The 144,179-nt window shown below is 36.6% G+C and overlaps 8 protein-coding genes and 1 pseudogene across 23 annotated transcripts in view; 5 read left to right on the top strand and 4 right to left on the bottom strand.

The window, feature by feature from the left end:
• The window catches only part of LOC148878725 (protein NRT1/ PTR FAMILY 5.2-like), a 3,396-nt gene extending 311 nt beyond the window's left edge, over window positions 1-3,085 (top strand). Inside the window, exons 2-4 of the mRNA XM_088959174.1 lie at window positions 75-292; window positions 1,270-1,838; window positions 1,940-3,085. Of these exons, the coding sequence (XP_088815300.1) occupies window positions 75-292; window positions 1,270-1,838; window positions 1,940-2,789 (1,637 nt within the window). The 3' untranslated portion in view covers window positions 2,790-3,085. The remainder of the gene's footprint in view (window positions 1-74; window positions 293-1,269; window positions 1,839-1,939) is intronic.
• A 17,896-nt stretch (window positions 3,086-20,981) lies between these two features.
• On the top strand, window positions 20,982-25,933 carry LOC148878724 (protein NRT1/ PTR FAMILY 5.2-like). The gene is made up of 4 exons (XM_088965558.1): window positions 20,982-21,176; window positions 23,096-23,313; window positions 24,104-24,669; window positions 24,759-25,933. Exons 1-4 carry the CDS (start codon window positions 21,059-21,061, stop codon window positions 25,642-25,644), a joined length of 1,788 nt encoding a protein of 595 aa, XP_088821684.1. The 5' UTR covers window positions 20,982-21,058; the 3' UTR covers window positions 25,645-25,933.
• Window positions 25,934-45,452: 19,519 nt separating this feature from the next.
• LOC148878723 (protein NRT1/ PTR FAMILY 5.2-like) lies at window positions 45,453-50,157 on the top strand. The gene is made up of 4 exons (XM_088965557.1): window positions 45,453-45,932; window positions 47,724-47,941; window positions 48,333-48,898; window positions 49,006-50,157. Exons 1-4 carry the CDS (start codon window positions 45,806-45,808, stop codon window positions 49,880-49,882), a joined length of 1,788 nt encoding a protein of 595 aa, XP_088821683.1. The 5' UTR covers window positions 45,453-45,805; the 3' UTR covers window positions 49,883-50,157.
• Window positions 50,158-51,581: 1,424 nt separating this feature from the next.
• LOC148878722 (putative GPI-anchored protein At4g28100 pseudogene) lies at window positions 51,582-53,094 on the bottom strand (annotated as a pseudogene).
• Window positions 53,095-53,621: 527 nt separating this feature from the next.
• Window positions 53,622-56,964, bottom strand: LOC148878721 (protein NRT1/ PTR FAMILY 5.2-like). Its single transcript, XM_088965556.1, has 4 exons — window positions 56,792-56,964; window positions 56,008-56,225; window positions 54,757-55,328; window positions 53,622-54,642 (listed from the first exon to the last, which is right to left on the bottom strand). Exons 1-4 carry the CDS (start codon window positions 56,925-56,927, stop codon window positions 53,742-53,744), a joined length of 1,827 nt encoding a protein of 608 aa, XP_088821682.1. The 5' UTR covers window positions 56,928-56,964; the 3' UTR covers window positions 53,622-53,741.
• Window positions 56,965-62,422: 5,458 nt separating this feature from the next.
• On the bottom strand, window positions 62,423-73,104 carry LOC148878720 (protein unc-13 homolog). Its single transcript, XM_088959162.1, is given in 7 exon segments — window positions 62,423-62,731; window positions 62,814-63,484; window positions 63,486-63,720; window positions 63,878-64,064; window positions 64,251-64,703; window positions 71,000-71,881; window positions 72,344-73,104. Coding segments are annotated over 6 exon segments (2,991 nt in total). The 5' UTR covers window positions 72,944-73,104; the 3' UTR covers window positions 62,423-62,731; window positions 62,814-62,850.
• A 9,215-nt stretch (window positions 73,105-82,319) lies between these two features.
• LOC148878719 (uncharacterized) lies at window positions 82,320-126,771 on the top strand. 15 transcript variants are annotated; one of them, XM_088959144.1, is made up of 27 exons: window positions 82,349-82,699; window positions 82,861-82,950; window positions 83,073-83,281; window positions 93,706-93,923; window positions 101,745-101,850; window positions 101,942-102,043; window positions 102,224-102,283; window positions 102,434-102,512; window positions 105,030-105,177; window positions 105,931-106,054; window positions 106,292-106,472; window positions 107,441-107,469; window positions 107,693-107,841; window positions 109,260-109,362; window positions 109,549-109,644; window positions 109,758-109,813; window positions 109,905-110,028; window positions 117,737-117,799; window positions 117,914-117,973; window positions 118,060-118,221; window positions 119,169-119,242; window positions 119,356-119,449; window positions 119,886-120,022; window positions 120,123-120,203; window positions 120,903-121,008; window positions 126,438-126,535; window positions 126,703-126,771. In XM_088959144.1, the coding sequence occupies exons 3-26, from the start codon at window positions 83,108-83,110 to the stop codon at window positions 126,507-126,509; spliced, it is 2,598 nt and encodes an 865-aa protein (XP_088815270.1). In that variant the 5' UTR covers window positions 82,349-82,699; window positions 82,861-82,950; window positions 83,073-83,107; the 3' UTR covers window positions 126,510-126,535; window positions 126,703-126,771. The 15 variants fall into 15 exon arrangements, with proteins under 15 accessions (XP_088815200.1, XP_088815270.1, XP_088815249.1 ...); XM_088959137.1 differs by having other exon boundaries at window positions 82,430-82,699; window positions 82,864-82,979; XM_088959074.1 differs by having other exon boundaries at window positions 82,320-82,699; window positions 82,864-82,950; window positions 126,438-126,771.
• Window positions 126,772-128,991: 2,220 nt separating this feature from the next.
• LOC148878718 (heterogeneous nuclear ribonucleoprotein 1-like) lies at window positions 128,992-134,113 on the bottom strand. Of its 2 annotated transcripts, XR_016103589.1 has the most exons (3): window positions 133,665-134,037; window positions 130,018-131,325; window positions 128,992-129,500 (listed from the first exon to the last, which is right to left on the bottom strand). XR_016103589.1 is itself a non-coding variant. In XM_088959038.1 (2 exons), the coding sequence occupies exons 1-2, from the start codon at window positions 133,884-133,886 to the stop codon at window positions 130,144-130,146; spliced, it is 1,404 nt and encodes a 467-aa protein (XP_088815164.1). In that variant the 5' UTR covers window positions 133,887-134,113; the 3' UTR covers window positions 129,787-130,143. The 2 variants fall into 2 exon arrangements, 1 of the variants encoding a protein (XP_088815164.1); XM_088959038.1 differs by lacking the exon at window positions 128,992-129,500 and having other exon boundaries at window positions 129,787-131,325; window positions 133,665-134,113.
• An 8,571-nt stretch (window positions 134,114-142,684) lies between these two features.
• LOC148878717 (uncharacterized) lies at window positions 142,685-143,044 on the top strand. The gene has a single exon (XM_088973184.1). It carries the CDS (start codon window positions 142,685-142,687, stop codon window positions 143,042-143,044), a length of 360 nt encoding a protein of 119 aa, XP_088829310.1.
• Window positions 143,045-144,179: the final 1,135 nt, after the last annotated feature.

Below are 144,179 nucleotides of genomic sequence, written 5' to 3'. Positions count from 1 at the left end.
TGGGTTTTTTACCTTTTGATTTCGATTCAATTAAAGCTATTCATTGACTTAATTCTTCTTGATTTGTTTGGCAGTTTTTGAGGTACTTGAACGCATGGCCTACTTCGGAATATGGTCGAATCTGGTAATTTACCTGACCAAGGAGCTCCATCAGGGCACAGTCACCTCGGCCAACAATGTTACTAACTGGGTCGGGACAACCTGGATCACACCCATCTTGGGTGCTTATGTTGCTGATGCACATCTTGGGCGATACTGGACTTTTCTCATTGGATGTGCTTTCTATCTTTTGGTATATAACCTCACTATTACTTCATGCTTCAGCCTTCACATTTGGGTATCAAGAGAGGGGACTCTACCTTTAAATCCTAATCCTAGACCCATCAAGATGATAGGCATTCCATGCTCAATGTGATTAGTTATAAGTTTATCCAGTGTCATGTCTTTCCGGTATCATAGTCGAACCCTAAAATTAGATCTATACTGCTGGTAAGACATGATGATATCTTAAAGTTTTTGATCAATCAAAATCATGTCACCGGTGAATTTGATAAAAAACCACCTTAACAGTTACCACTTTTATGATATCGGTTGATTAGTTATAAGATTTTTCAATATAATAATCTAATCATAAAAATATTATGATATCAAAAAATATATGCAGCGGAAAAGATATGATACCATAAGGGTTTTGACCAATAAATCCCACTCAATTTGATATAAAACCATATGATTGGTTACCAATTTTGTGATCTCGGTTGACTGGTTATAAGTTTCTCTGGTATGATGGTCAAATCTTTAAAATATTATTTGGAATTCTTTAATTTGTATAGGCTTTGATTTGGTGATTACATTCCAACAATTGTGATTAATTTATTTTTTATTCTCTTAATGTTTTGGGATTGGTAATTTATTGGGGTTTTTAGAGTTTAGTCCACCCCTAGAAATCTAGAGCTCCACTCTATGAGTGGCTTTTTAGGCCTCCAATATCATTTGGTGCAACATCTGTACTCTTAATTTTAAAGATTCTTTCTTAGTGGCTGAGATGCCCATCCACCTCTTTACAACTTTTTGTTTAAAATATAACTTCAATCTATGACAGAAATGCCCATGTCCTTTATTCTCAACCTAAAACTCACTTGGGCCAGGCCACTTCTCTCTCACACCACCATTTGGTCATTTGGCGGTGGCAATTCCACTAGGTGAGATTTCCTTCCTACCACTAACATGCCTACTAATTTAATTGTTGAGGTTTTAATGTTATAACAGGGAATGAGCCTCCTAACGTTGGCAGTTTCACTCTCTTCACTGAGACCTCCTCCTTGCCCACAAACAGAGAAAATCACAAACTGTAAACAGGCCTCCAAATTACAATTGGTTGTGTTCTATGGTGCATTATACATATTGGCGTTGGCAACCGGTGCAATCAAGCCCAACATCTCGACCATCGGCGCCGACCAGTTCGACGATTTTGATCCCAAGGAGAAGGCCCACAAGCTCTCCTTCTTCAATTGGTGGATGTTTGGCATATTCTTTGGGTCATTCTGCGCCAACACTTTCCTTGTGTACATACAGGACGATGTGGGTTGGACCCTGGGTTATGGGCTCCCAACAATTGGGCTTTTGGTAGCGGTGATGATCTTCTTGGCGGGTACATGCTTTTATAGGCATAGGGTACCCACAGGGAGTCCCTTCCCAAGGATGGCTAGGGTCATAGTGGCCACTCTTAGGAAATGGAGGGTGCCCATTCCTGATGACCCCAGAGAGCTCTATGAGATTGATTTGAAGGAATACAAAGAAAAAGGAAAGTTCGGGATTCGGTCCACACCTTCATTGAGGTTAATAAAACTTGTTTAATTTGTAGTTCACAGCTAGTTTAATTCTTCTGCTCCTGATCAACAAGCCTATTACTAAGTAAATTTCTTCTGCGTGAATGCAGGTTCCTCAACAAAGCCTCTGTGCAAACAGGTTCTTCAAACAGTCCATGGATGCTTTGTCCGGTAACCCAAGTGGAGGAGACGAAGCAAATGGTTAGAATGGTTCCCATCTGGATAGCAACACTCATGCCGGGCCTAATGTTCGCTCAGATCAATACCATTTTCGTGAAGCAAGCTACAACCCTTGACAGCACTATAGGAAGCTTCCGCATTCCCCCAGCCAGCCTAGGTGGTTCTGCAACCATAACCATGCTTATCACCGTCGTGATATACGATCGGTTGTTCGTCAAAACCATGAGAAGATGGACTAAGAATCCTAGAGGAATCACTTTGCTTCAGAGAATGGGAGTCGGTCTTGCTCTCCACGCTATAACCATGTTGGTTTCATCTCTAACTGAGAGGTGGAGATTAAGTGTGGCCAGAGATCATGGTTTAGTAGAAAATGGAGGGAAAGTTCCTCTCAGCATATTCATTTTGCTCCCTCAGTTTGTGCTTATGGGGATGGCTGAAGCTTTTTCAGCTGTAGCAATAATTGAGTTCTTCTATGATCAGGCGTCTGAGAGCATGAAGAGTTTGGGGACTTCTTATTCTTTGGCTAGTATGGGGATTGGAAATTTCCTTAGTTCTTTTCTTCTGGCCACTGTGTCTCACATCTCCAAGAAGGGCGGCCATCATAAAGGATGGATTACGAACAACCTCAATGCGTCTCATTTGGATTACTACTATGCATTCATTGCAGTACTGAACCTTCTGAATTTTATCTTCTTCCTTTCTGTGAGTAGGTTCTATGTTTATAGAGCAGAGATCTCTGATTCAATGGAAGTGCTCAAAAAAGGCCTACAATGTGAGTAGGCTCTGCTCTACCTGTTGGGGTTTTTGGGGCACAAACACACTTATATGGAGAAGAAGAAGTTGGTATGTAATGATCAGAGTACTGTATTTTAGCATTATTCTGTGAAGTACCTCCAAATACTCAACTTCGTGCAAGGCTCAGTTTGGAAGGAGTACAAATACAAACCTGCAGAGTGCAAAACCTTGTATATTATATGTATTTGCACCGTACATATTTCCATTTGTACTTTAGCGTCGTAAACAATAGTATTTCAGGCGTTTTTCTGGGTTATAACAAAGTCACTCATTTCTCAAACCAACCATTCTGTTCTTGCTGTTGTGACAGTAAAATAACAGCGTAGTTATATTGTTTTTGGTGATGTACATGACAGTTGTTTTTGAATTCAAAAACTAAACCAACCACGTTGTCCAAACACCCCCTTAATTGGTGAGTTAACCGTTCAACGTATGAAAAGCCATAGAAAAAACAAAAGCGACAAGGAATGTTGGTTTTGATTTTGAAAACAATAACAACGGTCACATTAGCAAAATTATATTGTTTTGGGAGGGGTGTAAACGAATCGAATTCAAATCGGATCAGGCAATATCTGAATTTGAATCCGATTAGAAAATCTGATATTCGAATATGATTCAATTTCCGATGGATATTGAAAATTAATATCCGAATTTGAATCTGATTAAATATTCAAATATTCGATTCGATTAATTAATTATTTTAGATAATTAATAAATATATAAAATAAATATTTTATTGATATAAAGCATTTAAGTATATAAATTATTTATATAACTTAATTATTATATATAAATTTTACAAAATATTTTATATATTATATATTAGAATTAAATAATTGATATATTCATCGAATCAAATAAGGTCATATCCAAATTCGAATTCGATTAACTATTCGATATGAATAAGATATCCGAATTCGACTGATTAGATATTCAAATTATCCAAATTCAATTCAATTATTTTAAATATCGAATTTAAAATCAAAATTTCGAATACTGTTTACACCCCTAGTTTTTGGTGATGTGGCCACGGCAACACTTGAAATTTGAGGAAAAAAATATCAATATTTCATTTGAAAATTGGATAATTGAATAGTAGAATAATTGTACCAATTCAGAATATGAGCCCATAGGGAACTTGTCAGCTTGTATGTGTCATTTAGCCATCCGCATGTGTCCTTTAAAGGTTCTTCAAATTGTTCTTAATTAGCTGATCGGTAGAACCCGTGCAATGGTTATCTTTTCCTTGGTAAGGTTCCAAGTCTCGTGAAGTCATGGTGGATACCAAAGTTGAAAGAGACAATTATTTTGATTGTACATGGGAATCTGTTCTTCCAAAAAGTAAAGAGGGACAGATTTCAATTAAATGTATATTGTTTGTTGCTATAAATCAAATATAATTAATCTTAAACAAGTTTTAAAAACCGGATCAAACCGTTTTGGGACCGGTTCCTTGGTCAAATGGTCCAATCATCTGGTTCCAATGGATAGTTCTTTCTGATTTAAAAAAATAATAATTAATTAATAAAAAGTCCAAAATTGTTGTTTAGGTCAACAGGTAGATGGATCGATTGCCCAAGTCAGCCGGTCGCTGACCAAATCAATAGTTTTGGCCTAGGAATAGCTTTAGAGTGAAACGGAACTAATTGCCTGACCAGTTATTAGATCAATTGGTCCGACCGTCTGGTCTGATTCAGTTTTCAAAACCATGATCTTAACCATCCAAATGATCCTCCCTTGTTTGACTATAAACAAGAATGTCATCGAGGAAAACTAACACAAATTTATCTAGAACCAGTCGTAACACATCATTCATTAGGGATGGGAGCATTAGGTAGCAAAGAAATCTCATGTTGCACATTAGGGCTGTTCACAAACAATGCCAAATCGATCAAACCGGCCCGACCCAATCCGATTTATTTGGTTTTTCTTCACCACTGGTCGGTTTCATGTTGTGAAGAGGGATAAACTGATAATTCATTTCAATTTTGATTTTCAAAACCAAACCAAATCATTTAGTTTCTAATTTCCTAGTCTTTCCCTAACTAGGTAATCCCTATCCTAATTTCTTCTTTCTAATTAGTTACTTATTTTTGCTACATCATCTTTGAGAAGCCTCCAAATATTATCTCTCCTAACATCCCAATCCCATAAATAAGGATTTCTCAAAACAACTTAACAAATGTCGAAGGATAAAATGTCACAAGTGATCGACCTTATCTGTAAATTTTTCAACTTGACTGTACATTGTGCTTGTACTTGTAATTCAAAATTCATATTCAACCACCCAACAGAATAAGGCTGAGGATGAGGCCTTGATTGTAAAGCAACCACCTTAGACATCTGAATTTGGATATATACCCAAAACAATTCTTCTTTAATGCTCAGAGTAATAGTTCCACTTGTAATGACCTGTTGTTGCTTTGAAAGATTAATTGTTTTGGCTATTACTTTTGGGTTTTATGCACCATGCAAGCTAGCTTTCATCAGGTTCATTTGAACATTCAATCATTCCATCATTATCATGGCATGTGTTTGCAACATTTTTTTTCTTTCCAATTGTTGGGCTTATGCAAAATCCAATACTTTTCTTTTGTATGTCTACTTTTCTTACAATGCTCACAAAGTTTTTTTTCTTTTTTCACAGTGGGATTGGGTTTCTTATCCAAATTTCCCTCTTTAACCTTAGGTCATGTTTGGTTTGAAGGAAAAGGTAGGGAAAGGAAACTCTGTACGTAGGTGATAACACAACCCACCTTTGTATTTTTCCAATGTAACACAGCTTGTTTTCTGAACTCTGTTGTATAATCTTGAGCAATTTGTCCTGGCTTTTGGCTCAAAAGTTGTCATTTATTCTTTAATTCATCTTGATAACCGATAGGATAAAATTGGCTTTTGGCTTTTGGATCAAATTCGCAAAGGTAATGTTTTGTGCTTCACTATACAGTTTGGTGCTGAAATATACTTCTAATCTTTTCAACTATTCATCTAATTTTTTTGGGTCCAATTCTCCACTGTACAATGAAATTTCAATATGGACATCCAGACATCCATTTTAAAAGGTTCCATCACCATGGTTTCAGCAGTAAATTGTGAATTCCTTGAGACAAAACAACCTCTTCATTCTTCTTACTTGAGACTGCTTCGTTCAACATATCCATCATATTTTCCATTTTAGATACTCTGTGGGAGAGGTCATTTGAAGAATCTTCTTCTCTTGGATTTGCCATCATAGATTTCCCTCTCTAGCTTGCTTCCAATTTCGGATCAAATTTAGCCAAATCAGCTTTCAATGATCTACGACCTTGCATACAACCTTATAAAACTTGGCTTAATTTGATACCAAAATACTTGGGCTGGATTTGAAGGTCCCTAAATCCCCTTCACGAGAACTAACAAGGAAAACAAAACAATAGGAAATGTATGCACAGCAGAGTACTAATGGATGCACGCAAAGGAAGGAGAAAACAGAAAAATGCTCATAATAGGCACTAGTTTTTTTTTTTTTTCTTTTTTAAATGTGGTAAAACCCCAAATGGGGGGGTGGGGGGTGGGGGGGGGGACAATCAAACATCCACGGCCAATGATGCAATAAAATTCCACTATCAACAATCAAGGAAGAATTACAAATCTCAGAGTGAGTACAGACCATTTACCACCATTGATACTAGTCCCCAACGCTCCAAGAGAGCCTGATAAATAAATAAATAAATAAATAAAAGCCCTGTTTCTCCCATCCCCTTCTACTTAAGGGTGTCAATCGACTGGTTTTAGATTGGACCCCATTTGAACGGATTGGACGGACCAACAGGACATATTAGATTGGACTAATTCGGTCCAAAATATTTATTAGATTGGATTAGACTTGGTTCGTTCCTAATAAATTTATTTAGGATTGAGTTGGATTAAGCCAATATCTGATCCATTGATATAAGATAAAAACATGTGTCAATGGATCGGGTTTGAGTTGAAACCAATCTAAATCAAAATGATTTTGAACAGATTGAATGGTCCAGACATTGAATTAGACCGGTCCAAATTGGTCCAAAGCATTTATTGGATTGGGTTGGACTGGACCTGATCCATTTATATTGGACTGGATCGGATTGGACTAAATCCCATCCAATTGACACCCATACGAGCTCTACTCCCACATACCATCTTCAAAGGAGGGAGGTTTTCTTTTCTTTTTCAAACCGTCTCCACTCCCCCAGAAGCACTAATGACGTCGGATTGTGGGAAAAAAAGGCCCCCACACGTCCTAATACACCTAGGGTCTGTTTGATTTTCAGGAATAGGGGTCTAGAATCGGAATCAGAATGGACTATTTTGATTTCAACTGTTTGATTGGGTGGAATCAGAATCCCATTCTTATTCCTTCTGGAATGGCATTCTCCCATTTGAGGGAATGGCCACTCCCTTGGGAACGAAATTTCATTTCTGCTGATTTTAATTTCTGTTCTCATTTTTGTTTGAGCCAAACAAATTATGGGAATGGACCATTCTAATTCCGATTCCAATTCCAAAAGATTTTAATTCCATTTCTGACTACGAGCCAAATGGACCCCTAGATTCACTTCAGATCGCTTCCTTGGTTAATGTTGGATTTATCATTGTAATCCCTTGAGAAACTTCATGCAACACAGTGTAAATTATTTAAGTCTCTGTTGCAAGCTGGTCTATCTTTGTTAATACTGAGAGCGAGAGGGTCCCTCGGAACACGCACAACATTTGAAGCTCCACTTACATACTTCAACAGGCTTGAAATTATACTTAGTCATGACAAGCAACAAGATAATAATCTGATACACTAGTTCTGTTCCAAAAAGGATCTATTTGCAAACGTAATTCTTCAAATGGTTGATGATCAGGTTCTTGTGATTGTGTGAATTGGGCACATGCAATGTCCCGTCTAGAATTCGCATGTGAACTAAAATTAAAGGTAAGTAAATCAGGTGAGCTTTTCTAGGGTCTTTTACCACAAAAGGGTTGTTTGCCTCCATTAATCTCATAAACCATCCTTCAGAAGCATATATTCCTTTGAGTGGTGGCTGATGAAAGATAAGCCCTTCTCCTTCTTTGTAGATGTATGTAGACTTTGAGCATGCAAGAATGTAATCCCTATTAGTAAATTGAAAAAAAAAAAAAAAGAAAATCATAACATTTAAAAAACTGAATTAAAATGTCAGTGCATGAGGTTGTCTACACTAGCCATATTCTACAGCTCAACCAAGGTGGTTTCTACAAGCTGATCACAAGGCGGGATGATATGCAATTAGCTTCATCTTTTGCTGCTATAGGGGAGTTTACAAATGTGAACACGTGGCGTAGGAGGCTAGGTCATCCAGCTCCCAAGGTGGTCCGCTCAGTTATTGGACAATTTCAGTTACCTCTAAATTCTAGAAACAATAAACTTGACTTTTGTCAAGCATGTCAGTTGGGTAGGAGTCAGAAATTACCTTTTGTGTTTGATTCTTCTAAAATAACCTCTCCTTTAAAGGTCATATTTTAAGAAATTTGGGGACCTTCACTGGTCACCTCTCCTCATTGTAAAAGGTATTCTTGGATTTATCCCATGGTCCATAAATCAGAAGCTCCCACTATTTTTATGCATTTCAAGAAACTTACTGAAAATCAATTCGAAAGAAAAATCAAATCCATACAAACTAATATGGGGTGGTGAATATACTAAATCTCAGTTTCGTGACTTTCTTCTATCAATGGAAATTTCTCACCGCTTTGTTTGCCCCCACACTCAAGAGAAAAATGGTAGGACTGAAAGAAGACATCGCCAAACTGAAGTTGTTGGGTGATCTCTTCTCGCTACTGCTTCCATGCCAAAGCGCTTCTGGTTTGAAGCCTTTCAAACAGCAGTATACTTGATGAATAGATTGCCAACTCCTGTGCTGCATTACAAAAGTCCTTTGGAATTCTTATTTCATAAGTCCCCTAATTACTCAATTCTAAAGGTATTTGGATGCCTCTGCTTTCCTTGCATGAGACCATACAATCATGACAAATTGGACTTCAGGTCCGTTCCCTGCGTATTTTTGGGTTATAGCCCATAGCATCATGGGTACCGTTGCTTTCACATTGCTTCCGGTCGCCTATAAATATCCAGGCATGTTATTTTTAAGGAGAATTCATTTCCATTCTCTCAGGGCCCAAGCCCAACTTCTCATGTAAACTCTAATTATATTTTACTTGATGGGCCGTCTATTATTACAAATAGGACTTACCAAATGCAGCATGATGGTTCCCTCACTGAACCAGTTGATAGGCCCGCCAATATCATGGTGCAGTCTTCCCCCGTTGATGAAAATGATGGAAGTAACTCAGCTATAGGCGTGAATCCTTTAAATACTCATCCCATGACCACTCGGCTGAAAAGTGGCATACACAAACCTAAGGTCTACTTGGCATCTACTCATCCTCTTGAATCTATCACTGAGCCCACATGTTACAAAGAAGCATCCAAACATGCCTCATGGCAGGGTGCAATGGAGGAGGAATTTAATGCCCTCCTATGTAATGGGAGTTGGACACTTATGCCAAGGTTACCTTCAATAATGTTGTTGGATCCAAATGGGTCTACCGAATCAAGTGAAGGGCTGATGGATCCATAGACCGTTTCAAAGCTCGCTTAGGTTTTCAGCAACAATCGGGACTTGATTATGAGGAGACATTCGGTCCAGTAGTAAAGCCCACTACTGTGCGGATCATTCTCAGCTTGACTATCTCCAAACATTGGGACCTCCATCAATTGGATGTCCAAAATGCCTTTTTACATGGTTCTCTCAATGAAAATGTTTTTATGGAGCAGCCCATTGGATTCAAAGACCCTAAGAATCTAGATTATGTATGCCACTTAAGAAAGTCCTTATATGGGCTTAAATAGGCCCCACAGGCTCAGATCCCTCCACCATCAACTCTCTCATATCTTCTTTGGCCGCTGAATTTGCTGTTAAGGACCTAGGCCCACTCAGTTGCTTCCTAGGTGTTGAAGCAATCAGAACTAAATCTGGGCTTTTTCTTTCACAATGCAACTACATTTTACCTCGACATCTAGGGCTGTTCACGGGTCGGGTTGGGTCGGTTTATTGTGATTTTTTCAACCGACCCAACTTGGTCGGGTTACCTGACATAGAAACCAAAACCGACCCAGTGTTAAGCAAAACTGACCCGGTCGGTTTGGTCGGGTTGGGTCGGTTTCGGTTCTAAGTTCATCCCTGTGATAAAATCTTGCTAATTTTAAAAACAGTCATAAATTGAACATTATTTCAGCCATCTCTTATGATAAAATTTAAATAAAAAGTTAATCACAAAAGTTGTTCATTAATCACTATTCACTAATCCAAAGTTTCTTGCAACCATTCAAAAACTAGGTGGCCTAATGGGCTTTGAAACTTCATGTTTGAACTAAGTCGGTTCAGTTCGGGTCGGTTTTCTTATGTGAAAATCGAAACCGACCCGAATCATCGGTTTAGGAATTTGCACAACCCGAAACCGACCCGTGTTGATGAAAACCCAACCAACTCGGGTTGGGTCGGTTCGGGTTGGTCGGTTTGGTCGGGTTGGGCCTTCTTATCAACAGCCCTCTAGCACGACAATTCTTCTACCTTGATTCAAATTAATTCTTGAGTATCAGTTGTTTACCCCCCAGTAAGTTTGGCAAAAGCAAGAAATTGCTATGAGAAGCAATAGTGTTGGGGTGCAACATGGGGCATATAATTGTATTGTTCTTTTTTCATGTCTATACTATTTTTTAATTTTCTTCACAGTTTTTTTGTTCTATATCATATGTATCTACTCCAAACTAAATCATCATATAGAGGTGTAATCAATATAAGCCAAGCGGAATTTTTCCATGTCTTGGCTCAATTTAATTATTATTATGTTTGAGTTTCAATTCCATTGAACTCAATTTTTTTGTTCGATTAGATATTTGATGTTTAAATATTATGTTTTTTTGCTCTTCAATCTTTTCGCAACACTTTGAGTTTTAAGCATGCTTTAACTAACGCCTTAATCGATTTGGGGTATTTTTGGAATTTTACAAATATTTGAACTCTAGAATCCAACACCATAAGTAAATCAATGCCAAAAATCCAAATCTAAATATACTAAGATCGTCCAATTCCGATACTATTTACCACTTCATCTCAACATCCAAAGTCGGGACTAATTTCGATCATCTGATCGAGATCATTTTGATCTTGAACCTTATCTCACATCAAATCAGAAATGCAAACACCACAGGCAAGTAGAGCCCAAAAATCCAAATACGATGCACCAAAATCACCCAAATCCAATAATGTTTACCCCTTCATCTTAAGACCGGAACTCAAAACCGATTTCAAGCTTCCAATCATAGTCATTTTGATCCCAAACTTTATTGCATGTCAAATCAGAAATCCAAAACCATAGGTACGTAGATCCCAAAATTCCAAATCCGACGACACCAAGATCATCCAAATTCGACACCGTTTACCCTTTCATCTTAAGACCCGAAGCCAGAACCAATTTCGACCATCCGATCAGAGTCATTTTGATCTTGAACCTTATCTCACGTCAAATCAGAAATCCAATACCAAGAGTACGTAGGTCCCAAAAATCCAAATCCGATGACACCAAGACCACTCTAATTCAACACCGTTTACCTTTTCATCTGAAGACTCAAAGTTGGAACCAATTTCGATCATCCGATCGGAGTCATTTTGATCCTAAACCTCATTTCATGTCAAATAAAAATCCAATACCATTAGTATGTAGAGCCCAAAATTCTAAATCCAACGATACTGAGATCATTGAAATCTGACATTGTTTACCCCTTCATCCTAAGACTCGAAGTCGGAATCGATTTTGATGGTCTAATCGGAGTCATTTTGATCCTGAACTTTATTTCATGTCAAATAAGAAATTCAAAACTATAGCTACCTAGATTTCAAAAATCCAAATCCAACGACACCAAGATCACCCGAATCTGACACTGTTTACCCCTCCATCCTAAGATCCGAAGTCGGAACCAATTTTGATCATTTGATTGGAGCCATTTTGATAATGAAACTCATCTCATGTCAAATTAGAAATCCAAAACCATAGGTACATAGATCCTAAAAATCCAAATCCAACATACTAAGATCACCTAAATTAGACACCATTTACCCCATCATCTCAAGACCTAAAGTCAGAATTGATTCTAATCATCCGATTGGGATCATTTTTAACATGAATACTATATCATGTGAATTCTGAAATTTAACTTTGTATATAGATAGAGCTTGAAATTCTGAGTCCAACGGTATCAAGACTCGATCTAAGCTCCATTTGGAATCCTCTTCATTACAATCTCGAACCTAGGGCATCACATAACTATAATTTCCTCTCAAACTGTAGAACTATCTCAAAATCCAGGATTTAAGCAGATAAGGAGCTTCCAATCAATCACCTAAACTTGGAATGTTCAATTTAGGTAAATTGGTGAAATTTTCCTCTAGATCTTATTACGTTAATTGATTGAAAGGAGCCCCCACAAAGCTGTCTTGACAACCCCTTTTCCTTCCAAAAAAACTGTTTAAACCTCAGCCTTTGAACTCCCTAGTCTCCCTATTGCAGTCCTCCATTCGCTTCTAGAACCCTTTTAAAAGATCTATAAATATTCTCTTTCTCACACACAAGACACATAATTTAACTTAGGGAGAGAACTTTACCCATTAGCTTAGAGAATACCCTCTTCACTTCCCAAACAGCCTAAGCTTCCTTAACCCACATTCAAACTCATGAGGAAACCTCCATCATGTCCAAAGAACCCCCTAGGTCAAGCCTACACATATTCTAGCCTAGAGATTATAACTTAGAGGAAAAAACCCACGAATACATCCCCATACAACCCTCCACGTCCAAGAGTTTTCCACTCACTCACCCCACATGTTTTGGATGCCAAAGAATCATCTTTCATGACCCCAACACATCTATTTTTTTCCACTCCAACAAAACTCCAACATTTCCTTGTTTAAGTCAATCCAAAACTAGAGAGGGCAAGGTTGAAGCTTATTTGAATCTCACAATCTTTGTAGAAGAGAGTAAGGACATCTAGCTGAATTTCCTTATTCCTTGGGCTATATAAAAAACACTTCTTCATTCCTTGGGCCAAATATATCATCTGCTCAATTATGTACATTTTGCTTCCATGTTCAAGATATCATCACTAATTTGCTGATTCTCTCACTGTTGCTAGTAATTATTAGTGGTAGTATAGCGCTATATATCTCCTTGCCACTTTTTTAGTAGTTATTACGAAAGCACTTTTTATGAAAGTACTTTTATAAAAGTATATTTATAAAAGTACTTTACTAAAGCACTTTTACGAAAGTACTTTATGAAAACACTTCTCTAAAAGCACTTTTATGAAAGTACTTACATGAAAGTACTTTTATGAAAGCACTTTTACGAAAGTATTTTTATAAAAGCACTTTTATGAAAGCATATTTTATGAAAGTACCTTTACAAAAGCACTTTTGTAAAAACACTTATGAAATTACTTTTATAAAAGCACTTTTATGAAAGTACTTTTATAAAGCACTTTTACTAAAGTATTTTTTACAAAACATCTATGCCAACTGGTAAACATTGACCGTTAGAGACCTAGGCTAGCGGTTTATGAATACTAGTACATTTTTTTTAAGAATGAAAATGAGCAACCATGTCAATTTGGAAAGAATTCATTTTTAGGAAAAAAGTGTTTGATTCATAGCAATATTTTCTCATTTTTCCTATTTTTACCCATTCTTGTCCATTTTAAAATTTCATATTGAATAAGAATGAGAAAAAATGAGAATTGAACCAAACATGGCCTTAGCTATTAGTGTCATCTTTTTTTTTTTTTTTAATTAGGATTGCTTCTTGCATTTAGTTTCTCTAATTTAGATTAGAATAGTAGAATTGCTGAATTTGATCACTACATGCATGTTCTGTAGTAGTTCCTTAGCTCCAGTAGCTTTTCTTTTCGGTCTACAATATCCATTTATTTGGCTTAGTTTTAACATCCATTAGAAACTTGATAAATACATATTTTGCTAGAAATCATCAATAGGAAGTTGCATCATCAATTCATCATAGTAGGAATAAATTCTTCATGGCTGGCCCATTCCATCGGACATTGCATGAATCAACCAACATTCAATTATGATCATTTTCCATTTCCTTTAAAATATATAGTAGAAAACCACCATTAACTTTCTTGTCCTTGAACTCTTTTACATGCTTTTGTTTCAACATAGCCGTTTGATCATTCATCCCATTAACACATACACCATCTGATTGTTCATCCCATCTTTCAACAGATACATTTGCATCATCCAATTAACACATATACCATTTGATCGTTCATCCCATCTTTCAACAAACTTCATGTTAGTTCCTACTTTCTATCATTTAGGCATCATCATCTCAAGAGCTTATTAATCTCCCACTCATCTCATATGTATGCATGCATGCATTTATATATCTATGTATGTATGTAATATGTATTTGCGTATGTATATGTTAGTCGAACCAGGCTTATGAGCTTTAAGTCAAGCCAAACTTTTTATTGGTTGAGTTTGAATTCAAATAACTATCGCTGTTAAAAAGCCTAACACACCACATGTCACCTAAAGAGGGGCGGTCGAGCATAAGAAATCGGTAAGCCAAAACCATCATGATGAACTGTGAAGCATAAGGAACCTTGGGAATAGTAGGTCGAGCAGGGTATGGTGGATGGGGGGACATCGAGAAGGTGCAATGTCAGCCAATAAACGAGTATGTGGGCGAACATTAACGACAGCATGGCGGCACCAGGATGGGACCTGTTAAGATAAGGCTTGTAAGAACGATCCTCGGGGTAGGTGGGATCCTAAGGGAGTAGGCATGATAAGAAACTATTAGGACTAAGGCTGAGGCAAAAGCCTATAAAGGCCATCGACAAAGATAAGGGGCAGGATATCAGGGGGTGTCTCTCTTGGAACTCAAGAAACTCTAAAAACCCAGTCTACAAAACCCAAAATTTCCCTCCTATAGATGAACCCAGTTCACTCGTTAAAACCAGGTTCCAACTTCCAACTGGCCTTCTTGATTCTGATACGTGTCTATGTTAGGTGTTGAAACCCACATTTTCGGTGATTCCACTCAGGAGGCTGGTAATAGGAACCACATGAGAATATTAGGTTCTAAGCACGATCAAGTCGTGGGAGATGAAGAGGGAGTACCTAAGAAGATCACCTCAAACGACTAGCATCCCAATGTGACAAGGTCCCCGACTTCAGGAATAGCAGGGGCCAAGAAATTTTTGATAGAGCAACTTCTAACACCTACCTTGAAGTGGTAGATAGCGGCAATGGCACAACATTTTGCCACCCAACCTGCCAAAGTTTCCATTGAAAAAAGGACAGATGTTCTTCCATCGCATGCAATCTAGAAGGCGTTTGAAATTGAGGATGATGGGAATATGGGAGGGTTGTTCCTAAAATAGCGATTGCTTACTGGAGAACGGGCACCCGGGGGAAATTCGGAACCTGGGCAAGTGTCAGGAAGACAGTTTGTCACAACTAAAGAAATTCAAGTTCTAATAAAACAACTTAGGGGTAACGCCATTCGTATTATTGATGCCGCACTTCCCCCATATCCAAGGGAGCTAAATAATAGTCCTTACCCGCACAAATACAAAACTTTACAATTCCCGCAATTTACTAGTGAAGGGGGAAACCCAAAAGAGCATGGTTGATGGTTCATGGATGCCCCAGGACAATACAAGTCTAACCCAAACTTGTTTTTAAGAGAATTCAACACATTTCTAGACAGACAGACCTACACTTGGTATTGCAATTTAAGACCGGGGTTGGTACGACCATAGGACAATATGGTAAGTTTGTTCTATAGAAGGTTTTATGAACTAAAGGAAGATTTCACAATTGTAGATCTAGGAAGAATGGAGCATAGGAATGATGAAGTAGTCAATGATTTTATACGGAGATTTCATACCAGGACCCTGGACCTCAAACATGTGTTAGGGGAAGATGAACAAGTGTTGGTCCAGTTGTGCTTGAATAGTATAGCTATAGAATACATGGTCCTCTTGGAAAATCTCAAAATTGAAAATTTCATAGACTTGAATACATTTTCCAGATGTACTGCCCTATCCCTGGGAAAGCTGAAAGAAAAGGGGAAACAACCACAGGAGGATTAGATAGCCATAGTGGAACAACAACCACCCAAGAAGGTCGTCAAGTGCAATGGAAGAAAAGAGCGGCAATGTCAAAGGAAAGTAACACTCATCATACCCCTTTCACAAGAAACACTCATCCCTTTGGTTGATGATTGGATTGAGGAGGGTCTATTAATGTGCCCCAAATGTTATGTTGAGCCTGGGGGTGACACCCGTAATCACCCAGAATATTGCGCTTATCATAGGCACATCAAGCACTCTACCCCAAGTGTTGTGTTAAGGAGATTCTATGTCAAGAAAATACAATCAGGGGACATGGAAGTTAGGGACAAGGGGTGGCCCAAGGTCTACAAAGAACCCCTTCCCCATCAAAATGGTCTACCTCATGTATGGACTTTCACCCGCATCGTTAGAAAAAATCAAGGACTTGAAGAATGGGCAGTTGAGGAAGTTAGATAGGAAACGACTAAGTCTATACAAAGCACTACATCAAGGGGGAATATATTTGGGAATAATGAAGAAAACAAGCATGAAGCTGAAGCATGGGACGATAGAAAGGTCTTCTCAGGAAAGGATGTTGTAGGACCACCAAACCACAATACATCTCTCTACATAACAATAGTTGTGCATGGTATAAAGTTAAAGAGAGCCCTAGTAGATCATAGGGCATACTTGAACATAATGCCCATGACAATATTCAAGGACATGGAATTGTCACGATGTCATATCACCCCAAAAGCCATATGTATCATAGGCTTCAGTAATGGCAAAGAAACAACCATTGGCATTGTAACATTGACGCTCCAAGTAGGGAGCATGAGCCTCCGAACCCAATTTCAACTCATGGATACTTGGACAACCTACCATGTATTAGTAGGCCAGTTGTGGATTCATTCGTTAGAGGTTGTGCCATCAATTTATCACCAATGCCTCAAGTTCATGCACAAGGGCAAGGAGGTCTGCATTCCTATGACTAAGGATCCATTTTCTAGAGAAGAAGCATACACGGCTGATACTCCTTCTCGTAAAAGGAACTGAGGGGACACGAGTGTGTAATAAGCACCCTGTTGCCACAGTGGGAAGATTATCAACATCCATATTCAGAATGCAAAAACCAAAAAGCTAATGACACAACACTCTAGTAGGTAGAGAGGCATTTGCAACAAGTGTGTGAAATATCTCGTGGCACACATTCGATGGCTCTGCCTTCCCCTTGTTCCAAGAAGAAGAAAGACAAAATTGTATACGAGTGGATCTCCAAGACTAGGTGCCCTCCATGCATGGCAAAGGAGGAGACCTCGAAAACATGGGGCATGAGGGACAAGATGCATATGTTTGAGGATCCCCACTCATGTTAACTAGAGAGTCAACTAATAGAGGAGAACCTGTAGACTGTCAAATTATTCGAAGACGAAAGGATGTCTAGACCAGTCAACATAAATGCCGAATTGGCCACCCAAGAGAAGGGGCAACTGGTTGAGTTGTTGAAAGAGTATATAGACGTGTTTGCCTGGATGTACGATGAAATACTCAAGTTGGACCCACGACTTGTGGTGCATGAATTGCGAGTAGGCCTGAGAGCCATGTCGGTCAAGTAGGCACCTCAAAGTTTTTAGTTGAGATAGAGGCACGGATCAAGGAAGTAGTCAAGAAATTACTCGCTATTGGGTTTATTCAATCTATCCGATTCCCCACTTGGTTGGCAAACATAGTACTTATTCAAAATAAAAATAGGAAGAATGGTTAACTCGGTAACAGGCTAACCACCCTTAGATGATCAACTCGGGAATAGGCTAACCACCCTTAGATGGTTAATTAGAAAGTAGGTTGACCACCCTTAGGTGGTTAACTCGGATTCAAGCAGAGCCTTCTTTGTTAGTAGTTGAAGCAGATATGGATATGGTTAGACCCGGCAAAAAGTTGACCCAACCCAACCCGAGAAAATAGGATTAAGGTTTCATATATAAATACCCGAATGTAAAAATGACCCGACCCAACCCGACAAAAAAAGGGGTTGGGTCATGGGTCAACCCGCTGACCCGATTGTTGTAAAGTCTAATTGGGATTATTTATGCATTGTTAGAAGTTTCCACTCTTACATTTTTTTCTATTTAGTCTTTACTTTTTATTGTTCTCTTTAAATTGTTAAATGTTCAAGTTTTTTATTTTATATTTGGAATTTTAAGGTTAATTATTTTAATTTTGACATTTTCCATGTAATTTTTCTTTATTTTTTTTAAATTTCAGTTATTTTTTGGGATGACCCAAATTGACTCATGGATCAACCCTAACCCGAACATTTAGGGTTAGGGTCTAGCATTTGACAACCCAACCCGAAATTCAACCCGATCCAAAATCAATCCGAAATACCTTAACCCAACCCAATTGCTAGGTCTAAATATGGTCCTCATGATTGGGCCAACCCAAAATCATGAAGGAACCAAAAGCAAGAGGGCAGTAATAACGTCTTTCAAAGGAAAAGGAGCAACGATGGGTGACAACTGGGCCATTCTTCCAAACAACCTAGTGGTCAGGGGGCTAATTGTCACAGTCAAAAAGATTCGGAAACTCATAGCACACCACGTGTCACCTAAAGAAGGGCGATTGAGCACAAGAAACAGGTAAGCCAAAACCATCCTGATGAATCGTGAAGCATAAGAAACTTTGGGAATGGTAGGCCGAGCAAGATATGGTGGAGGGGGACATTGGGAAGGTGCCATGTCAGCCAATGGATGAGTAGATGGGTTAACATTAATGACAGCATGGCAGCACCGAGACGGGACCTGTCAAGATAAAGCTTGTAAGAGCGATCCTTAGGGTAGGTGGGATCCTAAGGGAGTAGGCATAACTACCAGGACTAAGGCCGAGGCAAAAGCCTATAAAAGGCCATCGGCAGAGACGAGAACCCAAGAAACTCTGAAAACCCAGTCTACAAAGCCCAAGATTTCCCTCTTACAGGCGAGCCCGGTTCACTCGTCAAAATCAGGTTCCAACCGGCCTCACAATAGCTAATCGTGCGAGTTTTCTTTGAGCTTAAAACTCGATTAGAATCAAACTTGAACCGAGTCTAACAGGACCATAACATTCAACGCTCGATTCAAGTAATTTATTTTCAAAGGAGCAGTTACCACTCAGCAGGAACAGTTCAGAGTTCAGACTAAGCAATTCAAAGATGAAACATCATCCAAATCCTCCTGTCGTCAAGAATCATCCCCACTTTCCTATTTTCCTTGCCATTATCCATCAGGATAGCTTCGTCATCATCTTCATCCTCATTTGCTGCAATAACCATAAAATAGTAGCAGTGTGTTAGAGTTGAAATTAAAAGCAACACTCAATCAATTAGAAAACAAACAACTCGGCTCTCATTGACTTGGACATTCTAATAAAAGCATTTAAGTGACATGCGTGGAGGGTGTTAAAAGATTTTTTTTTTTTCTTTGCAAAACAACCAATCATATTATCGAACACCCCCTTAATTAATTACAATTTGAACAGCCAATTTAAAATTGACCTGGTCCTTCTAAAACAGTGATGGCGACGCTAATGAAATATAATTATCAAATTTGGGTCTACGGATGTCATTCCATCATTTTCAGCATCCATTTTATATTATTGCTAACTACCACCTTTTCATCAAATTTGACAGTTGGCATTAAAAGTTTTGCCCAAGTTCATATTCATGAATGATGATTTGTCTTTTTATGCTAATGCTATATTACGCACCGAATAAAATGAAATGGCTAAACAGGATTATAGTTGAAACAAGGCTTAGATGATGATAATGATATAAAAATTTAAATTACTTTATTATTAGCTGCAATTTATTCCTTATTATGTTTGCTTAATTAAGAATTCCACTTTGTATGCAAGCTATATTGGAGGAATTAATTTTCTCGTTATAATTGATGCTTTTGTTTTCAGATGCGTGTAGAAAGCATATAAGAAACTTTGAATTAATATTTAATGGAAAGTCAACTCTTTTTTTGGCAATGGTGGAAGTGGGCTCTGTGGCCCCAACTTGCCACATGGAAAAAGGTGTGAATCCAGAAGCAGATGATGAAGCCATGGAAGACATTTTGGACTCTCACACATATTACACCACACCTCCTAAAATCCATGTTTATTTGTGCAAATATACTGGTTTAAGTTTTTCCTTGTTGTGATTTGATTAAGGGAATGCTGATGGGTTGGTGGATTGCCACCCTAGCATTCCTCTAACATGTTTTAATTTTGTCTAAAACCCTTAAAGAGCAAACTTGACTTCTTATTGGAATAACAATCAATATCCCTATTCCAAAATTTCATCAAATAATCACTCTAACTGTGGATAAGAAGGCCGATATCCATAATTAAGAATGTAGACAATGGCATACATAAAAGTTATTTATTTATTTATTTTCAGTTCCAGAGTTGTTGAGTAGGGTGTTGAGCCAGTCCATTTGTTAATTATCAGTTCCCTGTAATAAAAACATACCAATCCAACGGTTTTCACATGATAAATACATTGGATAACCAGCTGAATCTATTGCAACAGGCCCCTAGTTTATTTTATTTATTTATTTATTTTTGTAAACAAAAGTGGTGGATCTAAATTGGTAAACACATCCAGTCTAGCTACAAATTAAATGAAAATCATTTATTAAATAGCATTTACGCATGCAGCAAGCAGTCAATTGGCCAGATAGCTAGAAATTCTAGCTAGCTATCTCTGCAACAAATTAAAATAGCTATTGCTTCTTATAAGACCTCTTCTGGCCAGAATATACACAAATATATTATTAGCTCCCTATCTCCTGTTAGCAGAACCTAATCACCATCAGCAAGTTGAGTTGTTGTGAGTTATTTTATTAATAAAGGAGAAAAGTCAAATGCCTGAAAGAAATTGGAATAAGTCAAGAAAGCACAGAAAATATCTACAGCTTCAAATTAATTGGCATCTTACAAAAGGAAATGCGATATCTATAAAATGGGTTGGAATTTGGGACACCCATCGACGCTTAAGCAGAAGGCAGAGATAATGAAGTAGCCTAGCTAGCACTCAGAGTCAACCATGTCTGGGGAAGAAGGGCGTGGTGATGACCATACGCAGGATGGGACTACAGACCTCAAAGGCAACCCAATACTTAGATCTGAGAGAGGTCGATGGAAAGCTTGCTCCTTTATCATTGGTACATATATACTGATCTCTCTTTCTCTTTTTTCTGTAAACCTCGCTCTAATGTGGTATTTGAGCAATATGAAGGAGCTAACACTATCAGACTTACCTCCTTTTTCTTTCCTTAATTTGTTGCTAAGAAGCGCCTTCACTTTACTAGGGTACCCACTAAAATTTTGAGAAGGCATGGTCAGATGGTCATAGTTATATTTTCACCTACATATTTTCCTTTTGTTCGATTTATTTTGGAGGAACAAAAGGTTACCAATCATAGATCATGTGCCTAGCTAGTAAGATGTTTTCAGGAAATCTCAAAAATTTACTATCTTCTATGTTACAATAGAAGGTAATAAGGCTAGAGGAAAATAAGATATTTTCTCAAAGTATTTGAAAGGTTTCTTGAATTGGGTTAATTTAAGGATTTTTCCTATATTGTCTACATGGTCTGAACCATCCATCAATTAATTTGTAGGTTAATTCATGTTGCTCCATCTTGTGTTCATGTTTTCCCTAAATATTATTAATTTGAACTTGAATATCTCACATGAAATGGCTTATATTGGACAGAGCTTTGTAGCAAATTAATTAAAGCACTAGCTTAAGTATGGTTGTTTCTGTAAAAGCTTAGACCATGGATGATGTGGAAAAAAAAGAAAGGAGGGATATCATTGAGAGTATGAATACGATAGATACAGTATGACTTGATCAATAACAACCCATATTTATTCACTAAAAAAAAAAAAAGAAAAGAAAACTCATATCTAGTGCCCATGATTAGAAAAAGGACCATTCATAATTTTTCAACCTTAATGGCATCCATACCCAAAGCCCACCTTACACCAAATTAGCCCCAAACTTAGAGAGATTTGAGAGCTTCCATATATGAGTACTTTGTGCAAAATTTAATTTCTTAGCAACATTTCTCTTAGGGGTGTGCCTCAGTGGTTTTGTGTTGACTTTTCCAGTAGCAGTTTTCAAAGCAGAAAAAAAAAAAAAAAAAAAAAAAACTCCAAAAACCTATTTTGGACGCATGACATGACAGTTCTTTTTTTTTGTTTCTCTTTGGACCTTATTCCACAAGGAATGTAGAGAGAGAGGGAAAGTTGCCACATAGGTATATATGTACTAGGTCAAAAAATCATGATTTTCAAAATTGGATCGGAAAAATTAGGAACCGATTATCTGATTGATTTCATTTTTCTCCAAAACCATTGATTTTATCAGCAAACCGCTGAATTGTTAGAACCGTTTTGACTTTTTTCATTTATTTTATTTTATTTTTGTCTGAATGGGCTGACTGTTCAAATTGAACGGTCGGACCATTCAAACCGATAACTAAACCCCTGATCGATTCGGTTTTAAAAATCATGCAAAAAATGATCACCCCTAGTTCGGTCCTCCTCGACTTTGCCAAAAATTCACTTTCCCATCCATACTTGAATAGTTGAATTTTTCTCCCAATAGAAAATTTTGGCTTTTTCTGTGCCCCTACAATATTTTTACTATTTTATGCTTAAATAGATCAAATTAATTTCAATATATGATTCTTTAATTTATTTACAATAATTTCATAATATTTATGAATCGGATAAGATGTGGGTCTCACGTTTGCAGAGTCAAACTGATAATTAAATACCTAATCCATTTACAGCGACCTAGCCATCCAATCCCAACGTACCCCAGGCGATGTGTTACTTCAAACACAGCTATGACCTAGCTATTAAATAATAATTTCTCATTTGGTTCTTTTTCAAACATATAGAACATGCCATGTTTGGTTGAAGAGATGCTCAGTTTGCTATATCTCGTCAGTTCAATTCTTGTAAGAAAGGAATTCTGTTTCGTTTTCCCACTTCTGTTTGTTATTAATAGTTTTACAAAATCGATGGAAACTCTTATAATTATTAGTTTTGTTTGTTTAAATTGGGGCAGTGTATGATGTATTTGAACGTATGGCCTTCTACGGAATATCATCGAATCTGGTGATATACATGACAAGGGAGCTACATAAGGGCACGGTGGCCTCGTCCAACAGTGTCACCAACTGGGTGGGAACCACCTGGTTGATACCCATCTTGGGTGCCTACGTCGCTGATGCACACCTTGGCCGTTACTGGACCTTCCTCATCTCATCCGCCATTTATCTCTTGGTAATTTATTTTTATTTTTATTTTTTTATTGCTTCATACTCAGTTATCACCTTTCACCTCGGTCTCTTGGGATGCCCCAAGGTTGTGTTTGATTCATCGACTCAGTGATCTGAGTTGGAATAAGATGAGCATCAAGACTCTCCTGTTAACTGCAATGGCACCTTGAGAAGAAAATACTCTTCTGTTAATGTTTCTCTCTCCAGGTGGGCTAAGGGAAAGTCGGGGAATTTTAATAGTAAAATCTCTGAAATTGAGGAAGCTTTTGCTATTATTCAGCATGATGCCAATGAAGAAACGAAACTCCGAAGTGAATTGGATTATCTCTTGGAGATCCAAGAATTATACTGGAAGCAGAGGGCTAAAATTGATTGGCTGCAGAATGGTGACAGACAAACAAAGTTCTTCCATCTGATTGCAACCAACAGGAAGAGAAATAACTATATTGGGTGGCTGAAGGACAATCATGGGAACTGGACATCAGATGATAAAGAAATTAATGATTTGATTAACTATTATTTTGTCAATCTCTTTACATCTGATTGTCCGGATTTCAGCAGTCTTGATGCCCAAGGTTGTGTTTGGGTGGCCAGAAAATGAACGAAAATGAGGAATCTAGACTAGAATATGCTTTCTGTGCTGATTCATTTTTGTTTCTTGCGGGTTAGCAACTATCTATTCTGATTCAAAAACCAAAGAAATTTGGTGGGTTGATCCGCAAGTTATCAAGTTTAAGAGTAGTAAATCATGATCCGTAATAAATGGTAGTTTGATTTGATTTCATACATTACAGGGAATGGGCCTTCTAACACTGGCCGTTTCGCTCTCTTCACTGAAACCACCTCCTTGTAATCAAATAGACGTTACAAACTGTAAGAAGGCCTCATCATCACAAATGGCTGTGGTCTTTCTTGCACTGTATGTACTTGCAGTGGGGACGGGTGGAACGAAGCCAAACATCTCCACCATTGGAGCAGACCAGTTTGATGATTTCGATCCAAAGGAGAAGGCCCTTAAGCTCTCCTTCTTTAATTGGTGGATATTTGGAATATACCTTGGCACACTCATTGGAAGCACCTTCCTTGTGTACGTACAAGACAATGTGGGCTGGGCCTTGGGCTATGGGATTCCAACGATTGGGCTTGCAGTGTCCATGATTATCTTCATGGTGGGCACACCCTCCTATAGGCACAGGGCGCCTACAGGGAGTCCTTTCACCAGGATGGCCAGGGTCATTGTGGCTGCCCTATGGAAATGGAGGGTGCCCATTCCCAGTGACCCCAGTCAGCTCTACGAGCTTGATCACAAGGAATACGAAGCAAAAGGGAAGTTCAGGATTGAGCATACAGCTTCACTGAGGTTAGTGATGGTCTGGTAGTTTAATTATTTATTAGTTCTGCAACTTCTTTAGTTTTGTCTTAGTAATGTAAACCTGTTCGTTCCTACAGGTTCTTTGACAAGGCCGCTGTGCAAACGGGCTCAGACTCTCCATGGAAGGTATGTCCAGTGACCCAGGTAGAAGGGACCAAACAGATGCTGCGTATGATCCCAATAATGGTAACAACATTAGTTCCCAGTATAATGTTCGCTCAGAGCATTACCCTTTTCGTCCAGCAAGGTGTAACTCTTGACAGACATCTGGGGAACTTCCGAATTCCTCCTGCAAGCTTGAATGGATTTATAACGATATCCATGCTCATTTCCATCGTTATATACGACCAGGTACTCGTTAAGGTGATCAGGAAGTGGACCAAGAATCCGAGAGGAGTCACCCTCCTTCAAAGAATGGGAGTTGGTCTTGCTCTCTACGTTGTGGTCATGTTGGCTGCATTTCTGACTGAGAGGAGGAGACTGAGGGTGGCCAGAGATCATGGGTTGGTAGAAAATGGTGGAGTGCTTCCTCTCAGCATACTCACCTTGCTCCCTCAGTTCGTGCTCATGGGGGTGGCTGACGCATTTCTAGCCGTAGCAACCACGGAGTTCTTCTACGACCAGGCGCCTGAGAACATGAAGAGTTTGGGATCTTCTTATACCATGACTAGCTTGGGGATCGGAAATTTTCTTAGTACATTTGTTCTCACGATTGTGTCTCATGTCACCAAGAAGAATGGCCACAGAGGATGGATTCTAAATAACCTCAACGCCTCTCACTTGGACTACTACTACGCATTCTTTACAGTATTCAACTTCTTGAACTTCATCCTCTTCCTTGTTGTGTCAAGGTTCTATGTTTACAGAGCAGAGGTCTCAGATTCAATGCAAGTGCTTGAGAAGAAACTTCGAATGTCATCACGTAAGGCCACTGTCACTAACAGAGAGGAGTTAGGGAGATAGAATTGGATCAATTAATACTGATCAGTACTGGAATTAGTGAGAACGTTGAAATGAATTTAACTGGGATTTGGATATGGCTAGAAGCTATCTTCTATCTGGAAAAAAATGCTACTTCTGAGTTCCTATTTGCATATCAAGCGATGGATCGGATCATTCTTGATGGGATCTCTTAACAAATATATTTCGGGATTGGCAGTTGAATGATTGAATTATACTTGTTAGAGTGACAAAATCTCTTAAAACTGCACCTTATTAGAAACTCAGCCCTTGTGTGGCTTTGTCTGGAGAAGAGATGGCGTCAAGAAATCCCTCAGATGGCAACAAGAAAGGTCAGGTACAGATAACCCACCTTAAACCCAGACCATATCTCGGTATACCCAGAAACAATTTCGATTCTGATTCAGGACCCACGGGCTGAGAGGTGAATGGGCCAACATGGGGTCGAAGCCTGGCTTGTGCCCTTGGCAAAACTGAAGCAATATACAACATGCCAGGCCCACAATTATAGGCAAAACTAAGTCCAGATGATTTAACTCATATTGGGCCACACCAATCCTGGTTTATAATCGACTAGTCTTGAGTCAGGTCTAATGTTCATTGTGCTCCAAACCCAGCCCACTATCATCTTGAACAGGCATAACTCTAGGGTTTGCTTGTAATATGGATCACACAAATGGATGATATTAAAGTCAACCTAGCCAATTAATGCTAATAAATATTTCTTCATAAAAAATGATTTAACAAATGAGAGATTGAGGAAAATGGTAAAATGAAAAGATGCATGTATCCAGGGATTATTTTCTTTGGAGGGGGGGAGGATGGATCCCCCGGGCCCCTTGACTCCGCCCTAGAAAGTCTAATGTGATAGACAAATACTATTTTGGCTAAAAGGAAAGTTTTATAAAATAGTTGTAAGTTGTAGGGAAGAGTTTTGAAAAGTTACCCAAACATGAGTGTAGTAAATATGTCAATGGTTAGATGGATGAGTCATAAAACTATGAAGGAAAGAGTGAGAAATGAAATCATACAAAAGAACCTGGGATTAGTTCTATAGGTGATAAAATGACTTAATCATCCATGATTTACGAAATAAATAACAAAACAGGATTCGTGTAGTTGACCCCATGGGACAGACATTATAAATTTATGTTTAGGTTACAACCAAAGAGCCAAGAGAGTCTAACCTGTCCCAGTAGAATTTGATTCTCTCCCAAGTCCCAACGAATTAAAACGTCTGAGACCATTTAATAACTGAAACAACTTTGATATTTTTGAATGAACTTAACTCCTACTATTCAAAGTGGACTTGCCAATCTTTCTTTAGAAAATCCATGCTCTGACCAGGTTTTATGGCTGCATTCAAAGAATCATTACCTCTAAAGAATGTTCACATTGAAGCTGTACACAGATCAATTATTTTAAGGCTTGCAAGAGGCATTGTGAGCCAACAATTGGTTTCAATAGGCAATAATTCGATTGTAGGATTGTTTAGAGGTGTTCATAGGGATGCAAGCGGATTAGATCAGATTTAAATCAAGGTATATTTGAATCTGATCTGATATTATTTATATCGGATCTGATCAGATCTAATCGGACTCGATTTGAATTTAAATCCTATCAATAAGTCGGATCTTTGGATCTGATCCGATCCGACTTATTTTTTTAATTGATAAATTATTAAAAAAATAAAATATACTAATTCAAATAAAATAAAAACAAAAAAACAAGTATTTTTTAATTATTTTCAGCATATATATATACATGCTTTTTTATAAAAAAATAAATAACAAAACAAATTCATAAAAATATATTTACAAATAAATAAATAACATATATATATGTATTACATATATTTATATTTATAAATATGTAATATATATCAGATCAGATAAGGGGTGATCCAAATTCGACCAAATAGGAGCGGTCGGATCATGATCCAATCCATTTGCACCCCTAGGTGTTCATACATTCATCATTGATGTATGGTTTTATTTTTCAAAATAAAAAAAAAATGACAGCCACATCAGCAAAACTGTATCATTTTACTGATGTAGCTGTTGTATCTTTTTTCTTCTATATTTTGAAAACAAAATCATCACAATCAAGTGAGAACACATATGGGTCAAATTGATTTTGAAAACAAAATCATCACCCCTTGTGGAGCATTCTTCTGTCATTTGCTTTACAATCATCCTCATCCTCATCGTGAAGTCGTTATTAACAGGGAAAAGCAGCACAGTATATCCCATCCAACGTTTTAAAAACTAATCCGGAACCGAAACCATTTTGGCCACTGATTTTTGGGTCAGTGGTTCAATCATTTGGTTTGAATGAATGGTCTGTTCTGGTTTAAAAAAAAAATATTTAAAATAAAAAACAGCCAAAAATTGTTGTCCAAATAGATGGATCAACCACCTGGGTCACTGATCAAGTTAATGATTTTTGCCCCGAAAACAGTTTTAAAGTGAAACGGAATAAATTACATAAACAAATCCCGGATCAACCAGTCCGATCATCTGCTCGGGTCCAATTTTCAAAACCTTGATCCCATCCTTGTTTCAGAAATGGACTTCTGATTTGAAAGTAGCAAGGTGGATTCTATTGTTATCAACACTTAACTTTCTCAAGACTTTCTAGAAGTAAGACTTTTTAGAAATATATTATAATAATATAATATATGATGGAGAGAGAAGGAATGATTGGATTTTTTTTTTTTGATAATTGAACAGTATTGATGAAACGGGCTTCAGTCGGTGTTTTTTGATAATTGAACAGTTGTATTAGAAATGTTTTCGTAATAATGTGTTTTATTTCATGGGAAGATATTTATAATGTAAGGTTATAAAAGACTGTTGGAAAGGTGTGAGAACGAGCTTACACTGATTGAAGCCGAACTCAGTATTAATTGGATATAGTTTTTGTCTTCTCTTTGCCTCCTGTCAACTCAAGCCTCGCTTTGTTTGACAAGTATCTCTTCACTTTGTCCTGCAGGATCTTCAGGCGAAATGTAGAAGAAGAAATGACTGGCAAATGTAACAATTTCTTGCAAATGGTTTCTGTCTTCGTTCAGCAATCTTTTGTTAATGTCGTCCTGCCAATGGCTAGGGTTTTGTTCCGGAATCATAGATTTTCCCCTTCATAGAATTTTCCAACTGAATGGTTTAAACCAGTTTTTCCTTTTTTTTTTTTTTTATTTTCTGAAATATGAAAAAATAAATATAAGAAAATGACACTGCAGACTGGCCGTTTAATAAGCTTAGCACATGCGAGCCTGGATGCCATGCGAATTCTGACTCGCACAAGGACCATAACAAACTGCAGGAATTTGACCCAAGTGGTTTCTGACAATAACTCCAAAAGCTGCCAGTTTACAAAGCTTCCATATGTGTTGATTTAAAAAAAAAAAAAAAAGGAATCGTGGGAATAACACTAGCTTAGGAAGAATTTTGCCAGAACAAATTTATGTAGAAAGATACAATTCTACTTATAAAAAAGGACATTTTTTTGACAATTAGGCTGCATTTGGAATTAGTAGTGTAAAAGTTTATATCGGTTCCATTTTGTTCATATTGAAAAGAAGAGAGTAATCATGATTGACGTAAAACTCCATTCTGGTTTCGTTTTATATACATATGAATGGAATCGAGTTTTATGTCGATGTAAAATCTATAAAATGTAAAGTTTTACATCAATTATCGATGTAAATATTACATCGATTTTATATATGTAAAACTTTACACTTTTCACTAATTATGTTTTTCAAAAAACAACAGTCAATTTTATGATTCAGTGTAAAACGTCATCGGTGTATGTTTTACACTGATTCCAAATGCAGCCTTTAACAAGAGAAAAAAAACAGGGTAGAAGGTAAGAAAAGGTTAAAGGTCAAGGAAAAATTTCCTTGATATTATTAAAAAAAAATATTGACGAGATCTTGGTTAGATTTTTTTGAAAGAAAATTGAATCCCTAAAATTGTTATGTTTGGTTTGAAGGAAAAGGTAAGAAATCCCTACTTTTCCTTCAAACCAAAAACAACAACGTAACAATCTTTTAAACTAGAAGGATTATCTTCTTTTGACTAACTCAAAGCTTTTTTTGAGTTATCGAAAAACTGTGACTCTAGCTAGTTTAATTGAAAGCCCAAGAATTCTCAAGTCATCGAATTTGACTTGTTTGAGTAGAAAATTTGGGTGGACCGGTGTCGGAATTGAAAATTGGAAAAGTGTAAACATCACAAGTCCAGTAAGTGGAAATTGTTCTTATCCATGTGCTAATTCCAAAGCCAATCCAAATTTCAGAAAAAAAGGATCAGAGTTCCCATATATATACTGTCTGTCTTGTCTGTTGAATTTGAATTATGCCGGCCGGCCCACAAAAATTAATTCATCAAGTAGACGCTTATAGTCTAAAAAGTATGGTTATCAAGTCAATACACGTGGATGCAAGAAAGAACCAACTGCACACTAGTTCAATATTCTCTTGAAAGAGTGTATACACATTACCTAGCTCTAGCATCTCATCATATGAACTTGTGATCTCCAATCTGGATATCTGGGCACCAGTAGACCCAACTTAACCTGGGCCTGTCTGGTTCATCCATGGGAGAATGTAATAAGGTGTCAACTGGGTTAATCCAGTACTGGGCTGGTGGGACGACAATATATGAACTCAAGGCTCAAGGGTCCCAACCCAAATATATCCAACATATGAACTTGTCCAGCCCTGTGCTTGCTCCATCTCGGTAACACAGAGAGAGAACAAAATGTTTGGTATTACAATTACTGAGGATCAATTATGTCCAGACATCAAATTAACTAGCTACTGTTTAGCCATCACTTGTGCAAGAGATGATGCCAGCCCATCTGCCCATGGCCATGGATTGATGGATGCTGGTGTCATTCTATATTTGTCTCTTCCACAAACCTTTTAGGAACCGCTCAAGTCTTTGAAATTGGCCGGTTGTATCTTATTGTTTTGGAGGCGCCCGGTTTTTCTACATCTAGAAACTCTGGGTCAAAAAGAAAAGTAGCCAACTGGCTTAGAAAGAAACAGAGTCTCATTTATGGTTCAGCTGGAATTTTTATTTTGACATCACCTCTTACCAACTAATAATTTAAGCATCAACAATTTAACAATAGATATAGTTTTACACAGAACCGAGTACCAAGTGGTGAAACAAAATTCGTGTAGCTGACCCCATATAATTGTATGTGAATTGTGATAACAATTGGATGATGGCGATCATCTCCTCTTGCCGAGATTTTTCTTTTCTTTTCTTTCCTTTTTGTTTTTTGGGGATAAGAGATCATTTTCATGACTGAAGAGTCTACATTGTAGTAATTTTAGGTTATCGGATTCATACGTTAGTGTTTGACTATAGTGTTTATTTAATACTTTTATTCTCTTTGAAAAAGGGTCTAATTAGACCTGTTCAGGGCCAGGTAGCCCGACGGGCTGGCCCGGCCTGGCTTGCTAGTTCGGGCTCGGGTCTAAAGCATTGGACTCAATTTTTTTTTTTTTGGGTCAGGCTCAAGCTTTCTCGAAAAAGCCTGGCCCGAGCCTGAGCCCGACTTAATGTTATATATTAAATAATAAAAATATATTTTATTAAATAAAAAGTATATTATGCAATATTTTTCTTTGTTCTTATTCTCTTTTTTTCTCCAAATAATAGAGAGATGCTTACTATTTTTTTAGTTTTGAAGGTTTTTAGTATGAATAAAACACTTTTATTGAATAAAAAAGGAAAAAAAATTCTGTTTTTAAATTTCTGGTATAATGGATATTCTTCTAAAACTGAAAATTAATTATAAAAGTTAGAAGATTAAAGATAACACGTATGTGCACCACAGCGGAATAATAACTTGTTTGATCAATTTCAGACATAAGTGGCAATATTTCAAATTTCCAAATGATGCATTAGTGTCTTACACTCACTTCTTCTCATCAGTTGCCTTGCCCCTAGAGTCAAACTTGTTCATAAAAGGGAACCTTATTTAATCTGAAGGAAAGATATTTTCCAGTAAATGAAGAATAATTAGTGCAATTAGCTGATACACAATCAACTCTATCAGTAAGCTTCAAGTTGAAGTTTGCTAAGTCATGGGTTGAATAGAATGATTTGAGTGTTAATTGATGGCTTTCAAATATGTGTTGCTACAAAAAACTTTTCAGTCAATAATGTCATTATCATCTTACGCCTTGTCCCATCTATATGGGGCCGACCGGCCTCTACTTTTTGGTTTTTCAACTTGTAACAAATTACTTCATTAGGCTACATTTGGCATTCCTTAAAGGACTTATGTCAAATGCAGCCTAATACCCTTATACCAACAATTATTTTGGTTTTACAAACTAAACTACATTGGTTAAATGACTTAGATGCCCTTATGATAATAAACTTAGATACCCTTATGTCAAATGCATCCTTAGCATCCTCCAAATTTCTTTAAAAGGTTTTCTTTATAGTACATAGCGCAGTCACATGGATAACCTAAAAAGATTGCAAAAAAGTATTACACTGCACTGCAATTTTGCACAAATCAAAATGATAAATACCCCCACCTTAAAACATTAATACCTGCTCTGCCCGTGTATTGGTATCAATTCCAAACTGGCATCTATCCCAATTGTACGGTAGTGCTAAGAATTCGTAGGGTGTATTGAACCGTCATTCTTCCAAAAGATTAATTTTGAAAATAAAAATCAGGATGTTCAATGAAAAACGATTAATCATTCTCATTTTTAATAAGGGTTATAGATATAGATTCGTCAGATTTCTGTTGTAAAAGAACATTAATTGATTCTCCCAGTTTCCTACCTCTGCATTCATATCTCACAATATTCATGGTCATTGATGCATTTGGCTTTACTTCACGTGGAATAATACATGGTCTTATATAGGTTAACAGCTGAGGAGTGATTCCTTCAACCAATATCAGCCATCTTATTCATATATAGAATTGGAATATAATGTTACAATGAAGGAGCCTTGAAGTTCAAGTTGGAGATGGTAATGGTAGTCCATTGAATATGAGGTTATGGAATCAAAATTCTATAAAAATATGTGCGATTTAACGACATCGGTTGTCATTTTCATGTGTTTTTAGGAACCAGGAACATCATTATATTGCAAGTCCTATCATTGAACGATGTTATCATCTAATTTTTTTTCTCTGCTAGAAAGTATATATTATATTGCAGAGAGTATATAATGTAGTGCTGTGGCCTGATCCAGATCAGACATTCGGAAAAATCGGACTGGACCGGATACTCGGAAAACTGTTGATTTGGTCAATAAATCGTTGATTTGGGCGGTCAAACTATTTGAACCATCCAACAGTTTTTGGCTATTTTTTATTTTTTTAAGTTTTTATTTCTTTTGTCAGAACGGGCCATCTGTTCAGTTCGAATGGTCAGACCATTTGACTTGGGAACCGGACCCATGAATAGTTCATTGTTTGGTTCGATTTTAAAAACCTTGTCATATATAATATAATAATATTGCAAGTATATCAAATATCATGACAATAATAGGTATTAAACAAGGTAACTATACTACTTTAAAAAGCACGAATGGCCTCAATAATATTTCTGAAATTTTCTAAGGACAAAATTTACCCCTTTATATTTAAATTTATTGATAAAAAATGAGGGCAAATAGGGTAATTGGTTCTTGATATTAAATGATTTGAGAAGAGATAATTTAAAGATATTCAATTCATTCAATTCTCTCTCATTAAATCCAACATTATAGTTATTAATTTGCATTCATGTTCATTGAATCATATATTTAAGTCATTTTTGTTTCTTCTCATCATTAAGTTCTATTAATTAAATCCATACTTAATAAATTAATAATTCCAATAATATAAATGCTTATACTTTTAAAATCTATCTAACAAAAATAGAATTTTCATCTATGTGGTGGTAAGAAATTAAATCATTTTGGGTCAAATGGGTTAATGCATGTTGCCACCACTAAATAATAAAATTAAAAAATAGATAAAGTGAAAAAAATATAAATTAAAAAAATTGAGAACATTTTTAACATACATATTAAACAATAATAAGTATGATAAATAAAAAATATTTTTATTAATGATGGAAATAGGTGTAAGATTTAAAACCAATTGGAAATAAAAATATTTTTCTATCATCTCTCATTAAATCCTATATTTAAGATATATTTTTCTCATCATTAAATTGTTGTTATTAAATCCACAATATTAATTTTAGTAGTATAAAAATAATTATTTTGAAAACAAAACCATTTTCTTTCCTCCCGATGGTGGGCAAGCAATTCGACCATTTGGGGTCAAATGGATTAATAAATAATGTCATAATTAAATAATAAAAATTAAAAGAAATAACTATAAAATCTAAGAAGTATTTTTTTAATGATAAAAATGGAACCCCAAATTCAAAATCTACCTAGAAATTAAATGATGTCATAGTCAAATAATAAAATTTTTAATAATAGAAAATGCAAAGAATCACAAAACTAAATAAAAAAGAAAGAGAAAATTTTTGGCACATATCTAATGTTATATATTTATAAAAAATAAAATATTGGATACATCTCTAATATTGTGCATTCATTATTTTAAACAAAAATAAGTTTTATACATAAGAAATAATTTTATCAATAATGGAAATGTAATACAAAATTTAATGTCAACCTAGAAATCAAACAATTTTTATTTTTAGATGGTGGATTAGTGGTTTGACTTAAATGATACCATAGACAAACAAAAATTAAGTTTGAAAAGTACAAAATATTTTATATAATGTAAATGAAATATATAATTTAAAGGGAAAATTATTATCAAAGTCAGTTCTACATTTAAAATTAGGTTATAGGTTGGTCCAGAAACCAACAAAACTATGACAACCGGCTCTACCTTTCAAATTATAAAAACTCCCGCCATGTCATCGGAGGCTTATGTGGCTATTGCCAACATGGGACTTTTAGTCCATGTTGGACACAACAAAATACTTATACCAAAAATATGTTTTCAGTTTCTCTCTCACTCCCTTTGTCTCTCAATCTCCTTCCCTTCTCTCTCACTCTCATAGTCATCTCTCAATCTCCCACTCTCTCTGTCTCTACCACTCTCTCAGATTCGGTCTGTAGCCAAATCAAAACCTCTCTCTCTCTCTCTCTCTCTCTCTCTCTTATTGTTCTCCCTCAATCTTTCTTAGTCTTCTCCCTCACTCTCCCTCTCGGTCAACATATATCTCCTTCTCCCTCAATCTCTATCATTCTCCAATTGGTGTAAATTTTACAATCAAGAGTTTCTTATGAATTTTTATCAAATTCGTGTAATAATTTTTGAATCATACCAAGTTGGTCTCATGTTCTTTTATACGATCTGATTAATACCATATAAGTGTGTAAAAAAATAAAAGAAATGAGAGAGGGAACGGGAGAGAAAATGAAGGAGAACGATAGAAATTAAGGGACAATGAAAGATTGACCAAGAAAGAGAATGTGAGAGATTAAGGGAGAACGATAGCTAGAGAGAGAATGGGAGAAATTGATAAAGATAACGTAAATACAAAAATCAAAAACCATATTTATTTATTTTCAAATCACATAGTTGTTGAGCAGATAAAGATGACTGTGAGTGAGATGGTGAGAGAGGAGAGAGAAAGAGAGGGAGAGACTAAAAACCCTTTTTTTTTTGTTTTCCAATCACCCAACATTAAAGGGCAATTTCAATATAAGCTTTTTGTTGTGTCCAATATGGATTAAGAGTCCCATGTTGGCAACAACCACATAAGCCTCTAATGACATGGTGAAGGATTTTATAATTTGAAATGTAGAACCGGTTATCAAAGTTATGGTGATTTATGGACTAACTTGTAACCTAATTTTAAATGTGCAACCGGCTTTGACTATAATTTTTCCTAATTCAAAACTAATCCAAAAACAATGCTATTTTCTTATCTAGATGGTGGGTCAATGATCCAACTTTTCCAAGAAACCCATGATGTCATAATTGAATAACAAATATTTAAGTTTATTTTTAATCATATTGTTATTTTTGTTAATTTTTTAATTTCTATCTTAACTATGATATATCTAAAATTCAAGTAATTAATATGAAGATTTTTTTCTCACGTGCAACACATATGCTTAATTCTAGTCTTTGTAAAATACACATATGTTGATATATATCATATTATATATATATATATATATAACTAGTGTATGGGCACGCTTTCATATGTACAAATAAATGCTATAGATATAAGTTGACATTATATATAGGGGTGTCCACGATTTAGTTAACTAAACCATGGGTAATTTTTGCAAACTGAATTGGTACCACCGGTTTTTTCCATTTCTCCAAATCGAAATCGAATTGGTACTACGGGTTAATTCGTTCGTCGATTTTGGTTTTTGATCGATTCGGTTCTTCAGTTTTTTGGTTTTTTATATATATTTATATAAATATATGTATAATATGCTACATACATATAAATATATATACTGGTCGGTTCAGTTAATCGTGGTTTTTTGTAGGTAAACCACAACCAAATTGATCAGTTCGGTTAACTGCATTTTGTGATTCAATTTTCTTGATTCGGTTCGGTTTTTCATGCATGGACACCCCTAGTTATATAGTTAAATTTAACTAAGCAATTAAAGGGCCATTAGATAATGGCCCAAGTGGTGAACTGAATGGCTTGAGAAAACAACTAAATAGAGAAAATATTCAACGACATATAATCAATATCCAACTTCAATTTCAACCATTGATGAGTTAAAAACCTCCTTAATAACACACACACACACACACAGAAGCAAAAGATTGTATATGATATTCCCAAAACCATGTATTTACACTTTCAACTCAGTTTGGGAAGAGTATAAATAATACAAATATATATGCAGGTGTTTGATAAGTCTTTTTAGAAAGATATAAAGACTATTTGGCAAGAGGCTATTTATCATGCAAAAAGACAAAAACTTTCTCAAAATTTGAAAATTTCAATATTTTTGGATTTCATGCATGCATTTTCTAGGGGTGAGCATTTTCTAGTTTTCGGTTAAAAACCAAATTTAATTAACCTATATATATCATTATTATAATATATACTAGCATGGACACGTGCAATGCATGGGATTTATTAAGTGAAAGCTAAATAACAGAAAGGGTCATTTACTAAAATACCCCTTATAGTTTCATGGATTTACTAAAACCTACCATATAGTTAGCATTTCAATAAAACACCGCTTATAATTTGCAATGGATTTAATCAATTTTCCATTAGATGGTAGTGGAAAATGATAGTGTTGACCCTAATTATCATTTAAATAAATTTAATCAAAAGAAAATAAAAACAAAAATGCCATTTTTGCCCTTAATAAGACATGGGCAACTACTCTATTGGCTATATTTGGTCAATTTTGTTTTATGTACAAAAAAAGTGTTAATAGTATTTTTGGAATAAAAAATCATGGGCCTAGTGGCGAAATAAACACTCCTTTATGAAAGGTTGATTAAGTAAATAAGTTGTAAAATATATGGGATGTTTTAGTAAAATGAAAACTATAAGGTGCGTTCTAGTAAATGACCCAAAGTCCCTAATAAAAACACATAAGAGTATACAATTGTTTTATATTTTCCACTTTTTAAATAATTAATAATTATTCATATTTTATATACTACTTTTAATAATTTTTTTATAATACAAAAATAACGATAATTAATTTTAGTTAGGTTTATTCATCAAACTGATGAAACCAACCAACCTAATCAACTTGACCCGAGTTGGTCGGTTTTCTAGTATTTTAGTTTAGCTTTGGTTCAAAAATTTCCTAATTCAACCAAGTTGGATCAGTTTCACTTTGGCTATTTGTAAGCCGACCAAAATCGAATGACCTAACCATGGATATATATTAATTATTTATATTTTAAATATAATTTATAATATTAAAAAGTGCAAATTTCCCATATTTCTTAGTCTAAAATGTTTTATATCATAAATCTAATTTTTAAATTTATTTTTTAATAATTGCACTGTAATTTTTAAAATTAAATTTAGTTTTTAAGTTTAAATCATTTGAATCGACTGACTAAACCAAAAAATCGACTCAAATTAATACAACTTGAGTGGGTCGATTTTTCACAAGGGTAAATTTCTTAAACTACCCTTACTATTTAACTAAGTGACTAACTATACCTTTACTGTTTAACTAATTGACTAACTATACCCTTTATGTTTAACTATTGTTTTAGAGTATTCCTAAGTTTTCTAACAATTGTCTAAAACATTTTTGTCATTAACAACGTTAACAGAAATATGAGAAAAAGACTATTTTACCCATTATTTTCCTTCAAATTTTCACAATAATTCGTCAGTTTTCCTGTATATGCGAGAGAGTGATAAAGCTTTGCACATCCAAACAGTTGAAACTTCCTTAGGTGGTTGCTAATGGAGTGGGGAGGTACTATACGAAACCTGTGTAGAAACTTGGCTTCTCCTGAAGGTGTGGCAGATGCAATAGAACAAGCCTTTCCATATCTTCATTTCATCTCCGACATTTCTCTTCCATATGGTAACTTTGTACTATTGTGCCTTTTTTCCCTTTTCTGTTTTTTTTTTTGTCTATTTCCTTGTCTAAACTTTGGATCGAGGTTGAAGTTAATAGGGCTTCGCATATTACAATTTCTTGTCTCTCTGTCAGAACACCCATCTTGTTTCATTGTAGCTCCGGTCTCTACCATTCCTTTGTTTGTCTACCTGTGTCTCTCTCTCTCCCCCTGTCGAAACACCTATCTCATTTCATCGCAGCTCCACCCATCTCGTTTCATCGCAACTCTAGCATTTGCATTCCTCTCCCTCTCTCTCTCTCTAGTTTCTGGATGTTTAGTAATCCAACAAAATCTCTACTGTTATGCCACCGTACCTACTGTTGGTTGGGCTCCCTTCCCACGTGGAAGGCCCACTAAAATAAAAAGGGGGGGGGGGTAGAAGTCGAAGAGGCTCATAAAAAGCAGCCTCACGTGTCTTTGTATTAGCAAAGACAGTTATGAGCAAATAAAACTTTCTCGGTAAGTGGGGTGAATTCGAACAGTTCGGTGAAGCTTTCCACCGAAAATAGAAGAGAGAGAGAGAGAGAGAGGAAAGGAGAAGAGAGGTTTTTTGAGTTTTCATGGGTGAAGAACACAAAACTGCATGGTGACCCTTTCTCCGATCGTCTTGGGATTTTAGTATGCAGTTAATGGTGCATCAAGTTGCATATCTACTGGTTTGATTTGTTGTTCCTCTTCTCTATTATCATTTTGGAGAAATTTATTTTTGTCTCTGAGTTATTTGGTGATATGTGATGAAATCCACCTTTGGGTGAGTAGTTGTTGCTGATAGCCTCTAGATTTACTACTAGAGAAGAACTTTGTTGTATCCCATTGATTTATTAGTGGAAGCTTTTAAGTGGCTAGTTGCCTGTGGTTTTTCCCTTTGTTTTGGAGGGTTTTCCATGTTAAAATCTTGTGTCTTCTATTTGTGGATTGTGTTCTTATTATTGCATATAATTTTTCTACTTGGTTGGTATTGTTTGGCTTGCATGTCTATTTAATTGCACAAAGAGGAAAACAAAATTATTTTGTTTCGTTCAAATATATATATTTTGTTATTTAGATGTTGTGAGATAGTAGGCTTTTTCTCAACAAGTGGTATCAGAGGCAAGTTATTTTGAGGAATTTCTTGTGCTAATTAAATGGAGGACTCGACCAATAACAACAGTGGCACTATGATTAGGCTCACTGATTCAAACTATTCAATATGAAAGTCTAGAATGATGGATATGCTCTGTTGTTATAACTATGAAGACACTATATTAGGTGATGAAGGTAAACCAGAGGGTATGTCTGATAAAGACTGAGAAAAAATAAATAGAAAGGCAGTTAGAAAGATCAGGCAATGGGTGGATAATTTTGTGTATCAACATGTTGCCAATGAGACTAATGCCCATAAGGTGTGGACTATTTTGTAGGAGTTATATGAGAAAAGAAATTATCAAAATAAAGTTTTTCTTTTCAAGAAGGTTATGTGTTTGAGATATCAAGATGGAACTTCTGTTTCTGAGCACTTGAATGTCTTTCAAGGTATATTGAACCAGTTGGCCACTATGGAGGTAAAGTTAGATGAAGAGATTCATGCTATGTGTTTGATTAGTTCTTTGCCTGACAGTTGGGATACTCTTGTGGTTTCTCTCGTAAACTCTTCTCCAAATGGTGTATCCACTTTGAAAATGGTGAATGAGAGCATGTTGAATGAGAAGAACAGAAGAAAAAACCGAGGGTTAACAACACATAGTCAAGTTCTGGTTACTGAAAGGCAAGGGAGAAGTAAAAGTAGAACTCCAAAGAATTGTGATAGAAATGACAGGTCTCGAGGAAGATCCAAGTCAAGGAAAGAGATTAAGTGTTGTCACTGTGGCAGGCCAGGACACAAGATGTTCCAATGTAGAGTACTTAAGAGGGAACAAAGCAAAGAAAAGGGCGAAGAAAAGAAAGGAGAAGCCAATACTGTAGCAGCTGCAGTTAGTGATGATGTTTGTATTATATGCAATGGTGGCAGTGTCAATCTCACATGTCATGATTCACAATGGGTTGTAGACTCTGGTGCTTCGTATCATGTCACTTCTCGTCGTGATGTTTTCTCTTCATATTCTAGTGGTCAGTTTGGTCATGTGAAGATGAGGAATGATGAAGAGTGCAAAATTGTTGGTATAGGAGATGTCTGCCTGAACACAAATATTGCATGCAAATTGCTCTTGAAAAATGTAAGGCATGTTCTTAAGATTTGCCTTAATTTGATTTCCACTGGGATGCTTGATGATGACAACTGTCATAAGTACTTTGGTGAAGGAAAATGAAATCTCACTAAAGGGTCTTTGGTGGTAGCTCGGGGAAACAAGTGCAGTTCTCTCTATGTGACAAAGGCTAAATCTTGTGGGGGAGAGGTAAATGCAGTTGAAGACGCTTCCATTGAACTTTGGCATACACAATTGGGTCACTTGAGTCAGAATGGTTTGCGGATTCTTTCAAAGAAGCATAATGTTCCAGGTTTGAATTTTTCTGACTTGAACTCATGCTCTCACTGCTTGGTAGGTAAACAACACAATTGGGTCCATACTGATGTTTGTTCTATGGATTCTTTGAGTCTTGGTGGTATTCACTATTATATTACCTTTATTGATCATCATTCTAGAAAAGTCTGGGCTTATTGTCTGAAGATCAAGCTTTAGATGTTTTCAAGTATTTTTCATGCTGCAGTTGAGAGGGAAACTGGAAGGAAGTTGAAATGTGTTCGTGCAGATAATGGTGGTGAATACAGAGAGCCATTTATAGAGTATTGCAAAACTCATGGGATCAAGTTTGAGAAGACAGTGCCAAAAACACCTCAACACAATGGTGTTGCAGAGAGAATGAATCGTACTATTAATGACAGAATTAGATGTATACTCTCTCATGCAAAGCTATCTAAGTCCTTTTGGGGGGAGGCAATGAGAATAACAGTTGACTTGATAAATCTTTCTCCTTCGGTTCCTTTGAATGGTGATGTTCCTGAGAAGGTTTGGAAAGGAAGAGATGTATCTTATGATTATTTGAAAGTTTTTTGCTATAGGGCATTTGTGCATATTCCTAGAGATGAGAGATCCAAACTTGATAGTAGAACGAAGCAATGTATTTTTCTTGGGTATGGTCATGAGGAATTTGGGTATAGATTTTGGGGTCCAGTCAATAAGAAACTCATCAGAAGCAGAGATGCAGTGTTTCTCGAGGATCAGACTATTGCAGACTTTGAAAATCCAGATAAGCCAAAGTCTACAGATCATGAACCAGTTAACCTAGGTATGGTTGGTCCACCAGCTATAGATACTGGAAATAGAAGAGATGTACAAGAAGATCAAGATGAAAATACCCCTCTAGTTGATAATGGGCCAGTAAATGAAGAAGAGCAAGCAGATGAACAGAATAATTTAGAGCTACCAGAAGAGCCTCAGTTGAGAACTAGAGAATTATCAGGAGGTTTTGTCTCATGAGAAGAAACAAGAATGGTTAAAAGCCATGTAAGATGAAATGAAATCCTTGCATGAGAACCATACTTATGATCTGGTAAAGCTACCAAAGGGTAAGAAGGTCTTAAGGAATAAATGGGTTTTCAGATTGAAAAATAAAGAAAATTGCTCACAACCACAATACAAGGCAAGACTGGTTGTAAAGGGGTTTAATTAGAAAATGGGTGTTGGCTTTGAAGAAATTTTCTCACTTGTTGTGAAGATGTTGTCTATCAAAGTTGTTCTGGGATTGGCTGCCAGATTAAACTTGGAAATTGAACAACTTAACGTGAAGACCACCTTTCTCCATGGTAACTTAGAAGAGGAGATTTACATGGAACAACCTGAAGGCTTCGTGAGACAAGGTAAAGAAGGTCTTGTTTGTAAGTTGAGAAAGAGCTTATATGGGCTCAAGCAGGCACCCAGACAGTGATACAAAAAGTTTGACTCCTTTATGGAAGCTAATGGGTACAGTAAGACTACTTCTAATCACTGTGTTTATAAAGAAATTCTCTGATAATGATTTTGTTATTCTCTTGCTTTATGTGGATGATATGTTGATTGTTGGTTATGATGCTGCTAAGATCAACAAGTTGAAGAAAGAACTCAGTAAAGCTTTTGCTATGAAGGATTTGGGTCCAGCTAAACAGATCCTTGGCGTGAAAATCATTCGTGATAGGAAGAACAAGAAGCTTTGGTTATACCAAAAAAAGTACATTGAGAATGTTTTAGAGAGATTCAATATGAGCAAAGCAAAACCGGTTGTATCTCTACTTGCAGGTCATTTCATGCTTAGTTCCAAGCAATGTCCTATAAGTGAGAAAGAGAAGGAAGAAATGAAGAATGTGCCTTATGCATCTGTAGTTGGTAGTTTGATGTATGTTATGGTATGTACAAGGCCAGATATAGCTCATGTTGTTGGTGTTGTTAGTCGCTTTCTCTCTAATACAGGAAAAGAACATTGGGAAGCTGTGAAATGGTTTCTTAGATATCTTAGAAGTACTTCAAGAGTTTGTTCGTGCTTTGGAAGTAACAAGCTAGTGCTAGATGGTTATATAGATGCAGACATGGCTGGTGACATTGATTCTAGAAAGTCTGCATCAAGGTTCTTGATTACCTTTGCAGGGGGAGCTGTTTTGTGGCAATCAAAACTGCAAAAGTTTGTTGCTTTGTCTACTACTGAGGCTGAGTATATTGCTATTACTGAGAGCTGTAAAGAAGTTTTGTGGATGAAGAAGTTCCTGCAAGAGTTGGGTCATAAGCAAGAAAAGTTTGCTCTATACTATGACAACCAGAGTGCAATCCACCTCAGTAAGAACTCTACTTTCCACTCATGTTCTAAGCATATAGATGTGAGGTATCATTAGATTCGAGATGTGCTAGAGATGAAATTGCTACAACTTGAGAAAGTTCATACTGATGATAATGGCTCAGATATGATGACCAAGACTTTGTTTGCAGGAAGGCCATTGGCATGGGGCTGCCACCCTCCACGTGAGAAGTGACGGGGGGATTGTTGGTTGGGCTCCCTTCCCATGTGGAGGACCCACTAAAATAAAAAGGGGGGGGGGTAGAAGTCGAAGAGGCTCATAAAAAGCAGCCTCACATGTCTTTGTATTAGCAAAGACAGTTATGAGCAAATAAAACTTGCTCGGTAAGTGAGGTGAATTCGAACAGTTCGGTGAAGTTTTCCACCGAAAACAGAAGAGAGAGAGAGAGAGAGAGAGAGAGAGAGAGAGAGAGAGAGAGAGAGAGAGAGGGGGAAAGGAGAAGAGAGGTTTTTTGGGTTTTCATGGGTGAAGAACACAAAACTGCGTGGTGACCCTTTCTCCGATCGTCTTGGGATTTTAGTATGCAGTTGATGGCGCATCAAGTTGCATATCTACTGGTTTGATTTGTTGTTCCTCTTCTCTATTATCATTTTGGAGAAATTTATTTTTGTCTCTGAGTTATTTGGTGATATGTGATGAAATCCACCTTTGGATGAGTAGTTGTTTCTGATAGCTTCTAGATTTACTACTAGAGAAGAACTTTGTTGTATCCCATTAATTTATTAGTGGAATCTTTTAAGTGGCTAGTTGCTCGTGGTTTTTCCCTTCGTTTTGGAGGGTTTTTCACATTAAAATCTTGTGTCTTCTATTTGTGGATTGTGTTCTTATTATTACATATAATTTTTCTACTTGATTGGTATTGTTTGGCTTACATGTCCATTTAATTGCACAAAGAGGAAATCGTTCAAATATATATATTTTGTTATTTGGCTATTGTGAGATAGCAGGCTTTTTCTCAACACCTACCGCATACCGCATTCAGTCTTAGCTAGTTTAGTATCTGGCTCGTCGGTGGGTACTTCGGCATTGAACTGAGGGGGTATTCCTGATCCTAGAGGGGAGCAGAGCAGAAGATGCTCGTTGATGGCCTCTAACACTGCACAGAGGCCGCCAACGTTTTCTCAATCAGAGCCCTAATCGAAGTTGGAGCACTCAAAGACGAGGGGTCATCGGAACTTCATGACTGTAGTCAGAGGTGAGGAACGGTCATCCCCTGCTCTGCATCCCACTCCCCAATAGAAGAACCAATTCCTCCAATAGTGATTATCATCATCGTTGTCGGTGTCTTCATGCTTTCCCAATCACCTATAAGAAGGAAATTGATAAGTTTTAGTTCTTGCTAGTCAAACTTTGAAATCGGCAGTTCATCGATTACATCATATTTCTGCTAAGGTGTAGTAGTAATAGTGAGCCTTTATTCCATCTATTTGGATTTCTGGTATAAGTGGGATCCACGTACCACCAGATTGAGCCACCGCCACCAGCCCTGCTACAAAAAGCCACTCCCCTTTCTCTACCATGCACTCCACTGCAACCATATTTCCATCACCAACCGCTACTTCCAAACACCTAACCCTCACTGAACCCATTAGAGCCTATGTAGACCTCCTTATAATTGAAAATTCTCAGATTTTCACTACCAACCTTAGTCCGACAGTACAACCCCAACCTTGTCCGACTGTACTGCTTTTCTTTTCATAACACTGATGGAACAGGAACCATTACTGAACAAGCGGAGCAATTGGGCATGAACTAGAATACCCACTGCGTATGCCATTGGTGGGTGGCTTTGCTTGGTTTAGAGTTCAGCAATCTGAAGCTACTGGCTCTACCGGACGACACTTTCAAATGCCATTCCTGGAAAACATATCTATAGGCTGATCAATCAGCAATAACAGCCTCTCTCTCTCTCTCTCTCTTTCTCTCTTTCTCTGTCTTTCTTTAAATTAATACAGATTCCTACGTACGTTAAGAAAGGGTGTGCATCTAGAAAGAAGAATTCTCATTCAATGGGGGTCTGCCATTTTTTGCACGTTGGATTGGTGTCAGAGAATTGATGCCATGGTGTCAAGTATACATCCTACGTTACAAGGTGAAGTCGCCTTCACCGAATCAGTATCTGGTAGAAAGTAGGCTTAATTCATTTGATGCGCTTTCTACTTCTTTCTCTGTTTGGGAGAATGCCACTAGCTGCTTTATCTTATTCCTTTGCTAGCTGTTGGGTCAAATATTTGGTCTACAATGTGAACCAAAACAATTAATGCTGAGCCAAAAAGAGGGGGTTTTTAAACGGGTCGGCAGATTCCAGCTACTAGAGATGCCAAGTAGTGGATACTTACTTTTATCTTATAAGGCCCGACCCGTATAAGATCGAAGTGTGTCAGAACTCAGAACTACCGACTAGAGAGGTTAATTAGAAGTTGGATTAAACTAGTTAATCTGGACCAGTAAAAAGAAATTCAAACGCTGGCATGTTTGCATTTCGTTGGGGTGGCATCTGACATGTGATCAGCAGATTTTTTTATTTATTTTTCTTTTTTACATGGAGGGAGTTTTCTTTTTGACATTATCTCCTATAGCTCTCGCTCTCGTGGAAGGCAGGAGGAGCGAGCGAGAGAGAGAGAGAGAGTCCTATATAAGAATGGGTTGGTATTGGGTACAGAGGCATCAATAGTAGTAGAAGACCAGTTTGTAGTAAAGCAGCAAAAGCCTATCTTATAGTAATGAGTGATTGATTAGTCATCTGCTGCCATGGCTGGAGAGGAAGAAGGGCATGGTGATCATCATCAGTATACTCTGGATGGCACCGTCGATCTCAAAGGAAAACCTGTCCTTAGATCCAAGAGAGGTGGTTGGAAAGCCTGTTCTTTCATTGTTGGTACATCTCTCTCTCTCTCTCTCTCTCTCTCTCTCTCTCTCTCTCTCTCTCTCTGGTTTGAATAAATTTACAAGGGATTAAGAGGTGGGGACAAAGTGAGATGCACTGAGACAACAGAGTCTGCAGCCATGCAGCTGGTTTCATCCCACACCTCCATCGTTCTAAGTGATGCCTTTATATCATTAGATACTTTGAAGAGCCACTACCACTTTAGGAGTGTACAGGAAACTATGCATCTAACTTGAAAACTTCCCCTTAGTTCTCAATCTTTTCTACTATGAAGCCCTCTAAAACGGAGGAAATCAAAGGAAGCCTCCTTTTAGGCTATTATATCCCTAGCTAATTAATTATATCGATGATTTCCATACTATTTCCAACCATGAAGATAGTCTGGCTAGTGTTGTTGATGAATCCGATTCCATAGCTTTTAGTCAAAGTCTCTGTAACCAAGTCTCCTTCCCTGCATTTGGTTCACCAATAATTGACTATATCAAATATTTGTTTCTTAACATAGTTTAGTTTACTCCCTCAATAATTTGCTTGATTAAATCAATGTTCTTTTCCCAAATTCAATATCATTTTCAAGCTCTTCCATGAATTCTTTATAACCATAAGTTACTCTTATATATGTCACAACATGATGAATTGATTGACTTGTTGTCTTTCAGTGAATAAGTTATGTAGGAGGTTATATGGTATCTTAATGGATGAAACTAGAACTGAATCAATTACTATATCCTTAAATATTTTATTTATTTAATTATTTTATCTATTGATAGACAAAACAATAAGCCATTTAGTTCAGCCACTATCAAATTGCCGACCTCTTATATATCAGCCACTTGTTAAGTTACTGATCTCAGCTTAAAGTTATTTTGGATGTGAACTGTTCATTCAGCTATTGTATTTTTTTTTTTTTCTTTTATTCTTCGTGGGGCTACACAACAGCTAACGAGATTCCCTGTAAGTAAAAGCTCTACACATACCCTGAAAGCATAGGAATCGAGCCACACAATAGGAACATCTCCTCATAAATATAACATATATTGTACGGGACTCAAAACTCCCTGACAGGAGATCCAGACTCACACAACAGGAGTAGCCCATCTCTCAAATCCATAACCCTCCAACCTTAATCCCAAGTCTCCAAAGATCCTACCAAGTACCTATGGAGCCACCATCAGTTGGTGGGCTTTGGTCTGTAATACCCCTTCTATCATTGTTTATATGAAACGACCCATCAACAGGAATCTGGGTCAACTTTGGTAGATTGATCTTGCTTGACCCCAATCTATGTGCCAGTTTGAGAGAGCTTTAAGTGCAGCAGATTCCAGAAATCCGATGTGGGCTCCATACAAACAGCCTATAAGCTATATTTGATTCAAAATATGGAAAGCCTAGCTTACTGGCTTCAAATCAACTGAACTAGCTTCTTTGATCGAATAGCTGAATTCAGCCCTTCCAAAGGGGCCCTAACTAAAGAAGTAAAAGCTGATAGAGAGAATCACATCATGTGAAAAAAAAAAAATAGTGGAAAAGGGTTGTTTTCTTTCTAGGCACATTCACATGCACCTAAAGTAGCAATACTTATACTAGAATAATAGATTTTTTTTTAATTTTAATTTTAAGTCAAGAAGGTCTCCTTTCCTGGGCCCTACCTTTGAAATACCAGCCCATCTCCTACCAGTTAAACCAACCAACCACCAGGAATCTCTACATTTTTATATGCTCTGCCGGTGTCAATTAACTGCTAATTTATACTTGCTGATTGCTGAAATTGTGGACATGCAGTTTATGAGGTGTTTGAACGTATGGCTTATTACGGTATCTCGTCGAATCTGGTCCTTTACTTGACAAGGAAGCTCCATCAGGGAACAGTCAAATCTTCCAACAATGTCACCAACTGGGTCGGGACCGTCTGGATGACACCCATCTTGGGTGCATACGTTGCTGATGCACATCTGGGCCGTTACTGGACCTTCCTCATCGCATCTGCCATCTATCTCATGGTAATATGTTGCTTCATGCTTCACAGAGTGATGTCTACTGTCAAGTGTGGGACCTTTGGAAGTCATTGACCACCTAAGTTTGGGCTCAATTTCTTCACATGAACCCATACGGAATCTGTGGTGCTTGGATCTGTCTGGCGTAGTAGGAAGACGTCCCTTTGGACCTCTTGGCGTTATATGTAGTTTGAAACAGACAGATCAACAAGAATATCAAAGTCTCCTTGTTGACTCATTCTACGTAAGAAGGGTCATAGTTTTCAAAGTCCAGGTTGGAGTTGGAGAGAGAAATTTTCCATTTCTTTAAGCCCTACCCATCATGTTCCTAACTGGGCCTCCATGGGCTTTCATTTTTTTTTCTTTTTAAATCTAATACTTTGACTTTTGATGACAGGGGATGAGTCTTCTAACACTAGCAGTGTCAATCTCTGCTCTGAAACCACCCCCTTGTCAGCAAATAGTTGCAACTGACTGCAAGAAGGCCTCAACAGCGCAACTGGCTGTGTTCTATGGTGCTTTGTACATACTGGCATTGGGCACTGGTGGGACCAAGCCAAACATTTCAACAATTGGGGCTGACCAATTTGACGACTTCGACCCAAAGGAGAAGGCCCATAAGCTCTCCTTCTTCAATTGGTGGATGTTCAGTATATTCTTTGGGACTCTCTTTGCTAACACTTTTCTTGTGTACATTCAAGACAACGTGGGCTGGACCCTAGGTTATGGGCTTCCCACAATTGGGCTTCTCGTATCCGTCATTATCTTTGTGGTTGGTACACCACTCTACAGGCACAGGGTACCCACAGGAAGTCCCTTCACTAGGATGGCTAGAGTCATAGTGGCTGCCCTGAGGAAATGGAGGGTGCCCATTCCTAGTGACCCCAGAGAGCTCTACGAGCTTGGCTTGAGGGAATACGAAGAGAAAGGGAAGTTCAAGATTGAGTCCACACCTTCCTTGAGGTTAGTGTTAGTTTCCTGGGCTTGTCATTTAGTTTTAAGACTTTTTCTGTAAGTGCTTTTCCTCTATGTAATAACATTTTTGTTGTTGTTGTTGTGAATGAATGCAGGTTCCTGAACAAAGCCTGTGTAAAGACAGAGTCCAACACTCCATGGATGCTTTGTCCAGTAACCCAAGTAGAGGAGACTAAGCAAATGCTCCATATGATCCCAATCTTGACAGCAACGTTTGTGCCCAGTGCAATGATCGCTCAGGTCAATACCCTTTTTGTGAAGCAAGGGACCACTCTTGACAGGAGTATAGGGAGCTTCCAAATTCCTCCGGCCAGCTTAGCCGGATTTGTAACAATATCCATGCTCATCTGTGTCGTGCTATATGACCGATATTTTGTGAAGATTATTAGGAGATGGACCAAAAATCCTAGAGGGATCACTCTCCTTCAAAGAATGGGAATTGGCCTTGTTTTTCACATTATAATCATGTCAGTTGCATCTCTTACTGAGAGACATAGGTTGAGTGTAGCCAAAGATCATGGGTTAGAACAAAATGGGGGGAGAGTTCCTCTCAGCATTTTCATTTTACTACCTCAGTTTGTGCTCATGGGGATGGCTGATGCGTTTCTAGAGGTGGCAAAGATTGAATTCTTCTATGATCAGGCACCTGAAAGCATGAAGAGTTTGGGAACTTCTTATTCCATGACCAGTTTAGGGATTGGAAACTTTCTTAGCAGTTTCCTTCTTTCCACAGTGTCTCACATCACCAAGAAGCATGGCCACAGGGGATGGATTCTAAATAACCTAAATGCGTCGCACTTGGACTACTACTATGCATTCTTTGCAATATTGAACCTCTTGAACTTCATCTTCTTCATTGTTATAACTAGGTTCTATGTTTACAGAGCAGAGGTCTCCAATTCAATGCAAGTGCTCAAGGAAGACATTCAGATGAAGTCACTTAAGGTCACTAACCAGGAGTCTGGGACTTAGGCTGATTGTTGGATCTAGTGAGAGGAGAAATCTACAACACATATCCTTAAATGTTTGCAATGATTGACAAATTTGCACCAGCTTCATGCATGCCGCCGCTGCCTTCACCAACAAATGTGGCATTCTAGATTGTAATAATTTGTGTCAAGTGAAGGATGGATCACTTAATTTGTGTTGCATGTATATTTGATGTAGTGTAACTCAAATTAAAATGTATTGCACTGTTATATTGAAATGAATCCAAGGTCCAAGGAGATTGTCTTGCTTGCTTTTCATTTCTTGACTTGTCTAGAAAAATTAACTTCAAGGAAAGAGTGGAGATCTCTTTTCACAAAGAATAGCCAGGATTGGAGATAGATTTCTATGAAGAAAAGATTTTTGTTTCAAGAAAATTTGAGCTTGATAGGTTTAAGAGCTCAGCTACAGCTACAGCTACGATGCGTTCACTGACATTGTCTTCACATTAAATCCAGTCTTAACCAATCAACCCTTATTTCTCATTTGTTTGATTTTTATAAAGTGTACTTTCACATTTAACAATACGTGAACCAAACATATCATTGGTCTACATTTTATCTTTTTTATTGCACGGTGGAATGCAGCAAATATATCATAGATTTTGACTAAGTTAGATCTTATCTTGGGAGATGCCACAGTAAGTTATTTGGATCTAGGAGATGATGATCTTACTTTCAGAATTTATTACATAGGTGGAGGGCTACAGACCCCTGCAGGTTTGTTGTCATGATAATACAAAAATAAAAAATAAAAATAAAAACAATTTAATGTATTATACAAGTGTATTTTTGGAACGTAAATTTAATAGAAGCATGGGTTTAATTTCTTGTCTTATACATTTCTGTTTGTGGTTAAGTGGAGATTAGACGACAAATGCCTAAGGTTATTTTTGAAAACCATGGGAATGCTTATGCTTGTTTTTTTAAAAAAAAAAAAATGCATGGGGTATAGAGGTGTAAACGGAGTTCAAATTCGAATGGAAATGATAATTTGAATTTGGGATAAAATACAAAAACCTCCCCTATAGTTTAATTTTAACATTTAAAGAACTCGACAAAAACCTCCCTTCCGTCACTGATTCAGACGTTAAACTGATGCATTAATATTTTTCAAATACCCATATTACCCTAGTTTACATATATTTTTACTGAAATACCCCTGTTTCATGATTGATGGTCTCTCTATTTCTTTGTCTCTCTCGGAGAGTTAGGAGAGAGAGGTTTCTGCAATTCTTTCACAGTTATCTTCTTGCTTAGTCTTGTCGAGCTTTTGTATTTGCTTACTTGGTTGGCAATCCCTACCAAACGTCTTGCTCAATCGGTTGTTGTTTTCTCCTGGCATTAGAAACAACTACCCTATAGCAATAGTGACGGTGCATGTTAGCAATGGGAATGGGAAAAAATACAAAAAGAAGGAAGAATGACAAACATCCATAAAGCCTGGTCTCCATTTCCATGTTATACCAGAACCACTTCCATTTGTTCTCTGAAATGAAAAATGTGAGTCACTTTCATGTTTTATGAAACCACAGTAGAAGTTGAAAATCTGTAATACTGTTAAAATCAGAATTTATCATGAAAGAATGCATCTGTGAGATAAAGAATTAAGAACTCGGTCAAAGAACTGACCTTTTCGAGGGCATCGAGACACTATATGCATCCAGAATATGATTTTTTTTTAGTCAACATCCAGAATATGATGAATTCTGACAATTTCATTCCAAATTATTTATGGCAGCCATCGGTGTTGCATTCCGGTAGGAAGTAATATTAAACGTGGTGGGGCAGCTCGGTGAGCTAATCTGGTGGAGCCAAATTCCACAAACAAAGAATCGCATCGCACGTTGAATTTGGATGAGGAATGTGAATGTTACGACTCTGGAGCGAGCTCTGAGTGAGTTGACGCACATCTATAAATCATCCGGCATCATTAGACCATACGATGACGTTGGTGTGGCCACAGGAACTTGAAGTTTTAACCTAGCATATCGGACAACAACGACTACGATCGAGGTTGATAGCATTTTTCATTGGCACCACCGAAGAGCTCATCAGAGAGGTCAAGATGGCATATTTGTGCTTGTGTTTGGACGAGAAAGGCAAGAACAATGTTTGTAGTGGAGAAGTAACTGATTTTTAGAGGTTTCTAGGGATCGCTCTAAAAATATGACGGGATTACAATGATGGATTCAGAAGGAAGAGAAGTTAGAACGATAAAACAGGTAAGTGCAATAAAGAGGTCAAAGGGAGATTTTTTTAGTGGATTTTTAAAGAGAGCTATAAAAAGATAAAATAGGTACTTAAGAAAAATGATGCATCAATCTAACGCACTAGGGTTGCAACTTGGGCCGGGTGATCAGGTTAGGGTTGAAATTCCTGAACCTGACCTTAGTTCAGGTTGGGTTAGGGTTGACCCCTTAGGCAACCCGACCCCCTATAGTACTAGACTATTAGTCTACTAGTCTACAAGTCTACTACATGTAATTTTTATGTGTGACCTATCAAATAAATTCAAATTATTTGCTTGATCCTATGAATTGTTATTAGTGATTTTATTTTCATAATTTTATGTTTTATTATTGTTGATTTCATAAATTTATATTTTTGAGAAAAAAATCTATCATAAGTCATAACTCATGATAAATAAATACTTATTTTTCTACTAGATCTTAAGGGATGGGAAGGTTGGGTTGGGCCCAACCCAACCTGAAGTTGACATCGGGTTGAGTCAGGTTGGGTTAGGGTTAGGGTTGAATAGGTTGGGTTGAGTTAGGGTTAGGGTTGGGAGTTTAGAACATAGATTGAGCTAGGGTTGGCCTCAACCCGACCTAACCCGGCCCAACTTGCAGCCCTATAACACACAGAAGGAAGGTTTTTATTGAATACTTTAAAAGTTTAAGCGAGGTTTTTTGTTAAAGTAACACTATAAGAGAGGTTGTTATGATTGTCAGAAACTTTAGTGGAATTTTTTATATTTTGCACTTAAATTTCACTCAACATCCGGATGTTTAAAGGACCATCCGAATTCAAATTTTACTGGATTATCACATATTTGAATTCCACTAATTAATTAGAATCTCTAAATTATAATCTGAAATCTATAATCGAACACTAACTAATCAGGTGGTATTTATCAAAATTCATGGATGGATTTTGATTGGTAAAAGCTCTTCCGATACCATGTATTTCCGGCATGATAGATTTTCTCTTTATTAAATTATTTCATACACAAATAACTTGAAATATGGTTTTATTAGAGAGGAATAAAGGGTCTTTGAGTAATTTCTTTTCATATATGTATATTATGTTGTAAGCGGTTCGGACAATATTTATCGGACCAAATTAGGCTATACCCGAATTCAGTCCCCTTATATCCAATCTCAAATGCACAATTGAATATCTGAATACTGTTCCGGGGTATGTAACAATGGTTGAAGTGGCTGAAGTGGATGAATTATTGCCTTGCTTTTTAGTGAATAAACTAGTCATAAATAAAATATTTAAGGGCGTATGGTAATTGCCCCAGTATTCGATCCATTCAGTCATATATGAATTAGAAACTCAGTCATGGGTCATGGCTTATTCACTCACTAAAAGAAAAGAAAAGCAATATGTTATTCAGTTCAGCCGATTCAGCCATTATCAAATATCGGCTGTCATCATCTTTTAATTTACATCCTAGCTAGCCATTACTCTTTTTGCTAATTAAGAGGTATGATATGAAGTACAAAATTGGGCAATAGAAGATATATTAATTAAGAAAAAAAATACAATGAAATGTTAAAATGATTTTGTAGTGTTACTCTCTACTGTGGTAAAACAAATTAAAATAAGGAATTTGATTAGCTAATTCCATCCTTTGAACCCTCATCCTCTAGAGTGTTTGCCTTCTCTGGAGAAACCTCCATGACTCTCTGCAGCTCCCTTTTTGATTCCATAAAGTCGACATTATAGACATAGAGCTTGGCAACAAAGACAAAAAAAACAAAGTTGATCAAGCTCAATGCTGCACTCAATCCGTAGTAGTAGTCCAGATGGGACTTGTTTAAATTATCCAAAATCCAGCCTTGGTGACCATATTTCTTAGTAACATCAGAAACAGTAGAAAGAAGAAAACTACTAAGGAAGTATCCAATTCCTAAGCTACTAGTGTAATAAGAGGTTCCAAGGCTTTTCATGCCTTCTGGTGCTTGGTCATAGAAGAACTCGATCTTTGCAACCTCCACAAATGTGTCAGCCACACCCATCAAAACAAACTGAGGGAGAAGTATGAAGATAGATAGAGGGACTGTTTCATGCTTAGAAACGATGCCATTATCTCTAGCAACACTCAATCTCTTCCTCTCCACAAAAGATGCCGTTGTCATGATAATGACATGCATCACTAGTCCAATCCCCATTCTCTGCAACAGTGTAATCCCTCTGGGGTTCTTTGTGTATCGCCTAATAGCTGGTACCAGGTAGCAGTCATAGAGTACAAGGGTGATCAACATGGTGAGAGTCACAAATGCGGTGAGACATGCAGGAGGGATGTCGAAATGCAGCCCCATGCTGCGGTCCAGAGTGGTGCCTTGTTTTATGAATAGGGTCTGCAGCTGAGCCAACATGGTGCTGGGTATGAACGTTGTGACTAGAATTGGAATCATTTTTATCATTCGTTTGGTTTCCTCCACTTGGGTCACTGGACATAGCATCCATGGAGACCCGCCGGGGCCAGACTTTACTGCCGCCTTGTCCAGGATTCTGCAGAGATATTATCATCAGAAGATGGTAGAAAAACCAAAATGAAATAGCTAGGATAACAAAGATAGAATGGAGCTAGCAACTAATTAAATAGAGAGGATAATAGGAACTGACCTCAATGAAGGAGTGTAGTCAATCCTAAACTTGCCAGTTTTAGCATACTCATCCAAGCTCAACTCATGAAGCTCTTTTGGATCATGTGGAACAGGCACCCTCCATTTCCTTACTGCAGCTACTAGTACCTTAGCCATCTTAGCGAAGGGACTCCCAGCAGGTACCTTGTGCCTATAGAGTGGGGTGCCCATCAAGAAGACTAAGATTGAAAGTCCAAGCCCGAGAGTGGGAAGGGCATAGCCCACAATCCAGCCAACATTTTCTTGTATGTAGACAAGGAAAGTGTTGGCTAAGAGGGTCCCAAAGAAGATGCTAAACATCCACCAGTTGAAAAAAGATATCTTTTGGGTCCTCTCCTTGGGATCAAATTCATCAAATTGGTCAGCTCCCATGGTTGAGATGTTTGGCTTGGTTCCTCCTGCCCCTACTGCAATTATGTATAATGCGAAGTAAAAGAAACCCACTTGAAATGGCGAGGCTCGCTCGGTACAGTCGTCTTCCTTCACTCCGGGCTCGCAGGATGGTGGCCTCAGCGCCCGCAGCGAAACTGCTAGAGTCAGCAGGCACATTCCCTGTGTGTACAAGAGTTAATAAGGAGAAGCTTGGCCAAATCTAGCTAGCAGACCACAGATTTCATGTGTAGCTAGCTAGTTCTAGTATATATATTTTAATTAATTTTTGTACTGATCGCAACGTTACATCTTGATGATCATCAACTAGTTTACAGCTAGTGGGGCCCTGTTCAGAGGCACTCATGCCTATTTCACATCAAACATATTTGCAATCACAATGAATGATCTGTCTGACTCGGTCCCCTAATTATTCAATTCAAATCCAGCACTGAACATACTTGATTGAAACATTCTGAGGAAGAAATGAGTAAAAATATCGCAAGACTACGAGTGGTTTTTGTTGATCGACAGTGATCAGAGAGACGTGTTCTAATATGCAAGGTACACGTACCAAGCACCATATATGTTCGACCTATCTTGCGATAATACTTGGTTCACTGTGTCTGGAATATCTCTGCAAATTAAACTGCAGTTTCAGTTTGCATTAATGTGGATTCATTTGGATTCACCCCTGACTCTGAGTACAATTTGTATTTTGCAGACAAGCAGAAAGAATGGCTGGGTTTGTCTGAGATGGTAGGATGTATATCGCATGTAATTGTATCTGCTTTGCATTAAAGAAAGTATTTTTCATTTTTCTGTGTAAGCATGCGTATAGATATCTATCGTGTGTAATTACCATAAGATAGAGTGCTGCCGAGATGATGAAAGTCCAGTATCGGCCGAGATGGGCGTCTGCGATGTAAGCACCTAAGATTGGAGTCATCCATGCTGTACCAACCCAGTTGGTCACGTTATTTGAAGATGCCACCGTCCCTTCATGGAGCTTGTTTGTCAAATACAGAACTAGATTTGATGCTATTCCATAGTATGCCATTCTCTCAAATACCTCATACCCTACAAAAGAAGAAGTTATTAGTTCAATAGAAGGAAATTAACATTGTCAAGCTACGCATGCAGTTGATTCATTTTAATTTATTGTAGGAAGAAGATGATGGATATGTTGGTTGCTAAAACTATTAGGGCACCCTACACCAAGTATGGAGACAGTTGCTCTCACAGACAATAGGGATTATTCCATCAAGAGCAGGCATGGCCTAGGTAGAGTAGTACTGCATTTCTAGCTAGCAGTATATAGTTATTGCTTCAGTTTTCCAGGATGCACATAAACCAAACTAGAGGGTGCTTCTGAATAAGGAAACCAATCCATGAACTATCTAGACTACTTATCAATTGTTGTGATCTCAGACAATATTTAACTGAAGGATGATGAGTAGACAAAAGAAAAGTTCTCTGTTATTTCTTCTTGTTCATGAATCATCTCAGCTCTCAAAGTTCTCCATTGTTAATTATACAACCATGAAGATCAGTTGAAAGATATGAGTTAAAGAAAATGGGTATTAGATGCATGATACCCAGAAAATAGAGTGGGGAAGTCTTGAGAAATGGCAACCTTAGCTTACCTACAATGAAAGAGCAAGCCTTCCATCTCCCCCCCTTTGATCTTAGGATGGAGCGGCCCTTGAGATCCACAGTTCCATCTTGTGTGCACGCTTCCTCTCTGCTATCTCCAAGCCCCATCTCTTCTACCCCTGTCATCTTGGCACGGAGAAGGAGATAGGGTTGGAGTAGTTTATTAGTTGAACATATCATGTGACCACATGGCCTTTTTATAAAGTTAGCTCGGGTGAGACGTGAACCAAAGGACATTTACTACATTTATTAGTTATCAGTTATTCTACTTGTTTGCTTCTTAACCTCTCAATATATTTTCCTTTGGGTCCTTAATTTTTCTTCGGTTACACAAACACTGGCCAAGCAGTGGAGGAGATTTTTGTTTTGTTTTTTTTTTTTTTGGAGGGGGGGTTGAATATATAATGAATTGTGGTACTGGAAGATTGATTCCTTTTTATTGATTTATTATTTTTAAAAAATAAATAAATAGTGTTGTTACCATTGAATTGATGCTTAGACTCAGTTTGGATGACAAATATAAATATGTAATATGCAAAACCTTGTATTTTGTATGTATTTGTACTCCTTCCAAACTGAGCCTTAGAAAATAAAATCCATGTCTCTAAAATAGCAAAAAAGAAAAAATTTATCTTGCACTTAAATTAATACGTCGGACCCACCAATCCATGCAATGCAGTATGATGTTATTTTGGCTCAGTATGCCAATAGTGTACAGTAGACAACCTTGTATATTATATTTCTAACCTTAAATTTGCACCTTACATATTTGACCTTGTAACATGAATATGAATTTCATTCAAGATGGCTCCATTTGGATAAGTTCTTGCCTTTGGGCTGTGGAAAACGAAATTGAAAAAATTTTTGAGCAATTGGTAAAAGTTGCTTTCAAAAACATTACAAACTAAAGTCAAATAAAGCACTTGTGATTTTAAGCTTCAAAGCATGAAGCTTAATTAAGTGGATGAGCAGCTTCCGCGCAACTTTTTTAAGATGGGCCCCACCCAGACAGTCTATAAGCACCATTTGGTGAAAGCCCCATAAAGCCCAGAATGACTTGCCTTGACTGGGCCACTTCATGGCTTTCTGTGTGGTGCCTACTTGCAAAGCTAGATACCACTGTATAAAAGTAAAAGCCCTCCCAAGTGGAAATTTAATAGCTTCACTAAAAGCATCGCAACCAAACATGCCCTATAATATGGGGATTCAAAGCAACCTTAATTTGTATCAGCATAATTTGGCTTCCCAAAATCAAATTCATGAATATATAGCTGTATACATTCACTCACCCGAATCAACTCGAACTGTACAGTTGAAAGGATTTATTTTGAAAATGTTGATTTTAAAGATGTTGGCACCACTTGCAATCAATCTCAGTGTTGGGAATTCAAAAGAGTGGAACCGACAGATAAAGCTGCTAGTTCTACCCAACGTGAAACAATAGCAAGGTACACGAATCCTGCATAAAATTGGCTCTATACAAATTAATCCTAGGGTACCAAACCACTACTCCAAATCCTTGTTGATGGGTCATCATCAAAACCCATCAACGCTAATTAAGAAAATTAAGATTAAGTATTTACATATAATTTAACAATTCATCTCAAGAAATATAATATGTTTTGTCTTATTCAAATGCCCACCTGACTCCGGCATAGCACAATAAATTAAGGAAGATTTTACATTGATTACTCTTAATCTTGTCACATTTTAGTGAACAATTGGCTCTCTTAATATGTTGACAGAAATTGGCATAGAAAGAAGGCAATCTCTCAGCTTATTAGTACTTGTATATATTAAACAAAGCAAGAAGATGTATGTACAAAACAGCTGGATCGATCTATCTGCTAAGATATATCAACAAGCATTATATTGCAGAGATGAAGACAATGAGCATTAAAAGCCAGCATACCTTGATGAATGCAACTTATAGAACCAAGGGGAGCAAAAGGCTCTAATGGGTCCAAGGAGTTAATTTCCTGTTGAACTGGATTCATTACTTGAGAGGGGCCACGCATATATATTTATTAGCCACGTATGTAACTTGTTCTGGATGACGCTGAAGGAAGTTTTCTGTCAATCGAATTTAATAAACCAGTCACTGAACTCCACGACAGTATCTGCCAATGTAGAGCCAAGACTATTCACAGAATGGGTTGAATTCAGTGTACGAGGCCCTGTGAATGCTTGCCCACATATATCTCATCCATTGCCTATGTTCCAAGGAACTGCTGGTGTTATCGTGGAGAGCTTGAAGTGCATGTCCATCCACCCATGTAGTTGAGTTGTGATGTCACGTGTTATTAAAGCTTTTACTTGGTTTTGTACTGGAGTGGATTGAATTGATCAAAGTGGGAGAGAGAGAGAGAATTTGAAAAAGAGGAAATATTTTTGAAATAAGAGGGAAGAAATGGACTAATGAGATGAACCCATCAAAGGTTAATCCAGATCGGATTAAATGGACAACTTAAGGTGGAAAATTAACACATCAGATGAGATAAATTGAATGTAGATTGAATTTCAAGTCCAACCATTCTATTGCTGGGACCAGTGTCTTGTCCCACCATTAATTGCTCACTTAATCTAACGTGTGGAATAACGTTTGATATGAGCTCATCTCTTTGGTGGCTAACTGGCTATAAGAAGGCCTTCCGCCTTCATATGGTATATATGCATGAGCCAAAGAGAATTGCAACTTGAGCAGGTCCAAATGGAAATCCAGACCGATCCGAACTTTTACATGGGTTGAGCTAATAAACTTCGACCTTGACCTAAACTTGGGTTGGGTTGGGCTTGTATTTCAAATAGCCCAATTCGAGTTAGCTCGACCTTTTATAATATACTTACCAATGTATATGTCAGGTTCGAATTCGGATATCCTATTCTTACTAAATAGTTAATCAGATTCGAATTTGGATATGACCTGATTTGATTTGATAAATATCCAAATTCGACCGATTATTTAATTCTTATATATAATATATAAAATATTTTATATAATTTATATATAATAATTAAGTTATATAAGTAATTTATATATTTATATATTTTATATCAACAAAATATTTATTTTATATATTTATTAATTATCTAAAATAATTAATTAGTCGAATTCGAATTGAATGAATATTCGAATATTTAATCAGATTCGAATTAGGATATTAATTTTCAATATCCATCATATTCGAATTCGGATATTGCCTGATCCGATTCGAATTCGATCCATTTACACCCCTAGCATTATGTATATATCTATGCATACTATATATTTACACCATTTATACATATATGCCATTCAAATACTGCAAATATGTATGTACGAAACTTGAATAAGAAACCTCTCAAATCAGATTAACCAATCCACTAGCCCGCTTGAGCTTGAGTTTTGTTGGGTTTAGTTAAGGTACGTAAATTCAGCATTTGACCTTAGATTGGGCCAGGCCCAAAATCTGGCTCCTAGGCTTGGACTTGGGTTGTCCATAAAGCCAGCTCAGCCTGCCTAAGTTGCAACCTTAGCACTGTTTGTTCATACAGAGCAATGAGATGATCATTGATCATACATCAAGGGTGGTCCATATCAGATTAGAGCAACTTAATGGTAAGAAGAATCATCCATCAAGGTTAAAGCGCACATCAAGATTAGATTTGACTCCAACTCTGATGGGAGTTTATATCTTGTTTGCAATTAAGTTTCTTAATTTGACAAGTTTTGGTTCATATGTATGCTCGTACAAGTGCTTCCTCACGTCAATAAATGAGATGATGCAACATAAAAGTAGTCCAGATCTCCTGTGCATAAGAACTCTGTCCATGTTTATCGCAGTCAAGATTAAGAAGGAAGCTTAACCGTTACAAGAAAAAAGAAGTACTTGTCAAAGTTAGAGTAGTCCAATTTAATGGAGAACTCATTTCTTGTTCATCATTAAGTTGCCTTCAATGTGGACTACCCTTTGATGTGGTATCAAACCACCCAGTAATCAAGAAAACTCTAATTTGGCACAAATTAACCACCCAGTAGTCAAGATGGTCAAATGACACCCCCTCCAACCATGTCATCCACTCCATTTAGGAGGCACTGACTCAAACCCGAGGAACCGTAGGTTCTCCATGGCATGGCCAGTGGGTAGGGGTGTCAATTGGACTGGATTTGGTCCAATCTGATTCAGTCTAATGTGAATCCATTACAAATGGGCCTGGTCCAATCCAGTTCAATGAATATTTTGGACAGGTCCAGTTCAATGTCTGGATTGTCCAATCTGTTCAAATTCATGTTAATTTAGATTGGTTCCAACTCAAACCTGATACATTGACACCTATGTTCTTATCTTCTATCAATGGACCAGATATTGGCTCAACCCAACCCAATGCAATATAAATTCATTATGGACGGACCAGGTCCAATCCAATATGTCTTATTAATCAGTCCAATCCATCCAAATTCAATGTGTTATTGGTCCCTCCAATCAGTCCAAATTGATTTTGATTTGGATGGAGTCCAATTCAAAACAGTCCATTGACACCCGTACCAGTGGGTCTCACGTGCACCCTATTCTGCGCCACACCCGATTCCCTTGTACAAAAACAATGTGGGATCAGATAATTTGGGGGATATAAGAAAATGTTATATTCTTTATAGGCAGTGGTAACAGTAATGTTAATTGAAATATATTTAGGGGTTGTTTTCCAGTATGCATGTTTTTGTCTTTTAAAAACAAAATTTACTGCCACAGTGATGATAATCAGTTATTTTTGTTTTAATAAACAAAATCCTGCATATTAATGAATTATCCATTCTTGATAAGTATAAAAAAATGCTTAATTGGACCCCCATTTTATGCTTTATGTACTGATCACTAAAGTTGTAGTGTCTGTTTGGTTCACCGTTGAAATTGGAATCAAAATCCTTCAGAATTGGAATCGGAATGGTCCATTTCCATAGTCTATTTGGTTCAGACAGGAATGAGAATGAGATTTGGAATCGGCAAGAGTGAAATTTTATTCCCAAGAAAGAGGAAGGGAATGGCCATTCCTTCAAATGGGGGAATGTCACTCCAGCAGGAATGTGAATAGGATTCCGATTCCACCCAATCAAACAATTGGAATCAGTATAGCCGATTCTGATTCCCGGCCCGTATTCCAGGGGACCAAACGGGGCCTTATTTGATTGTCTATCTTTCATTATTATCAGTTAATTATTTTGATATTGTTGCGAGTTAACCTGAACCAACTCACCAATTCCCTTGTATACGTGTATGTATATATATATATATATATATACTTCAGAATGGTTTTGGTTGTAATTTTGTTTCACAAACTTTCAAAAGAATCTGTTGCAATAATTGGATAACATAGATTTCCTTTTCTTTCTTCTAAGAAGAAAACTGCCCTAACTCTGATCTGAAAAAAAAGCAACATTTTATCAGCCCCACAATACTTCTTTTAGGTTATTTCAAATGCTCAATTTCTACTGCACCATTTCTTTAGGGTTATTTGAAGTAAAATTTCATTATTTGCCATTTTTCTGGTTGCTGCCAGTGCTTGCTTGTAGCCATGTATATGGGCCAACAAGAACCTTTGGGTGGATCAAAGTTAAGACAAATTAAACAGGAGAAAGGATGCAGTACACCACAAGTAAAGCAAGGGATGAATTACAACTATAATATGATTACAGAGATTGCAGTTTGAAATAGCTTCGACTCATATTGACTATGATGAAGATATGGACAATGAATTAATGCTATGAAATCAAAGGAAAACAAACAAAAATTTGTACAATGAACAATTGGAATGTGAACAATTGGAATGTGAATAGGATTCCGATTCCACCCAATCAAACAATGAACAACAATATTTACATAAAACACAACGATAAATATAGTGCATGTATTTGCGTCACTTGCCTCGTTACCATCTTCTTGGTGATTAATTACCTGGAGGAAAAGCTACATTCCATAAAACACCAATCAATGGTTAAATAAATAAAGTGAGTGATCCTCAATTACTCATACATACCATGTGAATATGTGATGTAGGTGAATCATCTTCTTCTTCATCTCCTTTTTGCCAATTGAAATGTCCTCTTCAGGAACCGATTAGCTATGCCATCATTCCTATGGCATAACACCCTCAAAATTGTATTGGGGTCTGCTCTATTCCACCTTCCTGTGGTTGGAGGCATTGGTAGCTTCTTCCCTGATCTAACAACCCCCATTCCGCTTGCTTCACATGTTATAATACTGAAGTCTTCGACCAGTTGCTCTGTAGACTGACCCATGAGAGCCACCACCCCCTCCACAGTCTCTGCTTCCCTATCCACTACGTCCTCAACTACCAACCCCTCTCCGCTTGTAAACACACGCTTGAGACTCTCAAAGTCCTCCTCTATCATTTCATGGTCTGATTTGGAGAACACTCGGGCGTTTCCCCCAGCAAGTAACACCATAAGGTAGGCCTCAAAGGAGGCTCTCATCACTTCTTTTATGGCTAAAGATTGAGCTCGATCAATGAGTATTGCAGACAGGAGGGTTAGGTTCTGCTTAAGGATGCGCAGTGCAGGGCGTATGCGAGAATTTTCCGCACCACCCACATAGAGGCTTTCATAGAATACAGAACTTGAATCTAGGAAAATAAGACGATAAGCAGCCACCTCTGAAACATGCTGGGTGGCTGTTTGGATGGATGATATCAAGGGAATGGATGTGGGTGAGAAGGTAATGGAGGGTATTAAGACGAATGTACAGTCGTTGTGTTCCACGGCTTGTGGATGGTCGAGGATTCTGACTATTTGGGAATCTACCTTGCTCTGAAAACTCTGCTCCATATTTGCAAGAGGCTGCCTTCATCAAAAGCTTATGAAATGTAGAGCTTCGACTACATCTCGTAAGAGGAGGAAGTGAAGGGATATAACTCTGCTTCGATCCTAATAATTAACCAGCAACAACAAACAAACAAAACCATTAATACTAGAAATGAAATATATGTATATATAGTTAAAGAAGAAAGATCACCTATATATATTATTAGATTACAGATTAATGTAGCTAGGGAACATGGAAAAGAAGCTCTACACCACTTACCACATGTTGCAACAAATGTAATATAGTCTTGGAAGACAAGCTCTAGGCCATTAGAGAGATCCTGAACCATATCATTAGATATTCCAACCGGGATCTTGAAGAAATCATCTACAGTTTGCATGGCTAGCTTTATTAGATCCACAGCAGAATGTGCATATGGCTCTGTTTTGGACATTGGATTCCATGTCTATAGAAAACAAAAACAACCCATCAGTCCCCAATTCCAAGATGTAATTGTTTTCCCTTAATTTTAAGAAGATCAATACAAGGAAGCAAGAGAGATTCTAGTTTTTCTTCTTTTTTTTATTTTTCTCAACGTCAACAAGTATTTATGTTAATGGTGTTGTTAGATATATATATAGCAATCTATTACCTCAGTTTCTTTGGCTCTTTCAAGAAGCTCCCTCCCACTTTTTAACCTATCATCAATCCAACTTTTTAGGAGGCTCAAGATAATAGAGTCAACTTCATATGGAACCATTTCCTTTGCTATCGTTTTACCTCCATCACAATCGTCAGAGTTCTCGACAATCATCGGAACCAGAAACTTCTCTAGCTTTCCAGCTCTTTGCAAGACAATAATAGCCTCATTTGTGAGGGTAGAAACCCCAGACAAGTATTGTTTCAAAACGGTCCCATAACATTCATGAAGGGTTACCGCTGCGATTGCTGCTGCAAAGGGGTGCCATTTCTTGAGTATGGGACTAAACGTCTTCTTCTCCGTCATGGCTAAATCTTCTGTTTGTTTAGCTAATTGAAGAAAAGCTTCAGTTGTATCTTCTACTCCAGCAGTCATGTTACCGACAATATTCCCATTTTCTACCATCTTTGACATAAAAATGGAAAGAAAGTTAATTACCATGTTCAAACTTAGATGACACTAGCATAGTAGCATGTGGCAATTTCATGCAGCGTTTTAAAAAACGACCCAGAAACATAATCGTTCTGGCCACCGGTTTTCAGGTCGATGGTCTGACCGTTCAGTTCTAACAAATGGTTCATTCTAACAAATAAATTAAAAATAAAACTACCAAAACCATTGAATGGGTCAACAGGTCAACGGTTTGGTCACCTGGGTCAACGGTTTATTGACTTTTTTCAACGGTTTTAGATAAAACGGAACCGGTTGCCTAAACGATTCCCGGACTGAATGGTCCAACAATCTGGATCAACGACCTTTCAAAAACCTTCATTTCATATAGTAATAATAATACTAATAATAATTTGTTTACTTTAATCTTTCTAAATTTTTAGGATAAAAGTCTTAAACCCCCCACCCCACCCTCCCTATCCCCCCCCCCAATGTTTATCTTATACTACTAAGACCTCCCCTCTCCCTTCTCTTTTCAAAATGGACTTAAACCTCCTGTCGGGTGAAATTATAGGACAAAGATCTCCATTCCATTAATAATTTGTCAAGATGTATTTGTACATTATATCATTTATTGTTAAACAATTCATATTTTGAAGAGGTCTGAGTTCAAGAATCATTTTCTTGCCGCTCAGAATCATTTGCATTTATTTCTTTCAAAACTCCTAATGAGCCCTTGAACTGATAAATTCTATGAGTCCACTTCACAGAATTCTTCTAGAAAAGAGTTTGTGTTCAAATCAACATTAGAACACTCGATTTGCATTTGTTAGTGGGCAACAATTAAAATATGACCCTTTAAATCGATCAAATTGATTGAATCTTCATTCCAGAGTATCTGCGCAGTTTTTCTATGAATCAAGAACCCAATTGAATTTTCATTAATTTCAAAACTAAATATTAGTTGTGATCAAAATAAATTGGCATTTCATACAAGTTATTTTTCTGAAAAATAGATATCAAAAATCTTGGAAAAGAAAAACAAAAAATGGGCTGCTGAATAAGCAACTAATATGATAGGAAAAGGAAATAATGAGCTCTCTCTCAAGTATACAAATTAATAAAAGCTTTTGAAACTGAAAGAAAGGATTCCTGCTTCACTTGATCATTATGGTCTTGTACAAAGAATATGGTTTGGAATGATAGATAGAACTAATGCAAACACTGATTTTTCTCTAGGCTATGCATCCGACAAATTGAAATAAAGAGGTATTTCTTCTCTAAAATGGTGCACATCTTTTTTAAGAAATTTTCATCTTGTTTTTAGTACAAATGCTCATCTTTTTATTTGTGCATGAGAATACATGTCCCTTAATACACCAAACTCTCTGGTCACAGAGTTTCCAATATTTTGAAAATTTGAAGAATCAATTAGGGTAAAATAGTCATTTTAATTACTCTATTAGACATAACTTTAACGGGGGAGGTTTTAGTCCAAGTTAAAAAGAGAGGGGAGGTCTCAGTATTTAAGAAAAACCTTAGGGGAAGTTTAAGTCTTTTAGCCAAATTTTTATTATTTAGATATGACATCATGGATTGACTCATTAACCCACCACCTGGATAGGAAAACAGTTTCATTTCCAACTAAGTCCATCATTCATTATATTCCTGTCATTAATAAAAACAGTTTTTGTTTATCATATTTGTTTTTGTTCACTATAAATAACATAAGATATTAGAAATGTGCCCCAAAATTTTGTATTATCTTTTTATATTTTTTATTTTTTTTCCTTTTTGAAATTTTATTATTTGACTATGATATCACAGTTGACCCATTTAACCCCAATGGTTGAACTAGTAATTAGCCACATAGATAGAAAACGCTTTTTTTCTAAGTTGGTTTTAATTTTATATTCCATTTCCATTATTTATAAAAGTATTTCTTATTTATCATACTTAATATTAAGAATATATGATATTACAGATGTGTTAAATTTTTTGTACAAAATTTATGTAAGTTGAATTTTATCTATTTTAAAACTTTTTTGTTATTTAATTATGGCATCATGGATTAACACATTTGACTCAAATGGTTAAATTGATTATATGAATGGCCTCTAAATTTCTGGAATTTTTCTTAACTAAAATACCCCCTTTTGAAATATGAATATATGATCCCTCTATTGTGAGGGTAGAAAATGTAATTTAAATGCTAATATTCAATGCATTCATCCCTCTCATAAACCACACATTTAAGGTATTAACTCCCATTCACACTCATTGAATCATATATTTAAAGCATATTTATTTATTCTCATCACTAAATTCTACTAATTAAATTCATACATAATAAATTAATAATTCCAATAACATAAAAACTTATACTTTTAAAAATTTACATAGAAAAAAATAGTATTTTCATCTAGGTGGTGTTAAGAAATTAAACCATTTTGGGTCAAAATGGCCCAACTCATGTTGCCACAATTATCCACCTATTGTAAAGTTAGTGTGTTATGTTAAATACCAAAAATAATGTTGCCAGGATTAAGTAATATAAAATTTGAAAATAGATAAAATGCAAAAAATAGAAATTAAAGAAAATTTTGGAACAATTTTAACATCATATATTTTACATATTAAACAATAATAAGTATGGAAAATAATAATTACTTTTATTAATGATGGAAATGGAATATAAAATTTAAAGCTAATTTGAAATAAAACTATTTTCCTATAAATCTCATATATAAGTTATATTCTCTCATTAAATCCTATATTTAACATATATTTTCTCATCATTAAATTCTACTAATTAAATCCGCAACATTAACTTTATTACTATAAAAATAAATATTTTGAAAATTATTTGAAACTAAAACCATTTCCCTCCTGGTGGTGGGTAAGCAATTCAACCATTTGGGGTTAAATGGGTTAATCAACAATGTCATGCTTTAATAATAAAAAATTAAAATAAATAAAATATAAAATATAGAAAAACAAAAAGAATTAAGCATATCCCTAATATTGTATATTCATTATACTAAACAAAAATAAGTATGAAATATAAGAAGTATTCTTATTAATGATGAAAATGGAATGTAAAATCTAAAACCAACCTATAAATGAAATGATGTCATGGTCAAATAACAAAATTTTAAAAATAGAAAATAAAAATAATCACAAAAATTAAAAAACTAGATAAAATTTTGGGCACATATCTAACATTATATATTTATAAAAAATAAAATATTGGGTACATCTATAATATTATACATTCATTATATTGAACAAAAATAAATATTATACATAAAATTAATTTTATCATTGATATAAATGTAATACAAATTTTAAAGTCAATCTAAAAACCACCCTACTTTCCTTTCTTTTTTTGAAAAAAAAAAAAAAAACTATTGTCCTTTTTGGGTGGTGGATTATTGGTTTGGGTCTAATGAATTAACTAATGATGTCATAGTTAAATAATAAATCTTTAAAAAGAAAAAATAAGTACAAATAATCAAAGGAATACAAAAATTATAAATATAAATCTCTAATGTTATATATTAATTATATCAAACAAAAATTTAGTGTAATAAGTAACAAATATTTATATTGTGTAGATAAAATACATAATTTAAAACTAATACAAAAGAAAAGATATTTTCCTATCTAGATGGTGGGTCAATGATCAAACTTTTCAAATAAACTCATGGTTAAAATTTAGTAGTAGTAGCAGCAGCAGCAGCAGCAGTAGTAGTAGTAGTAGTAGTAGTAGTAGTAGTAGTAGTAGTAGTAGTAGTAGTAGTAGTAGTATAATAATAATAATAATAATAATAATAATAATTGTAATTTAAATTTTTCATGTGCAATCTACATGAAGTTGAATTTTTTTGTGTATATTTACTTTTTATTTTATAGGGTCATTTACTATAACACCCCTTATAGTTTGCAACCAATTTACTTGGTCGACCTTTCATTAAGAAATATTTGTTTTTCCATTTGAATATAGTAACATAATCACCTAAACTAAGTATAAAATGTTCACCCATGGTTATTTATTCCAAAAAGTATCCCTAAACTGAGTGGGAAATGTTCAAGGATATGGACCCATGGTTGTTTATTCTAAAATTACCCCTAACACTTTTTCATAGAAAACAAAATTGATCAAATAGAGAAGAATATAGTGATTGTCCATGTTTTACTAGGGGCAAAAATGAAAATTTTCTTTTAGTTTCTTTTCATTAAATTTATTTGAATGGATTTTAGGTTAAAACTTTTTCACTTTCATCTAATGGAAGGTCGATTAAGTAAATTGATTGCAAACTATAGGGGGTGTTTTAGTAAATGACCCTATTATATATATATATATATATATATATATATATATATATATATATATATATATACACTATTAAACTCAATGAGGGTGTGGAACTTTCTTTTTTACTAAACTACCCCTATATCTCTTTAATTCTGAGGGTTAATAATGTAATATCCCATATTTTTTAAAGGATAAAACACTAACCTCCCCTTAATGTTTCTGACCATTGCTAAAACCTCCCCTAAAATTTGGTAATTGCAATCACCTCCCTTGAACTTTTTAACACAGCTGCAAGTAGACCCCTTCTCCTATAATCCTCTAGTAAAAGGCATGAAAATGTCCAAAAAAACCATTTTGTTACTTTGACTAAAATGTTTATTTTCCAAATCTTCCCTTCATATCAATCACTATCTCAAACCCTTCCAACCTCTTTTCCGAAATTGATTTATTTTATAAATTTTCCCTTCATATGAATGCCTCAAAAAGTTGTAATTTTAAACTTTCTTTTTTTGTTGTTCATAAAGTTTTTATTATGCTATGCAAAAACTAGCTTCAATGGAAACTACATGGATATGTTGGGCATTTGTGTGCCTCTTGTTAGAGGATTCTAAGAGAAAGGGTTTACTTGCAATTGTATTGGAAAGTTCAAGGGAACTTATTGCAATTACCGAACTTAGGGGAGATTTCAGCAACGGTCAAAAACTTTAAGGTAGGTTTCAGCAATTTATCATATTCTAAAATTAACCAAAAAAATGAAACCATTCTTCCATCCAAGTGGTGTCTAAGCCAATTTGACCATCTAGGTCAATTCGGTGAATCCATGTGGGCCATTTCTCTGATATTTTATATTAATCATAATAAACAAAAATAAATGTCATAAACAAGAATTGTTTATATTGATAATGGAAATGAAACACAAATTTTAAAACCAACCAAAAAATGAAATTGATTTCCTATTTGGTCTAGATCAACAATTCAACTTTTAATTTAAATATGCCAATATTTGATGTCATAATTAAACAATAAAAATTTTAAAAATAAAATGGAAAAATACATAAGTATTGCAAAAAAAATGTTTGGGCACATCTCTAATATTGTATATTCATCATATTAAACAAAAACAAGTGTCATAAATAAGAATTATTTTTATGCATAGGGAAATATAACAAATGTAAAAAATGTAATTTGAATTTAGCCCCATTTTAATTGTGAGGGTAAAAAATATATTTTGAACTATTATTTTTCACCTCATTCAAATCTCTCTCATTATGTCATATATTTGAGGGGCCAATGTGTATTCTATCTCACTAAATGGTATATTTAGGATATTTTCTCACTAACAACTCAATACTTTTAACAATAAATCTCATTTTTTTTCAAAGTTGAACAAAAAAATGAAATTGTCCTTCTATCTAAGTGGTGGATAAACAATTCAACCATTTGGGTCAAATGGGTCAAGCCATGATGTCATAATTAAATAATAAAAATTAAAGAAAAACAAAAACAAAAAATGCATAATATTTGTAAAAAACATTTGGAACATCTTTAATATAGAATTATTTTATATACATCAAAATACATACAAATTTTAAAATAATTTGGATGTATATTACTATCTTCATCATTTAAAATTGCCTGGTGGAAAGCATGCACAAATTTACTAGTAAAACAATGTGAGGGAATAGAATGAACTTATTGTAGTGTTATAGTTAATACAATAGATTAAAAAAATGTGAGACAATAACTTGAAAACATGGACACTTATACTTCGTCAAGCCCAGAAATCTTAACAGGTTATTCATAGGTTTTATACTAGTATATAGTATAGGACAGATACAGAAATACTTTTATCAAGAAAGAAAGTAAATTTTTAAGATCAACATGTCCAACTATAGATGATTAGCTAGAAATGACTATACTATATATTGCCAATATTCCAGTTTTCTAAGATCTTTAATTGACAAAGAAAAGGAAAGATTATGGCTTTGTGTACCTTAGCGAAAGCATTTCTCAGAGACGATCTAATGTAATAATCCACCTTATCCTCCGTGGAACCTAGAAAAGTATCCGCTTTCTCCGGCTCCATTGCTGATAGGATTCCAACATCTTCCTCCAATATCTTTGTCACAGATTGTGCAAGAGGGAGAAGGTTTTCCATCACTCCTATTGTCACCTTCTGAAAGGTTTCATGATAATCAAGCAATTTCTTCTCCGACCAAACATGCATCGAAGATAATGCCGCTGACAAGATCTTCATGTATATAACATCTCCATGATCTCTCTGGGCATCATTTGCCACTTCAGCCAACATAGTAACGGCAGCAGATAGAAGGTCTACTTCTGTCTGTGCGGTTGTGAGATACTGTTGAAAGAGGGTCCATGCAAAGCAGACATCATGTATTGACTTGTTGATTCCTAATGTAGACCATGTCTTCTTCATTAGCTCAAGCAATTCATCGACCTCATCAAGGACCACTGTCTCATCCCTGAGGTCGAATATTGAATGGAGAAGAGCGACGTAGAGGTGGATGTTAATGGGGTAACCATCTGCCCAGTGGCACGCACCTGCCGGCGATGCATTAGCACCACGCATTGATAATGAAACAACACTGCTGTATAATGTTCGCATGATTTCAGAGTTTTTTCCGGTGTCCAAAGGTTTGGTTTCACTCTCTCGAATGATATCCTGGAGTTGCACTGCGTAAGTGTTTGATAGGTCTAATGGGATTAAAGGATGGATGAGGAGACCCGCTTCAAGAATCTTGAATTGACGCTTCTGCCAGAGACGATAGTCATGAGCATCATTGAATTCAGATGGCTTTAGGTGGCGGAGGAGCTCAAGAGGCAGGATGATTGTCTCAGATCGCCTACCCATCTGTTCATTATAATAAAAAACAGAATAATTAATGAGTTTGATGGTTTAATTAATTAATAGCTGGCAAATCTGCACACACTAAGCAACCAGCGTATGCAGCTAGCAAAACATGGGAATAAATCGAGAAATTAATTTGCATTTGTCAACTTTCTCCATTTTAGATTAATGGAAGGATAACAGAATTATCAGTGAGGGAATTTTTTATGTTTTAAGATTGGAAAAGCCAAAAAAGGAATCTGTTATTGTTATTGTTTTTTTTTTTTTCTGGGTTCAAGCGTTCCTGTACGTAGGGAATAAGCTAGGCTGTTTGATAAGACGTTACATGCATCTTTAATTAGCCGAAAAAAAAAGTTGAATGGAACACCAGCATCGAATGTGAAGACCGACCACCATTAAAATGTGTTTGATAGCTGCAGAGGCAGAGAATGAAGAAGAATTAAAGCATGCACGCTACGTACGTACCTGGCCAACAAGGGTCCTCATGAGGGTTTTCCTAAGCCTGTTGTCGCTCTGCTCTGACACCTTCATTTGCTGCCTCATGATCTCCGCAGACGTCAATGGCCGCTTCATCCTTAACGGTGGTGTTGTATTAAAATAAGCATGGCTACTACAGCCAAACCCCGTCCACGATCTTGGGGATCCCATACTTCTGGGTGATGACTGATTTGATCCACCATTCCTCCTCTGCCACACCCGCTTCGCCGACCTCAACCCAAGTGCCCTCTTTATCCTACTCGTCCCCATCAAATTTGACCAATTAGCTCTCGTCTCTGCTCCAACGCCACCACCTACTCCTCCCACTCCCACATCCCCGTTCTCATGTGTTGAAGTGTTGTAGTACGTTAACGGGCTCTTCCCTCCAAACCCTGGAGACGAGCGGCACGCCGTAAAGAAAATCTCGTATGCCGTCTCTCTCAAATCGTCTTGGTCCACCCCCTCGACTTTCCCGAACGGCCAGTCCACCTCGGTTCCTGATATGCCACATTCAGATTGGGAAGTCGTCGACAACTCGGCCAGGGAGTCGCGGTGGGAGTGTTGGTAACCCATGTCGAAGGATTTCATCGTGGCTGGACTTGGACGTGGGGAGGGTCAGATACCGGCGATGGGATGCCGTCAGATATCCGGCCCGAGGAGAGAAGGTGAGATGGTCGGCATAACTGAGGGAAAGAGATCAGAGAGACAGGGCGTCGTTGGCTTTTCCAACGATATCATGCGAACAAAATGACAACGCCAGGAAACGGGGACTACTAAACTGAGACCGGAAATCCGGAGAAAGGAAACAAAATGGGTGAGGGAGAGCAAAATTAGCTCATCTTGGCCTCTATATTTAGGGGACATTTACTGTTGTACTAATTCCCTATATTTGGAGGATCCTGAATTCCTGACTCTCTCTCTCTCTCTAACGGAACCGGAATCCTCCCATTCATTCGATTCAGACATCAAAATGGAGAATTGGGAGATGTTGAATATTACGTCAAAGAATGTTGACATCCTATTCCTATCTTTATCTTCAACTAATCACCATTCACCAACCACCTGAGGAGAACTTTTTACGTCAAAGAATGCCTGAACTCATACAAAGGTATAATATCTGCCTTCTCCTATTTGGCTCGGGTTGATGGTGGTGTGTTGCTTAGCGGTTGTTGCTTGTGGGCCTGGGCTTGGATTTCTGTGGGTTTGGGTCTGCCATTTTTCTTTTTGGAATATTTGTTGGTTTCTGTTGTGTCACATTCTGCCAAAGCAGCTCTCGGCAGTCTTCTTGGTATGGATAGGAATCTGCTACCAACAAAACGCTCCAAACAGGACACTGCAGTCATGTTTCATAGATTATTGGGACACAATTGGGAGGCTTTGTTGGTAGCAGATCAAAATGCTCTCGGTATATACTTTGTATGCTTTTTTTTTTCTTTTATTGCTTACAAATTTTAGTACTTTTTACCTTTCTAAGAAGGTGGAGTCCCTCCTCACACCATGACACCAATCTCACAATGCGTCACTGTACATGGGGAACTTTTCCTGTACTTGCGATGGGGCTGTAAGGTGCCCTCTGTGATGAACAAATCCCGATTCAAGATGAAGAGGGTTTCAGGTGAGAGGAGTATGAGAGAGAGAGAAACCAACTTTAAAAAACATGGGTTTGGATTGTTTTTTTTTTTTAGTCTTTTTATTTTAGTTTTAATTAAATTTCACATAGGACACAATGAATGAAAAGTGTGAGTAGATACGTATCCTTTGAATGGGAGGACACCGAATGGGTACAAAAGGATCTCACCTCTCTTCTCTAATTGGCTTAACTCATCACAGCACTTGTGCATATAAGTTGGTACTTGGTAGGATCCTACATCTTCCTTTTTGAAGGGACTCCAAATGACCATCTGAACTTTTTATTTTTTATTTTTTTAATTTATGATGCATAAAATATATGATATGAATGAGTTTTGATGATCAATCAAAACCCACCCATAAATTTTGATAAATAACACCTTATTTGCTATCACGTTTATGATTCCAGTTTATTGGTATATTGCTTTTCAGATATCATATCTTTTCCAGGGGGGTTACATAACCAATTAAAGCAGGCCAAGGGTGAATTAAGGCACTCGGGATTTCCTACCCACTTTCTACCCACCGTGAATTAGAGCCAAAGCCACACACTCTATTATGAATTGAGAGATGTGTGCTGCAATTCATGGCAGGTAGAGACTAGAGAGAGGGTAAGAAAAGTGATCGAGTAGGAAATATGGACCGTGTAAGTATCAAACAGCACTAACTAGGCCCATTTAGCCCATTTTTATTAAAAAAAATCAGGCCCTTTTGGCCAAACGTAGTCGAAATAAGACTTCAGGTCATTAAAATCCACCAGGATTGGATCACGTAAACGACATCTCAAACTCTATCATTTAGATATCTTAGCATAATAGGAGTCTTGAGAGTAGGAGTCTTCAAGACTCTTCACAATGTAGGAGTCTTCCCACGATAAGACTCGTCACAGTAATTTTGGTATTTATTTAAATAGTACTAAAATTTAGCAGTAATACTATTATTTAATTTCGGTATTTTTTATTAACTAATTATTACAACTAACAGTAATTATTTAATTTTTAACAGTACTCATTAACATTATTTTAAATATAGTATTTATTTAATTTAATTACGGTATTAAAACACTATTATTCAATTGCAGTCTACTTTTATTAATTACAGTATTTATTTAATTATGTTATTTTTTATTTAAATTACTGTTATTTAATTACACTATTTTTCATTAATTACAGTATTTATTTAATTATGGTATTTATTAATTAATTACAGTATTTATTTAATTATGGTATCTTTTTAATAAAATAAATAGCAATATTTTTTAACAGTATTTAACAGTAATTAAGGTACTTTTTTAATAACAGTATTTATTAAAATAAAGTATTTATTTTAGCTAATAGTATTTATTTAACTAAAGTATTAAATTACTGTTATTTAATTATAATATTTTTCAATAATTACAGTATTTATTTCAACTAACAGTGTTTATTTAATTCATTACAGTATTATCTTCTTTTTTTTGCCATTTTTTTCTTAAAACCTAATTACCTAAAACACATTTGATCGTCACCTGAAAAGGAACAAAAAAATCTAACTTTAAGACCGTTGATAGGAAAACAAAAGAGAATCCATGATGTATCTTCAATCACGAATAGAACATTTCTCAGGCAACCCACTGTATTCAACCAAAGAGCAATTCTACAACAATGAAATGTCTCACGACATTTTGATCAGATGTAGTGGAGAAGAAAGGTTGAAGCATCTGGTGCTATTGGTTTGTATCGATAAGAAGAAGGTCATTCGAGTGAAGAGGTTGCAATGGAATTTCAGGGGAAACCAGACCATTTTCATTGTAATGGAATGTCAGCAAAGAAGGTTCCTCTTCTTGCAACTTTGGACAAATTGACCCAAGATATAAACTCAATGTGCATGTGTGTTTCTTAAGCATAATTCTCAGTTGAGATTATGCATGTGGCTTCTGTGTTACTAGTTTAGATCATGAGTGTGGATTATGTGTTTTGGTTGATTTCTAGTCATTTGCATCTCAAATTTAGTTAGTGTTTTTCAAAACTATTGAAGGGCGGAAAGAGCATCGTTGGACATTAATTTATGATAGTTTAAGCTCAAAAGTCCAATATCAGTAGTAGGGAATACTGACTTCTAACTTTTTTTGTTGTAGAATTTGGAGCGCATGATTATTTTTTATGTTGTCAAAGGCATCAGTGCAAAGTCACTTCTTGGATCCTATGTGTTATCCTCTTTTGATTCTCAGTACGTTTATGAATCGGGTTCCTAATGGTTCTTGCTTTACGTTTTATTTATTGTGGTGATGGGTATCTATGGTGGTTTGGTCGAAGATATCTTTCTCACCATTCAAATAAATAAGAAAAGGGTAATTTGAGGATTTAAAAAATAAAATAGTTAAATAAAAATATTTTTTTAAAGATAATTGACGGAATATTAATGGAGGGGGGTCTTTGTCTAACGGCTAAAGTTTAGGGGGGCCTTTATCACTAACCCCATAGTACAGGGGTGTGTTCGTAATTTACCCAAAAATGAATTATATTTATTCAACAATTGTAATTTTAGAGTTTAGGATTTAAGGTTAAGGGAATTTAAGGTTTTGTACGTAAAATTAAGAAGTGGTTGGATACTTGGATGCTTTAGTCCCACCATGGTAGGGTCCAAATAAAGTCGGGCTGTTTGATTCATCACCTACACCACTGTTCTTTACTGTAGAAACTCATAAAAATTTGGTAAATCCCGATTAGTACCTTGTACTTTGGGTCTAGTGTCACTTTGGTCTTCGTACTTTAAAATATGACAATTCAGTATTCGAACTTCAAAACATGACAATCCAGTAGAGCCATTAAGTGGCATTTGAAAAAGATATAAATGCTCTTCAAGTGTTATCTAATTTTCTTTATCAATCATCCAAACATTGACAAAAAATTAATAGTTTCAAATCCTTGTCTCTTCTATTCAAGAAAGTTAGAGTCACCAAAGGTCCAATCAAACATGACCTCAATTTTCTTGAATAGAAAAGACAAGGATTTAGGACCGCTAATTTCTTATTAACGTTTAGATGGTTAATAAAGAAATTTAGATAACACTTGAAGAGCATTTATATCTTTTTCAAATGTCACTTAATGACTGATTATACTTAATGATATATACCGGATTATCACATTTTAAAAGTTTGAATAATCAGAAATTTTCCTTAAAAATTTTATAAAATGTGCCAAACAAAAAAAAAAACTATACATCTTTTTAGCCATACATGGAGAAAAGGAAAAAGAAGGGGGAGGTATCCCAGCCAACGTTTCCCCTAGGAGAGGTATCCGTATCCATTTATAACGAGTACTGGTGAGGTAGTTGGCACACTCCGTACTAATGAGTCTTCGTTGCTGTCTTAAATGCTCCAAGGTGTGAACAAATCCATGGACAGGTATAGGTAGGGGGAAGTCACACCAAAATATGGATGCATTATTATGTATTTGTTTTTTTCGTACACGCTTTATTGCTTTAATTGGGGCAAGGTGTTGTACTGTAGATCTAGTTGGCAAGTTAATGGGTTAGTGGTGGCAAGATACATGCATGTACCATCACAATAAAGGGCTCTCCTACAACACAACCATGATTCATGGTAGATATATACCTGCAGACTCCTTTCCAGAAAGAGCCCACTACTTCTACTAGGGTTGTTGACATTAATTTGTCATTGAGTGCCCTTTAATGGTTTGGCCCTATATGGACAGCATCTACGTTATGTTTGGTGAAATCAGCCGTATGGTGCTGTCATGGCGTGTTATTATGGGTCTCACTATCTGTAATATAGCCATTAAATTCAACTAATCCATTCTACACCTATACCAATGGGCCTCCATACTTAACTAGTTGAATTCATATCTCATACACTTTTTCCCTGCATTTTTCTTCTGCTTTCATTCACTTTCAATACATGCATTTTAACTTGAACAATGGCAATTGAAATATACTGGGGACATAAAAGGAAAGACCCCATTGATTTTTTTATAGAGTTATTATTATTTGAAACTCACCTCAGTTTTCTCTCTTATATCTACCTTCTTCTTAATACCTTCAAGGGCCCCCTTACACTTTATTTATATCATATGTACCTTCTATCCAAGGGAAAATCTACAACTCCAGAACTTGGAACAATCAAAATCTCCCTTTAATTTCGATAAATCCCACCTCACTGGTTACCATTTAATTAATTTTATGATATGATTGATGAGTTATAGTCTTTTTCAGTACCATATCTTTCCCTTATCATCATTATTTCTTCATAAGTGGTCCACGTAGCTTTCCACATGGACAGCCCGGGGTTTTCTGTGCATGGCACCTTAGGGCTAGTTTGGGAGGGTTTGAGCATTGATTGAGTTGTATTCATTGAATCAATTATATTATTATTTAAGGATGGTAATTTTTCTTCCATCCTTGATCCCATGGGACTGAAGATGGAGATTGTTTTGGTAGGGTGGAAACGGGGATTAATAGAAATCTCTAATCGGGGTTGGAATCGGGGGTGAGGATTGAGATCCTCACAGGGATTTGAGGATTCAGGACCCCACGGGAAATCCATCCCCGTTGGGGGCCAGGGATAGAGGACAAATTTTATCCTCGATGGAAACCGATAACGGGAATGAAGTTAATTTCAAAATCAGGGCCATGGATGGGGAATATGATCACTGTCCCAAATCCACCCTGTTGCTATTCCCACACGTACTCCTCTCCGTTCTCATATAATGCACATGTGACCTTTAAAAAATAAAAATATTAAATATTAAAGTCATAATTATATATTTAGACTCTTATTAGAACTTATGCTCAATTCAATAGACTTTAATGTTTCGTAAGTAACCAATACTTTTCTCCTTTCTCACCACCTTTTGCACCATATCCGTTACATTCACATCAATTCTATCCATTACATTTCCATTAAAACACTCATTCATCTATTACAAATCCATTAGGCCATTAAGTTTCTCTCCTTAAAAAATGTTAGTTGGTTTTCATGCTTTTCTTTTCCTTTGCAAAATCAGAACATCCATTGCTTTTCTTACGGTTCCATTACAATAGAGAGGGCATTCATCCAAGATTTTCTATTGAGAGAGTGGCATGACGGCAGGAATGATCTTGATATTCACTTGAGGTAGGAACTAGCGGCCTGAGTAATGAGCATCACTCCAAAGGTGATATGTCGTTAGATTGATCTAAATGTAGGAACAGAAGCCGAAATAGACATTGAGAAAGATGATAATGTGGGGTGTTGAAGAGAGATGACCTTCATCTGGCGTCTACAGCTGATTTGGCATCATGTATTGATATAGAAATAACAGCCACAAAAATTAGTGGGACATATGTGCAGGAAGCAACATGGTATGAGAGCTACTTCACTTTGATTTGTGAGTATTATTTTGACCATGGTTTTTGAACTGCCATTGACCCGGATGGTCGGATCATTTGGCTTGGGAACCATTCAAGTAACCAGTTCTGTTTTACCCCAAATCCGGTCTCTGGCCAAAAATCATTAGATCAGTCAATGACCCACTGGCTCAAATGGCCGACCCGTTGATCCATTCAACGTTTTTTTGTTTTTTTAATTTTTAATTTTTTTTAATTTATTGGAAATCCTTATGTGGTTCACTTTAAGTATGACCCGAAGATTTCAATTTGAAGAATGGAGAAAAAGTCAAATCATGGTTCTATTGATCTCCTTTGTTCTTTATTTTTTTTCCTTTTTGTGATGAAATTTAAGGATATGCGATATACCCTTGAACTACGACAGTTAGGTCGGGTTGAGGCCAACCCTAGCCCAACTTTAAGTTTTAAGCGCTAACTCTAACCTTAACTAAATTCATTCAACCCTAACCTAATCCGAAGTCAATTTCGGGTTGGATTGGGCTCGGGTCGGGCTCAACCCAATCTTCTTTCCATCCCTTAAAACCTCATAGAATTTCTCGATTTTAGATCTTAACTCAACTTTCACTACATATATTAATCCTATGTTTCATTAGTATTTGTTTGTTGACGGTTTTTTTTTTTTTTTTTTGTTCTTTTGGTACAAAATTCAGAAAAACAAGTGTTAGAAATGACTATAGGTTATTATGAGTTATGGCTTGCGATAGATCTTTCTTGGGCAGCAAACAACATAGAGGAGATGAAGAATAAAATAATGTTATTAAGGTTTTAGTCTTTCTGATTAGGATTAAGAGAAGTGATTATCTTAAAAGAAATACATGATACTATGTGGTGGGGGCTATACAAATATCATGCATCTAAACAAATTAATCAATGTATATTATATATTATATATAACATATATTTATATATTACATGTATTATAGAATCGGGTTTGGTTTGGGTTGGGTCAGGTTGGTTAAGGGGTCAACCCTAACCCAACACAATGTAAAGTCGGGTTCATGAATTTCAACCCTAACCCTAACCCGAACATCAACCCGATCCAACCCAATCCAACTTTTTCAAGTTGGGTTCGAGCCAACCTGGCCCAAATTGCAGCCTTACCTTGAATTTTAGTTTATGAGGTAAAGTCTCAAACCTTTGTTAGAGTTTTACACTCAGGCCCTGTTCACTTTTCAGTAAGTTACTTATCCGAGAAAATGCAATTATCTGGGTAAGTATTTTCAGGGAAACACCTACTTGGGTAAGTGTATTTACCTATGTTCTTTTATTTCCCAAGTAAATAAGGCAATGATCATTTTAGCCATAAAAATTCATTATTAAAAGGGACATTTTTGTCTCATTCAAGTATGGGCAACTTTCCCTCCAAAGTGGGAAAATTATTTATTCACCTAAGAGATGGGTATCACTTACCCGATTAAGCGATACACAAGAAAATAAACTTTTCCTGATCCTCACATAAATATGAAAAAAGAACAAAGGATTCTTGGTCAATGGGAACCAAAATCCCAATGACCAACTTTCCCCCTCTCAAAATCCCAAAAAAGAACACCCCCTTAGAGGTAAGTTATTACCTAAGGCTCAGTTTGAAAGGAGTACAAATACAAATATGTACAGTGCAAATACATGTAATATAATACAAAATATAAGGTTTTGTACTCTACATATTTGCATTTGTACTCCTTCCGAACTGAGAGTGGGAGATTCTAGTCTATAAATAAAAAAAATCTAATCTTTTTAAGGATACCACATTTTTATTGATAAGTAATAGAATTTTTGAGAGTTTGAATTTCAGCCCTACAAAATCTGTTTTCACACCATCCTCGTAGCCCTTACTGAGATGTTTCCAATGAATGCATGGCTGCAAAGCTGTAAGGACCGTCTGAGGGCAAAATCTTAATTCAAATTTTCAATGGTAATAGGAAGAGCTAAAAGAGTTTAAAATGGAGAACGTGATGTGGAAAACATAAGCAGTTTTTGGGAGGTGTTTCAAGAGCCAAGGTTGAAGGCTTTTATAATTGGGGTGAGGTTTGGTCCTTTTTTACCAAGTAAATTTTACATTTTCTACATTAGAGTAATCAAACTACTTGTGATGTAACTATTCAATTTTAGGATTTTTCTCCTTTTTATACATTGAACATGTGCATGTATAACATAAAGAGAACTCTGGACTAATGAGCGAAAATAGATAGTTAAGGCAACTAATTATTTTGTACTATACTTTGTATTATAACTGATTATGCAGACCTAGGTGGAAAGTAAGAAATTGTTTGATTATTTTGCCAACCTACCGTGCATCATTTTTAGGTTTTTATGATTTATGTAATTATGGCTCAGTTTGGAAGGAGTATCAATACAAATACATAGAGTGCACAACCTTGTATTTTATATCATTTTCTATGTATTTGTGCTATTTCTGAACTGAACCTTAAAGTTATTTGCCTTAAGACTCAGGAGTACAAATACAAATATGTACAGTTGAAAATACATACCAAATAATACAAAGGGTCTGCACTCTACAAATGTGTACAAATATGTATTTGTACTCTTTCTAGCTGAGCCTAAATGTATAATAAAATTCAAATGCAACCTCATTTTTTAACATCAAGTCTTTTATCTATTTTTCTGTGCATGCACTGGTTCCATTGGAAATTTCTCATTTTTAATATGCATTGAGAAGATCTCACATATTTAATGTCATCATTCATGGAAAGATGTTATCAATTCACAGCTGTAATATATTATCAGGTTGGTATCAGGCAAGCTCTATGAGGAGTAACAAGCTGTCCAAAAATGAAGTCTTTGGACAAAAGTTTGGCACGTCGCCATAGTTTTAATTCGTGGCCACGACCCAACTTGCACGCATGACCCAAAGCCCAAATGTGTGGATATTATCCCTTCACAACTTACTCAATTTTATCTACAAAAATCAGCTTTTTATTATTCTCCGTATAAAATAAGCCCGGGATTCCGGGAATCAACCTCGAAAACCCTAAACGTGATCACAGGCGTTCATCGAGGTTCATCACAATGTCACAACGTATTAACAGTCCGATTCTTTGTATGGACAATCCGATTCATTTGCCTCGTCAAGCATTAAAAAAATTCTTACGCTTTCGGGATAGGCTTCTTTGACGTGGCTCTGGCACCCAAGTCCCAACTCTCAACTCTCAACTCTCAACTGTAACTTAATAAGTCTGGAAAGTGGGAACAAGGGAGCGTCGTCAGTCGTCAGTCGTCAGTAAGTCGGTCTCTGTGCTTTCAACTCTGAAGCTCTCTTTCTCTCTCTGATTCTGAGTCTTCCAGATCTACTACTTTCACCTCAACTTTCAGGTAATTCAAGCTAGCGTTTCTCTCTCTCTCTAATAAGCCTTTCAAGTTTCGATGCTTATGATTAATTGAGCGCAGAACCAAGTATAGAAGATTTTCTGATCAAAATTTAACTCTTGGTATGTGAAAATTGTTAATCCGAAGGATTTTTTCCACTTGTGAAGTAGTTGTAGTAGTTCAATTTGGAGCTAGTGAAAACTTCTTCGACAAATCTCCAACGAAAGAAATTTCAGCAGTAGCTACTGAATGCAGTCGTTCGTAAATCGTTGAAACTTGAGCTTTTGTACTATACTTCTTAACTGATCTCTAAGATAAATTTGAAGTACTGAAAATCTCCTTCTGATTGGAGTGTGTTTGTTAATTTTGTTTGGAGCAGAGATAAACCCTATTATCCTGAACCACGTGTCCGACATGCGGGTGGCAGTGGTCGGCGCAGGGATCAGTGGCCTGGTTTCGGCTTATGTCCTTGCCGACGCCGGAGTTGATGTGGTACTTTACGAGAAGGAGGACTATCTGGGCGGCCATGCCAGAACTGTTACGATCGACGGTCTTGATTTGGACCTTGGCTTCATGGTCTTCAATCGCGTAAGTGAAAGTCTTCCCAATTTCCCATTGCTTGAGCGGCTCAGATTTCATCTGTTCCGTATAATAATTACGTCACTCACGCACTCCCCGTGCTCTTCAAATAAAAAAAAGGCTCACTTCAACCCATAACCGTTCAATCAGTCAGCTTAATTATTTCTTCAAAAACAGATAATTCGTTAAGAATTTAAGAATTTTCTCTTTCGCTTATTCTATGGGTTCGACTATGGTACCGGAAATATCCCAAAAGTGTGCACATGTTATTTATCAAAATTCACAAAGTGCGATTTTGGTCAAAACCTTTTTTTGGTATCACGTATTTTCGATATCATAGATTTTTTCATTTTCTATTGAATAAAAACTACGGGGTTTTTATTGAATAAACAGCACCACCTCAAATCAGAATTATGAGGTGGAGTGCGGTCTAAAAGTCCCTAAACCACCTTAGTCTTTATTAACTAATTACTAGATGGAGATGGTGCCAATTGGTTTACTTGGTAGATCTATTCTGTGGGTGCATGAGATACGATGAGAAAGAGAAAATTGGTAGAAATTTTTTATGTTCTATATTTTGATTGCAAAAAAGGAAAATAGTGGGAAAATCAAATGATCTTTTTATTATTATTTAATTTATTATTAATTAATAATTAAATAATTATTACTTAATTGTCAATATTCCCGATGTACAAAAATATAAACATGGTAGGTAGATTCAACTATATATATATATATATATGGCAATGTATTGTGGTCGGTAGATCCAAATTCGTATTGTCATCAAGGTTGGGATTATTACCTTTACTGGGTTTATTTGAAAAAATATTTTGGTGGGATTGGGATGGGATGAAAAAGGGAAAAAGGGTGGAAATTTTCATGTTCCATCCTTTGATTGCAAAAGGAAAATTTGTGGGAAAATCAAATTATATTTTTATTATTATTTATTAGTTAGATCATGGTTTTCAAAACCGGATCGAACCGGATTGGACCAGGCGATCAGATCGGAAAAATTGGGAATCAGTCAGGTGATCGGTTCTGTTTTTCTCCAAAACCGGATTTTCTCCAAAAAAAAAACTGTTGATTGGTCAACAAACCATTGACTCAGGCAATTAACCATTTGAACGGTTTTGACTATTTTTTTTTATTTTTTTAATTTTTTTGCCAAAACGATCTAACCATTCAACCCAAGAATCGAACCCCTGAGCAGTTCGTTCTCTATGTTAGTTTTAAAAACCTTGAGTTAGATATTAATTATTAATTACTAAATAATTAATATTAATAATTATTATTTAGTTAACTAATATTTTAATTTAATAGCTATATTTTTTGTCATTAATATTTTCTTTTATTAAATAATAAATAATTTTAATATTTTATTATTAATATTTATTTATTTATTTTAATTTAATTATTAACTAAGTTAACTAAGTTAATTAATTTATATTTTATTAAATGATGAATTTATTAATGGGTATTTTTTATGGTAAATAATTAAACTCTTTAAAATAATACAATGAGATGTTTTTTATGTTAAAAAAAGTTTCCTCCTTGTTTCACACCAAAAGGGTGTAATTACACTTATGATAACTGAAATCCTGCCCCTTTTATTCATGAGACCGGATCTGCTCCACACACTGACTTCACAGGGATACATCATGCATTGGTAACATCTTCCAAATTTATACGTTAATATTCATGGGAAATGTTTTCAATGCATGGTGAGATGTGCTTGTGAGACCGGTGTGAGAAGCAGATCCCAAGTCTTATTCATAACATCCCATAAACTAAGCGTAGCAAAGTTTAGATCTCCTCTTCAGAGAGGAAAGTGAATCAGCCACATTCCCGGCCTATACCGAGAACATCTCCCATGATAATATCAGGAATGATGATGTCATCACCAGGAGATATTCCCAATACACGGTGGGAATATATTGTGAGACGTTGTGGGGGCGGTCTTGTGGGGGGCTGATTTGAACTCTTTAGAGAGCGCTCCTTGCACCAATGTTAGACATCTCAACCACACATGGGAACATCTATATTATTTTTATGGAGATGTTCCCAAGTTTCCAATACAGTGGATATGTGTCATGACTCATGAGGTCGGTGTGAGATGCAATACGAGAGTAGCAAATCCCGATTTGAAATATTCAAATTTTCCTTTCTATTCATACACTGTTATGCAAACCAAACAGAACATTATGGGTAGGGAGACAGCCAGACAAGCTACCTCATATAGTCTCATAAATCTTTAAAAAAAAAAAAAAAGACTGTTTGTTTGCTCTGAAGTCTGACATTTGAAAGTGCAATAATTACATTAAGAGATATATTGATATTGGTGAATTTTTCTTTCCTCTGAACTCTGAATGTAGAGAATGTTGTTCTGAACTCTGAACTCTGCTGAATATTATCAAATATCTATTTTGACCCCATATATTACAGTTTTTGTTTGCTTTGTGGGGGTATCATTGGAAAACAAAAAGTTGTATGATTGCACTTTAAGAGATAAGAGATAAGAGGAAACGAACAACCATTTTTCTCTTAAAGTTAAAAGATTTCTCTTAAGAGATAAGAGTTAAGAGGAAACGAACATGCCTGTAGTCTCATAAGTGGAAGATAGATGGTAGGCAAACATTGTATCACGCGTCAGCCTGACATGTGGTCTGCGTTTAGGAAGTTGATGTTGCTTAAACATTTATAGTAAGTGGGGAATTCACATGGTTGTAATATTCCCGCACGGGAACCACACTTTAGTACGACGATTGAAACATTTATTAACTTTTTACCAATAAAACCATTATTAAAAGGGAAAATTCGAGATTAGTACCCACTTTGGGTTTAATGCGATTTTAGTATATGTCATTAATCAATTCATTAATCAGTCGTTAAGTGTCATTTGAAAATATACAAATACCCTTCAAGTGTCATCTAATTCTCTTTATCAACCATCCAAACATTGACAAAAAATGAATAGTCTCAAATCCTTGTCTCTTCTATTCAAGAAAGTTGGGGTCACTAGAATGACCACTAAGACATAATCCTAACTTTCTTGAATAGAAGAGGCAGAGATTTAAGACTGTTCATTTTTTATCATGTGATAGTTGATAAAGAAAATTAAATGACACTCAAATGGCATTTGTATCTTTTCAAATGCCACTTAATGGTTGATTAATAAATTGGTTAATGATAGATGTCGGATTGACATATTCTAAAAATTCGGATACTAAATTATTGCGTTTTAAAGTTCAAGACCAAAATAGCACTAAACCCAATGTAAAGGGTACTAATGGGAATTTTCCCTTTTTAAAACAACATTTACATGCTTTGGTGTGAAGTACATTATTTGCCTCCACTCATCTCATTTCATGGCAGTGGGACTTTTGATCACTTGGAATCATAACTATTCATACCCTACCACTATATACTATACCTATACATCAGGAATATCTCCTCCCATAACCTATAATGTAGAATCTGAATCTAGTTCTCAGAGAGCCTTAATCACATTGCCTCAAAACATGTTTCAGCTACTTGTATCTTATTATTCATGAGAGATGTTCTCAGTATAAGGTGGGATATAATTGTGAGGTGAGTTTAGATCACCTGTCAATAAAATACATTCAAATAACTTAGACATGATTTCATACAGCACATCTCATATATAGTGGGTCCCATTTAAATTATGGGTATGCAGTGTTAGATCAAATTGGTAGAGCCTTAAAGGGTTTGAACATATTTTGTTGGCAAAAGATCCCAACTCATATGAGGTCGGTGTGAGGAGCAAACCCAATTCAACAATTTAAACTTTAAACTATTAAAGGGAGACGGGATCTGCTCCTCACAAATGGGCGCCTCACATGCACATTCATCGTGCATTGGGAACATCTCCTGTGAATAATAATTAATAAATACGGGAGATGTTCCTAATACATGGTGGATGTGCATGTGAGGCGCCAGGTGTGAGGAGCAGATCTGGTCTCTATGAAAGGATGTTCTTTATGTGTGCTTTTTGACTTTTAATTTTAAAATGGCCTTTGGCAACCAATTTGAAATCCCAATTTGCTCCTCACACCCCAACTTCATAGTATGTCTTGACTGTACATTAGGAACATTTTCCATACTTGTATTTATTTTTCATGGTAGAATGTGACTGTGAGCAAGGATTAAAATATCGATATGGTACGCCTGATACGAGGTGTATCGTATCGGTATTGGGTCCTACCGGCACGGGATACGCTACGACTGGAAATGTTCCTTTCAGTCATGCGTATCGGTCTGATACGCTATCGTATCGATGTATCGTGCAGTATCGGCTAATACAATCTGATACGCATCGATATGGAAGCGTATTGAACCTCCTTTTGACAACTTCAATAAAAAAAAAAAAACTTGCGACTGGCGCAACTCAAACCTAAAACCGCATCTCACCTAACGCCAATTAGCAACCCATCCTTAACCACTAAGACAACATTTCTTTCATGTAAATAAATTAATTTTTATCGCTTACTATTCACATAAAATCTCAACAACCAACATACACTTATCTTCATCAACTTCAATTACAAATTAAAAAGAATAATATTTAAAATTAATATCTTATAAACCAATAGAATAAATAATCTACCAGATCCACATTTATTTCGAAAAGTTGATTTTTAATTTAAAGAAATTTTAAAATATTAATAATAGAATAATTACTTTAATACTTAAAATTTACTAATGTGCACATGATATATATATATATATATATATATATATATATATATATATATATATATCATTTTTTTATAAATTATTAATTAATATTTTAATTTGCATTAAATAACCATGTATTTATTATTTACAAAAAAAATATTATTTATAAAATATTTAAAAATGTAATATAAATTGAACCTATCAAATCCATTAATCTATATTTATATTAAAAAATTATTTTTTTTATTTTATAAATTTATAAAAATAAAAATATTAATAATGAAATAACTATTATAGTAATTAAAATTTGTTAATTTTCATATAATATATATCTTTGAAATTTAAATAGACTCGATATATTTTAAGTTAGGATTATATATTTTTATAAATTATCAATTAATTTTGATTTGCATTTTATAATAACGTATTTATTGTTTACAAAAATGAAAATATTGCTTACCAAAATTTTGAGAATAAATTTTTAGTTAACATTTTTGTCAATGTTAAAAGTTATAAGTAGTAAAATAGAAAAAATGAGAGAATAATTGAAATATAATAGTTGTGTATGTTTTGCGCCTTGGACTTTAATATAAAATAAGATAATAATGGCTTTGTGCATGTATTAATTTGTAAAAATCTATATAATATGTTTTTTGGAATCTTGATTAATGCATGTCAATAAAATTGTATAATATCTATGCATTCTTCTATATTAATTGTAATATATTTCTTCATATATACCATCAAAATGTACAATTCTTATATATTTATACATTATTTGTAGCTATTTTTACATTAAACCTATTGTTAGTAATATATTTATGGAATTAATATTCATTTTCCTAGCGTATCCAAGTGTCTTTATGTTTTTTCGTCCGTATCCATGCATTTCCAAAGCGTATCCGTATCCGAGTTATCCGTTACGATATCCGATACCTATACTTTAATCATTGACTGTGAGGTATAGCTTTTTGCGGCCATTGAATTTGAAAATGTCTCCCAATGGTTTTGAGGATGAAATCAGAAAGTATCCATTGACCTTGCTTAAAAAAAAAACCATCCATTGATCTTTAAAAAATATGACAGGCATTGCCCTTCCATTGTTCATTTACATGTGACATCATACTTAGGGGTGGATTCAAGTTGAGCCGAATATCTGGCTATTCGAGCTCGGCTTGGTCATAAAATATCAAGTTCAAGCTCAAGCTCAAAATTGATTTGAATTAGAGACTTGAGCTTGAATTTGGCTCGAGTCAAAAGGTTGGAAGTTCGAGCTCGGTTCGGCTTGAACTCAATTGCCTCTAATTGTAGGTCTCCCTAGCAGCTAAGGTGCTGAGCCAATGTCTCCCTCAGTTGCCAAAGTGTCAAGCTGAGGTCTACCTCAGCTGATGAGGTACCGAGCTAAGGTCTCCCTATCAACTGAGGTGCTAGTCGAGATCACTCTTACTTGTCGAGGTGCCAAACCGAGATCTCCCTTGATAACTAAGGTAACACCCTATGTAACTATATTCGATTAGACTTGCGAGCCTCACGAACTAAGCTGTATTAAACTCGAGTTCAAATCAATTAACAAAGTCCATATATTAGACTCGAATTCGACTCGAAACTAGTTTAGACTGAGCCGAGCCGAACTCAAACAGCTCGGCTACACTTGTTTAACTTTTTAAAAATTCAATGTTACCCTCACCACTCACCTTATCATTTATCAAAATGGTTTTATGTATAGACATGAGACATTAGTTTGTCCACTTTATCACATCATTCCCACAAACATCATTGGAAGTATGCATGCCTTGCCTAGCGGCTTAGACAGGTGTCATCGATGGAGAATAGCCCAAGAAACAATGTTAGACAAAGAAGAGACACGACACGCTAGCAACCCATCACCAACTCATATAGTCATATCCCATGGCATATATATAAGCTATATAGTCCTTTGCAACTCAATTCATTTGTATTAAGCCTTCAAAAAAAATATTTGTATTAATATAAATATGTGGGAGTACAAATAAAGAGAATACAAATTCTAATTTAATTTTGTTTTGGGTTTTATATTATTCTATTTTTTTAAGTTTTATTTTACTTCATTTGTTTTTAAAGTCAAACAAAATAAATTAAATTTTGAATAAAAATAAATCAGATTTTGTGCTCAAATCATTTGCATTATTATAGTTTGGCATCAATGCGAATAAATTTGCATACAATCAAACGCTGACGCAGTCTAAGAGAGCACCTTAAAAGAACACTTTAGTCGTTAGTATGAATTTGACCTAAACCATCTTTCTTAGGATCATGGCCTCCCTAAAAGAACACTTCAGTATGAATTTGACGTAAACTATCTTTGTTAGGTAAAGATGGCATATTGACCTGTCCCCGTGGTGCCTTGCCCTGCCCCGCCCCGATGGGGCAGGTTTTTCTATCACTGATTGGGGTTCGGAGAAAATCTGAAACTCTGGGCGGGGATAGTATTTGTTCAACTCACCCCGACTATATTATATAACATAATATATACAATTATTAATATATAAATATATATTATATAATATAAAATAATTTTAAAAAATAAAATAAATTAATAAATATATAAATGAGAATGACCGAGACAGAATGGGGCAAAGTCGAGGATCCCCATTCCCTGTGGGGACAGGAATGGGGTTAGGATTTTTAGCCCTGCCCTGCCCCACTTCCTTGCCATTCCTATTATTAGGATGATCATGATCTGGGCCGGGATAAGGGCTAAGTCTGAAATAATCCCAGTTCTTTGTTTTTTCACTTAAAATGAATGGGTGAACGTGTCTCACAGCCAAGTTATTTCAATCAACTTTCGTAATCTGAGCTTGTATCATGCGAGTAGATTTGGAATTGAGTTTAACTCCACTTAGATCTCGCAAAACTAAAATAATTACCACAAATTGATTATGGCCCCCTCCCTCTAATCTATGTTTTTTATTTTTTTTTTCAACTTAAAAGACCAAGTTTTAGAATCATAAGCCCAACTCACCTGCAACTTGAATCTCCCGAGTCCTGACCTTGGAAGAAGTCTTAGAAAGAATTAGACATGTTTAGCAAGCGAGCTCAGATTTCCTACTCACTTTTTCTATCCGCCCTGAATTGCAGCCACACACCTCTCCGACTATTAGCAAAAGGGGTCTCATTCACTACTAGGTTCTTCATAGACATTCAAGGAACTATTTATGGCTTCTCACCGCTTCTTCTTCCTCAAGTAGCGAAATCCTAAACCCCATTTCTTTTGGTGATTTTCTTGGATAAAGTGTATTTTCAGTCAAGCCAACTGAACAGTGTGATATTAATGTCATTTTTCATTTTCCATTCATGATATAAAAGGTCCCTTGAGCAACAGGGGAGGCCAAAAACATATTCTAGAAATAACTGATCTTGTGGGCTGTGTAAACTTAAAATTGAGGCAAAAAGGGTTTTGAGCATTTCGTAGAATTGATTTTAAAATATTATAATCTGAGATAAAATACTTCTAAGCCCCAAAATACAAAGCCTAAAATCAGGTTAGAAGGACAAAATCTGAACCAGGTATTTTAGTTTAGTTTATGTACTCTTGTGGATCCTTTATGCATAACTAATAAGTGTGCACGTGAAGCACATGAAAATTTTAGATGATGATAGTGATAGTAATAATATATCAAAAATTTTCTATCAAATTTTTTATTTTTTTATTTTTTATTTGTTTTTTAATAATAATCAAATGCAAATGAACACCTCATCCAAATATGCGATAATCGAATTGAGTTGTAAAGTTTCAAGTATCATTGACAAGGCTAATTGCTTGGCTAGACTCTTTTTTGTAATGTTTTATCCTTTTGGTGTATCTTTTTTTTTATTCATTTATTAGAAAAATGTAAGATTTAAATAGAGAAAATTGAATGAGGTGAAAAGTAGTAGTTCAATTTTCAATTTAAACCTTACAATTAAATAGAGTCTAAATTCAAATTTGAGTATTTTAGCCAAAAGAAAATTTCACAATTTTATTCTTATTTTTAATAGTATTGTAAACATTGAATTATAGATGTGTTCATTTTTTTCTATAACTTTTTTTTGTATTTATGTGTAAAGATAATTTTGATATGTCATAGTTACTTTTTGTTTAATATGATAAATATATGATATTATACATGTGCTTGAATACTTTTATGTAAAATTTGTGTATTTTTTTATTTTTATATTATTATATTTTATTGACTTTTATTATTTATTTTTGACATTAAATTTAACAAATTTAACCCAAGAGTTGAACTATTTATTATTAATTTTTATATTTCATTTTTGGCCAATTCTAAATTATGTATTTCATTTTCATTACCAATAAAAACAATTCTTGCTTATTACACCTATTTTTTTAATTTGATTAATAAAAATATCATAAATGTGTCTAATTTTTTCTACATTTTAAAATCTTCTATATTTATTTCTATTTAAAAAAATATTACCTAACTATGACTTCTTAGGTTGATCAATTTGATTTGGATGATTGAATTGCTTAGCCACTATTTGGATAAAGAATAGTTTTGTTTTTAAGTCAATTTTAAAATATACAAGTTTATATTCTTAAAAATATTGATAGATATAATTAATAGCATTTATTAGTGAAAAATAACTTAAATATAAGATTTAATAAGAGAAAATGAGATTTAATACCTTAAATATAAGACTTAATGAGAAGGGATTAAATGAGGTGAAAAGTAATAATTGAAGTTACATTTTCAACCCATGCAATTAGAGATAAGGGGATTAAATGAGGGTAATTACATAAATATGAGGGGGCTAAATACATAAATATGAGCATTTTAACAGCCATTAAATCTAACATTAAAGCTATAATAAAATGACTTTTATAGTTTTCTCAAACAAAGAAATATAAGGTAATTTTATTCAAAAAAAATTCACACTGCATCCACACTTTTATATATAGTATAGATACATGCGCAGAAAATACTTTTTGTGATGTATCTAACATGAAGGGAATACAAATACGTAGAGTGCAAAACCTTGTATTTTATATTATTTTGTATGTATTTGCATTGCATATATTTGTATTAGTATTCCTTCCAAACTGAGACGGAGATTCATGCACTCCGTGCAAATTGAATTTAAAAAGACAACATTTTGGCTACCCAGTTCTAATTCAAAGATTATCAATAAATTTGAACTGGATGCAATCTGAACACCCCATGGATTAAGCTGGATTTGAATTTTCAGTGACAGGTCCATTATTTGAGAGACAGAGAGAGAGAATTTGATCCACTTAACTAATATTAGATTCAATAATGTATACCAGCACGTACAATAGGCCTTGATAAATAAAAGGGTACACTATAAAGCCTGTAGAAACCATTTTTTGGTATAGTATATGTAACTTGATCGATCAAACATGATGCACCTGATCTTGATGCGACTCCAGTTTATAATTTCTGATTTTCTACTAAAAATATCATATTTATTGAAGGGCATGCTTACTTGCTTTTCGACGATGATAGATAATATATTATTTTTTAATGGAAACTCTTGGTGAGTACTGAGTACCCATTAACTGGACAATTAATCCTTTGATCATGTAATTACATGTGGCTAGTGATGGGGTGTGTCCGTTCATAGGTTCCCAAGGTCTGCATATTGATTGCTATGACAAAAGCACTCATCCATCCTTGGAAATCACTTGTGCTGAGTTTTTCTTGTTTTTGCTGTGAGAAATTTTGAATAATTGGCAGGTAACATATCCAAATATGATGGAGTTCTTCGAGAGTCTAGGAGTTGAAATGGAAACATCAGACATGTCATTCTCAGTGAGTCTTGACAAGGGTCATGGCTATGAGTGGGGTAGTCGTAATGGGTTGGCAAGTTTGTTTGCACAGAAGACCAACGCCTTAAATCCCTACTTCTGGAAAATGCTCCGGGAAATAATCAAATTCAAGGAAGATGTTTTCAAGTAAGCACTCCTTCCATCTCCCAAGAATTTCATTATGTTAATCATAACTAACAGCTTTATAATGATTCTGGCCTGCTTCATCCTACAATACTAGAAACAAGCATCATTATAATGTTAATGTTGTTAGAGGTATGAAAACTATGCACCGTTTAGCCTTATGAATGAATATAACAAAAACAAAGTAAATGATGTTGTATCATCTATCCTTAGCTTATGAGGTTAAAGGGATGTTTAATAACCAGAACACATCTCACTGGTTTTGTGGTGTTAGGAATTTTACTGCTTGTATGCATTCCTCAATGTGACAATGTGTTTTGGGTGGGGGGTGGAGAAAACTCTACAACAATAAAAATAACTCCAGTAATAACCTTTCTAATCAGCAATGAATTTTCCATTGCTTGGTGCAATGATAAATTCTCTGGCTGATAATGATAAAAAAACACCAGAGGAATTCCCTTTGGAATGATAAGGTGGAAAAGAGAAAGATTCATTTAGTGAATTGGAGTTGGGTGAGTATGCCAAAGAAATTTGGAGATTTGGGGTTGAGAAGAATCAAGTAGATGAATATAGCACTGTTGGGGAAATGGCTTTAAAGGTTTGGGGTTGAGGAGTCCGTATGCAGAAGGGTTATTGCATCTAGATATGGTGTTGTTAGGTTGGGGTGTGATACAAGAGAAGTCTCAAACACTTGATGTTTTGGTATTGGAAGGGATTTACGTGTTTTCAGCAAGATTTCCAAATTTTGACTTAGTCCAAAGCTGGTGAGGTGTTGATAGATGTAGTTGGATAGAACAAGAAGAGAGAAGAGAGAAGAGAGAAGTCTATTCCCCCAGTCCTGTAGTTGGCAGTGCCTAAGTTAGTATTTATACTTAGGAAGACAGCTCATAACAATTACAATGAGAAAAAGGCATTTCTGCCCCTATTAGGCTGCATGCTGCTGCACATTACAACACTCCCCCTCAAGTTGGAGCATATATGTCAATCATGCCCAACTTGTCACACAGTTCATTATGTCGCAAATAGTGAAGATCCTTCGTAAGAATATCAACTAGTTGTTTCTTGGAACTAATGTAAGGAGTACAAACTTCCCCCTTTTCAAGTTTCTCCTTTATGAAGTGCTTGTCAACTTCAATATGCTTGGTCCTATCATGAAGAACTGGATTGGATGCAATATTAATGGCCGCCTTGTTGTCACAGTAGAGAGACATTGGGCCATCAACAGAGAGGCCCAACTCTCCAATCAAATTCTTCACCCATAGTACTTCAGCAACTCCATGTGCCATGGCCCTATACTCGGCCTCAGCACTAGATCTGGCCAATACACTTTGTGTTTTGCTTCTCCAAGTGACCAAGTTTCCACCAACAAAGGTACAATATCCACTAGTTGATTTTCTATCATCAATTCCTCCAGCCCAATCTGCATCAGTGTAGACTTCCACTTTCATATGACCATGTTTCTTGAAAAGTAACCCAATTCCTAGGTACTTTTTCAGATATCTAAGTACCCTCTTAGCTGCCTCTAGACCTGTTCATGGGCCAGGTAGCTCGACAGCCCAACCCGCACCCCAGCCGGGCTTGGTCATATAATTAGGCACGTGGGGGCTTAACACGGTAAGCCCGACTGTGTTTCGGGCCGGGCTGGGATTTGTCAAAAAAGCCCGGCTCGAGCATGGCCCGGCTCGGCTCAGTATTATATATTTTATAAAATATATAATATGTATTTTATATATTATATAAAATATATAAATAATATAATATTTATTAAAATATATATTTATAATTTAATATATATATATATATATTTTATTCTTTTCTTTATAATTCCAATCTCTCTCTCTCTATTCAGCCACTTCAACATTAATAATAGTAATAGTATAGGCTAAATTTCGAGCCTGGGCCCAGGCTCGGGCTTTGGGCTTTTTATGAGGGCCGGGCTCGGGCCCAAGTTATAGGCCCGATGGTTGGGCCGGGCTCAGGCTCGAGCCTTAAAAAAATTTGTTAATACACAATAAAAGCCCGACCCAAGCCCGGCCTGGCCCGGCCCATGAACAGGTCTAGCTGCCTCTAAATGGGAGGATATTGATGCATCCGTAAACTAACTAAGGACACTAACAGCATAAGCTATATCTGGCCGAGTCATTGATAGGTAGAGAAGTCTTCCTACCAACCTCTAAAATTTCTTGACATCTGTCACTGGTTCTCCAATACAATCAACAAGCCAATGGTTTTCCTCAATAGGAGAATTATTGGCTTTGCTCCTAACTTTCCTGTGTCCTACAAATGATCTAGGACATACTTCCTTTGGGAAATGAAGATGCCCTTTTTTAAGCAGGCAACCCCAATACAAAAAAATAACGTAGCTGTCCCAGATCTTTCACCTCAAACTGCATAGCAAGGGATTCTTTGACCTTTTTAATCTCAGAGTCCCAATTCCCCGTAATCACAATGTCATCAATGTAGACAATTAATACCACAACATTCTTCTGGTTTCTCTTGACAAATAGAGTATTGTCAGATTGGCACTGCTTGAACCCAATTCGTTGAAGAGCCAAGTGAAATCTACTAAACCAGGCCCTTGGGGATTGTTTGAAACCATATAAAGATTTTTTTAGTTTGCAAACTTTCCCTTCACACCCTTGTGCTACAAACCTAGGAGGTTGAATCATGTAAACTTCTTCTTCCAGATCCCCATTTAAGAAAGCATTTTTGATGTCCAGTTGGTGGAGCTCCCAACCAAAGTTAACAGCCAAGGATAGTATAATCTGAATAGTGTTCATTTTAGCAACCAGGGAAAAAGTCTCTGCATAATCAACCCCATACACCTGAGCATACCCTTTTGCAACTAACCTGGCTTTATATCTCTTAACCGACCCATCTTCTCTATTCTTTGTTGTGAATACCCACTTGCATCCCACTGGCTACTTGCCTTTAGGAAGATTCACTAATTCCCAGGTGTTGTTTTTGTGAAGAGCACTAATTTCTTCCTTCATTGCCTCTATCCATTCAGGTATAGATAAGGTTTCTGCAACACTTTTGGGAATCACAATCAATGACAGTCAAAAAGGCACGAAATGCAAGAGCAATGTTTTTATAGGACAAGAACTGAGCAATAGGATGCTTAGTAGTACATGATCGAACCCTTTTCTATGAGCAATTGGGACATCAAGATCATTAGTAGGATCATCAATAGCAATAGGTTCAGTAATAACAAAGGGAACAAGGGTACCTGGATTTAAGGAGTTAGAAGGTACTGGATGTATAGTCTCAAGTTGCTCCACAACCTTTGAATTCAGCAGTCCCTTACGGTGCCTCAAGAAGACATAGAATGGAGAGGAGTCAGGAATAAAGGGAAGAGGAATTTGAGGAGCTGGAGCTTGCCTCTCCTCCTTCACACTATTCTCCCCCTGAGGAGATGCTTGAAAGAAGGGTTCAGATTCAAAGAAAGACACATCCATCGAAACAAAGTACTTATGTGTGACTGGATTAAAGCATTTGGGATCCAAAAAAACACATGGAACAAATTTGGGATCCAATTTCCCCGATTGGGAGATAGATCATGAATAAAACACTTACGCCCAAATACACGTAGAGGAATAGAAAATAAAGGGGATTGAGGGAAAAGAAATTGATGTGCGGCCTTGTATTGCAGGAGGCGTGATGGCATGCGATTATTAACATAAGTTGCAGCCATCATAGCATCAACCCAAAAACGTTTTGGAACATGCATGTGAAGCATCATACTACGAGCAACTTCGAGGAGATGGCGGTTCTTCCTTTCAGCAGCACCATTCTGTTGTGGTGTTCTGGCACATGAGCCTCTATGAAGAGATCCATGAGAGGAGAAAAACTCGACTAAGTCATACTCCTTTGCATTACCCAATTGGAAAATTTGGACTTCAACATGAAATTGAGTGAAAACCATGCGATGAAAATCTTGCACAATCTTGGGTACCTCTTCTCTCGAATGCATAGGATATAGTCAAGTGTATCTCGAATAGTCATCAATAAAGTTGAAAAAGTACTTGTACCACCCTCAGTAGGTATGTTTATAGGGCCCCAAACATACAAAAAAAAAACATGGAAAAGCAAAGTAGATATTTTATTATTTGATGAAAAAGTTATTCTACAATGCTTACTCAACTGACACGTTTGACAATGTAAACTAGTAATAGACACTGGCTTGAACAATTCAGGAAACATAACTTTCAAAGACTCAAAGGACAAATGACCAAGGCGATTATGCCACAACCATAGTTGACTATTTGTAGACTCACTCATAAGACTCACAAAGGCGATGCCGCAAGACCAACTTTATTCTCCAAGATGTAGAAGCCATCAACCATACTTCCTTCACCAATCATCCTCCCCAAGTTTAAATCCTAGAAAACACAAGAATGAGGAAAAAAGGTTACACAACAGTTTAAGGACTGAGTAATACTACTTATAGATAGCAAATTAATAGGTAGTTTAGGAGCATGAAGGGTATGGGATAAGACAAGGTCATCAGGAAGGGATACAGATCCCTGACCAACAATGGTGAATAGAGTCCCATCATCAAGTCTCACTTTATCCCTTCTAGAGAAAAGAGAGTAGGTCTGAAAGGGATTTGACTTACCAGTCATATGGTTTGATGCCCCTAAGCCAATGACCCAAGGTGACAAAGGAACAGAGGTACACACATGAAATGCAAAAACACCTTTACCTGATGTAGAAGCAAATGAGGTAGAAGGGGTAGGAACTGACCTATCCATTTGCCCGAGTGTCCTACCATATAATTCCAAATGATCTCTGAAGGAGTTGATGATGTCTTCCTTGGGATCAGAACCACTAGGATTCTCTTGAGGAAAAACAATAGTCTGATTATTTTGCTGATAGTCTTGTATAGCCAAATTTGCAGAAGTAAATTTCTTCTGAGGAGGCCTCTTTGAAGTGTCTTGATTTTTGGTTGCCACTTGGGCTTCCCCACTAACTCCCAACTGGTTTCTTGAGTGTGTCTAGGCTTCTAGCAATGAATACACCATAGTTTTTCCTTGTCTTCACCTTTCCTTGGTTCATGAGTTTTTTTCTGCTCTCTTCAGATTGGACTAGGGCATATACTTCCTAAACTGATGGAAGTTCCCTACTTCCCAAAACCTGCACCCGAAGAGGCTCATAAGCCGAATTCATCCCATGCAAGAAAGCAAAAACCCGCTGTTGGGAGACAAGCTTTTTGTAGGCCTGTGCATCTTCATCATTCTTCCAGTCAATAGTCTGATAATAGTTCAATTCCTTCCAAACAGATGTAAGGACTGAATAATATGTAGATAGGCTATGGTCCCCTTGGCTTGTCCCCAAATTTCACAAGCTGTGTCAGCCCATATGAAATTTTTCTTTACATGAGGCAACATGAAGACTAACAGCCATGACATAACCATGCTGTTTTCTTGATCCCATCAATCATGTTTAGCAGTACCAGACTTTGGTTCTTTTATTTTTTCACTTATATAACCAGCCTTCCCCCTAGCTGTGATATAAAGTTTGATGCCTTTGGACCATTCCAGATAGTTTAGGCCATCAAAGGGGGTAATAGACATAGAGAAATTCATGCTGTCTATTCCCCCATTTAGGTTTCCTTGCTGGGAAGTAATACCAGAGGTTGCTGAATCCTCAGTAGCCATTTCCACAGAAAATTTACTGCTGTTTTTTTCAAAAAACCAATCTGATATAGAGGGTTTTTTCTTCCGAAAAATAAGGAGGCTCCAAAAATAGGTTTAACAGTACTGTAGGTCAATAGCTCTTAGCTGAAACACTTTGGTTTACAAGAGGAGGAGACAATCAGTCCCTACAACCTCAAAACTGTGACATTCACAGTGGTCAAATGTTTACGTATGAACGTAACAGTACATACCTGGCTTCCATGACACACAGCACATAGAAAACCCTCAGAAAATCAAGTTTTACTGCATTTGGCTGCTACCACAAACCTAGAAAACACCTTACTGCATTTGGTTGCCACAACAGATCTAGAGAGATCTTTTACTGCATTCAGCTGCCACCACACCCTTCTTATTGGTACAGCGACCAAGAGAGAAGAAAGAAAAAGTCGAGGGCTGAAGGTTGTGCCCAGAAGAAGAACACAATGGAGTCTTCAATCAAAAAAAAATTCCGGAAAAGGAAAGAGAACACGACCTGAGAAGGTTGCGTCCAGATCAGTGCTCTGATACCAAGTAGTTCGATAGAACAAGAAGAGAGAAGAGAGAAGACTATTACCCCAGTCCTGTAGCTGGCAGTGCCTAAGTTAGTATTTATACTTAGGGCGACAGCTCATAACAATTACAATGAGAAAAAGGCATTTCTGCCCCTACTAGGCCGCAGGCCGCTACACATTACAACAATAGCTTTCTGATCTTTGCACTAGAATTTACAAGCTAAATGAGAAGGATGCCATTATTATCCAATTTTTAAGTGAGTAATGAAAAAGTTACTTGGCATCCAAAATTAAGAAGACCATTGCTGGAAAGAGCAGTTGATGAATGATCATATTTTCAGGAAAAGCTCGAAAAGGATGCATTATCTCATAGTAAACCAATTGCAAGATGGTGAAAGGAATATCATAATGGCATGTTCATGATAAATTCTACAATTCTCTGACTTTCAACTCTAAGTACAAGCCTCCAGTTATGGTCTTCAGTAATGGCCAGCTTGAGATTTACCTCAGTTTAGACTGGGCCTCATCATAGAGTCCAAGTCCAGGGTTGGGAAAGAGGCCCATCCATATTTTTTCCAATTGGATAAAATGTGAATATATTGTGCAGTGTATGAATTGGTCTTTTTGCAGGTGATTCAATAATGAGTGCAACCTTCTGTGCCTCTGTTCCTATGATCATTCTACATGTCACCCGTACATTACATTTCATCACCATTGACTACAAAACCTGACTATTTGCTACAAGTTGAAAAGGAGTTCTGTGGAGGATGAGAAGAGAACAGATCTCTAACAACTAACAAGATTGATTGCTTACTAGAAATAGAAGAAAGCTTGGTTTTGTCAGTGATGCCAAGCCTTCAGATTAAGAAGAACAAAAAGTAAGAAGTAATTTAGTCATTCAATCTTCAAACATATTTCTCTTGAGCTGCATGGGAGTGTTTTCCAATGCAAACCGATTTTTTAGGTGTAATTCCTATAAAACCAGGCTCACTGAGTGACTTTGAGTATAAAGAGCTATTTTGTTTTCAGTAATTTTCAGTAATAAAAAATTTTCATCAGTTGTTCCTCAATCCTCAGTGAGGAATGATTGTCATTTCCTCAAGTGAGTTCTACACATTACATCAGCTAAGGGTTAACAAAAGGGAGTTATAGTGGGATCCACAGAGAGTGAAACCTATTTCTAAAACATAAAAAATGTTAATTTCAAAATTGTCTAGTATTCTGTTTCAGGAACCAGGATGATTTCATATCATTTCCAGAAATCATATGTTGGAGAATGGATTCTCAGAATGAATTGTTCATGTTGGTAGACACCACCTTGGCATGTTCCAACTGAGCTAATCACAAGGGGAAAATATTTTAAGTCATATGGTAGAGCTAAAATGCTAAAATTAGGTAGTTTATTTTGACTGGGATTGAAATGGGGATAGTATCTTATATTACTTTACAAAGTTTGTAATTGCAATAATTTGTCCATCTAATTGGATTTGTGATCCTCTTTATCTTTCTGTTTACTTATACTTATTTCCCCTTCCCAGTATGGTAGAAGATGTTCATGTTATCATACTTTCTTTGATTTATTCTGACATAACTAGTTCTTGAATTATTATTACATTTTTTGCTACTTTGTGCAGATACCTAGAAGAGCTTGAGAACAACCCTGACCTTGACCGCAATGAAACCTTGGGGCATTTCATTGAGTCACATGGTTATTCGGAATTGTTTGAGAAAGCTTATCTTGTAAGAACTGAAATAACTGCACTTTGCCATATCTATTAGCCTCTTTCCATTGGATTATCAAAAATTTATATTTGATAATAAAATTGTGTAGGCTCCAATGTGTGCTTCAATCTGGTCTTGCTCCTCAGAAGGAGTTATGGGCTTTTCAGCTTTCTCAGTTCTTTCATTTTGCCGCAATCATCATCTTCTTCAGGTATACTTAGATTTTTCCCTGTTTTCTTATTCTTCAATTAATTTTGCACCAAATAAACATTAAAGAATAAATAAATAATTTCCTTGATGTTCGGATTTTTTCCATGACACTGCAGTACCTTTTTCCCCTATGGTGTTTGAGGTATATGTGTGACTAAATATACTAAGGTTTATATTGCAGCTTTTTGGCCGTCCACAGTGGCTTACTGTAAAATGGCGTTCACATGCTTATGTCAACAAGGTTTTTTATTGTTTTGTCTTTATCCTTTTTTTTTATTTAGCCCATTAGCTTATGCATATTTTAGTGTTTATTTCAACAATCAAAACAAATATTTCAGTATCAGCTAGAGCATGTATTTAATCTGTTTTGGAATAAAAACAAAAACTACAGGTTCAAGAAGAGCTCAAAAAAAGAAATTGTGAAATAAAAACAGGATATGCTGTGCAGTCCGTCTCGACATTTGATGGGGGTAAGCAGTTTGATGTCTGAACATTTTTTGTTGGTAACTAAGGAACATACCTTTCATGGAATCATGTTTTACTAGGCTGATGTTTATCCTAGTGATATTATTCTCAAAGATCTACATGCAACACTGTGGCCTGTTTTCTAATGTTGGATTTAAATCTTTCCATGGATATAGAAAGCAATAGTGTTGAAATTCTGTATATACCATTATGGATATAATATTATTGTGAATGTTCAGATTTTCAGTTGAAAACCATTTTAGCTGTACAATACACCCTATTTTTTGAAACTATAGAATCAATCAATTCCCTTATTCCCTTTATCAAGGGAATCCTTTTGCATTGTAGTCTCTATATATGCATTTTCCAATCCTACTATGGCCAATCATCATCCAACTATATGGGACCGGCTACATATTCACTGTTAAATTATCAGTGCTTAAATCATTTCTTACTTCTACCCATGTCCTTTTTGGTCTACCCCTATCTCTTATAACCCCTTCCACTTGTAACAAATAACTTCTTCTAACTGGAGCTGTTGACAATATAACTTTGAATTCAAATTTTTACATGGTATCAGAAGTTCAGTCTGATCCTTCTCTTCATTCTTGTCCTGTTAATTTCTATTTATCATGTTTTCCATCTTTTCAACTGTGCCATTGAACTGTAGATCCACTTCCTGCAGTTCAGTTGATGAGTTCAGCCCGAATTTCCTTCACCACTCAGATAATCTGAGTTCTGGCATTGTTTCTCAACTCTTTAACAGAGACAACTATTCTACTTAGTTCCGGTTTATGCTTATGTCTCTAACCGCAAAGAACAATCTTGGATTTATAAATAACTCTATTCCAAAACACTTGTTCTTTGATCTTTCTTTGTATATACTATGGACGAAGTGCAATGACTTGGTTCTTTCTTGTCTTTTAAACTCTCTTCCCACTAAGATTGCCAACAAAATCATCTATTCAGATACTGCAGCTGAAGTTTGATCTAAAAAATTGATTCTCCCAACAGAATGCATCTTGTATCTTCCAGATTAAGAGATCAATAGATTCTCTCATCAAGAGAATATCTCTATTGCAGTACTTTACAAAGCTGAAGGTCCTGTAGGATGAAGTCTCCTCATACACCTTATCTCCAGAATGTACATGTGATGCTCTCAAATACACTGTTGATTTTAAACAAGAGGAATGTGTAGTGCAATTTCTCATGGGCCTTCATGATTCTTACTCTATATCCAGATTTTATTGATGGATCCTCTGCCTTCTGTCAACAGAGCTTATCCTTTGATTCTACAAGTGGAGAAGCAGAATTAGATCAACCTTAGACCTACAATAATTGAATCCTCTGAATTTTTTGTCTCTAGCAATGAACACAATTTTGATTACTATGACTACAGTGAATACCATTTTGAATTCAGATATTTACAATTGTTGACTTCAAAGGAGTCGCATCCCTTACTCCTAACAAGATTTTAAAGAGTGTTTCTTAGGCTGAGTTTGGAAGGAGTACAAATGCAAATATGTAGAGTGCAAAACCTTATATTTTGTATTATTTTGTATGTATTTACGCTTTACATATTTGCATTTGTACTGCTTCCAAATTGAGCTTTAATAACTGAAATAATTGCATAAAACAAGGTTAATATTTGAACACCAGAATCTATTCCATTTCATTTGAAAATCAGAAAGGTAAAAATCTTAAGTTGCTTGAGGTTTAACTCGAATGTTGGACTTAGAGGATGAATTGCTATTCACAGGATTTTGTCATATCCTGAGACAAGATTGTAAGTGATGAACTAAAAAAAATGGCATTACCTTCTGGTCCTGGCTACTTGGGATCTTGTGACAGTTGGACTATAGACCTAACTTTCCATCTTTTCATGCCCACAGTAGATGCTCTCAAAATCTAACCCAGGTTCTCATGCTTGTCACCCAAAGGTTTTACCAACACAAAGCAACAGCCCCTCTTGTATAAAAACAGAGACATATCTAGGGTCAGTGCGGGATAGGATTCATGTCATATTTAAATATGTCCTTTTTGCGTGGGCTCCTTAGAAAAACGTGAGAGTAAAACAGTGACCTATAATTTATTTTCTTGTGGAACTTTATTCACTTGTTTGACTGTAAGTTAGTCAGAACATATAGAAATCAGCAAATATGCATGAGAAAGAAAAAACTTTTGGTTTTTTAAATCTTTAACCATTCTTTTTCAGGTAGAGGCCAAAGTACAAGTACAATCGTTTATCTGAGAGCGTTTGATCCATACTGGTTAAATTGAGGGTCTCATCAAGGATACTTATTCTGATTGAAATTTTAGGCATTATATATCTGAAGTTTAAGTTGTTACTTTTATGCGTACTATATGATAACAGAATCTTATGTAACAATATTTGTAATTGTCTATTAAACCTATCACGTGTGCAGTAAAATATGGGTACCTATGTTTATTTTATATGATGCCATAAGCGCCTGAATCAGAATTTTATATTTGTTGCTAATCAAGGAAAATAATTTTGGCAGGTTGCACCGTAATTGGTGAAGATGGTTCACAAGATACATACAATGAGTGCGTAATCGCTGTCCATGCACCAGATGCATTGACTATGTTAGGAACAGCAGCAACATATGAGGAAAGGAGAGTACTTGGTGCTTTTCAGTATGCTTACAGGTACTCTATTTTCATTTTTACCTATTTTGTGTTTTAATAACATCTTCTTAATATGGATGCCATTTCATTCTATGGTATCTCAGTACCTGTACAAGGGTATAGTATAATGTCAGACACTTCAAATTTTAGTGTAAATTTTGTATCCAATACTGTATCCATATCTGTCCTTCTGTATCTGGGTAACATAGATTTTATGACAAAATTGAGGAGGTAACTTATAGGAAGTAAAGCACATAGGTGATTGGTTTCTGTTGACATGTTTACTTTACATGTCTCATCACATTAACATGAATATCTTGACTATTTTTCTGATCCTTTAAACCATTAATTATTTATAGTTAGACTTGGCTACACAGTTACATTTATGTATACAGTCTGATACTGAAAACTCCTAGAAGATGGTCAATGAAATAGCCTGTCATGTGAAATGCATGATTATTGCCCTGAAAAATTATGGCATCAAAAAAATTAACAGGAAAGTTAACCCCTGATCTAGTTCCTATCTTGCCTCAGAAATTACTGATTATTAACATTTGACCTTCAGCTTCTTCTAAGGATATGTACACTGAACCTTCCTCAAGATTTATTAAGTAGATGCCATAGGTTTCATGTAGGTTTCTTCTGATAGGTTGCCAGTTCATATGCCTGTTTATGTTTTGTTAACTTGATAAAATTAAGCTGCAAATGTTGCAAAAATATCTTCTGTCCGTATAGAGTTTAAATGCATACCCTCTGTAATGCTCTATTTGGCAGTGATATTTACCTTCATCGTGACAAAAAATTAATGCCCCAAAATCCAACAGCATGGAGTGCATGGAATTTTCTTGGGACCACTGACAACAAAGTATGTCTCACATATTGGCTCAATGTTCTTCAGGTTTGTAATATATTTTTATTCTAGAGTTATTTCTCATGTGATAGAACAGTTAAAAATTAATATAAGTCGATAAATGATATTGTTTCTAAGGATTCTCATGCAAGCAAAAGAGAAACAAAGCATGGTTTGTAGTGAATGCCTTCTGACCTGTTTCCATGATAATTGTTGCTCTACAGCAGTAATTGTTTCCTTCAACTAAATTACCCTAATTATTCCATGAAATTGATGAACTTGCAGAATATTGGTGAAACCAGTCTACCTTTCCTTGTGACTTTGAATCCACCTTATATACCTGAGCATAACATACTTAAGTGGTCTACTAGCCATCCTGTGCCATCAGTTGCTGCATCTAATGCTTCACTTGAGCTTGATGAAATCCAAGGAAAGAGAGGAATATGGTTTTGTGGAGCATACCAGGGTGAGCATTAGTTTCTTTTGTCATCACTGCTAAAAATATTAAGATGGTTAAGCTTAAAAAGAAAGGGGCATATTGATTGCATGATATGTGATAGTAGAAGATAAAAGCATCTTGTAGTTTGCTTTCTATGAGGAAAAAAGCTTCAGAATTGACTTCAATACAGCATTTCTTGGACTCTTCTAAATGGCTGAAGTGTCTGCATTGGACATGTATCAGACTGTGGATTCTTAAATGAACAGATAATGTACAGAATAAACGTGACTTTTCACAAAGATGATCTGCTAGACATTTTTTTCTATAGGTTAACAATGTCAAAATTCATTTCTCAAAAAAAAAAAAAGAAAAAACTATGAACCATTTTAACAATTTATACTTTTCTATAGATGCGTCTGCAAATCCTTGTTTCTTCCTCTTGCCAAGTTAGACTCCCTGACATCGGGTTCTGATTCTCAGGTTAATGCAATATTGATTCAACAGGAACACTGGGTGGAAAAGAAAAACACTTATGGTTTGATGTTTTGGGTATGACTAGTACTTTGTCTAGAAAACCATAGTAAGTTAAGTGTGCTAGTTAACTGTAGGGACTTGTCTTTTAATTTCTCCTCCTTTTTACTTCAGGGGCATAAAGGGTGGGGGTGGGGAATGGGGGAAGTAGGAGAGGTGAAGTAGATGGGAATTACAGGAACCAGATAATATTCTTTGATTCTCCTAGGAAACAGGTGAACCTGAAAAACATTCATCCCCCTAATGGCCAGGCATCATCCCTCCTGTTGTGTTTTAGCAAGAGAGAAATCAAGCCTCGATTATTCGGTCATATTCTCCTGTGTAACTATTGGTTGTCTTTAATATAATCTTTTCACTTTTAATTTCCTAGTCTAAAACATAGTCATTTGTCCCCCATTTCTCTTTAGAATTGCTGACTGCTAGTTAATAAGAATATTTCTTTTTTTCTTCTCTTTTTTTGGCAGGCTATGGTTTCCATGAGGATGGATTGAAGGTAATCAAGAATAATTTATATTCTTTGATATGAAAAGTTCTCAAGAACTATTTGTATTATATATACCCTGTTTCATGTTTTGTCTGATTGGTATGAAAATTTCTTTGGCAATAGATGATGTATATAATTTTTTTTGTCGTGTTGAATTTTTTTAGATCTTTACTGGAGGGAAACTCATTAAATGCATAATGCACAGCTCATGAGTAACTTGATTTGATTTCAGGCTGGCATGGTTGCTGCACATACTTTTCTTGGAAAGAACTGTGCTGTTCTGAAAAACCCAGAACAGATGGTACCTTCTCTGGCAGAAACAGGAGCACGTCTTATTGTAACTAGGTTCCTTAGACACTATATATCTGCAGGATGCCTAATGTGAGTCCAAGATCTAGTTATGGAGAATATTTTCCTTTCATATGGTTTGTAGTGATAATGGGAATCCTTTTTAGTCTTTGTTTTGTCTTTGAATTGTGAATGTTAGCAAACCAGATCTTTGGCCAATTCACTTCATTAAATTGTTCCAAATTCTTGTCATGAACAGTGAGAAAGAAGGGAGAAGAGATAAGAGAAGAGGAAACAAAGATAGCATAGATCGTTGGGTCTAAGAATACCACATGCCAAATACATACTCCCAATGATAATATTAAATTATCCAAAATTATAAGAAAACCCCCAATGGTGCTGATACTACTTTAAAGTTCCTGACTATATAGAAAGAAATAATGTAATCCTGGAAAATACTCTAGAGCTTCTCTTGAACAAGGCAACTTTTAGATTCTAGTATAGAAACAAATAGCTCTTACACCACACACACAAGTATCAAATCACCTTGACTGCACTAATGACAACACTTCCAGCTCTTACCCATGGTAATACAAGTCCTAAACTGATAATATGGTACTTATGGTGGTTCACGAACTGTTATGGTCCTAAATATTTTAAAGTGCTTGGCTTAACACATTCTATCAGTCTTCAAGGCTTTTGGCGTATTGGTCGAGCACACAACATTTGGTATCAAAGCCTACCACCACATCTCAAGTTCGAATCCCGGAGAGGGCTACCTAGAGTAGAGTGAAAGTTGTCATGGAAAGGACTACCTGGAGCAGAGTGAAAGCCGCCAAAGGGAAAGGGATACCTGTTGCCAGAGTGTGAGCCGTCATGGAAAAGGCTATTTACCACCACGCTTCTGTATCCAACATCTTGGTGGCTTCACTATAGGCAGCTCTCACTCTAGCGGTAGGTAGCCCTCTTCATGATGGCTATCAGTACGAAATACTTTAACATATCAAATACCTCAATAACATATAAAACAACTAAGATGTATGGAAAGAAATAGCCCTTCAACCCAACAAGCATTCCCCCTTAGTCAAAACCTGTAGCTTTTCAAGAATTTCATCAAATACATGTAAGGCACAATGAATCTTAGCATTGGAAACACTTGACCAATTTAGTTACATTCATCATCATGATCTTCTACAAAAACAAGTATGTTCATGATCAAAGAATCATTACCCCTGTCTTTTAATTCTGTATTGCCCATTTGCATGCACCATTAGCCATCCGTTTTAGAGTCTTGAACCGGCATAAAGGCAGTCCTCACTAGATTTACACTTTATTTCAAGATTCCTTTGCATGTACTTCATTTATGATTGCCTTGCATAGTTTTTCCTATTGTTCATGTCAACCATCTGGTTGTGTCACTTCTATTATATTTGTATCCTCATTTAACTCTGAGATTTGTTCACCTTTTGCTTGGTGGTATTTAATATTATGTTGCTTTGGAATTTCCACAGGTTATTGGAGGAAGGAGGTACAGTTTTTACTTTTGAAGGAAGCAGCAAAAAGTGTCCTCTAAAATGTGTCCTGAAGGTTCATAATCCCCAGTTTTACTGGAAGGTACGTCCCCTTGATTTATTTTTTATGTTTCTTCGTAATGAACTCAAGCCACTTAGCTATCAACAAAGAGAAGACTAGATTATAAGGTGCATACTTACTAATCTTATGTGATTACTGATTTAAATCACATTTCACGCTATATAAACTGTATGCTGCTGCTGAACCACAACAAATTCCTTTTAACAGGTTGCCACAGGGGCTGATATAGGTCTTGCTGATGCATACATCAATGGTGATTTTTCTTTTGTTGACAAGGAAGATGGTCTTTTGAATTTGTTTATGGTAATAAAAACTTAAGCTGCATAAATAGGTTTGGGAACTATGATTCAATCATCTAATTAACGTTTATATCTGTTTATTTCTACAATTTTCCCTTTTTAAATCCCATACTGCAGATTTTTATTGTCAATAGGGATTTGGATTCTTCTGATGCAAGGAATAACAATAGAAGGTATCTTATGATTGGTAGATTAGTAAATTATTTTCCCTTTTTATTTATAACATGTATTTTGCATGAAGATTTTTAACAATTTCTAGTCCAGGGGTTGGTGGACACCGTTGTTTTTGACAGCTGCATTTGCATCTGCAAAGTACTTCTTTTGGCATATTTCAAGGCAAAATACTCTCACGCAAGCTCGCAGAAACATCTCTCGTCATTATGATCTGGTCTGATTCACTATTATAAATATATCATTCTATCTAATCTTTCTTGTTATATTTTTATGGCCATTCTGATGTACCATGCTCCTCAAAAATTTAGGGCACAGAATGATTCATTTTGTCTCTGCATAGACACCCAATAAAATGGAATGATTCATTTTCATCTGATTTTTTAATGTGTCCTTTATTTTAGTGGTATCAACTATCATGCTCTATGTTGCTCCATTTATTAATAACAGCACATAGAATGTCTCCTGTTTGAAATATTAGCAGAGAAAAATATATAATTATAATTTTACATTAATCTGTAGGTATATTCATTTCCCATGGCTAGCACTCTTTTCAATGAATAAGGAAGTTGTGAACATAGGAGTGTATCTTGAACTTATTGTTGTTATTCAATGTTTATTGGCTTCTTGCATATGTTTAATATGTAGTAACCATAAGAGCTCTTATGTTGGAAAGAATTTTCTTGACTCTAGAAAGTTATCCCTAGTACAATGATCCAACACAGTTGAAAGTGCTAACTGGCTGTTAAGTCCTCAAGTTTGTTGGACTGGGAGCAGGTTATTAAGATACTCTTAGACACAACTTAAACAAAATAATAATAAAGAAGAAAATGGGATTTTTAAGCCCAATCAGTCCTATGAATGGGCAAAAACATTTTAATAAAGAAAGGGCCTATAGTCTAATTTAGTGAACACTAGGCCTCAAGTTAATTGGGCTTGTTTGTAATGCAATAAGCACTTAATGGGCTTGCAGTAGAGCCCATTTAATGGGACTAAAGGCCCTAAAAGAATTAAATCTGTATTAATTAATTTTTTTGTGAGGTGTCCCACTTATTTATAAGGGGATGCCACCTGTCATATTCTAATAAGAGGGCTTTTTGTTCCCTCCTCTAACCACTTTAAGTGGGGGGACACATGTCACCCTAGCGAGAGAGTTATTTTCTCTCCTCCAACCACTTTAAGTGGGGGGACACTTGTCACCTCAGGAAGGAAGAGTTTTCTTTTCCCTCCTTAACCCACTTTAAGTGGGGAGACACATATCACCCTAGGGGAGAGAGTTATTTTCCTTCCTCTAACCACTTTAAGTGGAGGGACACTTGTCACCTTAGGAAGGAAGAGTTTTTTTTTTCCTTCCTTAACCCATTTTAAGTTGGGTGACACTTGGCACCCTAAGAAGAGAGAGGTGGGGAGTTACTTAACCACCTCCCTTCTCTATACAAACCCCTCTCCTACAAGTAGAAGCAAGATTCGTATCGGCCGATACGTACCATTCCGAGACCTCCCCGAGATACCCCTACAATGGGTGTATTGGGGTTCTGACTGGTTCAGGGGGTGGAGGAGCCTTAAACTGCTCGAACTGGTTTTGAAAAATAGGTAAAAAAACAAGTATCGATATCGCCGGATATGCTGCCCCTACCGGCATATCGGGCATATCGATATTTTGAACCTTGAGGAGAAGGGCTAATGCCATTTTGTTGGCTAATACTAATTTATCTATAGGATTTTTAGCACTAAGAAACAAGTGGGAAGAGAAAAGAGAAGAAGATTGGTGTGGAAAGCATAAAAAAAAAAAAAAAAAAAAAAGAGGAAGGTAGGGAATCTTGTTTTCTTCCTACATCCCTTTAATATGATTCTCCTTGTGCTTCCCACATGAGATGGAAGACCATATTCTTTCTATTCATCTCACTCCTTTCTTTCTTCCTTTTTTTATTCTTTTCTTCCTTGTTTCATATAGGAATACATGTAAGGAGATAACCATCTATAGTATTGTCTATGAAACTTGGCTAATTATGGTTCCTTACTTCATTTTGACCCTGAAAAGCATTATTTTATGTGAGGGAGACAATCATCTACAACCTTGTTCATGAAACTTGGCCGATTATGGTTCCTCACAGCATGATAATGCACATAACCACAATTTAAAGGACATTTGCAGCCTTATTGATGAAATATGACTACTTATGATACATATTTACTTGATATGTATAAAAGGTTTGTTTATTTATTTGCTGGTTTTCTCTCAAACAAAGAGGGAATATATACCAGAATTTTCCTTTGAAAATTCTGTACAAAAATGATACTTGGTTTAGTCTGTTCATTTGTACTTCTGAATCAAAACCAAAAGGTTTTCTCTGCCCCTAGCAGATAATTAAGGGAATATCTACGTAATTTCCTGAATAGGGCTTACCCCAAATAACAAAAAACCCAGTTAATAGTCTAATTGGGTGAAATATGTTATTTGAGAAATTATACTAAAAAAATTTCCACTAACACTAGCTCAACTGGTAAAGTTGGTGGATATTGTTTGCACTAATCTGGGATCAAAATCTCAAAGTTTGCCTATCCAAAAGAAAAAAAGATCCAATAGAGAGAAGAGATTGATCCCTAGTGTCTTTGCAAGTAAGTGCTTAACGAGTTCCGTTTCCAATCAAAAGAAAGTGCACAAAGAGTACCAGTTATCCTTCATGAACATAATGGGGTACAGGTATCTGCCTCCTCTGATATCATCTGCAGAATCTGTAGATAACTCAGGAGACAGGAAGACATAAATTAACATAATCAGAGTCCAGAAATTACACAGAAGAACATTGAAACAAGCACAACCTCCTTAATATAATAGAAGATGCTTCTGCAGAAGTTGGCTATGGAAGTGGATTTTCTCTAAGAAATGTTTATGGAAGTTATTTGCCACTGCCTAAAAGTGGCTCTTTTAGCTCTTCTAGTGGTTGCCTTAATAGAAAGTGTGATGCAGAAATGTGACAAAACATAAGAAAAAATCTATGAAAATTTCGGAAAATTTAGGGTTTTAAGGCTAGCATTTAATTGGAAAATGTGAGGAAAAATTCTATGGATGGTTTGGGGTGGCTTGTGATGGAATTGAATAAGAGGGATTAGAGATCTAAGGGTTAAACTATCCATTCTAGTGTGAGAAAGTGAAGATTTCTGGAAACCAAATATCTATGTATGATATGGCCAACACCTGGAAAAGGATTGTAGAGAAGTTATTGTTTTGAAACTAGACACAAAGAACTATTCATAGCCTTCGATGTATGGGATGGAGCATAGTACACAGTATTTCTGTATTTGTGTAATTGCCCCTGCGTACAGAAAGTGAAACACTACTGACTGACCTAATAACCGTCAAAACTTGAAACATGACTAAACAACAACCAGAAAACAATGATTTCATAAATCCAAGACTACTGCCAATGAATGAAAATGACAAAACCTACTTTAGTTAGTACCTAATCAATGAACAGAAGTAATAGAAGGCTAGTAGAAGGAGAAATTAGAAGGGAAGAAGGGGGGAAGAGAGAGAGAGAGTAGAAAACCCTAGAATCACCCTAAGAGATCTCTAAACTCACTATAGGTATGATCTTGGTGAATCACTGTTCACAGTAACAATGGAATTGCCCATCCTCACTAATGGACTAGGGCTGCAAATGGATTGGATTGAATTGGATATACCAAGATCTAAATTTGATTCACTGATTTTTGAAATTAGATCAAATTCTGTCCTGCTATCCATCAGACTTAGATAACACTATCAATAATTAAACTAAAAATGATCAAAATATTATATACTATTAATAAATTGATCTGAATTGACTTTTGATATTATAGAACATGATACATGAACTGTGGTATAGTCCATTTCTCCTGAAAGTCAAGATTTTCTGCTGGGAAGCTTCCAACCAAATCATAAACACCCAAGAGAGGCTTCAAAAGAAATGGAAGAACTGGCAGCTATCCCCTCGTGTGTGTGTGTGTGTGTGTGTGTGTGTGTGTGTTTGTTGTGCTTGAAGAGTGGGGATTCCACCAACCACTTGCTTTTGCTATGTCCCTTGGCAGATCAGTTATGGAACCATTTTTGTCTTTACTTGGAAAGATTTGAGTTGCACCAAGGGAGGTTCTGGACCTGTTCAAGACAGATTTCATTAGTTTTACTACTCATAGACAAAAAGGTCCTGTGGAGGTGTATGAGAGGAGAAATTTTGTGGGGGTTGTGGGGTGAAAGAAATGCAAGACTGTTTGAGGAATATTGCAAGCCTGTTGAAGAGGTGTTAGAGTTAACAATGATTAGAGAGGCACATTGGGCACTAGTAACAGAGGAATTTAAAGGAGTTTCCATGAATGATTTAATGAGGGGATGGAAAACTGTGTCTACTTTTCAGATCAGAAACAACAAAGAGTGCTGGTTTGGAATTCTCCTGAAGCTGGTTTAATTAAGTTCAACTTTAATGGGTGTTGTCTTGGGAACCCAGGGCTGTCTGGGTTAGGATGTGGTAAGAAATCAGAAGGCACCATTATTCTCAGCTTTACAGGCCCAGCAGGACAGGGTATCTCTCTGAGGGCAGAGTTGTTAGCACTGATACAAGATTTAGAATTGATACAGTGGGAGTGGAAAGATGTGGTAGTATAAGGGGACTGCCAGACTGTGATTTCTTGGATGACGGCACAAGAACTTTTACCATGGAAGTTTAGACAGCTGGTGAGGAAGGCAGTGGCTATTGGGACTTCATTAAATGCCTCATTCAATTGGGTTCCTAGACGTGCAAATATGTTGGCAGATACTTTAGCAAGAGGAGAGGTGGAAAAAGAGGTATTGGAATGGGGTTGCCCAGGACCGAGCTGTACTGGGTAAAGCTCCTGGGCTGTTGTTTCTTGGGTCTCTTTGTTTGTTGTATAGCTGCTGGATTTTTGTTCCTTTTCTCTTTGTTTCCATCTACTTTCTACATTGAGGCCTGCTGCAGTTAGAGCAGCTAGATTTTTATTTAATGAAAGTTCCCTGTGATTCATCAAAAAAAAATATTATATAACATGAACAAAATGAATTGAAAATAAATTCTATAAGAAAATTGAAAGTGAAAGTGAAAATGAGAAAATTGCAATTTTTTTACTTCAGATTTTATTTTACTTCGTTTGGACTGCAAACAAAAATCAAAACAAAGTAAAACGTATAATAAAATTAAATGAAATTTTTGATTCAGCTAATTTGCAACCCCATACTTTTGCACTAGTGCAAATGAAATTGCACTACAAACAAACAAGGCCTAGTAAACATACAACATTTAAACCAATTTTACCAATAGATACAATAAATGTTTTGTCTATGTATATTATCGGATTGAATCATATTAAATCAAATAAGGGTGGGCCCATATTGGATAATCCTAACTGGATCAAATTCTAATTCAGACTTGGACAAACGAATACCATTTGCAGCCCTAGGATAGATTGACCCAATAACCATGAAACTTGAAACTCACCATAGAAACAACTAGATCAACAAATCTTACTGTCTTACAGACTGGACCTATTATGAAAAAAAAAAATGAAAATGACAAAAGTACCCTTGGACCAAAATATCATGTAAACTAACAAAAATTAGCCTAAATCCCAAAGAACCATTCTATGACAAATCAAGGCATGTTGGTTAGCCTTTTTTTCTTCTGGAAAAAATCGTTTAGAGGCTTCTTAGGATTCCCAGCAATGTAACTCTGATTTTTAAGCTTCTTATAAAGAGTAGGATTCAATAAGAATAAGGAAGAAAAGTAAGAAAAGAAGACATGAAAAGGGACATGTGTGTGAGTTTGAGACAGAAAACGTGGATCATATGACTGCATTCAATGTTATTTACACTCACTTATAGTTAAAGATAAAATTATAATAATGCCCCCCGGTTTAACAAGTCATTACTTCAAGATGATCCAGTCACTGTTTGTTACCTCAATTTATAAGATCTTAATTCATTAAACCACTTGATGTCAAGAGAAATGTATGGAAAACCTTTTAGTTCTAAAACTTCAAGTAACCAGTCATAGTAATTGCAAGAATTTTATTTTCAGAAAGTATACAAGCATCAAAGTTCACCAGATATTAGTCATGACTGATTTCTAGTCCTAAGCACTTTCAGTTTGTATCTTATGTTTATATGGTTACAAGTTCCAAATTTCTTATTGGTAGCTGTCCACTTGAGATCATGGTAGTCATGTATGGTCTTCACATGCTGATGTGTAGACTACCTCATTTTTTTGATTGGTAAGTAAAATTTTATTGATTATGTTATTTAAAAAAATGCTATATACAGAGTTGATTGCCCACAATTTAGGCTGGTCCTTAATACTCTTTTATAAAACACCACTAGGTGGTTATTTCCAAGAATATATAACCCCTATTAACCCCTTCTTTTGCTAAATAATCGGTCATAATGTTTTCTGACCTATGCACACTACTAAGGGTAATAAGCAATTCCCTTGCTAAAAATTTAACTTTCTATACATGTGAGTTGATGGTACCAGTTTCCTTTTGTCATTCTTCAGCCACCCCACCACGACCTTTGAATCTCCTATTATTAAATTCTTCATGTTAAGCATTTTGCCCATTCTTAATCCCTGCAACATTATTAGCAACTCATCCACCGCCCCTAGTAGAGTCACCAATGCCTATGGGACCTAAGTAAAGTGCTAAAATTCACCCGCAACTGTTTTTAAAAGCTCCTATGCTTAAAAGACCTGGAATCCACAAACTGCATCTGTCAAAGTTAAGTTTTACTTGATTCATAGCTGGTGGGTTCCATTCCATGAGGAAGTTGGGCCTTGAACTTGAAGAGTGGACCACGATTTTTGCCATTTATAGATGATATCCTCTTTGGAAAAAGGTTCAGAGATCTCAAGTTTCTAGACCCAATGCACCACTCTTATTGATACATTCTCAATAATTGCCTGTTTGAGTTGCTGCTTATTTTTTAAAGACCCTCACCTCTTCGGAAAAAGGTGCAAAGATCTGCACATAATCATGCCGCTTATCTTTGAGGTTAAAAAATAAATCTTGAATAGATTTTCCACATTAAAGGAAGGAGACCAATCCAAAATTTTGGAGGTATAAGGGCAAGAGATTAGTAGACAGAATGTAAATTCCTCACTTGCTTCACAAAGAAAGCAAATATGAGGTGAAAGGCACCAGTTAGGTTTCCTTTTTACAAGACTTCACACGAATTGATATCCCCCACTAAAAGGCCCTAACTTTATCTATAACTGGTCTACTAGAAAAGCTTAACAACGAGAAGATAAGATTTGAAGGAGGCACACGAGAATGGTCCTGAAGCTGTGAGAGACCGATAATAAGAATCAAGTACCAAAGTGTCGAGGAAATCCCCATACAAGAGACAGAAATAAGGTACAACATTTAAGCTAGTTCAAAACTATTATACCTCTTCTAAGACCCAAATCCCAAGATAAACCTAAGTCAGAGATGGAAATCAGTAAAGAAATAACTTTTCTCTTGTTAGAAGAAATAGAGTAGAAAAGAAGGAGCTGGTCTTTCAAAGGTTAGACTTCCCAAGAAAGATCTTCCAAGTTGACTTTATCATCAGCAGAGACATCATAACAGATGAATTAAGAAAAGTTGGGGAGCAAAGCAGAGATGGCTTTCCAGGGAGAGGCATGATAAATCCTAGAGACTTCCCAAGTGTCCATCCATTTGTAGATCAACTATGAATGCTACTACTGTCATTATGCCATAGATTGTCCTGTTTAAGAGGAAAACACCATAGCCATCTGTGTATGGTCTATTGCATGCTTGAATGGTTGAACTTGAGAGCACCCTTTTCATATTGCACAACTTCTTTTTTCTTTTTTATGATATTGTATCATGGCCAGCATAAAATATGTTCTTACGGTTTTTTATTCTTTCCCATTTTCTAGAGTAATGACCTCTTTGCCATGTTCTTGGACAAAACAATGACATACTCATGTGCAATATTTAAGGTCCATCCCGTCCCCTTGTGGTTATTTGAAAAAGAATGTGATTTCAATTTTCCATATTTTATGTTACATGTTTTTCTTTATGATGCTCATTTCAGTATGTAAATCATCTGATAGGCAGAGAATGAAGATTTAAAGGTCGCACAGCTGAGGAAAATCTCTGTCCTCGTTGAAAAAGTTAGTTCATTTTCGAACATGTTTATTTAATTGTTTCCTGGATGTCCCGATGACATGCAATATTTATACTGGATGAACATCTCTAGGCAAGAATTGAAAGAAACCATGAAATTCTTGAGATCGGATGTGGTTGGGGTAGCTTGGCAATAGAGGTTGTGAAGCAAACTGGATGCAAATACACAGGCATCACCCTATCTGAGGAGCAACTGAAATATGCTGAACAGAGAGTAAAAGAAGCAGGACTACAGGTATTTCTCTCAAAAAATTTCCATTGAAGTAATTTTCATTCTTACTGATCCTATATTACATCTTCCCAAAACTATCTATTTTCATATAATAGAAGTTTTCAGGTGATAATGGATAGGATAAAGGTCAGAATATAAAATTCTTCTCAGTTAACTAGTATGCAATTAGGTGTGCAGAGAATGCAGTTTCAGAAAATACTATAAACTCTTTTCTGTTATAATTACAGGACCGAAAAGTACTCAAGTACCAAATTTGATAATCTCAATAGTACTAAACTGGTAACTCTTTGCTGGAATGTATAACACTGGTACTGAAGATGAAATGTTGATGATGCCAATTTCTTAACCAAGTTTTTCAAAATATCCAGTATAACCTCAAAATAAGAGATTGTAGGGTTGAGATGGTCCAAAACCACTGAATTTTAAAATCACTGATAAACAATACAGGTGTGTATGGCAGTCAGAAATAGTTTTACAAAAATAGTACATTATACCCTTTATATTTGGACTTTAGGCTCAGTTTGGAAGGAGTACAAATGCAAATACGTAGAGTGCAAAACTATGTATTTGTACTATACATATTTGTATTTGTACTTCATCCAAACTGAGCCTTAGTAACATTTTTTGTTGCAAGTATTGTTTTACCTAATTTATCAAATGAAGCAGCAAGGGATTCTGTTTCTTTAGTAACAAGATGTAAGAAAATCTAAGAGTAACCACCATTTTCTCAGCAGTTATATCCATTTAAAACTGTGAGAAGCAGGTTCATTTCCCACCCTATTTACATAAGAAAAGGCCACTACCAATGCTGGTCCCACTATCTAGGGTCTTGGAAGAGGTTCTTCTCAAACTAGTCAACCCAGTATTTTACCATTATACCAAGCAATATATATTATATTATATTATATATATTAAAAATGCCCCTCAGGTTTTATTAACTGTGCTCTCAGGACCACATCAAATTTCTCCTCTGTGATTATCGCCAATTGCCATACTCTCACAAGTATGACAGGATTATATCATGGTGAGTTTCTGATCACCACTAATTCTCTATCCATTTTTTACATGCTGAGTTGAATACTTGAATTATATCGTCTTACGGTTGTTTTCTTTCTTTCTTTTTTTTCCTTAATACAGTGAGATGCTAGAAGCAGTAGGCCATGAATATATGGAGGAGTTTTTTGGCTGTTGTGAATCAGTGTTGGCAGAAAATGGCCTTCTTGTTCTACAGGTTTACCACTGCTTGAATGTTCTTATGTAAATCTTGTTTTCATCAAAGCAATGCTGTCCCATTTAGTTTATATGGTTATGTAATTAAGGGCCTTTGCAGAAAATTTCCATCGATCTACTTGGACTGATTGGTGATTTGTTTTCTCAAAATTGACTTCTAAAAGTCTTGTATCTCAAGACTTAAGTTTTCAACTTTTATATCTTGAATGTTATGACATGTAAATATTCCCCTTATTAGTCAACTTTTACAAATCTTGAACGTTATGGCTTATGTAAATCTTGTTTTCATCATAACACTGCTGTCTCGTTAGTGTAGATGGTTGAGTTACAGAACAAAGAGCTTAAAATGAAAGAGACAACTTATTATAATTTTACATGTATCGTTTCACTATGTATTGGCTCAGAAAATGAATGGATATTGGTGGATTTCTTTACAGTTTATATCAATACCAGATGAACGATATGATGAGTACAGGCGAAGCTCAGATTTTATAAAGGAATACATTTTTCCTGGTGGATGCATTCCTTCATTGTCTAGAGTTACATCAGCCATGGCCTCTGCATCCAGACTCTGGTAAATATTGATAATGCCATCTTAATTATCAGGTTGATATCAACTCTCCTATCTTGATGTCCATTTTGAAAATTTACAATGCTGTGGTATTTAATTGCAGTGTGGAGCACCTGGAGAATATAGGAATACATTACTATCAAACGCTGATATATTGGAGGAATAGTTTCGTGGAAAAGCAGAGGTATGAATAATCATGAAATGCTCAACCACCAAAAAAACAAAAATTCATGCAATGCTCCTTTTCCCTTGACTTAGCATGACCGAATTTGAAAGTTGAAACTTAGCAAAACTTAAGGGTGCAATGCTCACAGATAAGGAAAAGTAAACAACCATTAATTTCAGATGGCATCAAATACCGTTGTATGACTTAATTAATTAGATGATCATAATATATATTTTAAAATCATGAAACTACCTTAAAATTACATGATGGGACTCATAAATAGGATTTGATTTTATATGATAATGAGTTGGGATTCTGCTAAGGATTAGTTGTTCCATTTTCATTTTATCTCCAGTGGGGTTGTTTAATAATATACGCTTCCAAATATTATTTCTTTTTCTTTCTTTTCTTTCCTGAGAACTGAAACTTTTCAGAAATCACTGGATTAGTAATATGATCTTGAAAAATGATTTCTCCATATTCAATGCCTTACAAAGATGCTTCCATGCTAAGTTTTAGATATACCTCATCTTTTAGAATAGAACTCAGAATTGTTTTTTCTTCTCAAGTAGTGGCATTTAGATTTGCATTTTAGTACCAGAAACCAGTAAATAAACTTTGTTCTATGCTAAATCACTGTTATGTTTTATTATCTTTATTTTTTAGGGACCAATGTTCTTGTATTATGGTACTGAAATGTTAAATTTTTTATTCCAGTGAAATCCTTGCATTAGGATTTGACGAGAAGTTCATCCGGACATGGGAGTATTATTTTATATACTGTGCAGCTGGTTTTAGGTCACGTACACTGGGAAACTACCAGGTAAGCACATAATATAGCCTGTGGTTGCTTCTTCACCTTACCTCATAGGTGGGGCCAAATGGGGTGGACTGCAAGTTACTGACAATTTTAAATTTAATCTAGGATGGTAGAAATCAACTTGTGCAGTGAAGTTTTTTTTTTTTTTAAGTCAGATACTCTTAACAGAAAAAGGAAAGGAATAAAAACACACTTAGATGCACACTCATTCCCAGGAGTAGGGGTGAGCAAATAGTTTATTCGTACAGAACCGAATAAATCAAAATTTTAAATGACAAAACAGACCAAAATTGAAATAACTGAAACTGAAACTTTCGGTTCAGCTTTTCATTATTTCAGTTAAAACCGAATTTCATCATTAACATTATATATGTTGATGTAACGGTTTCTGGTCACGTATCATTTTTTGGCTAAGTATCTCGTCACCTCGTCTGCTCCTAAGTGGCCGATGACTCAAAGGCCGAAGTGGAGCTCCCCAGCGTAGCACAACCTAGTTGCTCCCTGCAGGAGTTGATCTGGCTACCAGCAACAACGGGAACTGAACCGACTACTTCCTGCTGGAGATTATCTGCTCATCTTTGTAGGCGGCGGGAACTGAGGGACATGCATGAGCTGAATCAGAGAACTCGGGGGTGTTTACCTGGCGAGGTCACTCCGATGGCTAAGTCAGCACTTAGTCGTGAGCTAAGAATGATATTAGAGAATGAGAGAGCTAGAGAACAGGGGTTACCATCTCTCCTCGCCCCTAGGGGGTGAGGCCTTTATATACTAGAGTCCTCGTGGGTTTGGTGGAGCAGTTCCTGGATTCCCACTATGATGGGACCTGCTTTCGTGTTAGGTGGGCATAAAGCCACCAACTGGTAAGGTTGCCCATTTCCGCCTTAATTGGGGAGTGGGTGAGCTAATATAACCGTTACAAGTCATAATCCCATGAAATGCAGGGTACGGTGGTGAGCTCCTCGGGGTTGTCACATGGTGGTCGGTTTGACTAGGAGGCGAGCTACCCGTAAGTGGCGAGCTGCCTGTGGTGAGCTGCCTGTGGCGAGTTTCCTGGTGGCGAGCTGCTTGGTGGCGAACTGCCTAGTGGCGAGCTGCCTAGTGGCAAGCTGCCTGTGCAGTGCCGCATGGTGGCGAGCTGCCTGTAAGTGCTGCAAGGTGGCGAGCTGCCTATAAGTGCTGCAAGGTGGCAAGCTGCCTGTAAGGGCTGCAAGGTGGCGAGCTGCCTGTGGTGAGCTGCCTAATTGTCAAGAGGTTGCATCGAGCTGAAAGTAACTCGGCGAAGGGAGTAGATTTCTCCCTTTTGCCTGTAATTTGATGAGCTCGTAAGCACCGATTCAATTCCTTAGGTTATGGGAGCGGCTCACAATTCACTCTTGAACTTTGCCCATGCCGAAGAGGCAACTGGGTCTTAAGCAGTATCATAGCCCTTAGGCTTTGGGAGCGACTCATAGTCCACTCCTGAACTTTGCCCATGCCGAAGAGGCAACTAGGTCTTAAGCAGCATCATGGTCCTTAGGCTTTGGGAGCAACTCATAGCCCACTCTTGAACTTTGCCCATGCCGAAGAGGCAACTGGGTCTTAAGCAGTATCATAGCCCTTAGGCTTTGGGAGCGACTCATAGTCCACTCCTGAACTTTGCCCATGCCGAAGAGGCAACTAGGTCTTAAGCAGCATCATGGCCCTTAGGCTTTGGGAGCAACTCATAGCCCACTCTTGAACTTTGCCCATGCCGAAGAGGCAACTGGGTCTTAAGCGATGAGGAAGTCTTTTATCAGTTCGTCAGATCGTGCCTGGGCCAGGCCGCCAGGACGGCACCCGTGCTAGGTCACGCCAGGTCAGCGCATGTGCCAGGCCGCCGGGTAGGCAACTTAGAGCTATGACTGCACTGCATCCACCTCGCAATGCGAGAGCTTCAGTAATTAAAAAGTGAGGGCTTAGCTTTCTAGGAGAAGAGGACTTAGCCTTTTGTAGGATGAGAACTTAACTTTTTGTAGGATGAGAACTTAGCTTTTTGTATTGTGATCCCATAGACGGTGCCAAATGATGTAACGGTTTCTGGTCACATATCATTTTTTGGCTAAGTACCTCGTCACCTCGTCTGCTCCCAAGTGGCCGATGACTCAAAGGCTGAAGTGGAGCTCCCTAGTGTAGCGCAACCCAGATGCTCCCTACAGGAGGTGATCTGGCTACTAGCAACGATGGGAACTAAACCGGCTACTTCCTACTGGAGATGATCTGCTCATCTTTGTAGGCGGCAAGAACTGAGGGACCTGCATGAGCTGAATCAGAGAACCCGTGGGTGTTTACTTGGCGAGGTTACACCGATGGCTAAGTCAACACTTAGTCGTGAGCTGAGAATGATATTAGAGAATGAGAGATCTAGAGAGCAGGGGTTGAGCAATTCCTTTATTCCCGCTGTGATGGGACCTGCTTTCGTGTTAGGTGGGCATAAATCCACCAACTAGTAAGGTTGCCCATTTCCACCTTAATCAGGGAGTGGATGAGCTAATATAGTCGTTACAAGTCACAATCCCATGAAATGCGGGGTACGGTGGTAAGCTCCTCGGGGTTGTCACATGGTGGTCGGTCTGACTAGGAGGCGAGCCACCTGTAAGTGGCGAGCTGCCTGTGGCTAGCTGCTTGGTGGCGAACTGCCTAGTGGCGAGCTACCTGTGCAGTGCCGCAGGGTGGTGAGCTGCCTGTAAGTGCTGCAAGGTGGCGAGCTGCCTATAAGGTGTTGGGCTTACCAGGTTCCGAGCTGCCTGTAAGGTGTTGGGCTGACCAGGTTCCGAGCTGCCTGTAAGTGCTGCAAGGTGGCGAGCTGCCTAGTGGCAAGCTGCATGTGGCGAGCTGCCCATAAGTGCTGCAAGGTAGCGAGCTGCCTAGTGGCAAGCTGCCTGTAAGGGCTACAAGGTAGCGAGCTGCCTGTAAGTGCTGCAAGGTGGCGAGCTGCCTGTGGCGAGCTACCTGTAAGTGGCGAGCTGCCTAGTTGTCAAGAGGCTACATCTAGTTGCCATAAGGTGCTAGGTGTCAATGTCATTGGAGGGCCAAATCCGCCCTCATCATATGTTATACATATTATATATTAAAAATATATATTGTACATGTTATATATGTATTATATGTTAATATATATAGGGTAAAAGAATTAAAGTTCCCTTCATTTTTATCCTCAACACTAAAACATCCCCTCCTTTTTCAAATTGGACTAAGACCTCCCAGGACGTCATAAGACAAAAGCCTACCCTATGTTAGCATTCTATCCAATCCGTTGGCATTTGACATCTTGTGGGAGTTATTTTTTCCTAAAATCCAATTATGTCCATTATCGCCCATTGCTCTGTTCTCAGTGTGTCAGTCTCATACCTAAAAACGTGATAGAAGTCTGCACTCCCTGTACCACCCAACACACATTTTATTTTGGTATTTCCACATTGCTCATTTGGGTCGAGCATTGGCTTTTGGCCACCAGACATGGCTGCATCTGGCTTGTAGACATAACGGCTGCACAACACTATATTGGAGGTTGTCGGACTGATTTGTTAATCTTAGTGCTCCATTTTGTGGAAAATCCAGAGGGTTTCTATATCAGTGGTTGAATCATTGCCCAAAATAAATAAATAAATAAGTTTGTGGTTGAATCATGAATGGGTTGAACGTACCAGGATTGAGAATTTGAATAATTTCTGGCAAAGTTTAATAGATGGGTTTGTACATCATACTGATAATAACAGTTTGCTTTGATGGCTCAGTGAAGGGGTTAGTAGGTACGGCTGCATGGGTGATTGTTAGTTGTTAGATGAAGTTTTTGGAGGCTGGGGGTGCATTCTGTTCCTATTGCTGATGTAGAAGTAACTGAGGCGTATACATTGTATAAAACTCTTCAAAATGTGTAGAAGTTTATGGACAAGGGCATTCTAACGACTAGAAAAAATTAGATTGTTATCGGGTTCATAGAGAACAAAGCTGAATACTCATGTTCATGGTTGAATTGTCCCTTTTTTTTGTGATTCTAAATCTCTTATTACTCAGTTCTATAGCGTTTCATCATATTAGTCATGATACAAATAAACTGGCCCATATCTTGGTGTCTTAGAGAGTCAAGGTTTTGCCTTTAATGGGTTTTAGTCCTTGATGTAATTTTATCCTTCCATGAAAAAAAAAAAACAGTGATAATTTTTATTTCCCAGTTTAGGTGGTTTCTTATATTTAAAGAATAATTAAGGATAAAAGAGTCTTTTTATTGTTTCTGTCAAATTTAATGTAATCTTATTCTAACAGGGCAGGTATAAGTCCTATTAGAAATTAGAAGTGAGGTATTAGTATTTATCTTAAACTTTAGGGGAGGTTTAAGGCTGCATTTGGCATTCCTTATTTTAAGGACTTATCTCCTTTTTGCAATTAAAAACTTCGTATTAATAGGGGCATTTTAACTGCAAAAAGGAGATAAGTCCTAATAAGGAATGCCAAATGCAGCCTAAGTCTTTTACCCTAACATATAGATAATAAAGTTCAGTTAATTTGGTTTTTTCGGTTAACCAAATTTTCAAACCTGAAAACCGAAATCAAAACCAAAATTTTATGAAACTGAAATAACCAAAAAAAAAAAAAAACGGAACCGAAATTTTCAGTTTTAACCGAACAATGGTCACCCCTACCCTGGTCGCTGGGCTAAAGAGAACACCTTGGTTTTCTTTGTGACACATCAATGTGACTATTCATAGATATTATCTATGAAAAATCTTTATTTGTTTGTTCTACGGGAATGGATTTGCTGATTGAATTGTTTAGAGAAGAATTCTAAGAGATACAGAAACTTTTACAATATAAGGTTGTTTGGGGCGCATGTCCAGAGAAAACCCTTTTTATTTGTGCAGTTTTAGTCATCATGCATGGAAAAAGTCATACAAGGTGAGTCATAGGGTTGATGTGGATTTGGGGATTGAAGATGTAGACATCCAGAGAGTCCTCCATTCAGTGGATGGTTCAGATTGGCCACATAAGGGGTGCATCTAAAAATTAATGCAAAAAAAAAATATATGAATAAAGGTCAGCAGATCTTGCTTATTTGGAGTCAGGTCCTAATCCTCCTTTCACAGGAGACAAGGAAATTCAGCCAACTTAATAGCTCATATGGTGATGGCACCTTCATTTTATCTGTCAACTATTATACTATTACATGCATGCATTCAGGTTTGATGGTTGACACCCATGTAATTTCATATACCATACCACCAATAGATAGAGCTCCTGTGAAACAGCTGTAAGAAACATTAACTGGTATAAAAACTGAATCAATCAAAAAGCTATATCTTGAGCTTGTACTAGAAGTCCAAGAAAAAAAAAAACCGATCCTCCATATTAGTTTTGAGTGTTTTCTCATTCTCTACAAGCCATAAATATTTAAATATTGATACGTCGGCACAATGCAGATTGTATTTTCAAGACCAGGCAACCTCACTGCATTCAGCGATCCATACAAAGGTCTGCCATCAGCATTTTAAGCCTCCCCTCGGAGTTGTACTGACAGGTAAAGCCCAGTTGCTGTATCTCCAATATTTATTATTCCTCTCAAAAGCAGAGCAGACCGACCTGTTAAGGCCAGTAGAACTATGTCCACTAATTTTCTTACATTATTAATCACCAATAACTCCAAGAATGTATTCAAGGATTGTTTTCTCGAATCATTTGTTGCAGGAAGAATTGGATTTCATTTTGTGATGCCCCAGCAAGGGGTTAATGAATACGTTGCCTTAGATACTTCAATTCGTTTGAGTATATTTTCCTATAAAAGAATTATAATAGGGTAGCTTGATTTTCTACAGTGGTCCTTTGGTCCCACTGACAAACAGTAGCAAACCTTGCCCAATACAAACAGCTACATTGTTAGGTTTATATGGTTCTAAGGTTACTAAACAATAAGGCTATGTTTGGTTTGAAGGAAAATATAGGAAAATCTTCACAAACCTTGTATTGGTTTTCCTGTCTTTCCCTTCTTTTCCCTACCTTTACCTTCAAACCAAACATAGCCTAAGAGAAGTGTTTCTTCTCCAATTCTCCAATTATTGTGGCTTTCTAAATCTGCCATCTAATTCATTAAAATCTACCATTTACATCTCATTAACTGTGGCTTTCTCAAATTTTCAAGTCTGCCATAGTTTAAATTCCACCATTTCTCCCCCATTAATTGTGGCTTTACCATTTAATCCATTTGATCTATTTTACATTAGATATCGTTCCCACAATTTAAGCAATTTAATCTATCAAGTGTTACGACATCAAATACAGATGTATATTTCAAATCCCTCTCTGTTCTTATATAATTAAACCATTTAAAAGTTATACTCTATTCATAACATTTGAGCCTGGATGTCGGGACAAAAGATTTCCTGAAACCGTGATTGCATGCGACCCCAATGAAAAGAGAACAGACCAGTGTTTTAAACCAAACACCAATTGATGTAATGCTTTGGCTTTTCTTATTGAAGGGTGTCGGATTACTCGCCCATCACCAATAAACCATATTGCAGTGATGTCTTAATAGTTGAAATACCATGGATTTTATTCAACTTTTAAGTTGCATCTAGTTCAAATGAATGGTGTTATTATATTACTTTAAAACATTTTCCAACTCATATATACAATTAAACTGAATTTCTTATGTGATTATAATTTGTCTGTAGTTAGTTATTTAAGCCTTAAATGCAGTGGTATTCATACAGTTGTGGGATCCACAGGGGTGGACTTCCCCTGGCGTATCCTTATCACTACACCGTATTCATGCACATCCAATGGTAGCATTGCAATACTTACTGTAAAATGGCCTTAATGCATATTTTTCTCGCTACAAGGCATATCCATCCATTCAACTATACTATAGTATTTGATGATCTAACTAATTTTTCAATTAAGTCTTTCCCTTAAATACTTGGCTTCCAAGCATATATCCAAAATCCAAATAGCCCATAATTCACATAGATTTAATTCAAGGTTTGCCGCATCAGTATAATCTGATACATAGTGGTCTTTGGGTATATTAACAATATTTCAATGACATTCCCATATGTAAATTGTAATGTCATTTCAAATTCTAATCTGCTATCATCAATACATTACCTATATAGGCTATATTTACTTTTATCAAGTATCAACCATTTCACTAATTCGTATATTTTATTTAAAGCTCCACGCCTCCACCCCATTTTCAAAGCCGACTCCTACTTTTCCTACCAATGAGCATCTATCTAAACACAATTTCATACTAGGCTTTAGTTTTAGACATTATTCCAAGATCTTATTCATGGCGGGTTAAGCTCTAAAATTTGTGCTGTCAAAGTACTTTTAGTTTTAGACCATGTTTGGTTTGACAAAATAGAGAATAACAAGGTCTGAGGGAAAACTGCCAACAAATTATGTGAACTTCTAAATGAATTTTCCGTCAGCTTTCTGTTTCTGCCCTATTTATCTCTATCAAACTAAGAACATCCTCAACATTTACGTGGATTTTCACACCATATCCACGCATACACCTTTAATCTTTTCTAACCGATCTCCGGGTTTTTTCCACGCACATCTCTTTGCTTATTCGAAATAAGAAACTGTTCGCAATGGCTAGCTTACCAAACTTACTAATCGAGAACGGAATTTAAAGCCATCATCATAGAACAAGCAAAGGAAAACCTCACAAACCTACCACCTTTCCTTTGGACTTTCCCCCTTTTCATGGGTGGATTTTCTCCACTCCAGATCTGCTACCCACACATGCCCACTAGACACTACAGCTGTGCATCAGGAACATCTATCTTCTCATGAATGACGACACTAAATACAAGAACACTGGTGATGTTCCCGATGTGCGACTGCAATGTCTAGTCACTTGTGGACAGGTGGGTAGAGTTCTAGTGGATAGCAGATTAGAAGGCACTTCAGTGGGTGCAGATATTTTTAATAACAAAAGCAGAGACATTTCATTTGGGGCCAAAAAGCTAGGTCCAATCCAAAATCCAACTAGATTTTAAATAAACTCCAGGAAGGTCTAAAAGATGTAAGACCGTATTACCCCCCAAAAGACACCTTTGAACTGCACTGAAAATTGTTCAGCCATGATTTTGAGGTGTTTGTAAAAAGAAACATTTCAGAGACAAGAAAAACAAGGCCTTGTCCAAATGACAAAAGGAAACATATGGCAAACTACCTAGTGAATCAACATACCACCAGTTGCTCAAATTCAAGAGTCAGCACTGGCTGGGATCACAACCTGCATTGAAGATTGATTAGGATTTCATGATATGAATTGCGAAGGCTTCCGAAGATCAACATTGTTTGCCTGAATGGGCCCCTCCCGTCTTGCTTGTTGAATGCATCAGGTCAATCGAGCAAACCCACGTTACCTGCCTTTCCACGCCACACATGACACACCCCCATTAAAAAACTTTGAGAGCGCCCACCAGGAAAGAATTCTGATTCCAATTTAGAACACGGGCATCTCTCTCCTCCTGTACAACAAGGGCAAATACAGGAGGAAAATGATTATGCCATGTCAAATATCTTAACTACCACTATCATTATCGCTAGCCATAACTTAGTGATTCAACCGAAGTTGCCTAGAGTTCCACCTTCTATTACCAAGAAGCTTCTCTACATCTTTAAGTCACTATCTACCATACGAAAAAATAGCTACAGCAAGCTACTATTGTCAAGATTCTAGCACCATCAAATTCCTATACAACTGCCTGATATTACTGCTAATGTCACACCATAAACGAAATACTTGGCTAAGCATTCGACCAACGCCATAAAGGTAAATCTAATTTGAGATACTCTAGTTTAATACTAGAGGAAAGATTAAGAGATCCATATCGGCTACCAGAGACAACACTAAGCACACTGAATATAACACTACAACTTGCAAGCAAATACTATGAGGTATCTACTACTCCTCAGGAAGTACTACTCATTATATACTAGCAAAATAGAGACTACTGCAAGCTACTGGGATTCGAGCAATCCAACCAGTCACAAAATCCGCTGTCGTCCTGCAAGAAACATCACTCCTGGGCAATGAGAAAGCAACAAGACTGCAGAAGTCGATAGACAGTTCACATAGAGATTAATGATACACAGTTGGCACCATCTGGACTACTGCTGTTGGGCCTGCCTGGACTGAGCACTGCCATACCCACCACCATAACCCACTTGTCCACTTGGAGGTCCATTTGCTTGGGCAGCCCCATAACTTCCTGCCTGAGAGGCATCAGACCTCCAGGCTGCATTTAGATACCCTGGATTCCCATTAGCATCACCATAGCCACTTCCCATGTAGCCACCACCTGTTCCCTGTTGTTCCCCACCAGCACCAGCAATGCTATTTGGGGCACCATTTGAACGTCCTCCAACCACACCATAGCCACCTGGATTAGCATAAGATCCATCAGCCCCAGCATAACCACCATACCCATAACCCTGATTCCCATAGCTGGGAGCCCCACTTGGAGACTGACCTGTTGGTGCAGAAACAGAATTACCAGTACCTGTAGCACCACCAACACCTGGAGCATTCCAAGGAGCCGCAGCCCCATAACCTGCATTTGCACCATAGCCTGCAGAACCATATCCTGAAGGAGCTTGATTGCTCCATGGGCTTCTAGGGGCACCAGGTGGGCCACTTACATAACCAGCATTTGGGGCATTCGGGTTCCCATAGGCCCCAGCAGCGCCAGCATACCCAGCACTGGCACCACCATAGCCAACACCATAGCCACCATAACCAACACCATTACCTGCTGCACCATAACCATAACCAGGTGCTCCATAGCCAGAAGAACCATATGCTGGAAAACCACCTCCAGCAGTTTGAGGCTGCATATACCTAGTGGCTTCCATTCGGCCATCATATGTATTTGTATTGGGACCAGAACCACCATAACCCTGAAAACTCCCACCTCCCATTTGCCGGTTGCCACCACCAGGGTTTGCATCTTTTGGAAGGGCACGCTTAACCTCAACAAGTTTACCATTCAACTCATGGAAAGTCTTATGTAGGACTCTATCAACTGCCTCCTCAGTATCGAAGGAAATAAATCCAAACCCACGAGGTCGCTGTGTAGTTTGGTCGTACATAACTACTACATCAGTTACATGACCATAGGTCTCAAAATACTGACGGAAACCTTCTTCCGTCAATGTGGGAGGCAACCCTCCTACAAATATCTTCTTGGTCCTAACATTCCCAGCACCTCCAACGCTTCTGCCTGCATTAGGATTTCCAGATCTAGAGGAGGTCTGCTGTTCCTCTCTTGATAAAGCCCGTTTAGCTTCCACCTGAATTATCAAAGCAAGGGTTATAGTGCAGAAGGAAGAGTATATTTAGGGAGAAAATAGTGTATATGCAACCGTGCAAAGATGCTGACAAGATTTCATACATCATATTGTTCCAAATAATTTGCAGACATCCAATGGGGCAACCATTTCATACTTCATATTCTTCAAAACATTACACCAGTCACAAAGCAATTAATTTTAACATTATGCAAGTATACAGTCAAATGAAAAAAAAAAGTCAGAACTAATTAAAAAAGCAATCACACCATACGAGCAAATCATTAAAGGAACAAATCTCACTCTAAAGGAGAATTAGGGTAAGAAAAAAAATTAAGAGATCTACAGACCAATTTTGAGTAAAAGAATATTAACTGTGTCCACCAGTGATAAGAATAGTCAATAGCCCTCTTTTGCTTCAACAAGTTTTGGGATGGGATACCAAAGAGAAGCACAAAACCTACAAACAAAAGCATAACAGAATTTCCATGCTCAGACCAAAAACAATTCCTATTCCCTAAAATTATCAACAAACCATTCACATACCTGTTAGTAACAACTTTCCAACTAACCTAGCATGATATCTTATTGGAGAGAAGTCAGGAAATAAAGATTCATCTGGCTCTGTGATAAAAAAAGGCCATTATGCAATGTTGGTCCCAGCTATCTGGGGTCTTGGGAGGGGTGGGGTGCATACGTCCTAATTAGTTGGCTCCATTCCAATTAAATAAAAAATGTGGATTTTCCCGCTTTCCTAAGAAATTGGGAATGTAGGTGTTATATGAAGTTTTTGTCATTCAATAAATTTCTGTTTATGTTAGTACATTACCAATCAAAGTAAAATTAGATCTATAATACCCAGATGCCTGTACAATGGTGCCTTGTCGTGACAGATACTTCAATTTTTAGTGTAAATTTTGTATCGGATGCTGTATCCAGAAATGTCCTTGCCTCATCCAGGCAACATACAATAAGAGTAACCCTCTAAAAATTTCCCAAGCCAGTGTTTAAAACATGTAAAAGCCAACAATTAGACGATTCCAAAAAGACAAATATGATATATGTTATATGAAAACAATTACAGAAAGGCAGCTATGATATATGTTATATGAACATTTAACATCGCAAACTTGACGAAAATTACAAAAGACAACATAGAGAATCCAATAAGCAAGCCAAGCTACTTAGTGTACCAACAAAGCTTTAGCACTAAAATATAAAAAACAGAAATATAACAACCAAGTCCATGAAGCCTAGATATCTAAAACATCGTTTACTTTTAACTGTGCTGAGACAGGAAAATCTGGAATCACTTTCTGCTTATGGTCGGCTACACTTGGGTTGCTCCTGAACATGTCTTGGATTTCTTAAGAAATGGCAGGGTAGGGGTTTGGGAGAAAAAGGGAAAGCCTATTGGTGCACACTGACTCATGCAGTGCTATGGCCTATAGGGAGTGTAGGAAGAAAGAAACAGAAGAATTTTTGAAAACAAGAAAAGAACCATTGAAGATCCCATTTCCTACATAACCTTTTTTATGCAATCTCTGCATGACAGGCTCTGAAATCTTTAAAGGGGTTACCCATTCAGACCTACAAAAGAATCTGGCACATTTTGCATTCCACTCCCTCGAACCCAGCTGCTGTTCAGGCTTTCCTGGGGAGAGAGGAGGTGGGAATAAGATTAAACCTCCATGGAAGTTCTGTAGACAACCCAGGGGAAGCTGAGATTGGAGGTGTGATCAGGGAGGAAGATGGAAATATTCAGTGGGCTTACAGTGGCCCGTTATGGATTGGCGAGTTGCGGAATCCACAAATGCGGAGATTGTGGCTGCCTTAACAGGTCTCAGAATTGCCAAGAATCTGAGATTGTGACTCCTTGTAACTCTTTTGGCGAATCTTTGTCGCAGTTGTACATCTCCTCATGTACCCTATCCTTAGCTTTTAATAAAATTGTTACTTTTCTTCAAAAAAAAATGAATAAATAAATTTAACCAAAACACACTGATTTAGATTAACCCTAAGTATCGCATTTCTCATTCCGTAAATAATCCAAAAAAAAACAGAAAAAGGAAATACAAATTTCAAAGAACTACAAATTATCTTATCGAAGTCGAACGATCAGAAAGTAAAAGGGGAAATGAACAAAACCCATCAAATATAACATAAATTAACAAAACCTAGAAACAAAAACAATGAGATGAACTACCTACCAAGCATAAATCAAAGAAATTTATAGAACAACAAATCCACGTGGGTACCCAAGAATCAAAACATATCAAACAACAAAAACCCATAGAGCAAAAACAAGAAAAAATCCGTCCAAAGCATCGATCTAGTCTTACCGTTCTTCCATCGATGGTGTGCTTATCCTGAAGAACCCTATCGAGAATGGAAGGATCTGCGAACACAACAAACCCAAAACCTCTAGGCCTCCCTGTGACCTTATCACGCATGATGACGGTCTGCACAACCTCTCCATACTTGCTAAAATACTCCTTCAGCTTATCTTCTGATGTATCCCATGATATCCCGCCAATAAACAGCTTCCCTTGATCCGAGTCCATCACTCACTATCTACGATTCTCTTATACTCTCTCTCTCTCTTCTTGATCTTCACTATTTTCTCTCTTCAGAGAAGGTCCGGAGAGGGCAAGGGTTTGTGCCAAAGACGGCGTCTCTGGCTTTGAGATAAAATTTCTAAACAGAAAACATTGCAAATAGAGAGCTTAATAGGTAGGTTGTAATTTTAACAGATGAGATGGTCAAGAATTCTTTTAGGTGGTAAGTGAAATCGACGCCCCTGATTTAATCTAGGGTTTCATTGTACTTGTATTTATGTCTATACCCATGGAATTAAACTTATATTTCAGAAAAAAAAAAATTCCCTCAACAATGTTTATTAAGAATTTACCACCTTCGTCATGGAAATCAATAAACAAAATGTTCAAACAACAAACTTTCTATGTGTGTTCGAGTTTTTTTAAGTGATGATGATAATATATAATATGTTTTAAAAGTTTTATAATTTTTTAATACTTATATATATATATATATATATATATATATATAAATTATTATTATCTGTCATATATTATTATAATTCATTGATATATATAGATATGCCTAAATATTTCTTATATGATTTATATATTTTTGTATATTTTTATGTTTTTATGTTTTTAAGATTTGATTATTTAATTCTAACTTGAAGAATTGACACATTTAGCTCAGTTGAATTGATCTACCACCAAACATTAAAACAATTTCACTTTTGAGTTAGTTTTGAATTTTATATTTTATTTATATCATCAATAAAATGTTAAAAATGATTTTTACTTATTATGTCTAATTTTTAATATAATTAATATAAAATATTAGAGATTGTACAAATGTTTTCTATGGATTTCTATCTTTTTCATGATTTTTTATATTTTTATCTTTTTAATTTTTATTATTTAATTATGAAATTAATAATTGATACATATGATCTGAAAGCAATTTCATTTTTGGGTTGGTTTTAAATTTTATATTTAATTTCCAACATCAATAAAGTAATTATTGTTTATCACACTTATTTTTTTAATATGATTAATATAAAATATTAAATAGGTGCCAAATGTTATTTATAAAATTGGTATTAATATAATGTTTTTATGTTTTTATTTTTTTTCATTTTTTTATTTAATTATGATATCAAGAGTTTACACATTTGACTTAAAAGGTTGAATTGTTGACCCGCCACCACAAAAATAAGAATACCCCTATTGTTTGACTATTGTCTAACAATAGGGTAGCATTAGGCAATAGTCAAACAATAAGGGTATACTTAATCAATTAGCTAAATCCTAAGGGTAGTTAAAAAAATTTACCATATATATATATATAAGTATTTATTTAATTATGACATCATGGATTAGCCCACTTGACTCAAATGGTTGAATTGCTTATTCACCACCATGATAGAAAAATGGTTCCATTTTTTGGTAAATTTTAAAAACATGTATTTATATCATTAAAAATATGGGTGCTTACGGTTTAGTTAACCAAACCGTGGGCCTTTTTTTATATCATTAACTGAATCGTGGGCCTTTTTTTTTTGTAACCGAATCGTTATTACCGGTTTTTGGAAAACCAATAAACGAAATCGAATCAAAGCCAATTAGTTAACTGGTTGACCGGTTCAATTAACCATCAGCTCAGTTCATCGATTTTTTTGGTTTTTTTATTTTTACAATGTATATTATAAAAATATATAATATTATATTTTAAATAATAAATAATCTATCATATATTATATATATATATATATATATATTTATATATAATGCATACTTATTAATTTATAATATATATAATATAATATACATAAATATATATAAACATATATAGAAATATATGAATACCGGTCAGTTTGGTTAACAGCTAGTTTTCTATATTGGTTAACTGAAACCAAATCGGTACCTTTGGTTTTTTAAAAACACTGAACCGACTGATTAAGTTAACCAATTTTTGGGTTCAGTTTTGATCGATTCAGTTTTTTGTTTTTTTTTACTCACCCCTAATTAAAAGTTTTGGATGTAGATCTATTTGATAGATTTTTTTTGTTTTTATTTTGTGAAAATAATATCTTAAATATAGAGTTCAATAAAAGAATAAGAATTAATACCCTAACATAAGACTTGATGAGAGGGAATTAAATGAGGAGAAATGTAGTAATTCAAATTACATTTGGGCCTTCACAATTAGAGAGAGACCAAATACAAAAATAGAGATATTGTAGTTAAGAAAAGGATTCAATGAATGTTAATTGGAGCTAATATTTTAAATATGAGACTTAATGAGAGAATTTTAAACAAAGAGAAAAGTATATTTAAAAAAATGGGATAATTTAATCAAACAAAAATTTCATACCATTATTCATACTTTTAATAATAGTATAGGTATATATTTCAATTTATACCATGAGTCTATCTATAAATTCATTGTCTCGATTTAATTTCATGAACTACCTTTGAGAATTACAATATTAAATTTTTCTAAAAAAAATATTTGACCTTTTTAAACTTTAATATTAAAATCGTTATATGGGACTTGACAAAATATATTTCAGGTAGGATCATTCTGTTGAAATATATAGATATTAGGGATTTATAATAGATCAATATTTGTATTTAGAAAAGCAAAATCTCTATATCTTGATGCATAGTCTCTTTCAACTCTCGCTATGTCTCTCCCTGCCGTTTTTCCATCCGATGTTGCCGTCATAATGAAACCCTGTTGTTTTGCCCTCCGACGCTGTTGTCCGAAGAAGGCCCCACCGTTTTCCCCTCCAGCGAAGGAAAACGAAGGAGATCCTGCCGTCTTGCCCTCCAACGCTTCTGTCCGAAGGAGGGAGACCTTGCCATTGCCATTTTCTCCTATGGATTTCTGCTCCTCCAATGTTCTTTTCTCTAGCCCAATCTTCGTATTCCTCTTTTGCCCCTCCCTCTTCTTTTCAAAAACGCCAGGGCCAGAAAAAACTTTAGGTAAAAAACACTATCCTAAAACCTTATTCAAGTGTGAGAGGAAGGTTTCGTTTCCTTTTTATCTCCGTCACCACCCCACGACGATGGAGGTTTTTGTAAACTTTTCAAGTGTTGTGACATTCGTTGGATTACCATCTTCCGTTGCACTATGACGGTAGGCAAGTGAACGTTGTTGTCTCCTCGTTAGATTTCCGGCGACATTATTTTGGTTTTTCAGTTAGCTACATAGGGAGGCAAATATCCCTATATATTTATCTATATTTGAGTAATTGTTCTTTACTATTTTTGAAATTATTTAATTTTAATTGTAAGGAGTATTGCTTACCATGGTTTTAACTATGCCTTATGATCTCGGTATTTCATGGTAGGTTGATATTTGATTTTGAGATAAACTTTAGAGTAGGTTGAATTAAAATGTGCAATAGGTTTCTTATTGCATAGGTTTAACTGTTAATTTCTTTCTTCTATGCCAATATGGAATATCAAGATTTAACAATTGTATTTGAAATGAGTTACAGGTAGTATTAATGAGTTACAGATACCGTATTGGACAACTTGAATACACTTAGGAAACGCATAGGTACGAACGAAAAAATATGTAAATGTTTGAATATGCTAAGAAAATGCATATAATTTTCATAAATATATTAATAGCATTGAGTTTAGTGTCAAAACAACTATAAATAATATATTAATACATAGTGATGTAACCGTTTCTGGTCAAGTACCAATTTTTGTGATGTATCAATTTTCTTTTGGCTAAGTACCTCGTCATTTGACCTGCTCCCAGGTGGCTTGTGACTTAGAGGATGATGGAGCTCCCTGGTGGCGAACTGCCTGGTGATGAGCTATTTGGTGGTAAACTCCCTGGTGGAGAGCTACTTGGTGACGAGCTCCTTGGTGGAGAACTGCCTGGTGACGAGCTCCCTGGTGGAGAGCTACCTGGTGACGAGCTCCCTGGGGTGAATTGCCTGGGTGATGAACTACTTGGTGGCGAACTCCCTGGTGGTGAGCTACTTGGTGACGAGCTCCCTGGTGGAGAACTGCCTGGTGACGAGCTCCCTGATGGAGAACTGCCCGGTGACAAGCTCCCTGGTGGAGAGCTACTTGGTGACGAGCTCCCTGGTGGAGAGCTACTTGGTGACGAGCTCCCTGGTGGAGAGCTACTTGGTGACGAGCTCCTTGGTGGTGAGCTACTTGGTGGCGAACTCCTTGGTGGTGAGCTACTTGGTGGCGAACTCCCTGGTGGTGAGCTACTTGGTGACGAGCTCCCTGGTGGAGAGCTACTTGGTGACGAGCTCCCTGGTGGAGGGCTACTTGGTGACGAGCTCCTTGGTGGAGAGCTGCTTGGTGACAAGCTCCCTGGTGGAGAACTGCCTGGTGACGAGCTCCCTGGTGGAGAGCTACCTAGGTAGACTCGTCATTTGACCTGCTCCTAGGCGGCCTGTAACTCATAGGGTGGTGGAGCTCCCTGGTGAAGTGCAAAATGACTGCCCTCTGCATGAGGTGATCTCCTCTCCTTTGTAGGCGGCAGGAGCTGAGGGAACTGCGAGAACTCCATCATTTCCTCCTCTTTGTAGGTGGCGGGAGCTGAGGAACCTGCAAGAACTGAATCAGAGGACCCGGGGGTGTTTACCCGACGGGGACTCTCCGATGCCTAAGTTAGCATTCCGATTGTAGAGAGCTTGGAGAGAAATGAGAGAGCTAGAGAGTAGGGATTACCTCCATTTTTCCATTCCCTCCCCCCTTGGCTTTGGGGGTCGGAGTCCTTATATAGTGGTGCCCAGTCACACCAGACGTAACTGCCACTGCCCAAGCCATTACTGCCAGGATTGAGGTGACAGGTGCAAGCTGTTGCTGTAGGGTACAGACTCGTCAGGCATGCCATGCTTTTCAGATACGGCAGGCACGACACCGCCTGGCAAGAGATGTGGGCGCTGCCACCAGATCTATCAGGTACGGTTATCAGGCAAGAGATCTTCCTGCGATACGCCAAACTACTCTTCTGTACCGAGCTACCCTACAAGTGGCGATTTGCCCAGGGGAGCTATGCCGAGCTCCTTGGGCTATGTCGAGCTGCTTGTGGCGAGCTCTATCGAACTGCCTGACTCCTTGGTGGCGAGCTCCTTGGAGAGTTGCCTAGCTCCTTGGCGAGCTCTTTGGTGAGCTACCGAGCTCCTTGGTGAGCTACCGAGCTCGTGGGGTATGCATGCCGTTTATCGATGGGCGTCTTATGGGTTGCCAGGTCGACCAAGTTGCGCAGGCCGTGTGCCAGGCAGCGCGTAGGCCGCGTGTAGGCCGTGCGCCAGGCAACACGCAGGCCACGTGCAGGCCGCGCTAGGCTACGCCAGGCCGGTGCCCGGGTGGGACACCAACTTGGTAAGTTGTTGCCTAGGTGTCTTCTAGTTGTCACGAGGTGCCACGTGTCGCAAATTCACTGGAGGGCCAAATCTGCCCTCATCACATAGGAATTATATATTTAAATGATATATATATACATATGAAGAAATATATTATAATTAATTTAATAGGACATGTAGATATTATAAAATTTTATAAATAGTGCATCAGTCAAGAGTCCAAGGAAAATATTATATAGATTTTTATAAATTAATATATGCAAAAAGCCAATATCATTTTATTATCTATTAAAGTGTACGACATAAAGCATACACAACTTTTATATTTGAATTATTATATTATTTTTTTCTATTTTTCCATTTTTATTTTTTAACATTAACTAAAAATTCAACTAAAAAATCATTCTTAAATGTTTTATAAATAATATTTAAAATTTTGTAAACAATAAATATGTTATTATAAAATTTAAATTAAAATATTAATTAATAATTTATAAAATTATATAATCTTAACTTAAAATATATCAAATCTATTAAAAATTTATAAATTTTAATTAATAAAATAATTATTCTATTATTAATATTTTATTTTTATAAAATTTAAAAGTTAAAATTATTTTTAATATAAAATGTAGATTAATGGATTTGATAGATCCAATTTATATTATATTTTCAATACTTTGTAAACAATACTTTAATTTTTGAAAATAATAAATACGTCGTTATTCAATGCAAATTAAAATATTAATTAATAATTTAAAAAAATTTAAGGTATATACCTAGGAAAATTTATAAAATTTAAGTATTAAAATAATTATTCTATTATGAATATTTTATTTATATATATTTTTTTAAATTAAAACTCATTTTTGATATATAAATATATGTGGATTTTGTAAATTATTTATTTGCTTTATTTATAAAATGCTAATTTTGAATATTGTTCTTTTTAATTTATAATTGAAGTTTTTGAAAATAAATATATATTGTTTTTTGTTTGCATGTAAACATTAAGTTTAATAAAATATATTTTATTACAGTTAGTAACATGAATTGACAAATGACTTTGTGGTTAACGCACGTGTGAACATTAAGCATGCACTGGTGTGGGTTCGATCTTACAATGGTCGACTATGCAATACGCGCCAATACGGTGGCGTATTGAACTGTATTTTAATCCTTGGTTGGCACTATTTTTATGAGGTCATTCATGTTAGGCTTATAACTAAGTTGCATGTGTGTGTGCACTCACATGCATATTTACATGGCTCAGACCAAAATCTGTAGATTTACATTGGTTATGCATCACAAGGTAGGAGTTTCTTGATTCTTGGTGGTTGATATAAAATTCAGTTTATATTGCATTCCTCTTGTTTTCTATGGGGATTATTCCAAATTGCATTTGTAACTCAAGACTTCAGGTATACATTCTGAGTGTGTTGGTAGAGAAAGCTACTAGTGCATTTTGGGTCTGATTGTAGAATTCTTTTTACATGGATGCCATGCCATTCCATGGAATAGCAGGGTTATTGGGTTTTGATGCCTAGATGACTTCTTAAGTCATTCCAATGCATTTTATTTGCCTAGAAGTTCGTCGAATTTGTAAAATGGAACCAAGTGAAAATCACTCAATTATTTAGATTGGAGATTGGATGAATTACTAGGATTGGTGGGATAAATCTTAGTCACCAAAACTATAGAATAAATGATGACCCTGTTTCAAGCTGCCCGTAAAATGCATTCTAGATTCAGGCTTCCAAATGCCACTTTAGTGTTAGTTGTTTGTTTAATAAATGGATTCGAGAAGCTTTGCTGGAAAATTGTGTGTATGTATGTATGTATGTATGTGTATTTTTTTCTTGAATTTTGTAAATTATATTCTCTTTTACATTGTTCAGCATAAGGAATATAATAAGAAATGGTTTTGAAGAATTTAAGACAAGCACACTAGATATGTAGCAATTTACCAAACATTGTTATTCCATCAACCAATAAAACACAAATGGAAAGTCATAGAGAACATACAAGGTTTAATGTGGTTCAGCAATTTGTGTCCATCTTCATAGATAAACCACTGCAAATCTTTACTATTTTCAATTTAACAATTACACCCCGAGGACAGAAGTTAGGTGTTATCACTGAACAAGGTTTCTCTATGATTTTCTAATTTGAATATAACTGGGAATATTTGACCTTGGACCCTGTATTGCTTGTAACAGATACTTGGAATACAAGTTATCGATCTATTAAACTTGTGCTTTACATTTTTGCATGTGTATTGTCTCTTTAATCTGCATTATTTCTATCATTGTACAATTCTGAAATGTGGTGGCAAATGCCAGATTCATGACTTTACTTTATGTGAATTTGATTACCCATAAGTTATAAACTGGGTGGTGTCTCTTAACATGGAAATTTTTTGTTAAGGATGTTATCTTGTTTTCCGTTGACTAATGTGCAAAGCCCTAGTGGCCACCCTCACAGATCCAGCCTTAACTTGGTATTCATCTCTGCCCCCATATTTCGTAGCATCGTGGGAGCAGCTGGAAACCCGCACAATTCACGGTGAGCTAGAAGCACTACAAGACCTTGGCCAGCCTTATGCAAGTACAACAAAGGAAGACAAAATCTCTCAGAGACTACCTAACGAGATTCAACAAAGAAGCATTATAGGTCAGAAACCTGAACCAGTCTGTGGCCATCACCGCTATTCAACACGGCCTCCGCCCCTCTCCATTCAACTTCTCCATCTCCAAGAACCCTTCGCAGACCCTAGCTGTGCTGATGAGCCATGCATAGAAATACATCAATGCCGAAGAAGCACAAGCATAGCTACGGGACGAGGAAGAAAGGCCTGATAAAACGATGAGAGTTATAGATGAGCGAAAGACAGAAAGACCAGATCGGGACCATAAGAGGTAGGATCGCCAACCTGATCACAGACCATGGACACCACCGCTGACCTATCAGAACTTCACGCTGCTGAACACAACATGGTTTGAAGTTCAGATGCAAATCCGTGACCGCAGTTACCTTCGGTGGCCCGAGAAGATGAAAACACAAGGCAACAAGAGGAACCGCGACAAGTACTACGAATTCCATAGGGACCATGGCCACGACATGGAGAACTATTTCGACCTACACAACCACATCAAGGACCTGATCAGGCGCGGGTACCTCGGCAAATTTGTTGACAAAAATGAGAAGCTAGCATAGGAGGAACAACGCACAAAGAATGCTCGGCCGTCGCCCCGAGCTCCTCCTGCTGGTGTGATCCACATGATATCAGGAGGGATCACCGCAGGAGGAGAGAACAACTCGAGGCACAAGAAGTATGCGTGGTTGTGTGAAATTGATAACCGGGGACACAAGAAGAAGCACAACTAGTCAATCACCTTCATTGATGACAACCTCCGAGGGGTTCAGACCCCACACGATGATGCCTTGGTAATCACAACCGAGGTTGCCAACTTTGAGATGCGATGGATTCTGGTTGATACAAATAGCTCTGTTGATGTGCTCTTCGATAACGCATTTGAGAAGCTCGGCATCGACAAAGAGTGCCTCGCCCCTGTTAACACTCTCCTAATGGGCTTCTCCGGCGAGTCCCTTTTGCCCACAGGAAGGATAACCCTTCCCCTCCTAATCGAAGACGACATCATTGCGACGACCATGGTGGACTTTATTGTGGTTCGTTGCCTCTCATCTTACAACGCTATACTCGGCAGGCCGAACCTTAATGCTCTACAGGCTATGGTCTCCATGTTCCACCTCGCCATGAAGTTCCCCACTGAATACAACATATGGGTAGCACATGGAGACCAAAGAGCTGCGTGACAGTGTTATTTGCTCTCTTGTTGAGGACCGCGCCTGGCCGCATAATCATTGATGGCTGAAGCCTATGATCTGCGAGACGAGGTGAAGATACTACGCGGTCAACCTGTCGAAAACCTCATCCAGGTGCCATTCAACGAGAAAGACCCCGAGAGGATGGTCCAAGTCGGCTCTCTCCTAGATGACCATCTCTTGGAAGAACTTGTGCAGCTGCTAAGGGATCACACCGACATGATTGCTTGGTCGGCGGCAGATATGTCGGGGATTGACCCCGAAGTCATTACACGCTGCCAGAACACCGACCCTCGCTATCGACCTATCAAGCAAAAGAAGAGAAGCTTCGCTATAGAGCAGTGGCAAGCGATCACTGACGAAGTGCAGAAGTTGTAAGATGTCGGCTTCATTTGGGAAGTCAAATACCCCGATTGGTTGGCCAACGTGGTGATGGTGAAGAAGGCCAATGGGAAGTGGAGGATATGCATTGACTTCATTGACCTAAACAAAGCCTACCCCAAAGACAACCTCCCTCTACCAAGGATCGATTAGCTTGTCGACGCGATAGCGGGGCCTGAACTCCTGAGCTTCATGGATGCCTTCTCGGGGTATAACCAGATTCAAATGCGCCCTGATGACTAGGAGAAAATGGCTTTCATCACCAACCATGGCCTATACTGGTACAACGTGATGCCCTTCGGCCTCAAGAATGCTGGCACCACCTATCAGTGGCTAGTGAATGAGGTATTCAAGGATCAACTCGGTCGAAACATGGAAGCATACATCGATGATATGCTCGTGAAAAGCAAGAAGGTTGAGCACCACCTTACCGACCTAAAAGAAGTCTTCGACGCCCTCAAAAAGTATAAGATGAAGATGGATCCAACCAAATGCGCTTTCGGGGTCAGCTTTGGTAAATTCCTAGGGTTCATGGTGACTTAGAGGGGGATTGAAGCCAATCCAGAGAAAATACAGGCCATCCTTAACATGCAATCACCTCGAACTCACAAAGAAGTGCAGCAACTCACCGGTAGAGTAGCGGCCCTCAACAGGTTCATGTCCAAATCCGCAGACCGGTGCCTACCCTTCTTCAAAGCCCTTAAGCGACTGAAGGACTTTCAGTGGATAGACGAATGTGAATGGT

This window comes from Nelumbo lutea, chromosome 1 (assembly GCF_056320005.1).
Source record: "Nelumbo lutea isolate HS-2025 chromosome 1, American lotus-T2T, whole genome shotgun sequence".
Taxonomy (NCBI): Eukaryota; Viridiplantae; Streptophyta; class Magnoliopsida; order Proteales; family Nelumbonaceae; genus Nelumbo; species Nelumbo lutea.
This window is presented reverse-complemented; position numbering and strand designations above follow the sequence as displayed.

Excerpts from the sequence above, each read along its gene's own strand:
- LOC148878724 (XM_088965558.1), top strand. The coding sequence starts at position 21,059 with ATGTCTGGGGAAGAAGGGCGTGGTGATGACCATACGCAGGATGGGACT. Across the intron at positions 23,314-24,103 it reads CATCCGCCATTTATCTCTTG|GGAATGGGCCTTCTAACACT; the intron begins GTAATTTATTTT and ends CATACATTACAG. Across the intron at positions 24,670-24,758 it reads GAGCATACAGCTTCACTGAG|GTTCTTTGACAAGGCCGCTG; the intron begins GTTAGTGATGGT and ends TCGTTCCTACAG.
- LOC148878723 (XM_088965557.1), top strand. The coding sequence starts at position 45,806 with ATGGCTGGAGAGGAAGAAGGGCATGGTGATCATCATCAGTATACTCTG. Across the intron at positions 45,933-47,723 it reads AGCCTGTTCTTTCATTGTTG|TTTATGAGGTGTTTGAACGT; the intron begins GTACATCTCTCT and ends GTGGACATGCAG. Across the intron at positions 47,942-48,332 it reads CATCTGCCATCTATCTCATG|GGGATGAGTCTTCTAACACT; the intron begins GTAATATGTTGC and ends TTTTGATGACAG.
- LOC148878721 (XM_088965556.1), bottom strand. The coding sequence starts at position 56,927 with ATGACAGGGGTAGAAGAGATGGGGCTTGGAGATAGCAGAGAGGAAGCG. Across the intron at positions 56,226-56,791 it reads GGCTTGCTCTTTCATTGTAG|GGTATGAGGTATTTGAGAGA; the intron begins GTAAGCTAAGGT and ends CTTCTTTTGTAG. Across the intron at positions 54,643-54,756 it reads GACTACACTCCTTCATTGAG|AATCCTGGACAAGGCGGCAG; the intron begins GTCAGTTCCTAT and ends ATATCTCTGCAG.
- LOC148878719 (XM_088959074.1), top strand. The coding sequence starts at position 83,108 with ATGCGGGTGGCAGTGGTCGGCGCAGGGATCAGTGGCCTGGTTTCGGCT. Across the intron at positions 83,282-93,705 it reads GCTTCATGGTCTTCAATCGC|GTAACATATCCAAATATGAT; the intron begins GTAAGTGAAAGT and ends AATAATTGGCAG. Across the intron at positions 120,204-120,902 it reads AGTTTCGTGGAAAAGCAGAG|TGAAATCCTTGCATTAGGAT; the intron begins GTATGAATAATC and ends TTTTTATTCCAG.
- LOC148878718 (XM_088959038.1), bottom strand. The coding sequence starts at position 133,886 with ATGGACTCGGATCAAGGGAAGCTGTTTATTGGCGGGATATCATGGGAT. Across the intron at positions 131,326-133,664 it reads ACACCATCGATGGAAGAACG|GTGGAAGCTAAACGGGCTTT; the intron begins GTAAGACTAGAT and ends TTGATAATTCAG.
- LOC148878717 (XM_088973184.1), top strand. The coding sequence starts at position 142,685 with ATGCGATGGATTCTGGTTGATACAAATAGCTCTGTTGATGTGCTCTTC.